The sequence below is a fragment of the Amphiprion ocellaris genome, chromosome 7 (genome assembly GCF_022539595.1).
Source record: "Amphiprion ocellaris isolate individual 3 ecotype Okinawa chromosome 7, ASM2253959v1, whole genome shotgun sequence".
In the NCBI taxonomy this organism is placed as follows: domain Eukaryota; kingdom Metazoa; phylum Chordata; class Actinopteri; family Pomacentridae; genus Amphiprion; species Amphiprion ocellaris.
Genome location: NC_072772.1, coordinates 32,182,576 through 32,287,554, shown reverse-complemented (window position 1 = coordinate 32,287,554; position 104,979 = coordinate 32,182,576). Strand labels below are relative to the sequence as shown.

The window sequence follows — 104,979 nt, the reverse complement described above, 5'->3', positions numbered from 1 at the left end:
TTAAGTTTTATTGCCATTCCACAGAGAACAATAAAAAACCATCTTTTTTACAGGGTCAGCCACAATATAGCACCCTTGGGGCAGATTAAGAGTGCAACCGTGGTAATTTTCTATTGCTAAGGCTTGAACACTCAACCTTCTGACCTTCTTGCACAAACCCTTGACTGCTGAGCAACCACAACAGTAAAATGACAGTCCAATGGAAAACACCACAAGCTGCATCTACCAAAATGACCATACAGTTAAATCAACAAAATCTTAAGATCACAGTGGTGGAATTTATTGAATGGCTGCGTTAGTTTTAGCTAGGAACACCTAATAAACTGGAAACTCTGTATATGTAGCTGATTATTAACAACAGTGCATTCAGAGAGTATTCAGACCCACTTACATGTTGCCTGCTTTGTGCGTTAGATTTTAAATGGATAAAACTACCATTTTTGTGCATCAGTCCACACTTAGTAGCCAATACTTACACAATAAAGAGTGTGGAGTTTGGGTGTTCCTCTCTAGGGCAGGCACTGACTTGAATATATGCTTCAGATCATTATCAAGTTGAAAGGTGAACCATCTGCCTTCCTTCAGGTCAAATGCATGCTGAGGCAGGTCTTTAACGACCTCTCAGTATTTGGCTGCATTCATCTTTCCCTCAGTTCTGACCTGTCTCCTCATTCCTGCTGTTAAAAAGGGCCTCCATAGCATGATGCTGCCACCACCATGCTTAACCACTGGGTTGTATTAGACAGTTCTTGCATGGACATGTTTTGTCTCATCAGTTTAGAGAATCTTTTCCTACTCATGCTATTACTCCTTTAAATGCTTTTTGGCAAACTCCAAGTGGACTGTCATGCTGTTTACTCAAGATTAGCCAAACCAGCATAACTCTCAGCAACTCTCTCTTTGTGTGTGGTTGTGTGTTAATTCCTCTGATTTTAGCAGCTAAGATCCATCAGTTTGTACTGTGATGGTGTTTAAGCAGAATTTGTACATGTGTGTTCATTCATGCTTGTGTTTGGGTGTAATCATTTGTCTTTTTTGTGGTAGTTTTGCATCTTCTTATGGTAATTTTGCATCTTTTTGTGGTCAGTTTGCCTCTTTTTGTTGGGATTTTACATCTTTTTGTGGTGATTTTATATCTTTTATAGTAATTTGGTATGTATTTTTGATCATTTTTCCAGATATTTTTGTGCTCATTTGACCTCTTTGTTGTGATTTTACGTCTTTTTGTGGTGATTTTGCATGTTTTTGGTGTAATTTTGCATCTTTTTGCATGAAGTGGACTGTCATGCTATTTACTCAAGGCTAGCCAAACTAGCATGAAGGATGAAGTGCTGCGGCGACTCTCGCTTTGTGTGTGGATATGTGTCTTTTTGTAGCAAATTCAGATTTTTTGATGATCTTTTTGTTGGGATTTTACATCTTTTTGTGGTAATTTTATGTCTTTTTGTGGTGATTTAGCCTGTTTTGTTGAGATGTTACATCTTTTTGTGGTAATTTCCCCTCTATTTGTTGTCATTTTGCATCTTTTTGTGGTGATTTTGTGTCTCTTTGTGGCAATTTTCTCTCTTTTTGTTTTCATTTTGCAGCTTTTTGTGGTAATTTTATGTCTTTTTGTGGTGATTTAGCCTGCACCTGCGACAGTTCTCCCATCTGTGCCGAGTTGCCCTGAACTGCACTGAAGCTTTGTTAGAGTGACAGCTAAGCTCTTGGTCACCTCCCTGACCAAACTCCTTTTTGCTTAGTTTTACAGTTTAACCAGTCGGTCAACTTTATGAAGAATCCTGCTGAGCCAGAATCCTCTCATGTCACAATTACAAAGGCCACCGTGGTCTTGAACACTCAATGCTTTAACACAAATGTATTGTGGAGGTCTGTGGAGGTCTTATGTTTTTCTAATAGGCTCCTTCCCTCTGTATAGGATAAGACATCTCGTCGTCTTATAGAATATAGTTAAATATTCTAACTATCTGATCCAAGAAAGCGTTATCTGGAGAGGAGATGGAGCTTCCTTTCTCATCCAGACTCTGGAGGTGGGAGACGATGGTGTTTTTTCTGTGGAAAATCTGAAACTGATGTCTGTCTGCATGTCTGTGAATGGCCTCCATGTGTTTGGTGTTTGATGGTGGCCTGTGTGAAAGCTGGAGGAGGATGACTGTGGGCACCTTTTCCCTTTCTGCTTGGTTGTCTGTCAAATGCAAGAATACTAAGTTTACCATTATGGTTTGGTTTAATTTGTAAATGAGTGTGCTGGAGCCTCAGTGCAAAATGTTTTCCTCTCAAGATCTGTTTTGTTTATTATGTATGTTTATGAGCAGCACAATGTAATAAGTACGTGGGAAAAAATTACGACACTTAATTGTTGATGTTTTCCAATCATTGTTCACTGACTGAGCCACTCATTTTCTTGAAGTTCGACCAGTTGTCTTTGTAAAAATCTGAATTTATGTTGACGTGTGTGTGTTTAAACAGCAGTTAAGTAAAAGCCAAACTTGCTGGTGTAAAGCGTTTCCCCAGTAGTCAGCTCATTATATCTCATTAAAACACCATGCAGCTCATTGACTCTGTGTTTTTATGGAAACTGAGCAGCAGAGCACCGAGTGATTCAGAATCTGACTCCTTTATTTTACTTTTGTTTGTTTATGTGACCGAGCCTACTGCTTTTCCTGCACTTTGTCTGGTCCCAACAATGTTCTAAAATGCTTTTTAGAATCTTGTCATATAAACAACTGAGTGGGAATTTGTTAATTTGCCTAGGTATAATGACACACTAAACATGCTCACTATAAAGCCACAAAGCATGGGAAACAAAGTATGCCTTATGTTGAGCAAAAGAGTATGTTTGAAAACCTCAGATGAAGTTGGAGCACAAAAAGAAAGCTTCAGTCTAAATAATTAAATAGAAAGCTATGACTTGAATTGTAGATGTGGCTGTGTATGTGCTTTTTGGTTAAGTTTAGGTGAAATTGTGTTCATTAGGAAAAATAATTGTTGTTTTTTTAATGATAAAATGAACGTTATTGAGAAGCAGACATTTGCTGTGTAATCAGGCAGGAATAAACATATCGGATTTATTGATTTACAGGAAAAATTATCCCTGTCTTTGTTTATTACTCTGCCAAGGAGGCGGAGCCTTGGTAGAGTTGTGTGATGATGGGCGTTGGTCTGTCTGTCTGTCTGTCTGTCTGCCTGTCTGTCTGCCTGTCTGTCTGCCTGTCTGTTAGCAACATTCCTCAAAAACGGACTAATGGATTTGGATGAAATTTTCAGGGAAGGTCAGAAATGACACAAAGGTCAATTGATTAGATTTTGGCAGTGATGTGGCTTATAGTCTGGATCCACGGATTTGTTAAAGATTTCTGTATCATTGCGAGATAGTGGCATGGCATCACTGTAACCATGACAACAAGTGAACACTACATCAGCTGCCTGCTGACGATCACATGATTGCGATCCTACTACAAATCCACCGCTGCAGACTTATCAGGACTTATTCGTCCGAAATGATACAAGTAACAACTGATTAAATAGTGTGGATGTTTCCAAGTTCCATCAATTCCTGCCACCCGCTACATATTTAAGTCACGCGATTCGGTATCCATACATAATGTACACGTGTATAACACATGCCTGTGATCAGCACAAGGTCATTTTGCTTCTCAGTGCATCTAGATTAAATGGACACACTCTACAGTGCCGTGATTTCTGGCACAAATTATTTCAAGATTTCAGCCGTCGGATATGATACAATGACTGAACAGCCTTGGCAGAGTACTGCACTCTCTGAGTGCTTTTCTTATTATATAATATCCAAGATTAAGTTTCATGAGCACTACTGAGCTACACACATGTATGGTGAGTATTTATGATGAAGAACACAGATAAACACAGCTTAAGACTGCTTAAGAAACTATCCTGATGTTCTAGTGGTTCAGTATACATATTTAACACACAGCAACAGCCACAAATTCCCTCGCTAAAGCTTGTTGAGCATAGATTTTCCAGTTTATCTAATGTGTTCCTTTGTTGTCTAAGTGGTACTGTGTTATCTAACGTGCTCTCTTCGGCCTGCAGCTTCTCCACATGCATCACACCCATCACCCTGTAGCAGCTCTGTTGAGACAGGTGAGTCTCCCAAACACTGGAGTGGATCCAGGCCAGTGTGAAGCGCAGACAAAACCAACACCATGCAGAGATGAAAGACTGAGTCACGTCTTTGTCGCTGGACTGCATATTTTTGAATTTTCAGGGCAACCTGGTGGACGCTATGGGAGGTGGGCGAGCCTGGAACAATATCCTACCGTAAAGCAGCATAGACATCTGCAGCATCGGGCCAGTCAGGTGTTTGGGGATTTAAGCCGTCCAGTTTCAACCTATATTAAGTGCAAAAACTACAGGCAGTCAGCTGATCACTGAGCTGATCACAACTTTAATGTCCATAGAATTTGGCACAGACAGCTACGCTCTCTAGAAGATGAATTCTACTAAATTTGACAATCCTCCGAATCAGTTTAAGCTCATGTTAGCATGCCGACATTAGTGTTGCACCATTTATTTGAATAAGTAGCACAACCGCAACCATCAAAGTGTGTGCAGTTTACTACAAAAGTTACAATGTCGTATTTCTGTATTTTGTTTGATTAGGTTTATTTATTTATTTTTTTTCATTAGGTTTATAAAGATTTGCACAGACATCCATAACCCCCAGAAGACAAATCCTACTGAATGTGACGACCCTCTGACTTTGTATCTTGTACAAGCAGTAGGTCAGCCATAGGATAGGTTAAGATTAGCATCTTAGCAGGTCAGAACTCTAGTTCATCCAATTATGTAAGTTTATAAGCAGAAACATGCAAAATGAATTCCCTTGCATTCAGTCTGAGCTGTATTTCCAGTTTAGGTGTTTATCAGAGAACAGGATTAGTTTGAGCTCATGTTAGCATGCAGACATTAGTGTTAAACACTTAATTTAAATAAGTAGCCCAGCCGTAATTGCCAGAGTGTGTGCAGTTTACTGGAAAACTTTACGATGTTGTATTTCTGTGTTTTGTTTGATAAGTTTAATCAAATTTTGCACAGACATCCATGACCCCCAAATATCCTCTGACTTTATGTCAGCCACAGGATAGGTTAAGATTAGCGTCATTATCAGACCAAAACTTCAGCTCATGCAATTATTTAAGTTTATAACCTGAAACATGTAAAACTAATTCCACAGCATTCAGTCTGAGCTATGTCTTCAGTTCAGGTGGTTATCAAAGAACATGTTAGCGTCAGTTTTAGCTTGTATAAGTCAGTCGACATTAGTGTTGAATCATTTATTTAAATAAGTAACTTAACCCTAACAGTTTACTGGAAGAGTTTACAATGTTGTATCTCTGTGTTTAGTTTGTTTACGTTCACACAGCTCAAGTTCAAGGAGGTCTGACCTCCGGGAAGACATTAGAGACGAACCACTGCCTTCATATTGCATCATGTTGAACTACATGTGTGCTGCAGCAGATTTTAGTTCAATTCAATTCAATTTTATTTATATAGCGCCAATGACAGTCAAATTGTCTCGAGACGCTTTACAGAACCCATATGCCTGAACCCCAGAGCAAGCCAAAAGGCGACAGTGGCAAGGAAAACACCCTTTTAACAGGGAAAAAAAACCTCGAGCAGAACCCAGCTCTAATGTGGGGGGACCCATCTGCCTGCTGGCCGGGCGGGTTGAGAGGGACAGAAGAGGTAGAAAGGTAGAGATAGAGGGATGGAGGTAGAGGGATAGAGGTAGAGGGATAGAGATGGAAGGGTAGAGGTAGAGGGATAGAGGTAGAGGGGTAGAGGTAAAGGGGGAGGGATGGGAGAAGAGTGGGGTGGGGAACAAGAAACATATAACATACAGTTGGATACATGTATGATAAGCTAGATGATACATACAAAGTATATATCAAAGTATGAATAGTGAAATGCTCATGTGCTTTTGCACCTTTTACATGCAAAACTGGAAAATTCATATTTTTTGAAGGTTTGTGAGTGATTTCTGTCAGCAACCAAAATCTCATAATACAGGTTCAGTATCAGAAATGTGATCAGCACCTGCAGTCATGTAGCTGTACAGATGCTTACATAGCAGGTACAATGGAAGACAAGTGCGCTGTTACCACTGTAACAGCAGTCAGTGGATTTCTGCTGCACACAGAAAGACTCTCATGCAGGGTTTTTTTCCGCTCTGCAGGATGACCACCAGACAAACTGCTGTTATTCAGCAACGCCCCATACATCAACACGTGGCTCAATGGGCCGTCGGCAGCAGCTCGGACACCCTGGTGCTATAGAGAATAGACTCTTAAACACAATCTGCATTCCTGACCTTCTCCCTGAGCTCTTCCTCTCCAGCACTCCCTCTTTCCTACATTTATGCCTGTGCTCTCTCCTCGCCTTTCTAGATCCTTCTCTTTGTGTTTTCGTTCTCAGAATCCTTTGAACAGATAATGCTACTTCAAGCAATACAGTAACACAGAAGATGAAGATCTGGTTCATGAGCTGTAGACGAATGTTGCTTAATGCTCCGAAAAAGTCTTTTTCTGACTTGTTTACTGAAACTACAGCTTCCGCACTACAACAGTAAAACTTCATCCTCCAAAATCTTCAAATCCCCACAGAAAATTCTTAAATTTAGAGTAAAATTAAGAGTGGTTCAGTACCCTCTTGGTATTATCCAGTTGATTTTATGTTTTCCGGTCAAATTAGATTTATAAAAACTAAATATTTTACCATAATTATGCAAATAGCAAAGAATTATATAAGACTATCTCTGGGTTGTTATGGTATCATACAAGTACTGAGAAATCAATACTGTGACAAAATTTCTCTCAGTTAAGCAAAAATAAAATAGAAAGAATCAATTTTAGAACCAAAGAAGAATGATAAAACTCACTCAGTCAGTCATCTTGATGTAATCATGGAGTCACGGCCGCTGCAGGTGACCGGCATGAACTAGATGAGCTGCAGCAGCACACCTGCAGCTGCAGCTGCACACCTGCAGCTCATCCCATTCTGACGCTCTATAAAGACCGACGCTGCATGGAAAACGGCGTCGGATCATTTCAGTCTCTGTCGCCGAGGAGTAGGGAGCAGCCTGTTTACCCTGTAGCCGTCCTCAGGACCGAGGACGTGGACTTTTTGTGGGTTGTGAGTTTCTGGCCAGTGTTGGCATTATAGCTTTGTATTTTGTATTTGTGAATAAATCCTGGTTAAGTTCAACCTGCCTTCAGCTTGCTCTGTGTTGCTTCTCACTTTGGGTTCCGAATTTCCCCTGTTCCGTGACAAAACCACAAATATAAAATCAAGCAACAATTCACAGTAAGAATAAAACATGCACGTCTTTATTTATTATTAATTATTCTCAGCTACTGTAATGCAGTCGATCACATCGTCCCAGTTATGAGACCTTTGCACTGGCTTCCTGTTGGTCAGAGGACTAATTTTAAAATTGTATTGTTGGTTTATAAAGTATTAAACGCTCCAGGGCCAAAATACATTTCAGGCTTTTTTATTCCAAACCAGTCAGACTTCTCAGATTGTCTGGGTTAAGTGTACTTACTGTCCCCAGAGTGGAAACTAAACCTGGAGAAGCAGCATTTATATCTGGAACAAACTTCCAGAAAGCCTAAAGTCTGCCAAAAACTCTTTTAAATCATGATTAAGACTTCCCCGGTTGCCACTGCATTAATTAAATTAAATATGAGACATTTTTTTCATGCCTCAAAATACACTGCACCCACACTGTAATCTGTTTTAGGTATTATTTTATTGCAGCCTGTTTTAATCTTTTAAATACTGTTTTGGTCTTGTATTACCATTTTGTATTGGCTTGTGATTTTTTTTATTTTATTTCAGCCTTACAGTACTGTTGGAAATTAATCTTGCAAAGGCAGGTTTATGGCATTAGTTAAGGTTCGGTTTGGTTATTTTAGAAGTTACTACCCCAATAAAGTTGCAATAATAGACACTTTCTAAGTTCAAAATTGAAAGAAACCAGCATTTATATTATGAAAGCAGCAATACAACAAACAGCAGTCTTCGATTTTCAGGTTTGGTGTTTTGTTGGCCTGTCCATCCACCCTGACCTCCTCCATCTGTGGACAAAATCATCTGACATCCTACTAGACGGGTTTGTCTCTTGAACATAAATTAAGTTTTGAGGTATTTTCTTAAACAACTGAAAATTCACAAGGGCTGTTATATGTTTTTAAGACTAAAATGAATGAAATGTAACTGAAAAGTAAATTTCCAGTATGTTAAAACACATACACAATGTGAGTATTTTCTATTTCACAGACCGGCATCATGCTAATTTCCCTTGAAGTAAACAATGAATGTATTACAGAATGCTCTTTGTTATTTTTATTTCCATTATTTATTCTCTGTATCCCTCTCAGTCTGTGTCTGATATTGTTATGAAACTGTGTCTGGAATATAAATGGATGTTTTCATTTTTCCAAACACAACATCTTGGCAGACATTGTAGTGTATTAACTAAACTGCGACACATGTACAGATGACAAATGGTTGTGTTCTGCAGAAGTTCAGTGTATGAGCTGCTAATAAACCTCCCACTGAGCAGGATGAGCAACTCGACTTCACTCCATTACATAAATTATCATTGATTATCTGTTTTGCTGGCTGTATTAAACATGAAGGTTGGTTCCTTAATCAAGTTAATTGAACTCTTTAAATCATTTATCACAAATCAGTCTGTAGAAAATCTTGAAATCTCAGACTTTAACATGCAGTCACATGACTTAGTTGCAAAAGATTCTAATAAAATCCCTCACATAACAACAAATCTTCCAATTATTATGTTTATCACTTCTCTTGTAACTGTTGCTTGTGTCTGTGGTGTCAACAAACTCCAACATTTGTCATATCCAGTACTCTTCACCAAACATAGCTGACACTGTCCAAAGCGTAAAAGGCATTTTTTAACCTCTTGAAACAACAAAACCAGACATTTTGTCTTACAAAAGGAAACTGTATATCAAAAGCATTAAATGGCATTACGCTTGTTGATGCAAAAGCCGCCTTGTCCTTATGACCTTTAAAGGAAAATACGTAGCTTTGCAAAGATTGGATTTTTGGTAATTCAACACTAGTCAGGCAGCTTGTGTTATAGAAAAATGGATAAAATAAGAACATGTTTAAGTTTTGTATAGAAGGCTATAAAATTTTCACTGTGAACTGTTGATCCTCGAGGCGAACATGATGGGCAGTGGAAGACTACATGCTGGAAATGATGCAAACACAACAGCTAACGTGGAAACATATATTAATCTCACACAGTAATATCAGATACCATTAAAACAGCAGCAGTAGTGATTAAAAACTCCACCTTTGGTGATGCTATTCAGGCTCAAGCTAACAGGATATTTGCACAACAATCAGGCCAGTGCTGATATCACAGGTGTTGCATCACCTAAATGCACAAAACATATTCATATATGAGTTATGTGTGAGTGTGTTTGTAGTAGAAAAACGAGTCATATGGTGCAGAAACGTCACAGTCATCAATGTTTATGCCCTTTCATTTTTTAATTACCACAACAAAAAAGTGTATTTATGAACATTTACACTGCCGTTCAAAAGTTTGGGGTCACTTAGAAATGTCCTTATATTTTAAAGAAAAACTTTTTTTCACTGGAAATAACATTAAATGAATCAGAAATGCAGTGTAGACATTGTTAATGTGGTAAATGACTATTCTAGCTGGAAACAGCTGATTTTTAATGGAATATCTCCATAGAGGTACAGAGGAACATTTCCAGCAACCATCACTCCTGTGTTCTAATGCTACATTGTGTTAGCTAATGGTGTTGAAAGGCTCATTGATGATTAGAAAACCCTTGTGCAGTTATGTTAGCACATGAATAAAAGTGTGAGTTTTCATGGAAAACAGGAAATTGTCTGGCTGACTCCAAACTTTTGAACAATGGTGTACATATGTATGTATACTCGTGTTTTTGGTGACTAATCTGTTTACATGGTCACACTGTGGAAACCAGCCACCCTTTGGTGACACAAAAACAGGTTCCCATCACCCAATCATTACATGCTGTTAAAGGCTAAGAATATAAGCCAATGTAAAATCCAATGTGTGTGTGTGAGTTAATGTTTGTCAGCCTCAGGGTTGTACATTTTGCGGATGAGACCCCAGACTGTCAGAATCTTCCATCCTGTATTTTATTAAGTGTCTCTGAGAACAACTCGGTCCTTTTTCTGTTCTCACGACTTGCCTCCCATCAGAAAAAAACACAAACTTTCAGTACTTTTCTTCCATCTGCAAGTTGTATGTGACTCCTACATGTCTGGCCATCCAGACCGAACATGGCTGGTAAGAGCATCACAAGTGTTAAAGGAGCGAGACGTTTTCTAATCTTACATTTGTTTCAATCAATACTTTGAAATGATTAAGTGTCGGGTCTCTGCAGCTTTGTCGCCCCGTCAGTCTGTTCCCTTCCACTGAGCTGATTTATGACTAATATATCGTTCAATATGTAACCTTTCCATTATTCTGCAGTGAAGAAAACGCCAACCACACCAATCCCACTCTTTCACTGGCAATCAATAAATAACAGCTCATGCAGTGACTGATTTGCATTAAATCCTCTCTACACTTTTGCAAAGTTCACATCACTCTCTTCAGTGTTTGGCACAACAGTCAGATTGTTCTTTCCGCTAATGGTAAACTGCAGGAACACTATAGCATTATCCCAATCAACAGAATGGTATTGTCAAAAGAGAAAGTGAGGTGTCACCCAGCTTCAGCCCTTAAAGACTGGAGAAAAAAATAGTAAAAAATAGTAAAAGACTCATTGGGACGCAAACCAAACCAGTCCAACCTTAAGCTAGACATTGAGGATCAACCTACTTCAAGGAACGAAAGGACCTTGAGTTAGTTTGTAGGTTTGGCCGTTTCAGTTCCAACTGATTAGAGAGTTTACACTGTGCTGCTGTTCGATGTTAGTTGTTTACCTTTGTGCTGCATGTTTTCCACTGTAGGGGCCTGTACACCATCAAATAACCTTATTCCATACTGTTTTGCAAACTGGAATTTGAACTGTTGTGCATGTTTCCAACAAAAAGAGGAGTTGGGACCTGAAGGATGAGCTGTAAAATTATGGGTGTGTCTTATTTAATAGGGAATAACACTAGAAAATGTCTGTACATACAAACATTTTAGAAACCATTCGCTCATTTTGCTCATGTAACTGTCTCGGACGGAAGTAAAGAATTTACAATGAGATGCTAAAGCTGTAAATGCAATGGTTTTACTACAACTTGGTGGAAAGTTTGTTCCGTTCAGCACTCCGGTTCCATGTTTGCAGAAGGTAACCCTTTCTATAACCACACATTTCTCTTGGAAAAGCAGCATCTGTTAGCTTTGGACTTAGTACTTAAAGACATTTTTGCAAAGACCAACAAGCCTACTTCTGAGAGTCCACCAAACAAGGAACTGACAGGACGACATATTAGACTTTTAATGGGAATTTAAGCATTGAAGAAATGAATCAACCTGAATAATCTCCTGATTTGACAGCAATCATGATCAGTCAGTTCATTACTAGCAACTTCTCTGGTTTGCCAGCCATTTGCATGTTGACAGATGAACCTTCACTGAAACCTACACATCCAGAAACCATTTCTTCTGTTGCTGAACTTTCTGCTAATGTTTGACTCAAATGTGGAGTGAAGTTGATTTATATGCTCAGTCTTCAGTTCTAATCATTGTTGGACCTGATGGCTATGATTGCCTGCAGATACTGATGATGTCATGATGAAGCCACAGGTTTGATTCATTAGCTGGGTGTTGCGTGAACAAAGGTCGGCTTATTTGCAGGTATAAATGTATGTCAAAGTGCCCTGAAATATAACACTAAATTAACTTTTTGGAGTTAGTAAACTATGTAGACATTTCTCTCTTTGACAGACAGATTTTGAAGATGTGAGGCAGCATATTGGCCTGACTACTCAACACAGAACAGGGATAATTGCAGTGTGGAGGAGAGTTTAAAGTGGAGGAGTATCCAGAGTCAGCTCCTGGCCCCATAATTTAAAGTTCCTGCCTGCATTGTGCCTGACCGTGCACTTCAGGGGAGCTTCAAGACAAACTACAATTACCTTCTAAATGCCAAAACACCAGCAGCATGGTTATTTTCTGTTTCAGAAGCGTCCTTCTGGGAAGCCCGAGCGCTGCTTCCTCCACCGTGTCCTCTGTGTCACCTTCGTCCTAAAGGTCGATGTTTATTATGGTAAATTTTGGGGTATTGCATGTCTCTTCCTTTCACTGTATGGGAAGTCCTTTGTCCCTGTGTTGTTCATACTGTCAGAACATCCTGTAGAGCTCATAAGAGCCACCGAAACTAATCATTATTTAGATTTTACCATATAGAGAGTTATATAGAGAGTTATTGTTTACTCAGTTTATGGAAGGAAGTGGGAAAGCTCTCTCTACACAAGTCTATCATGGAGATTATTAACTAAGACAATAAATGATGAGAAATAAATATATTTCAAGGACAAGTATAGCGAATGTACAGCTCAACACAATCATTTGTCAGTACCCAGTGCTTTAAGATATATTAAAGTTAATTTTATTCCAAAATGCCCATTATCTTAGTTATCTTTTATGTCCAGTGGCACATTTATTTTACTATCAGACTTAATTAGCAACATTTACGCACTTTTTTCCAGATATTTTCGACAAATTTCTGCTCACTCTAGCTGCTAAGAACAAATCCATTCATCTGCTTGTGTCTTTCCATTTACTTTGCGTGTAGCTGCTATAATTTACTGTAAACACTGTAAAGTTAGGATGTGATTTTTTCCACTAGAACAGTTTATACAGCAATTTAACTCATAAAACTTCCTCAACATCAATGATGTGTCAGAACTGAGCATTTAAGGCCAAAATTTTAGTTGCTGTAAGAGCCAAATGTTATTAAAATAGAGTGTGTATCGACTATAAATTAATTCTGAGTGAAGAATTGCTGATTAATACTGATAAATGATTGCTTTCTACATGATAAATGATAAATCAGCTGTGTTTATTCTGCTGCTGCTACAGTCCACTGCTGTTTCAGTACATGGGCATTATTGGTGAAGTGCGCCCACATGTGTTGTAATCTGGAAGTCAGATGTAAAAACTCAGTGGTCAGCAGTTATTGAAGGCAGCCTTTTTGATCATTATATATGCACTGTAAATTCTAAACTTTTGCACGTCATCCTTTCATTACAAATGCTGCTCTGGCTTTAGGAAGTTTTGCTGCCTCCTCCTCCTCCTGCTCCTCATCCTAAGAAGTGTTTACAGACAACAAAATGTATGCAGACCAAATAATTGGACTATATGAGCTTGATGAGTAGTTTCTGTTTAGTGTTCTGTCATTGACTGTTCATATGCAAGTTCTGCACTGAGGCACATATATGCACAAAAGGTTCTCAAAAGTATGTGTAAGAGACTTTTTCTATTATTATTATTATTATTATTATTATTATTATTATTATTATTATTATTATTATTATTATTATTATTATTATTATTATTATTATTATTATTATTATTATTATTATTATTATTATTATTATATCAGTTTAGACTGTAGCTTTTATTTTCTGTAAACGTTTGTGTCAAAGTCAGATACTAAAGAGAGTTAAAAAAATAATGACTTCAGTCACTTTTGCCAGCTTTGTTAAACTCAAAGCAAATGTCTTGATCCTGATCGGTTCACACATCCTACTTAAAATATCTCTTTGCAGGAAGCACATGTATACATCAACCAGAAAGTCATATGGTTTGACAATTAACAGATTAAAATACACAATCTTTGTTGCTGTTTTCTATGTCGGTGCAATATTAACCAACTGCTGTGCCTCTCTGGCTCACAATTTGAAACCTGAGCAGCTACATGCGGTTATGTGCAGAAGATCTAATCTAATCTAATTAATTAATTAGCCAACCTCTCTTTAAACTCAGAGCTCCATTAAGGTAGAGGCCTCATATCCAATAACTGAACAAAGAAGAAGAACAGAAGACATATATGCACACAATTTTTAAAAAAAAAAAAATTAAGCTAGAATTAGCGATAAAATCATTTAAAAAGCAAATCTGCTGAATATTTGACTTGCTTTTATGCAATTTTGTCTATTATATTTGTTCATTTTATTGTCTTTTATGCTTTATTTATTTATTCATTTTATTTACTATAACCATATACACTTGTATATATTTGTATCCTTGTTTTCACGGTTTTACCCCTAATTTTCTTTTATTCTATTTTTTCTTTTTCCTTAATTTGATATGCCATTTTTGGTGCTTTTATTTATTTATTTAGTGTTGTTCTATTGATTTATGTTATACATTTTCTACCTTGTTTAACTCTATTTCTTAACTTTTGCTTCTCTGGTCTTTCGTTTTTCAGTTTGGACTGATCAGACTCAAGTTGCCTTAAAACATGTGAGTTGATTTCTTTAGTTTATAGTTCATTTTACAACTGTTTAGTCCTGTTGCTGTAATATAAACCTTTCATTTATGTTTTCTCAGTTCCACTGGACAGTTAAGCACTCCATGATTAAGACAAAAGCTGCTCCCACTATTCCTACTGACCCTTATCATGGTTAGTGTTCCTTTTCTTATCATGAGAAGAATCAAGTATAGCTTAATTTAATATATATCAAAAACAAACAGTGTATTTTCTTCATGCATGTTCGCTTCAAACAACAAAACCTAGCTGTCTGGAGAGTTCACCCTTTGACGAGAACTCTCAGGCAGTGCATGCTGGGAAGTCTCCTAATATGCCAGCTATGTTTCTTTGCACACTTACTTTCAAGAGTTGCATGGACTTTTAAAAGACACCAAAAGTTCACTAAAGGTCACCAAAGTTACTTCACCCTCTGGGAAACATAAATGTAAAAAGTTTGTGATGACACCTTGAACAAGTTTTTAAAGGATAAACAAAAATCTTGACTTGTTTGTTACCAAAGTCACTTCAATCCAGCCTTTAAGAACTGTATATATACTATATAGCTTTCATATTTCATGAGGAAAAATCATGAGATCACCAAAATGAATGTTTTTTTTTTGCAAAATTTTACGAGATTTCATAAGATTATCATTTAATTATGTGATGAAAATGTATATTCACTGCAATATATCAGTGTGTATTATTTTATTATTGTCCAAGCCTTGATATCTTCAAGTGATTTTAGAGATTCCAATGCTGTTTAACCTGAAGTTAGGTGTCTCAACAAGCTCAGCACACACATTATACCCTTTCTGCTTTCTTTAGAGTTTTATGTAAACACACTTTTGGCCAAATATATAAAGATTCCTCCCTGTTAGGATTTAAATGTGTAGATGAAACTATTTTTTACGATCACACGTCATCAATAGGAAATAAGATGCGGGAAATATCAGTGTAATGCCATTTTTTTTTCACTTTAACTCCTATATAAGTAATGATATTGACCTTGTGAGCTGCTTTTTCAAGGAACAAGAGAGGAAGTTCTTCAAAGAACACCAGCCTTGAACCAGCAACTCACCTCTAACCATCAAACACATGTTGACTGTCACTACAACATCTGTATCATGAGCTGCCTGTCACAATAACTCACTTTAAAACTGTTTTAATAACTGAGCACAGTAAGATAGAAGAGAAGATCTAAAAACAAATCTGCATTACAGTTCTGATTGAACTCATCTATTGGTTCATTTGATTAAGATTTGAGTATCTTTTTCACTTTTCCGGCCAATATAGAGAGAAAAGGAGCTTCAATAGTATTTGGGTAAAAACTTTATTAACAAAACAGAAAAAGGCAAAGCACAGCATCAAGCTCACTTCCAAAACACAGCAGCCTACATTACCCCTCTGTCAATCGCTAAAAGTGCCACAAGAATAATAACATCCATCGTTGTTACAGTTAAATATTAAAATAACACAGCCGCCCGGATATACTGCATAATATATATATTTACTCTAGAGACCTTTGCGACATTAACAGCATCTACAGAAGGGCAGCTTCAGTCATGCTCATTCTCTTGCACTGTAGCGCCACCTAGTGCCTTCTCAGCACAGTTACAGTAGTAGTAGTAATACAATCAGTAACACAGCAGTCTGGGGTAGGGAAGGGGAGAAGGTGAAATAAAGGCCCGGGACAAAACAGCCACTTTGTACCGTTCACAATCTCCTACAGCAATCTGCAATACTAACAAATGTGCACCTTAAGCGTTCGGAAGTCAGGCTTAGGGGTGGAAATGTGGAATAAAACAAGGCAATGGGGTTATAGTAAGTATTTTATGAGGGGAATACCACCTATTTTAGGGATTCCTACCCAACCCTCAAAGACAAATATCCCTCCAAACATGCATCACGCTTTCTGACTTTAGAATATCACATCTCAACAAAAGTAGTCTGCTTTATTCTCATATCTCTGCACAAGTTTGTCACAAGTTTGAAGGCTTGTTTCTGTGACACCTGGCTTTAGGAAAGTGTACGTTCACAAGAATTTAATACACTCAACTGAGGTGAAAATATCTTGAATTCCATTTTTTAACCCTGTTTTTCCAAATCATAGTTCTTATTTTGAAAACCAATTCAGAATTCCTTGGTTTGAATGCATGTAGTTTGCATCTATCTCAAGAGTCTGCACACTATTTTTTCACACTTTTAGGAAATTAAAGGAAACCAATACATGAACAATACCATATCAACCCTTTAAATGTGAATATAACTATAACATTAACCATGTTGCATGCATTAAAAATAACAAAAATTTAGCGCGCATGCTTTGTGATTAGGGGGCTAAAACTTGTAACAAACTTGTCTCTTCAAATAGATGGAATTCCCTTTAAAGGAGGTTAAAATAAATAGAGTTTAGGCACAGTGAGTACTAACGCTAAAACCACAGGTTTATTGTGTGGTCACCACCTGCAGCATCAGGCTGGGACTGTAGCTACAGAAATTGATTTTGCAACTAAGTCATTTTCTCAACACTCTATTATTACACACAGCGGTACATTTCCATTTATTACAGTGAGACTCATCATCTCATCCGGTGTGACATCTGTGGGTTGGTCAAGTTATGCTGTTGTTTTGTTTTTGTTTCCAGTAGGCACAGAGGAGGTGATGCCCCCTGGTGGCAGGAGGATAAAACAGTGAGGACGAGGAGACGGGGGTCAGAGAAGATGCTGGTCCCTGTTTATGGGGATCAGAGGTGGGGATGAATGGATGGCGTTGTCTAGGCAACCACCCACTGCAGGATGCTGGTGTCTTTCCCGCCGGTAGAGATCAGGTGACTGTTGTCGTGCAGGAAGGCAACGTTGGTCACGTGACTGCTGTGGCCACCGTACTCGAGACTCGGAGCCTGTAAGTTTGAAACAGGAAGTGACTTCATGAAATCGATCATTTTACTATTTCAAGATAAGACAAAACTTTGTTAATCTCAATGTGGGGAAATTTGCAGTATTACAGCAGCAAAGACAGCGGAAACATTTAAGCAATGTAGTCCAAAAATATACATAAATATATATAAATATGCATAAGTACTAGTTAAAAAAATAACAGTACTGAGAGAAGTATAATCTTACATAGATTATTATCTATTGCACTGATTGCACACAAGTAGAGAAACACCAATATAGCTTACATTATAGTATGTGTAGAAAAATAGATATTGCACAGGGTTTGTAAAATTAATTCACAGAATATATTGATATTGTACTACTGGGAGTAGTGCTGGTTATAAAGTACTATTAGTATCTATTAATTAATTCAAGAATACAAATTATGCAATTATGTTTTACATCAGCTTGTGTCCTCTTAAAACCTAACTTTATCTGCATGCTTCTTACATCAGATTGTTTCTGAATTTGTGTAATTAATCTCAAATTTGAGTTTGAGTATTTTTTTATGGAAAAAAAGTACAATGAATGTTTCCCTTCGCATTAATATCATCACAAATCTTCAGATTTTTCTCAAGAGAAACTTGTGCTGTATGTGCAAATATTTCATTGTCATTTAATGTTTCAGGTGCAATATTATATTTTATTTCCTTTTTTCATTACTATGTGTAAAATTACTTATTAGTCCTATATAATTAATAGCATTACTTTTTTACTGTTCTATTCCAGATTTATTTTAGCTCATTTATTATTATTTCAGTATATTTTATTGCTTTTTACCTTTATGCACTGCACTTCTTATGTCATGCCATTTCTTTCGGTATTAATAAAGTCAGATCTTATCTTATCTTTACTAGCAGTGATTATAAAGACTTGACAGTGACACAATTTTGAGAAAAATCAAAGCTTAATGCAAATTGTAGGTCTGATTTTTCCATTAAGTGCAACTGCTGCAGTTTGTGCAGCCAAATATATGTACAACTATAACTCAGTTTCACTCCAAGACTGTTTAAAACATGTAACGATTTGCAGTTTCTGTGCGAATGGAAGGCAGTTTGTCTGAATGGACAATTACGTTTAAATGGCTTTGGCTTGAAAACTTGTAAAACAACAAAGACGCGAAAACAGCCCAAACTAGTTTGTGAGCACGAAATAAACACCTGGCAGAAATTGAATACGTTACAGGTCTGGTGATGATCAGCACTGAAGGCTGTGTGGCCGAGTATTTAGACGTTTCTGCTGAGCTTTCATTGGGTTTCACAGTGTTCATTAACACTTAATCACAGCGTTGGCAAGAGAAACAGTGCGGTTGTTTGGCTCTGGAGGTGGTAAAGGGACGCGGCTGTGGCTCAGGTGGTAAAGTGGGTTGTCCACTAATTGTAGGGTTGATAGTTTGATCTTCGACGCCACTATGTGCCAAAGCTGGGCAAGAAGCTGAACCCCAAGCTGCTCCACCATCATACAGCCTTTTGTAGAGCTGCTAGGTTTGAAGGCACCATATGAATGCAAATCAAAGTCTGCATGAAGCAGAACAAATTTCAAAATTTCAAGTCATAAATACGTTGCTAAAAAAGCGACGTGTGCATACGGGGATGCAGACACGGACCCTGATGTGCTGGTTGTGTGGAACTGTGCATGAACACGACTGACCCTTGGTTGAGAGCAGGGGAAGGAGAACAAGTGCACTTTGCCAAAGTCATCAGCGGAGGCCAGCAGGGATCCATCATGTGACCTGCACACAGCGTTGATGTCTGTGCCGTCTGCTCCGTCTGGCCAAATTCCTGAGCAACAAAAAGCGAGAGAGAGAGAGACAGAGAGAGAGCAAGAGACAGTCAGATATTGATATTCACTTCATGTTCTGTTCCAGGCTGCAGAGAAATACAGAATACTGTGCAGTGGCTTGAACACAGGTCAGTCTTCTCCACCAGAACTGACAAGAAAAGACAAAACTGTCTGCTGGAACAGTTCTGGGTGGATGATCCACACAGAGAAAGCTGGACTTGTTTCAGGCTGGTAAATATCACATATTAGCAGGGAGTTAAAAGTCTAAAGGTTCTAAACGCCTCTTGTTGCTATTTAGGGCTGCCAGAATGTATATTATGGTTTCTGCACTCGCTTGCCAACTGTGCTGAACATCAGCCAACTAACCTGCAAATGCACAGTCTATAAATCTGTAGGAATTCACCTGCTGACACTATGAGTCAGACTGTTGGTCTCCGGGGGCTCACTGTTTTCAGATGAATAGATTAAATATCTAGTAGTCTGACCCACTGGATGTAGGATGCGAGTATAAGTCACCGCTCATTTCTGTCCGCTCTGTGCTAGAATTGTGTTACCGTTCTCTTCATGATGGGAAACAACAACAACAACCTCTAAGGAGCAACCCACCATACTGAAAATCTCAAGTTATACATATTTACATCATGAAGTGAGGCAGTCAGGCTATTCCAGTGTTCCACCATGACATTTCCAGCCTTTTTAAAGGAACACTGCAGCCACAACTTTTACTTTGTCCTGCCTACGACACCCGGATTGGTTTAAAGAAATCCAAACAAGCCAAAGCGTTTCTTCCCCTACAGCAGAAAGACAGTCTGGTCCAGCCACACCATTATGCATTACAAAATGGGCTGGAAAAGCAGTAAACTCAACATGGGTTAGTAGGTTTTATGGACCTACCGAAGGTGTTGAAGGCCAGAGTGCAGGTGGAAGTGCTCCACTCCAGGTTGCGCACCGTGTCCATGTTGGTCACGTGTTTACCGTTGGATGCCTCCCCTGAAAAACCAAACCGAAAAGCTTTAGTCCTGCAACAAGTCAAGATGTCGCATGAGAAAGTACATGAACAAACAGGAGGGACGACTTACAGAAGAGGATCTCATAGTCTCCTGAGTTGGTAACAAGGTATTTGCTGTCTTTCGACCAGTCCAGATGAGTGACGAAGCTGGAGTGGCCCTGGAGAAAAGAGAGAGACCATATGCTGCATGAGGAGCTGAGTCTGAAGACTGAATTTTGAAGAAAATGTGACTGAAATCTCTCCTTTGTTTTTGTCAAAACTCTTGAATTTCTGATTTGACGTGCAAAGGCAAATACTGCTCCTTTAAAGCTATTATTATTTTTAATGCTCCAACGCCACTGAGATAAGACTTGTGAAAAGGAGACATTATTTTAGGAATGAGTTCCTACAGCACGTTTTATACTTACAGTGCATTTCCCCACACGGCTGTACTTTCGGCCGTTCTCCGTCACAGCATAGATGTAAACAAAGTTGTCATGGGAGGCGACAGCCAGGAAGTTACCGTCTACAAGCACAAACGAGCTCAGATTAGTTAATACGGAACTCAAACATGATTCTATGTTGGGGGTTTTGTGTTTCATGGATCTGGGTTGGTAAATAAACAGGTGATGTTTTACCTGGAGAATACTTGACGTTGGAGATGATCTCATTGCCATCTGTGTGCATAGAAACAAGATCTCGAGTGTCAGTGTCCAGCACCAACCACCTGCAACACACGGGCCGGAAATTTGGGAAAATGCACATCACAGAAGTTCAAAAACCCAAGATAATGACTTTAAGCAGCTTGTTTTGTTTAACCAACAGTTTAAACAACAACGATATCGCTATCTTCAAGATTTCTTTAATGTCATTTGTCTAAGTATCTCAACTAAGATGATGTAATGGATGTCTAAAAATAGCAGCAGGTTAAAATTTAACAGCTGAGAAGGATAAAGAAAGTGCATGTAGTGTACATGATGGAGATCCTTTTGGATAGCAGCAGGTTATTGTGGTCATTGTAAAAATTGCAGCAGCTTAAAATTAACAAGTAAGAAGAATAAAAATTATCCGATATAAAGAAAACACCAAGTAAAATGCTGTAAAGGTGTTTAAAGGCTTCACATTGTTAGCTGTGATTTTGTAAACAGTTTTTCCTTGCTGGAAGTGTTTTAGTGTTCAGTTTCTGATTTTTAACTGTGGGGACAAAATGTGGGACGTAACAGTGGAGAGGCCAACCTTCCAGTCATGGTCCCCACAGCCAGAACAGCCCCACTGGGATGGAAACCAGCAGACCTCCCTGGATCCTGGAGCACAGCGGAGAAGAGAACACATTTATCACTCATTTAGTAGAGCTTTATATTAATTCCCTATCATTTAATTATCAATTTGTGTTCTCTAATTAAATATTTTGTGACATTCTCTTGCCGTCAGGTCTGCTTTAATATTTTCCTGCTCCTTCTCACCTCGATGGTCTTGCTCCAGAGGGGCTGATGGGAGTTGGTGTCCCAGAGGTGAACCTGTTTGTCCTGTGAGCAGGTGACAAACTGCTCCATGGAGGGATGAATGTCCAAACCCCACAGTTCATCTGTGTGACCCTGGAACACAGTACATGTCTTATTTAGATCCCTATATCATATATTCAGATATTATAGGAGAGTTTCCTTCGTAGGAAAGAGAATTCTGTATGTGTTTACCTGTACAATAGGAGTTAACGTATCGGGGAAGGCGGCTCTGATGATGGCGTTCTTGGTGGTTCCGATGAAGAGTTCTCCTGGTTTACCTTCAGCCAGAGCCCGAACAGGGCCGAACGAGTCGCCCACCTGGACACACAAACGCAACACACACCCTAAGGCTTTAACACACTTTATAAAAACAATATAGAGTCAAAAGCTAACAGAACAGGACCCACAAACCTAAACAAAAATTAAACATCGCCAATGAAATGATTTGATGCATTTCTTTAATATTGTGTTTTTTAGCCATATTAGCATCCTGTTTACAGGTTAACATTTCATAGTTCAAATGGTAAATCTGTAGGCATTAATGTATTTTAAAGCAGCTTCAAATGATGACTGCTATGTAATAATTCTGTCTAAAAAAAAAGGCATACAGCATTCTTTGTTTTTTCTTCTGCAGCTGTCAGATGTAGCTGACAGTGGTCTTTTATCCCTCAGTTCAAGCATACACTTAATGCAGCAGTAAATTTGTTACTAACAATCTTTTTTCTAAGGGACTACTCCCAAAAAAAACAAAACATTAAACCAATGGTGACAGATTCTTTCAGTAAATCTCCCGATCCTTCACTGATTTTCTTCTCAGGCTGATTCTGTCTTTTACATACACAGGACTGTTAATTCAGCCCTCTTACCTCCATCTCCGACTGTTTCCTGTAGTCGTGGTCCCACAGCACCACCTTGCGGTCTTTGCCTCCTCCAGACACCATGGTGCCGTCCTTCAGGACACAAACAGAGAAAATACCGCCTTCGTGGGCTCCCGACACCACCTGGCTGATGCGGTTACCACCTGTCAGAGCAGACGACAGACACATAGCTTCTGATGGATCCTTTTTGGAGGATTAACTCTGTAAATCTACAGGAATTTAATGAGGAGAACATTTTTCTACCGACGCATCAACATTATGATGGAACTCCTTTAAAAATGAAACTGCTTGTGGTCTTGTTTAGCTGTGAAAGACAACATCTTTAATGGAAATGTAGTTTTATTTTCTCATATTTATAGGCTTTTCTTTAATAGAAAAGGAGAATAGAATTCCCTTGTTGCTATTGCACAGTGTACAATGAAATTAAGTAGCAATCTTGTCAGTGCATTTACACAAACAGATAACATCTTAAAAGTACAATAAGAAAGCACAATAAGAAAATAAAATCTAAACATCTAGTAGGAAAAAATAGCATGTGTTTCTATGAAAACAGTGGGGTAGCTTTATGCTTTTAAAGATAGCTTATTTGGTGTATTAAGAATGATAAAAACAGTAGTCTAACTTATGTCCCACTTCTGGATCTTGCAGTCTGCAGAACATTTATGAAAAAATAATGGCATAAAGTAGCGCAAAAATTACATAGAAGGTGCAGCTGTATGTAAACATGTATGGTCTCAGTAAATAATACAGGGTCTATAAGGTAGCAGGTGCAAAGGTGTAGATATTTCTAGATTTTGTAAATTTAACATTGAGTAAATTAACTAAAATTCAGTTAAGCTGCCAGTAGACACTCAGGTAAAGACAGTTTTCATGCACTAAACAGCCAGTCTGTCAGTGTTTTAATCTTTAAATTTCTTGTGCAAAAAAGTTGTGATCAGAATGCTTCATTTAGATTCTACCTTTGGCCCAGATGTAGATGTTCCCACTGGAGTCTCCGGTGATGGCATCCCCATTCTCAGCGAACGCCACACACAACACATACTTGGGTTTCTCATGTTTCTACACAGAAAAAGACAAAGAACGTAAGATTTATTCCAAGGTTTCGGCATTACACTGCATTCCCTTTAGCCACGTGCACTTCGATCGGAAGGTAATGCATCTGTTAGGTCTATGTTTGTACCTCAAACAGGCCCTGTCTCTTGGTCAGAGTGTTGCCCTCCATGGTCCAGAAGTTGATGTGGGATTTTCCACAGGTGACAATGAGGTTGGTGTCCATGGGATGGAACACAGCAGCCAGTACAGAGTCATTGGAGCACTGCAGAGAGAGGAGGCAGGAAGTTTGTTTCTCCAACAGTTTGTCCATTAAAGTTGAGAAACATTTATATCCGCTACAAATGTAGGAAATAGATCAGTTACCTTGACATCAGCCAGTTGCTTCTCCTTCTGCCAGTTCCAGACTGACAAGATGTGATCGTTGGCATCGTCCACAGCGCAGAGGAAGGTGCCACCGTTCTGCAAAAAATAAAACAAAACAAACCGTTAACATTGTATGCATTTACTTCAATTTTATAAATCACACAATATTACCATTTTCTCCCAATAACGTTTTGACTGCAGTAACAAAAATGTTTCTATTCTATGTAAAAGTATAGTTCTAAAGAACACGTGTGTCCTTTAATTGAGTATATTATCCATTGTGCCATTGCTGTGTACATTGTCTTTATTATATCTCTATTCTTAGCCTTATTGTACTTTTGTAGTACTTGTCCTGCTATTTTCATATCTCATCTGTATCCAGCTGCTGTAATGTGTTCATTTTTCTACTGAGGTATCAGTGATGGGTAGTAGGCTCCAACTACAGGTTGAAACGCTGCTTACCGACTTGGAGAAAGCCACACAGGTGACCGCTCTGTCAAACACTCCCATCCCGAGGACATGAAGCGTGTTGAGGCTCACGGAGTCCCAGACACGAACATGAGGAGCCAGCAGCTGAACAGATATGAAACCATAAATCGTGTTAGACAAACTAATCCAACACGTAGAAACAAAAAAATATGGGACTACAATTAAACATGTTACTTTTCAATTTCTGTTATAATTTCTGTTCCATTCATGAATATTAAACTCAACATTTTACAGTGAATAAAACATTGCAAGAAAAAAAAGAAGTGCTATTAAATTAAAATGCCCTCTGAGACACGCTTTTAATTATGTCAATATTTAACAGTGTGGCGAACACACTGTGGGAGGATGCAAGTGTGATTTTCACAGTACCTTTCCATCTTTAGAGTTTCCAGCCACTTGCCCAGTTGCTATGGTAACCATATCGGGATGCACGCTCAGGCTAAGAAGATAAAATGTACAGTCGAGTTATTGTGTCATTTTAAATCATGTTCCATTGCTTTCTGGCTCAAAATCACAGAGGACTGTTTCACGGTGGATTAAAACAGCTGATTCAGATTCATGTGCAATAAAAGAATATGTTAAATACAGAAAATGTAAACGCATGAATGTCAATTGGAGAAATCATCTGCTGCTGTTCCAATGAGAGACATTCTTTTTTTTGTTTGGTCTGTGGCTTTCAAAAGCTTGGAAATTTGAGGTATTTCTATTTAGAAAACATATTACTGACATCATATCATGTACAACATCAGTTACACTACTGTATTTATAGTTCTTAATACACCAAAAAAAAAAGGATATTAGCTGGTACATCACCATTTTTGTCATAGATTAACCTTGTAAATATTATCTTTATTTTTTTTTATGTTTTATATCTCCACGTTTCTTCTGTGTGAATGCACTGACAGGGTTGCTGCTTAATTTCATTGTACACTGTGAAATGACAATAAAGGACTTCTATTTAAGTTTATACTATTCTATGAGAGCCCTCACATTAACTGATGTATTTTGCCATTATTTACTAGGAAAACCGAATAAATATAATATGTATTTAAACAAAACTTTGCGTTTCTGAAGTTAAAATGACAACAACTACAGTAGAGACCTTTCATATAAAGAAGAGGAGGACTCAGTGTGACGGCGTGGGAGAGCAGAGCAGGACTGTTTCCCTGCAGAGATGAGCAGCTTTCCCAGCATGCCCCTGGGGGGTTTAGTGTTTACATCCCAGAGGCTCCAGGCACAGAGCTCATTCAGGATATTAACTGGTGCTCATTAAAAAAAGCCACAAATTTCACTGACCATAAACACAGAAGCTGTCGATGACGCAAAAACAAAAATAATGAAACAGAATGTGAGCAGTTTGAATTTTTTAGTTTTTGTCTGAAAATAATTTCCACAGTAGACAGTGTCTGAGAAGCCGTATCACAAGAGATCAGGAGTCAGTTCTCAGCTTAAACTGATCTCTTTATACCCCTATATATGTACTACACATACAGTATGTTAGTCTTTCAGCACACCCTCATATCAGAGGGGGCAAGTTTACAAGAGTTTATACAGAGTATATAGAAAAAGCCAGTCCTCTGTGATCAGTCTGCTGTTTTCTCACCATTTGACATCGTCGTTGTGGCCCAGATAGTGTCTCTGCTGCTGCTCCTCCGTGTTGTACAGAACCACCACCGAGGCATTGAAGTACACAATCTCACCTGTGGGCAGCAGGTAAAGGTTGGAGCGGCAGTCACGACCACGGTAGCCGTATCTGGGTCACGGTTCAGTTAGGGAAGATGAACGAAGCTGGGCAGGACCAGGAAGTAGGAGTGCAAGTTTAACAATTTATACTAAGACTTTTAGTCCACTCAGAAGTGCTGAAGCTTCAAGAATATCAATCAGCTCAGCACTTCCCAAAAATATGAAACACCACACTTCAGATCATTGTTTTTGCTAAAACTACACACATTTACATGCAACCATACCTTTTATGTAGTTTTTGCATCTGAATGAAGCATTTTGATCTCAACTTCTTCCGCAAGAAATTTAGAAAATGAAATCTCCCAACACTAAGAGAATGACTGTTCAGTGCGGGATGAAAATGTTAAACTGTCTGGACCTACTAGCAACTTAACTCAATTTACTTTAAGCTTCTCACTGTTAATTTATTCACTGTTTGCAAAATCTGGAAATATCTACACCTTTGTCTCTTACCATATGCACTTTCTATTTACGTATTTATTGAAACTACACCTGTTTATATATGTTTACATACAACTGTGCTGCTGAATTTCATTGTGCTGTGCAATGACAATAAAAGAATTCTAATCTATTTTATTGGATTCTGTTGTATTGCATTGCATTGTATTGTATTGTATTGTATTGTATCTATTATTGGAGAAAGTAAAGCTTAAAGTTGAAGTTTGTATCGTCACATGGGTTAGATGTATCCTTCTGTCCATCTGGTAATCAATTAGTTGGATTTTCTAAACCAACACCCATTATAATTCATTCATTTACTAGTGTTTATCAAAGAATCCATCAGCTCTCGGTTGGAAGGATACACCCACTGCAGCTTGAGCTTGTGGTCCGGCAGAGCCACCTTCTGGTCGATACTGTAGCTCTCCCTCTGCTGGTCGGGGATGTGCATGGTGACAGGACGACCTCGGAGGAACATCCTCACGTAGCCGTCCTCTGGAGGAACAAGGACAGAGAAAAGCAACAGTCAGATCGATGGTTAAATGACGAGAAAGGAACAGAGAAGCACAAGTCATGCTTCAGAGATGAGTAGAAGAGGCAGAAAGAGGAGGTCACAGTTTCTTATTAGAAAATAGCAGCACTGCATTGACTAAAGATAATGAGTATTCATTAGTCTGCATACAAACATGCAGATGTTTAATCTAATCCTGCAGCTTTGGGTTAAGTTCTGAGACAAAAACTGCATTTTTCTGATCAAACAACAAAGAAATCTATGTTTCTTTGAAAAAAATCCTGCCAGTTGTCCAAACTGGCTTTACTGGCCACAGTCAAAGGGCTGCTGTGCCACAGTGAGCTTCATTAGTTCAAATATTTCCCAAAACCAAGCAGAGGAAAGAGTGATTTCTTTGGTCTTTGTTGGATATAATGATAAGAATTTCCACCACCTATCCAAGAAAGCCTCATTTTTTTCCCCAATTTCTAGTTCTGAATATTTTCCAGCAACAACAGATTCCATCTCCATCATGTTTATAGCTAATCTGTAATCCTCTGAAGTTATTGTCTGCTTTAATGAGAGACCTTCAGCATTTCTAACAGGTTCTTCAGTCGTTCAAATGGACGTTTGGCATTTTTAACGAGAAATAATATTGGTACAAAATGAGCAACAAAATCCCAGAAGAGGACTTCAAGGCCTCTGGAAGGCTAATTGAGTTTCACACATCAGAGGCTGCTCATCCTCTTTACAACAAATTAAAGTGTGACAGTAACTGGAGGGTGAGGCGTCAGCAGTCTATGCAGCCATTAGACACAGTGTTCCAGACAAATACAAAGAAATGGTGAAGTAAAGACTGTTCTTACCTGCATTGAGAGTGCATTCTTTGGATTTGCTGAAAAAGAGAAAAGAAATGTGATTAAACACCTTCTGTGATGTTTATTCTTCAACAGCAGGTGACTCGGGGTGTAATTTTCATCCATAATGGAAAAAGTACATCAAACAATATACACAGTATCCATATATGAGTATTTTTCAAAGCTCCTGAGATGTTCTTCCACTACATTGTTCCAGGGTAAATTATTTATTCTTTGCTCGACAGTCTGAAACCTTCACCACGCAGTTTAACTGGACATTAGGGAAGAGCTGCAGAGCTCATACTCAGCAGAAACACATCCTCTGCATCATATAATCACAGACTGGAAGACAGCTTTTATCCTCCTGATGGTGAGATGATGCACTCTGGAGGAGGGATCCCTGGTGCTCGGAAACACTGCTGGCATTCTGTGTTCATGCTACGTATTAGCTGCACCAAACCTGTGAAATGTGAGACGATGTTTCCAATCATCTGATTTCTATGATGGCAACAAGAAGTCTTAGAGGTTGACTGAAAGAGTTTCTGGGTATCAGCCAACTACAGCTCAAACCCACATCTCAACAGACAGAACAACACACTGTAATATTAGGAGATTTGAATGAGGTGCAACACCTGACATTTGGACACAAAGCATGTTTTATCAGAGTAAGAAAGAGCTGCAGTGCTGTAGTCATTTAAAACGCCTGCACCCTGCTAGTAGCTGTCTAACAGGATGGACAGATTCTTGGCTCTGCTTTCCTTACATAAATTCATTTCCTAATTTGATCCATGTGTGTTTGCTGCACAACTCCAGCAGCTTCTCTGGGTAATGGGTTGTATTTACTGTACATAATATAATTACTAGAGTTCATTCGCTTGGGCTGCACTACAAAATTTAGAACATAATTTAGTTTACATTTTCCTAAAGGTCTGTGTGGTCTTATTTTGGTATACTGTACGTATCTGAAAGTCTGGATAACAACTGGGCAAAGAGGTGAGTACACAAGACCAGAGCAGGACCAGAACGGCCAAGATTGACAACCTGGTTTATTATCATTTGAATGATCTCAAATAAGTTGTATTACTTGACTTGAGTCATCCATAGTAGAACGAAAAATTACAAATGTTCCAGAATTTTAGCCCATTTTGAGGCCCTTTCTTGTGTACAGTTTGAAGGCATTTGTTATTTCTGTTGAAAGCATGCTTATATAGTGCATAAATATATTCCCCATAAGTGTTTTGTACCATTTTGTACTTTTCTAATACCCTCTTTTATTGTAAATACCAGCAATTTTGCACCTTGTTATAAATACCAATAATTTTTGCAACTTTTTGCAAATACCAGCATATTCGGCATCTTACTGCTAACTCGATTTGCATGGTAATTGTATGTTCTTTAGTGCATTGTTTCCTTATCTATCTTGAGTGCAACATGTGTGAGCTACTGAATACCTTCAATTTCCTGAAGGTGATGAATAAAGTATCTATCTATCTATCTATGCAAGTTAATGCAGCCCTGTGCAACACTCTTTGTTATTGTACAATATGCACAACTGAACATAATGTTCAGTTTTCCTTTAATGAATGGGCAAAATGAATGAGTTCCAGCTGTTTAATGTGGCTCTGTGCATGGATGTTTAAAAAGAACAAGCGCCTTTGATCAAGCCAGCAGACGAAAAGTCAACAGGGATGTCCTTTTGTATCCACACAGAAGTGGTGACACTAACGACTAAACACACAGTGAATGTGGTTTCAGCAAAACAGTGAAACAGTAGAGCATCATGGTGATCAAACATGTTGCAGAATCACACAGAAAAGCATAAAAACAACACTGGATGTCCAAGACTAAAATGACAACTGGTGAGTCAGCCACTGTGCCAAAATCCATAATTAGACCCGTCAATCTGGACCTGTGGATGCCTCATCATTTTGCTGAGTTAAAGTCGCTGCTCATCCAGAATCAGAACTGCACGCTGAGCGTTTCACTTCCTGCTGACCACTAAACCTTAACCTGTCAGGCTGCTGTCAACCAATCAGATCGGCAGGATGCTGAACCGCTGCCTCGGCTGACAGGTGGATGTCACCGTGGCAACAGCATTTAAAAGTAAGCCTTGATAAGATAAAGGGAAATTGAAGGTTGGGCTTCTCTTTGCTCAGCAACGGGAGAACAATGTGTCTGAGTGTTTCTGTGGAGAAAACAACACAACAGTAGCAACAGCAGCAACAGCAGAGGACACATTTCTCCTCGGCATGCTGGTTTATACTAAAAACACAAAGTCAGAGCAAGACACAGATGTTTACTGGGAGGAAAACTGCAGCGACTGAGGAGATCTGAAACAAATGGAACAAACAATAGAAAAAATGAAGAATTCTGCAACCAAACAAATAAATCACAAATGTTTTATGCAGAAAAGAAATGAGCTCGATGGTTAAACCTCAAATTACAGACTTTGATGTGAAACACCGGATGTAAACATAACTTTTGTTTGAGAACAGCAGGATAGACGATGTGTATCTACTTGTCCTGACATTTGTTCAACGGGGAGTTTACTGAAAAAAAAGCTCCACAGCGCCGAGCCATCTAAGTGTCTCTATGAAGGAGTGAAGTCACGTTGAGTGAAGTGTAAGTTTGCCACAAACAGGTTTGTCACAGTGTGTTTTAAAGCTCAACCAGGGACACGAGGAAAGAGAACAATCGCAAAAATGTGATGAGAGCTTTGCATGTGTGCGTTTGAAGCATCTGAAGAAGACTAAAAGCTTAAAGAGACGACTGATCCGAGGACCTGGCTGCTGTCTGTTGTGTCCCCGGGCAGCTGGAGGCCACCAGGCAGGGTGTCGGCGCTCAAATAACCACATAAAGGCCCACTTGTTTCTTGGACTGTGTGAGTTTGTGTATGTGTAGCCTGCCAGGAAGATGAGGCGTGGTCCGGTTCTAGCCAATGGCAGAACAAGATTGATCCAGACCCAGTAATTAGAGCGGAGCATGCTGGGTAGCTGGCAGCCGGACAGGCCGAATAACTGCATCTAAAGCTCGTGTGGCGGCTGTCCGAGTCACCGGGTTTCCAGGGAGAGGGAACGCACAAACAGAGCACTCATTAGCATGCAGCACTGACTGTTTTGTTGGCATTTTCTGCCTGCCTGAACACAATTCAACACAATGGGCTGTTGTAACAATCACAGGGAACTAATGAGCATCAATGTTCCTCTGAGAAATCCATCATCATGTCAGAATTCTGCAGGAAAACCATCAGGATCCTGCAACTCTTTGTAGAGAGCTTGATGAAAAAGTCCTTGGATTTCAAGCTTCTCCAGAAGTTTCTGAGCTCTTGCAGGCTCAATAGACATTTGCTTTGACATCTGCAAAGAGTTACAATAACTGATGTGTTCCATTTCTCCAAAGATTTCAACATAAACCCTTCCTGCACCTGAGATTCATGTTTCATTTAGGGTGAAAAATCATAACTGCTGTTTTGCAGTGGCATTATTATGCTCCCAGTGTTCAGAGTTGAAGCATCAGGGTTCAAATTAAACTCAAAATCTGCAACTTCTCACTGTCCTCCTCCTCTTAACCACTCACTGGGCAACTCATTTTCATTGCAGCTGATACTGCAAGGTTTAAGATGACCAATCCAAAGCTGACTTTTTAAACTTTTTAACAGTCCATGTGGCTGCAAAAAGACTTCAATTCTTGTTTTTGCATGTAACAAATCAAAGTATAGTTTTATACAAATACTACTTGGTAATATTGCAATCTTAAACTTGACTTTTCACAATTTTGTCCAAATTTCTACAAACTATTTGATTACAAGATAACAGTGACTGCAACAGATTTCCTGTCAAATTCAAGAGGGGAGAGACTACAGTGTTACAGCCGCAGAGCAAATGGATGTTGAGGTCTGACTAATGGGTTGAACCCCTAAACTGTGGGCGCGGTCGAGTGTGCATCCATTTCCAGATCCATTACGACGGAAGCAGTGCATTAGCGAAGTTGACGGACACCAACACATCTGATTGTCTTCACACGTTCCCCCAGTTCATGCTAAAAGACTGAACCGCTACACTGGACTAATTTACTGTGGAAATTCAGTGGCAGGCACTCAAACAGAGGAAAGAGTTGATCGATTAAAGGAAATTGCAGTGTTTTCAAGATGATGTAGAATTTTTTTATCATTTCCTTGATCTGGATTTGCATCATTTCACTTTGGTGGAGAGAAAGTCAGTTATTCTTTTTGTTAAAGCCTGTATTTCTTATGAGTGTAATGTCAGGTCCACAATTTTAGGCGTACATATGATTTTGTTGCAAGTTTTCAGTTTAAAACCCCCCACCACATTTCATAAATACGAAAGGAAAATGACAAATATAATTTAAGCAATACTCTTAGATTACCCAAACTAAATGTGAAATTTAATTCATATTAAATGAAAGGAAAAGCTGTTACAGTGATGTTAAACTGTTTAATGGTGGTGCAAAATGCTTGTCTGCAGCCAGAGATGTGGTCGATACATCTGTTGCATGTTAAGTAGGAGATCCAATCAATGCTATCGGTGTTTTTGCAAGCTGAGCAAGTTCAAACAGCGTATGTCCCACAGCTCCTGTAGCCTCCTTGTCTTTACAGCATTTTGCATGTACTCTTAAGCTGCTTAAGAAGCAAATTAATTAATCAGAAGTCCTTTAAAAGACCTTAAAATGAATGTCAGTTGAGTCACAAAAGTGCACCAGGCCAGGCAGCTCATGTGAATAAAACTTTAGCAGTTTAAAAAGCTGGATGTGTGTAATATTCTCATCATGTGTGTGTCCAGTAAAGCAGCAGCTCTGCCCTGTCAGCATCAGTGTGCTTTAACAGAATTTAAGTGACACATCTGCTGAGCTCAGTGTGACTGCTCGTCTGTCTCCTAACATTAACTCATCCTGTCTGTGTGCTTTCATGTTTCAGAACAGGACAGAAATGTGACGTGTCTGTTTGTTTTCTCCGTCACCAGAAGCCTGATGACTAAAGAAACACTGGCAATACTTAAAAAGGTGCAAAAATTGAGTCTACAAGCGCACACAGAAACACACTTTCAGACAAAAAGGTGCCACATTTAGAAAAACTCTTTCCAAAAAAGTTCCAGATGCACAATGTGATCCAATTGAACGTAACTAAACCCATGTGTGTTGAATTAAAAACTGGTTTTACATAACAAAGTTCAACCCACTACTTTTCCTTCCGCGATCGAACTCCACAGTAAAAACAATGGAGCTATTAAACCGTCTTCTCAGAATTACATAATTTAGTATTTTTCTGCTTTGTCCTGGGACCCTGCCATTGGATCCACTGACACAGCTGGCTCTTGTTTCTGTTTTATTCATGTTACTGCTCCTCCCCACAGCCCTGCAGGAACCCACTGCATCAAACGGGTTTGCGTGACAACAGTTTCAGAAGACAAATACCCAACTTCCTCAGGCTGTCGAGAATCTAGACCCAAACAACTGGAGACTGTGGAAGCCAGATAAACCAATAATCTATTCAAATACTAATCAAACAGTAACTGAGGGACTAACTGGGTGTGACGCTGAAAGCACTAAAATTAATCTAATTGACTTTAAGAGCTAAATATGCATTTTGTGAGTTGCACTTTCCATCTGGTCATTCATAGACTAAAGCTACACACTTTCCTTCACAGATAGACATTGCATTTTGTCCTATGAATCATTAAGACTTCTAACAGCCCCAGTAATAAATCCCCTCTGATTACAGTCTGCTGCTTCTCTGTGGATCATTAACTATGTATTGTAAAACAGCCATTTACCTGGAAGATCTCTTCATGTCTGCAAGGTTTCCGTTAGAATGAGAGTCAACAGAGAGAGCAGTCAGTCCTGTCCAACAACCACAGCAACACACCGACTTCCTCCTTCCCTCAGCAAACTTTTAGCTCAGCCTGAAAGCTTCGTTCGTCCAACCAGAACACACTTCCTAACCGTGCAGACACGCCCCCTCTGCACCGTGGCCACACCTCCATTATAAAAACAAAGTGGTGGAAATTTGACCCATCAGCAGAAAAGATAAGAGAGAGGGAGAGAGGAGAGGAAATGAAGGAAGAAGTTTAAAAAGTCAAAGTTTGGATGAGAAAAGTAGCAAAAACTAATTTTAAAAAAAGAAAGAAAAAGGGGTGCAACTGTACAGATTATAGTGACTGAAAGAAGAGAACTGGATGAAAAATTAGGAAAGGAAAAGATGGATTTGGAGGAGAGATAACATGCAGCAAAAACACAGATTGAAAATAAGAAAAACTGTAGAATTTATGTGCTATAACTAATAATAAACTTCCTCTGTTTGTTTATAGATGACAAAGGATCCACATGTTACATTGACTTGACTGACAAATACAAACTTCAGTGTTTAAAGCTCTAATGCTGCAATAAATGGCTCAGTAAGTGTGAAACATAAATCATGGTGATATCTGGAAATTAAAGGACTGTGGAGGTCTTATTAGGTTTCACTTTTATTCATTTTGTTTGTTTAATTCTCTTTTACATTTTATTCATTTACATAATTACATGGTAATTTAATTTGCTATTTATGTTTTTATTTATTTGCTATTGTTATTACTATTATTAGCCTTGTCTTTATAGTTTTACCCTCTTTTGTTTTTATTCCACTTGCTTTTTCCTTAATCGGATATGGCATTTTTGCTTTTATTATTATATCTGGTGTTGCTGTAGTGTTTTATATTGTACTTTTTCTTTTTTTTTTTCCATATTTAACTCCATTTCTCCACTTTTGCTTCTCTGTTTTTTCCTCTGTTTGGACTGATGAGCCTTCTGTTGTTCAATCATCTTCCTAAGTATCCTTCTTTTCTTTGCCCTGTCTGGAAAGCACTTGGTACTCCTTGTCTTTAAAACGTGCTATATAAATAAAGTTATTATTATATCACCTTCACACGATGAGACACAGGAGACAACAGCTACTGTGGATGAAGGTGTAACACAGAATCTCTCTCTGCTCATAAACACAATCTGAATAACTGAAGCAACACACTTACACACACCTTAGTATGACTGTAGATGTACTGTATATGTACTTAATTCATCTATGAAAGGTGTAAGATACTGAACCCACTGCAGCAACTAAAAATAGCTTGTCTAAATACTATCCATTTATAGAATAAATATAGAATAGAATAGAAATACTTTATTGATGCCCAAGTGGAAATTCTGTTGTTGTAATACAAATATAAGAAATAAGAAAAATATACTAAAGTACAAAATGCACAATAAAGTGTCAAATGCTGAATATAAAACATAAAGTCAATGAAGAAATTAAAGCCCTGTAAAGTTATTTAATTAAAATTAATTAACTAATTTACGTTAAAGTATTCCAAACACATTTGATGGTATTTGACAGTCTAAAGATGCTGTTGCAGTTCATTTAGGTTAGCATCTGAACTTTACTGACTGGTTCCATGTCAAAAAATATGCCTATTTTCCACTGTATATAGTTTTTGTTAATGCCAATATATTTAAGACCATTTTAATACGATTTATGAGGGATGGATCTCTTCCCAACGTGCACTGCAAGAGAAGCAGGCAACACTCTGGACAGGTTGCCAGTGTGTTAAATATCCAAACTATTTATTCATTTTTCTGACTTCTGGCTGGTACAGCATGGCTTCCTACTGACTGACTATGGTTGGTCATGTCCATTTACAGTCAAACAGACAGACAGACAGATACATCAGATGGATATGACAGCTCATTACAGCAGTCTGAGTGACCCACTGACAACCCTGCTGACCTACAAATGCAGGCTTGGAGCTTGTTAAGCGAAATGAGGACTTTTCTCTTTCTTTTCGTGGCATTGAATACTATATGAATAGTATAACGCTTTTTGTCTCATTTTCCTTCCATCTTTTTTGCTTAAAATGACTGGCAATTGTTTTATTTTAGTATCAGAGTAGTAAGGATCATTCCATAGATATATAAATATGACGCCATCCACCTTTTGCCGCCAGAGGAGCTGCTGGAGGAGGTGGTTCGACTCCGACTCTCCGCTGCCATCTCTCTCCTCACCAGGGTGAGCTGCTCTGTGGACATACTCTTTCTGAAGTGGGGGAAAGGAGAGAGTTCGTGTTTAAAATGACCCCTTTTTCACCCGTAGACACCAAGAATTATAAGTAAGGTAACGTCCCTAGATTCTAATCCCAAGATTACATATCTGCTGCCAGTCACTTAAATCATCCATCATCTTTTCAGTTCTGTGTTCAGAGAAATATGAAGAAGATGCAATAAACAGGCAACAAAAAGACACATTATTGCAAAAATGATTGAATAAATATCTTGTTTTCTTTTGTTGCTGTCTGGAAATTGATATTCTTTTTTTTGATTTCTTCACTGTGTCACTTTGTCTCCAAAGAGGCTGTTTTTTGTTTCCACCTTTACTAAAATGTCCGTTTTACCTTTGCATCTTTCCGCTGAGATTAAATACAAAAACAAGAGTATCAACATACACCAATCCTGTTTTCCTTTTCTAATCATACCTCTTAATGGACTGCAGCACCTCTTTCTTTGGAGATGAAGGGGAGGAAAGGAGGCGTTTCTGTTGGACGTAACCGTTGCTCAGAGGTCTGGAGGGAAGAGCCTGCAGCAGCTGACGCACTGAAACATGACAAACTATCATCAGCTTCATCCAAGGAAGAATTAACAGATGATGTTGACAGCAACATGTGGATAGCGTAGTGCCAGTAATGAGCCCACAGACTGCAGGGAAACTTTAATATGTTGCTTCTGGATATTTGCCAAAATCGGACATTTCGATATTTAGAATTAGAGGACTATGTGATTTTGACATTCATATCTGTTTTACTTTCAACTTCAAGGCCTTTCAACAAGTTTTACTCTTTTCATTCAGTTATTTTTTATATTTTTGACAAGTGGTGGGCCATTTTGACTGTTGTAATTTTGTGTAAGACTTTTTATATTCAAATGAGGTGTTGTGTGGACTGTTTAGCACCATTAGTATGAAAGCCATTCATTTGGGAAAAGATAATATCAAATCAAATCAAACTTCTTCGTACAGCACGTTTAAAAACAACCTGAGCTGAATAAATTGCTGCACATGTTATCGGACAGGCACCAAAAAAATATGTGCAAACCTTAAGACAACATAAACCTGTAAAATGAATTAGTAAAATTAAGTTAAAAAAAATATGAAATCCTAAAGCAGGCAAAAGGAAACTAGAACTTGAAAGATTCATTTTTAACATAATTGCTTTGTTAGCATTCAGGAACTACAGCACAGATGATGTTTTCACTGAGATTGATGGAACATGTTAAAGAATCGTTGCTAAAATGTTGGTGGACGTGGTTATCTTTGGAATATGAACACAGAAACAGCAGCAACATGTTTCAGCTTTACAGAAATACAATAATATGTGATGATATGCATTGATGACTGATTAGGAAATAAATGAGCTGGAGATAAATGTCCAAAATGATTTTAAAAAATGTCTCTTGCCCACTCTTTCCCTGAAAGAAAGAATGTTTTTGCTCAATTTCAAATGAGAAGAAAAGAAAACACAAACTTGACGAGTGACATTATACAGTGTAAATATCTTTTTTTTGTTATATACAGAATAATATAAGCAGGAAAAGTACTGATTGCAATGTGCCATTTTTATCTATGCATTCATTTCAGCCTGAGAATGCTTTTTGACAGTGTAGGAACAGGCTGAGGTGTTTGTTGTGAGTTTACCAGCCAGCTTTACAGACCTTTGGTTGGTGCTGCTGAACCTGTAGTGGCCAGAGGTCTCCTCCCTGCATGGGAACCTCCCGGTTGCATCCCCTGGTTGTGCTCCTCGCAGTAACCCAGCCGGCGTAGAGCGTCGGCCAGAGCCGCCTTCAGCAGCTGGATCTCATCCTCCTGCAGCTGCAGCCGCTGCTCCAGGTGGGAAACCCGGTCCTCCATGTCCATGTTACTGCTGGCCGACACCGTGTCATCTGGACGGGAGGAGGAAGGGTTTTACTTTAGTTTAACTGAGTCTTAAAGCTCATATTACAGATCTTAAGGGTCACAGTGGGAAATTAAAGTGTCTACTAGCACAGCAATGAGATCAGTAAGTTAAAACTTAACACAAAAACATGTCACATAGAGTGTTAAACATTATCACAGAAAAAACACCCATCAAAATGTTTGATTGAAGGCTGGTGTTATGAGTATTTAGCAACACTGATGGCTACAAAATGTAGATTAACAAGTTGACTTTACATATTAGAGAACGGAGATCAGACATAGTGTGAGAAAGTGAGAAAAAAGTGCAAAAAATGCAGTCATTAAAGCCCAACAACCACCAGATAACTGCTGCCTGGATGTCTGAACATCATGGGTGTCACAAACAGCAGGTATAGGTGAGTGTTATGGATATCTGCTGCTGCTGCTTTGTGAATCAGTGGTTTTGAGTTTCCTGGAGGGGACAAAGCTCCTAGTCTTGACTGGTTTTAATAATTCAGAAACAGTGTATGAGTGTGAGTCAGAGAGAAAGATGGAAAGAAGAAGGAAGGAAACAGACGAACCACATAAGCCCAAGCAGACTGACTGGTAGAGAAGAAAAAAAGGAAGAAGGATCGAGGTTCAGATAGAGAAACAAAGCTTTGTTTTATTCATTACAGCTTTGAACATTAAGATTTAAAGGCGACTCGAGGAGGTTTCAAACATCAGATGCACTTAAAACTAAATACTTTCACTAACAGTTCGGTTCCACATGTTGCTAGTACCATTTGTAACTTCTTGTTTGTGTCACCATCACTGACAACTGTAGAGGGCAGTAATGCAAATGAAAGAAAAAGACTGAGTAAGCATTTGAAGATATTTAATAAAAGTTACAGCAAATGTTTCAGGAAGAATAAATTAAACATTAAATTACCACCTTTCTGGGCTACTTTCAAAGTTTTACCGTTTAATTATCAACACACACAGCTTTGTTTAAATAGTGCAGCTCCATAAGCAGATTGACTTACTGGTTAAAACTCAAAGTAAAACATATTCCTTTAAAATTCTGATTTGCTGCACATTTATTTGATACTGGCTGCATGCTTTTTCCACTGACTTGTGATGCTGCAGATGAGCTGCAGCCTCCTCACATCCACTCAGCCTTCCCTCCTCTCATCTTGAACTCTTTCCAGCCTAATCGTCCACCATCCTCCCACCCAACCACCATTACATCACCAGATTATCAAAAGGCAAACTGCCCAGTGCAGATTATTTATCTGAGCCACACATTAACGGATTACAACCCGATAAAGTGGAAAACAAGTTTCTGGTTTAACAGAACATCTCAACTCTTGACGCACTGTCCATTCTGTCATGACACCTACTGCAATCACACCCCCATGATCATAAATATAGATTTTCCATTCAGACGTGAGTTAGAGCTTTCAAACTCTTACAGCCACAGAGACAGAGGAGGATGATGATTATGTCTCATTTAAAATATATATATATATATATAATTCCTCTACATTTCCTGATATCTATAGGTCTTCTGTTGTGTTCCTCATAAAGCTACAGCAGATATCAGGTAAATATCAACAATCAAAGCCATGTGTTGAGATGGAGGTTCCTCAGTCAAAGCTACATATATAGCAGTTAAATATTATTTTCTGTATATTTTTTCAACCTTTATTTTGTCAGTTTAATTGTCCAAAAGCAGGGTGTCATCCCAAAAGTATCCATTGCAAATTTGAGGTGAGAATCCTGCTGTTCAAAGATTGTGTTATCCAGAAAGACGAAAGAAAACTAATTTTAAACTGCATTTAAAACTTCGGCATCAGCAAGTACGTCTTTATCAGTAGACCCCTGGTCTGAAATGGAAATATTTGCTGTATTCTCTCTTATATCAAATGATACAGAAACCACTCTGAGACTGAATAAAAGTACTGTATATGTAAGTTCTAACACTGAAAGAGACACTGACTTAAAAAAAAAAGCTGAAAAAACACTGAAAAAGACAATTGTTGATAACATGCAATTAAATTTTGTTTATCCGCGTTAACAAGTCACATTAATGCCACTGGTTTAGGTCAGATCGACTTAAATCATTTGACTTCTCTGTAATTTGCTGCTGTAATTTAACTTCAAGAAAAGTTCACTTGGATATTCAAATTGTTGCAACTTAAGCATTTGCTTCATCTAAAAGTAAAATTTAAAGCACAATTTCATCACTACACTTGCCATTCTTTCTTTTTCTTTTTTTTTTAGGCAGTAATCTTCCTGAAACAAACTGGCACATTTAAAGAAGCAGTAAACTGGTTTTCCACACTTTTGCTAAAATTGGATCACAGGTTTAAAGGAACAATGTTCAAGTTAATAGAATCCACAAAGTAAACTGCCATCACAGCTGCATCTCCAGCTTAAATACGATTTTTACACTGTAATGCAATAAATAGAACAAACCAGAATAGAATCATAATGAATGGCAACAACTCTGCAGACTATTTAAGATCCACCATGAGTTTCCATCATTGTTCCTGTTATTTAATCAACCATTACACTCATCATGTGGATGCCATTTCTTATTATCAAGTATTACTTAATTGCGGTTACAAAAAGACAACAAACAGCATGCAAAAGTGAGGTTTTAAGGGTCAAACTGCTGCGACACAAAGCTCCCAGCATGTATTAGATCAGCAGTGTAAGCTGATCCGAGGGACACAGGCTGGACTGTTACTGTTACTGTATCACATCTCACAGTCAAATGAGACAGGAAGCGACCAGAAGGAAATCAAGCTGCAGATTTACATACAAATATCAAACTCATGGGAGATTTGCATGAAAGAACTGATCTGTGAACCGGCAGCATAAAGTCAGACCAGCTCAGGCCTTTCTCCATTTTAATAAAAAGATGGGTTGCTTCTCCCCTTTTTCATTCAATATGGCCTAAATGCTGATTCAGAGTCAGTGTAACATTTGAAAATTAAATCTAAAACACCATCTAATAACAGACAATGGACAGAAACCATAGCACTTCATAAGTAACCAGGGAGGAAATCAAGTCCTCGTTTTTACTTTACTCCTTGTGGACAAAATGCCTCTTTTTTAAAAACAGAAAACAGGTGAGATGGTTAAAGCACAAACTGAATAAATGAGCAAGAGAGAAACAAATACAAGAAACAGAAGTGAAATAGGAGAGGACAGAATGTAGGTGGGAGGAGATCCCGGGTGAAAGGATGATGAGGTGGGAGTAGACAGAGAAGGTTGATTAATTTTTAACTTATCATGTTTATCTAAACCGCTGTGACTATTAAATACACACAACTGAGCGGGCAAACAGAGAAAAAATGAGGAAACAAAAGGACGATAACAGTTGGATAATCATAAAGCTGTCATTTGATTGTAAAATACTTTTAGCTTCATTGCTGGGTCATTTGGGTGCATGTAAATAAATTCCCACCAGATATTCAGAGGGTGCTCAAATAAAGTTATCAGAAAGACAACAAACAAAGAATATCTTTATCGTTTGACGTGCACAATGTAGTCAAATCTGTTCGGCGTGCAGCACCAGAAAAAGGTCATGTTGCTTGCCTAAATCTGTGGGTTTTATCTACAGTCCAGAGGCTCTATCTCAGACCTGGCTGGACTTGTCAGAGTCGGATCAGCTGGCATCAATCTGAGCTGAGCTTCAGCTGTACTTAAAGCTCCAATCTTCTGCCAATGTGATGATGTTATGATGTTAACATGCCACATTCAGCAGCTTACCATACATGATGACAAGTCTAGGAAGTAGGTTTGAGCAAATAATCAAAATATTATTGAAACATTGCATCATGGACAACATCTAACAATAAAATATGTCATAACATGCCAGTAAAAATGAAGCATTGTGGTACTACAAAGGTGCTCGTCACACGCAGCAGCAAAGATTCCACCATCATTTTTATATTTGCATAGTGGAAAAAAGTACAAAAAAAATTCCCGTTAAAAGTGAGACTCGTTTTCCAATAATAGTCAAAATAATTGCAATTACTTTTTTCTTCCTGTATATCGTTCAGCCCACTGTGGAAGCTTAGCTTGAATACTGAATTGTAGCATGTTAGCATGAAAATGCATCTAGCATAAAATGTTTACATTTACACAGTTGCATCCTTGACATATTTCTGAATTATCCAATAAACTCTACCACTGTTGTAGTTTATTATAGTGTCAACACTGAACTGAGACAAGCTAACGCAAATAGAATCTACTAATTGTGATCATGTGGTCTTTAAAATGATACCAAATTACATTAAGGTCCTGAATTTTGCATGTAATGTTCGCAGCTTCACTTTTATTGTCACTATGAGAAATTTTGTCCCACTGCCTTCACTGAAATTTGTGAAACATACACATTCAGAAGTTTGAGGTCACTTAGAAATGTCCTTATTTTTGAAAGAAAAGCAGTTTCTTTCAATGAGGATAACATTAAATGAATGATAAATCCAGTGTAGACACTGTTAATGTGGTAAATGACTATTGTAGCTGGAAACAGCTGGTTTTTAATGGAATATCTCCATAGAGGTACAGAGGAACATTTCCAGCAACCATCACTCCTGTGTTCTAATGCTACATTGTGTTAGCTAATGGTGTTGAAAGGCTCATTGATGATTAGAAAACTCTTGTGCAGTTATGTTAGCACATGAATAAAAGTGTGGGTTTTCATGGAAAACATGAAATTGTCTGGCAGACCCCAATTTTTTGAGTATACAGTGTATATTTTAACATTCATTATGTTTCATTTTTCATTTTAACATGCAAACACCAACTATTATAGGTTGTAACATTAAGCTAAGCATGTTAAATGTTACATATCGTGGAAAGAATCTGCACATATGGTGAGAGGAGAGAGAAAGAGCATGGAGAGATCAGCAGGGTTCACCTTCATCTCCTCTGCTGTCAGGACACCTGTTTAAAGTCCTGCAGCGGCGGCTACTTTTCAATTTGCCCTTGAATTATCTCACACACTCACACACACACACACACACACACACACACACACACACACACACACACACACACACACACAATAACAGTGGTTACACCTCAGTGGTGTTTCATTACTCTCCTTATAAACCTGAGGCCACATCTATTTGATATTCAGCAGGCGACACACTCTCAGTCACACACACACTTTGTCTTCCAGGCTAACTTCCATTCTCCATCCCAGCACAGACAGACATTACAGTATCGCTGTTACTTAAAACCAGCTGATGTGAGGCTCAGACAGACATCAGGGAGCAGAATAATAACCAGGAAGGAGGGATGGATGGAACAAAAGAGGGAGGAGAGATGGAGGGATGATGGACGGACAGATATGGATGATGAAATGCATGAAATGGGTCGCGTGTTGCTGCCAGAGGTGGAGTGAAATGGACAATGTGAGGTCGCCGTGGGGCAAGGAGAAAACTGAAGGCTGCTGAAATATTCATGCTGCAGGGAAGTGATGGTGAAGGTGGAGCTGCTCTCGCCTACCTGCCATCGTGCCACGCTGAGAGCCTGGTCACTCCTCCTGTCAGTCAGACACTCCTCAGAGAAACACCCAGCCAGTCCGTCAGTCAGTCAGTCAATCGGTCAGTCAGTCAGTCAGTCGCTTGCTCCACTTGCTTACACTATTTCCTCCCCCACAGGCTTCCTGGACTCTCCCCTCCCCATCTGAGATCACTCTCTCCCTCACAAATCATCTCCCATCCTCTCCCATTGAACCACTCCCTCCTCCTCCTCCTCCTCCTCCTCCTCCTCCTCCTCTCTCTCCCTCTATCCCCTCCCCCTTTATCCCTCCTTCGCCTTCCACTTTTTCCTTCACTGGCATCCCTCCTCCTTCCATCTCATTAGCTATAAAGCAGAGGGAGCTGAGGCAGAAGGGGGCGGAGCTTGGCTTAGGGCCCCACACACACACACACCCACAATAACACACACTAACACAAACACACACTGCACCAGCATCAGCATCTGTACAGCCAGGCACCACCAGGAAGAGATGCTGCAGAGTCAGACTCTGGGATCAATGACACTCACACAAATAAAAGGTTACACACCAACATACCATTCCAGTAAACTGAATATACAAATAAAATGAAAAGAAATGCAGAAAATGACCAAATATAATGAGACATTATATGATCATATGAACTCTACACCAGTCAGGCTGATTCTGGATAAGTGTGGGGATTTTTTGGTCAACAAATCCGATAATAAATGGATCTTCTAGTTAAGCTGAGCTCTCACAGCAAGAGTTTTTACAGATTTTGAAGTCACATTGCATCACACCCACAAGGAGAAACTTCATGTCTGATACAACTAAATGGCGGTTTAGTAAATCTACTACAAGATTTAAAAATAATGTTGCCTCACTAACTCCAGGATATTATTATTGTGCCAGAGGGAGCAAACATGGGAAAGCAGATGTAAACACAATGGAGACATTGGTGGTGCAACAATTTGCAGTAATGCTAATACTAAGTGGAAAAAAACAAAAGCAGCAATTAGTCTGGATGAGAAAACATTTGGGGAAATACAGTCAACACAGTTTTTAATTTGTAAATATCAAACATGTTCGATGTTATAAAGGCGGCCCCAATGCAGTTTTTCAAAGCAGCTTTTGAGGTTTAAGACTGGATCTGTAAAGCTCTAACATTACCAAACAAGAAAAGCACTCAAAGAGCACAGTACTCCGCCAAGGCTGCTCAGTCGTCATATCATTTCCAACGGCTGAAATCTTGAAAAAAAATCATGGCAGAAATTAAGGCACCGTAGAATGTGGCCATTTAATAAAGCTTTAGCCACAAACAAAATGACCTTGTGCCGAGCACAAGCGTGTGTTTTGTCTGTTTATGTTATGTACAGATACCGAATTGCTTGACCTAAATATGTAGCGGGCGGCAGGAATTGATGGGACTCTGAAACACCCCCACAATTTAATCAATTGTTCCTTGTATCATTTCCGACGGATACGTCCCAGTAAGTCTGCAATGGTCGTTTTGTAATAGGATCCCAATCATGTGATCATCAGCAGGCAGCTGTCGTAGCGTTCCCTTGTTGTCATAGTTACAGTGCCGCTATCTCGCAATGATACAGAAATCTTTAACAAATCCATGGATCCAGACTACAAGTTGCATCACTGTCAAAATCTAATCACTTGGTCCTTGTGTCATTTCTGAGCTCCCCTGAAAATTTCATCCAAATCTGTTAGTCTGTTTTTGAGTAATGTTGTGAACAAACAGACAGACAGACAGACAGACAGACAGACAGACAGACAGACAGACAGACAGCGATTATCACATAACTTCGCTGAGGCTCCGCCTCCTTGGTGGAGTAATAAATTGGGCCAAACTTTGGATCACACTAAAAACTAAACACTAAACGGGGGTAAATATTCCTAAAACTCCAGTAGTGTGAGCCCAACTTTAGTCCGAACAGCCAAAGCTCAACTGTTCTACATGGTTCACTGTCAAAAACACAATAATGAGCCACATTGTTGTGTTTGGTGACATGTTCCTTCTTTCAAACCACTAAATACAATGCAAGAGCACAGATTGTGTATTAATCCTCAGCTGAAAATAATTCGCAACAAATGCCATATTTACTCAGACTTATGGAACATTTGCCAAACTAGTAAAAAAAATCCAGCTATTTAGGGAAATTATTGAATGTTTTTTAGGAAAATGACCCATTTTTTTTTTAGACCCGTGTGTCCACTAGTAATCATTATTGTGCTGCTGAAAGCCAGAAACACTATAAGGAAGCAAACTGTTGGTCTGTTTATGGAGTTTCCTGACAATAACAGTGATACAGAAAATCAGAGGTCACTGCAGCAGCACTACATTCCATTTTAATTCTTAAATACACCACTCTTACCAAATATAATTGTTAAATCGGCTTAAACAAAGAGTGGCCGACCTTATTGTTCTCTCAGCTTAACTTTCCACTAATACAGTCAGATAAATCTCACTGGTAATTTCTGACGGATTATTATAAAATCCCACAATCCCTCATCTTACAAAATCCTCTTTCAACATTTTACTTATGAGCTGAAAACAGGCTCTTCATCCCTTGGAGACGCTAAGTTTTCACCAGGCCGCTAAGTAACGCTTTTTTTCATTTCATCAACACTACATTAGTGGATCGCAGCTGTGCAGCGGCACAATGCTGCCGTGATTGACGGATGTCGTTGCTGCAACACTCCCCAGACTGCCTCAGACGTCATTCATTTCAGGCGTGAGCTGAAGGAACAGACTGTACTCTGCAGTTTGCTCACCGTCTCGTTACACTGTAAATGTGGGCCAGATGTCATTACTGTGCTAATGTGTGTATTTTCACGGAGATTACAGCTGCACAATCCAAGATTTTGTGACTGAAATAAACCACTCCTTCAAATAAGAATGGTAGAAATGGATTTGCAAAGGGAAAGCTTCAATAAGTCCACTCTTTTTTCTGGCATTACTAGGAGATATTGTCCACACCCAGCTGGTGAGTAAATTAAATTAGCCCATGAAATAGAAACTGAACATAAAAAGCTGGACGCAGCAGCAATAACTGTACCTCTGAAACCTCCTGCAAACAAGAAAGCAGAGCACTGAGGTTTATTATGAGGCTGCTAATTAATTAAATCTGTGTGCAGATTGAAAAGAAATAAGCAATTGTGAATTTATTGCTTGGTTTCATGCCACAGAGTCCAATTTTTTACATATTTCTCATATGTTTTTGGACAAAAAAGTATATATGATCCAAAAGATGCTGATACAGTTTTCATTTAGGCTATTTATTGAGCTCTAAAGTGTATTAAAGAAAGCAGCCTCTTCCAAGTGGGTGGAATTTCCATCCACAGGATCATTTAGATAATAAACAACCAGGCGGCACTGGAAAAGATAAACTGAGTCCTTTTATTGCCCTGCATGACCCGAACATCTGGCTGCACCGTCGTACAATAAAACTGTAAATAAATAAAGAATGCAGACTGTATTTGGTTGAAGATGTGAGCAGGTGTGAGAGGATTGGCATCTCTGGTTACAGCGAGAGGACAGGTGGCAGATGAAGACAGACGGACAGAGTTAAAGAAAAGGAAAGACAGGAGGCGGCCGGGCTCACGCAACAAAGAAGTAAACAAAGAAGATGATTGATTGAAGCCCAGTCGATCGTCTGAATGCAAACATGGTTTACTCTGTTGCTACTCTGCAGTCTTGTTAGCTTCCCTTTACCTGCATCTCACGAATGGGATTCTCAGGTCTGATTCACACTTTACACGGCCCCATTTTCAATTTTCTGATCACTATCAGCACAGTTTCCAATGTTTTTTTTAAAATTCTAGTATCACAATCCAAGAGTAAATCCTGTGCTTTATCCTGCAGATCAGCCTCCTCCTGCTTTTAGGAGTCTGCCAGTGATTTATGTCGTCTCTCAGCACTAGGAGCACCTTTTCAATTACATCCCCTGAAAATCACAACCCCAAAATGGCTTAAATCACCTTCATTTCTGTGTCCCTGCATGAGCACGGCTGTTCTAAAGCAGTGCTTCATTACAGCTTCAACCCAGGCTCAGAATAGCACCTGTGAAGTAATAGATTTCACAGGTTTGCACCCTGTTGTGTGGCTGTGAGTGTGTTTAAATCAGCTCTATCTGGTTGGATGGAAACTCTGCAGCTTCTAACAGCCTCAATGGTAAAGTGACAGAACAGGAAGAGGTCAGACATAGAACAGAGATTGAGTTCAGCCTAATAAGAAGCTGAATCCCTCCCAGCTGCAGGCACTGTGACCTCTGACCTCTGAGAAGGCCAAGGCAAGCAAAAGGAACAAATTTGTCCTTTAGAGAATCAATGCAAAGTCTGTCAATGTCAATGCACAGGCTTGTTTTCTTACTGACCACTTATCTTAACCTCATATAATTCTAAATTAAACCTTTGCCTAAATAATCACAATTTCCTGCTGATTGTTACACCAAAACACGCCTCATTTATGTACCTGTTTAAACAAAGGATTGAAGTTACTGAATAGACTAAACAATTAATCGATTTAAAATTCAAATTCACAATTTGGATCAATGCAAATAACAAATTAAAAAGGTTGTAATTTAGGAAATATGCTATGCAGGAGAGTTGAAACTGTTCTGTTGATGGTTTTACAAATTTTTGCAGACTTTCTGGTGTGAAAGTCACACTTTTGATTGCACTTCAGAGTGAATGTTGAACTGAAGCTTGACTTCAAATTGCAATATGTGTCAGAAAAAAATGGATATATTTTCCCTGATATCTTTATTTTCAAGCATAATTCAAGCCTAATTCAAAGCTTTTAATGTCCTAAAAAGAAATAATAACCATGTCATTTTCACCAGGAGCTAAATCTAATTTTAAAAAATCTCTAATTTTGCAGACCGCTGACAGTAGAACTGATTGAAATGCTCTTAATTTGAAAAAACAAAAAGGCACATATTGACATATTTTTCAAAGCGAAGGCCAGATAGGAAGCTTCAGGCATTATGCACTTGACAAAACACAAAAAACCTCCCAAGTTAAGCAGCTGCCCTCCCTGCAGGACCAGCTGTCGCTCAACAAGCTGCTCCTCTGACACTCATATGACACTTTTTACTTTATTTTTTTTAATGCAGCTCATTAAATCACCTGACTTTAACTCCTGTGAGCCTCACTGAATAGATCCTGTGCATTTGTCCTGCAGTTTAAATCATTACGGGCTGCAGGAGGCTTTTGGACCAGAACGTTCACCCAACAGTTAGATCGTGGAAACATTCCAGCTCTGATCCTACGACCCCTCGCTGTCTCTCCACCTGCTGCTCAATATGGCGTCTGAAGTTTAACAGACTGCAGAGACGCTGTGTCAGTCACTTCCCTCACACAGCATCAGTGCACCTGTGTTAGAATGATCATATTTACATCTCAAATGGCTTCTACAGTCGCAGAAACTCATCATATACAATCCTCTACTGTCACCGGGGATCATCTGGTCTGGCAGCAGCAGCAGAAGGATATTTGCATTATATTTGTAAAGATACAGACACACAAAGCTGCAGAAATCATCATTCAAATATGGAAAATGGATCATATTCGAAAGCTAAACCTGCAAATATTGCAGATTTTATGATGGCACCCATCATCCTTATGTGTTCTTAGTGCGACAGGAAGTGCAAAAATGTTTTGTAGCTGTTGATTGGAATGAATTCAGTCACTAAAAAGACTAAAAAAGGTTAGAAAAAGACATGACCTTGACATGTTCCCCTGTCTAAATTTAAATTATAACAACAAAAAAGCATCAACATCAGAAAATAGTGCTGAAAAATGTTAAACCAGACTGGATAAAAACTAATTCCTTCACAATATACTGTCAAACCAATGGTGGGAAAATAATTATTTGAAATATTACCAAATACTGAGAATTGTTTTTTTTTTTCATATACTGCTGAAAATGTATATCTAGATTTAAATAAATTCACCAGATTATGTGATGTCACTTACACTTGTTTAACAGAAATATTTTCATCTATTCTGCTAATAAACAGCTAAAAAAAGGAAAAAAATGCTGCAGTTTGTGAATCTTTTAGCTATTTTTCAATTGAAATGCAAAAAAAAAAAGTGTTAAAACAAACCAAAAAGTACCCATTAAATGAATAAATCTAATGGGATAGTGATGCATGCATTTATAATATGATGAATTTAATGACATCCACATCTAATGCATTCAATCAGGCTAATTTGCACCATATTTACATTTTTTTTTCTCTCTCTCTGTGTTTTTCTTATTTGGGTGATATTTAGTGAGACAGCTCCTGCACGTAATCCTTCACAATAAATGCAGCAGCTCTGTGTTTTGTGGCTGATTGAGCAGCTGTGTGCAGCTGTGTGGAGACTCGTGTTGCTCACCGTTGTTGCAGTACTGTAGCAGCAGGTTGCTGCTGTCACACAGGCTGCCACACGAAGCGATCCTCTCGGACATCCTTCCCTCCTCCCTCGGTCCTCCTCCTCTCCGTCCGACTCTCGCTGCTCTCTGCCGGCTCCTTTGTCCTCCTCTCTCCCCCCCTCCGTCTCTTCTTCACGCCGTCGCCCCGTCCAGTCTCCCCCACATTCAGAAACATGCAAACACACACACACTCACACACACCTTTACCTGCCTCAATCCTCCGCTGCTGCTTCACTACGTCAAGCGAACAACATGCAATAGGGAGCACTTCCTGTTCTGGATTTCACAGTAAAATTCACACAGTCGCTGAACGTTTACTTCACAGATAGATAGATAGATAGATAGACAGATAGATAAATAGACAGATAGATAGATAGATAGATAGATAGATAGATAGATAGATAGATAGATAGATAGATAGATAGATAGATAGATAGATAGATAGATAGATAGATAGATAGATAGATAGATAGATAGATAGATAGATAGATAGATACTTTATTAATCCCTGGGGAAAGTCAAGATTTAGAGATCTTATGGTAATTTAAGGCCTAAAATGATAATATAAATAATCATGACGTTTTAATTTTCATAATCGTTCTCACTCTTCTTTCCTCTTAAATTAACATTTAGCTGTACAATTTAAAAAAAATACCACTGAGGCTTTTCCTCCTGTTGAGCCGTTGCCTACAGATGCCTTATTATATCAATAAAATATTCAGACATATTTGCATTTCTGGCCCACATTTACAACCAGCACTGCTCCCAGTGGACTCCACATATAAAAACTGTTATATTTCTCTTAAGTGCAACCTCAACACACTCAAACTTGTGCATTATGAGTATTTTTTGTGTATTTAGAACACTTTATATATTATCTTTTTCTACATATAGAATAATATCTTTTTTTTACTCAGAAGAGATTGTGTAATATCAATAGAATCTCTGCAATATCAGTCTTTTATTTTTATAGATTTCTGCAATATCAATGTTCTGAATAAGTCTGTTTAATATTATTATTTTGCACATTCAGAGGAATCTGAGAAATACTGCGATAGAAAATGTCATCTGCATGTGTGTGTTCCTAGATATGTCAGTGTTCATTTATGCATATCCATCCATATCCCAGGCACATATATGTGAGATGTAGTTCAGAAGTTATTTATAGTGTAGTTATTCATTTAACAATTCACAGCTGTCCCTACGCCCATGTGCATTAATATATACGGGTGTGTGTGTTCCGTGAATCATTTATGTATATGAAGGGTTTGGAAGCAGACTACTTTGTGTAGTTTTTGAGAAAAAACGGGTTTAAAATTTTGTGTTTTTAAGAATGGCCTAACATTCCAGTGTAACACTGTATTTGGGTTGTGGGTGTGATCACTTTGCCACTAAAATCAAGACCATAACATATGACAGAAACTATATAAAACTCAGTTTGGATTTTTTATGGGTTAGACCACTCTGCTTCTAACCCCCTCATCTATCTATATATTTTTATATATCTATTCCTATGAGAGCAAAATAGCAGTGTATCGTCAGATTGAAGGGTGAGTAAGAACAGTATAGGTCTGTGTGTACATATAGATTTTATGTTTTATTTTTGTTATCAATTTTTTTATTTTTTGCAATATCCCTTTTGGTACTGTGATGCTGTATTTTTTTTCCACTGTGGAATCAATCATATCCTTATTTATCTCTTAATATCTCCTAAAAACATAAAATTTTTATGCAATTGCATCCGTCTTCTCTTGTATTCTAAATCAAGTTATTTACTTCCAAGTTGCAGCCTTTTGCAGATGGAGTATTTCCCAACAACCGTGTTTATTATTTTTAGCAGCATTTTGCAGCGGATGTAACCAGTAGGGCTTTTATTTTGAAGAGAGCATCATGTGCTTTACGGTAATAATCTAATTGTCTGTAACTTGATCCGCTTCAATCTGCCTGCGTGCCGCTGTTACTATAGCAACAGCCTCTCCAGCAGCAGCAGTAGCTCGTGATCATTGGAGGCAGCAAAGATTCCGAGAAACAAACTGAAGCTTCATGTGATTAAAACTGGACCGATGGAGGTTTCAGGTTCTCACCGGAGAAACGTGACGCCGGAGTCCGAGCAGAGCTGCTGAATTATTCACCGACGAACTGTTTTCTGGCTCCACCCGCCACACGTGTTGGCAATTCATGCCAAAGACTGTTTAGGAAAAGCGGCAGGTTTAACCTTTGGCTTTTTAATCATTAATGAAGGACACTGACAACAATGAAATCACCTATTTTATACACAAAATGCTGCATTGCTTATAATGACAATGAAGATCGATGGATTTAAAATGCTTATACATATATATATTATACACAGATATGCATTATTTTTGTTGTGAAAACAAACTCTTATACAAGATATCCTCCCTCATTTAAGAAATGAATCTATGCAAAATTACAGAGAATAAGGGTATGTAATTTTACAAACATAAATACTGTAAAACTAACAAACAAATAAATAACAATAACAAATAAAATAATAACAAATGATGAAAATAATAAATAAAAGAAGCTAGAAATAAATAATAAATAAAAACAATAAATAAATAAATATCTGAATTGAAAAGTTTTATCTATTAAGTAAAAATGATTTTTGTCAAATTGGGTTATACTTTGCAAATTTTCTTGTTTTAAACTTCAAATAATTTAATTTTATTTTCGGTTACATTACACATTTAAAATCACAGTTTGTATTTCTAGTCTTTTTAATATTTTTGTGTATTTCAAAAATATTGGGGAAAAAAATTTTACTAAAAAGGACAGTTCCATAAAATTTGATTGATTAGAAAATATTAGTCGGAAATACAACTCTTCTCTTATCATGTGCAATTTAACATATTTTAATTTTACGTAGTTCCTCACTGTGACCACCAGAGCAGTAAATATTTATACTTCCACCTGGACTCTTCAAGACGTCAGGTGAATATGCTTTCCTGACAATAATAAACAATTGCCGATGCCAAAGCAAAACTATCAACAACAACGTGTAAAATAATATAGAAATGTGATTATTACTTCACATCCTAATAAATCTAATGCATTATACGGTTCAAATAAAATAATAAATATAATGAAGTGCGTCAGTTGCCAAATTTAAAGTTTGCTGACAATAAAATACAACTTGAACAGATTTAATTAACTTTGTTCTCTAATATAGTGGCAACTCAAAGGTGTAATTAAAGAAATTAAATTAGAAAATAAAATTCCAGATAGTATGAAACCATATTTACTCTGCAATTCAGTCAAATCTTTAATAACAAGAACAAGAACAAAAAAAAATAAATAAATAATGTCTCTCTATTGGGTGGTAACTTTCTACTGCTTTAAACTATCTAATAACTATAAATTTGTTACTTTATGTGTGTTTAATCTTTTGCATTTTTGCATCTGCTCTGTTATTGTTTTACCTTAGTTGTTGCTGTGTTGCCTTCTGGGTATTATATAATATATTATTTTCACTAGCAGTAGTAATAGTAGTAGTAGTAGTAGTACTAGTTTTGGATCAGTGTCTTTAAAGCCAACATAAATACATAAATACAGAAATGCATGAAATTTAAGGCTCATTCATTTTTATTGTCACTGTTGTCCAAGTTTCTTATCTGTGCACCTACATATTTTGTTTTCTTTTTTGGCTACATTCTAATTATTGCCTCCACACCTCAATGCAGTTTAAAAAAAAGCTGAATGAATTAAAGTGTTAATGGTGTGTGAAAGCTAAATGGTACAATGCTATTGTTTCTTTCATAAAACTTAACTTGTGTCACAGAAAATCAGAAGACATGATGGAAAACTAGTGATGGTCCTCTGATACCCGAGGCTTCGACACATGCGCTGTAGCTCATGAAGCAAACGTATCGAGCCACTGTGCCGAGGCGTGGTTTGGTCACGTGACTCGTGACGTTTGAATCACTTCAGTGACGTTTGAAGCACTCAACTGCTTCGAATCACCTGATTGGTTCGGTTTGTTATGTGAATCACTCAGCGGGATCGAGTGTTCCGGGATAGGAGATCCCTATTTAGTGTTGTTCATTTGAATTGTTTTTCGCACATTAGATTGTTTTTTTTGCTGTTGTTTTTGCTTTGAGAGTTAGTAGTATGTCAGATTTCGTATTTCGTAGAGAATAGATAGATAGATAGATAGATAGATAGATAGATTATATATATATATATATATATAAAAATATATATATATATATATATATGTATATATATATATATATACCCCCACCCCCATGCCACAACACCTGGCACAGAACCTTGTCAGGTGCTTAGCTGACAGACTACAAACCAAAGAAAAGAACAGTTCACTGACTGTTGCTACACTTGTGGCTATGCAGTTCAAAACTTTTGGATTCACCAATCAGAGTGGCAGCCAGTGTGAAAGAACCTTTAATAACAGAATGCACAACAATTAACATAAAGAATACCAAGCAGCAGTCATCTACGTCACAAGCACCACCACAGCCTCGTCCTCCACCACCAGCAGCACCTTCCACAGGTATTCTTTTTCTCTTCTGAATAGGGAATGACTGACATTTCTGGTGATGATGATGATGATCTTCAATATTTTTCAGTTCAACTGTGGAGCCTATTAGACGAAGACGCAAGTAGAGCCTGGCAAATGCAAAGCGCCACAGCGAATGCAATTGTAGAAAGAACGGCAGACCCACTGGCTTACTGGACAACCCACAAAACCATTTACCCAAACTTGTACAATGGAGCCAAACATTTCCTGTGTACCTCAGCCTCATCTGTGCCGTGTGAACAGGTTTTTTTTTTTCTAAGGCTGGGGAGATAGTGAGTAAAAGAAGGAACTGCTTGAGTCCCAAACAATGTTCCCTGTAATGTTTCATGAGTCTGAGCAAACACACAAACTCCCTGAGCGTTCCTTGGACCACTGTGAGCAACATCAGACTTGTGCACTGTGGTCACACCAGCATCACATCCATTCAAGTTACATGGTTCATTAAAAGAATCAAATTACAGCATTTACATTTCTGTTAAAACACTTTGACAACAGGAGCCAGTTGAAGGCTGCAGTGATTTTAGTGACACTACAATGTATAAGAGTGAAGTTATTGAATATTTGTCTCTCTTTACTGTTGCAGCGGTTTTGCAAATTGCAGACAGACCCTGTTCACTCCATAGACACCAATGTTATTCCTGTAGCTTGAAAGACAGCTACTTTTGATAAAACTGGGCTTGTAGCACATTGTCTGCCTTGCAACAATGGGAAAGAGGCACCGTTTATGTTTTGACAACCTATATCTAATGAGTTATTGATGCTGGAAGTCCCAATCTGTGAATATCTTTCCAACTTTACTGAACTTGGGGCCACTACCACCTAAGGAGTGATATATTTAATTTTGAAAAAAGCATTTAGCCATACTTAAAGCTTTAAGTGCTTTATTAACACGGAACTAAAAATTTTGTATTGTTTTATTATCACAGGTTCTATCTGAAAAGAGGTGGCATCATTTTAAACAGTGAAATCAAACTAATAAAATGTAATGACCAACCAGTGAGTAATACTGGATTCTGCAAAAACATGAACAACTTTTAAAAAAAAAAAAATCTAAATCTTATCTTAACACAGTTAATGTATTAACTTATTTATGTGTGTATGCATGTATTTATTGATTTATTTAATACTGTTAACATATCAGAGTTCTGAGTGAGTTTTTCGTAAGATAGACAAAGACCATTTATTGATTACATATAGGCTGTTAAATGTTTATTAAAAACTAAAAAGCATTAAAAAAAAAAACAACTTAGGCATTTATTGAGTCACTAAAATACTGTAGAGTACAGACCACATCAGCATGATTATAAGCATCCTCTGGTAAATGAACAACCAGATACTGATGTCTCTCACCATATGGACTTCAGGAGATGATTAGATGATGATAAACTGTGACCTACTGGTTGGGTTCTCTCTGTTCTCATGTTTCTTACATGTTTGTCCCCTGACAGCCGGGTCCTAATGTTTTTTGAGCAACACACCATACTATGACGTTTTTACAATGATGGTTCTACTATGGAACCAGTTTGACATGTTCAGGTGTTCTTTGTGTGAAAACTCAGAGATTTCAGGGATCAGAAGGTGGTTTTCAACTTTCTTTGTTAACTTTCTGCTTCAACTTTAAACTAAATTTCCTTGACTAAGCCAGCCCTCTGGACTTCCAGTAAGCTGTGTTCCTATTGGCTGTCCAGGTGGCTGCTTGGTGTTATCAGGAACACCTGAGCAGCTTGGTGTTATTAGGAACACCTGAGCAGCTCAGTGTCTTCCTGCTTTATTTAGCTGCAGACAAACATTTCCTCTGCTTCTCTTCACCAGTGAACTGGGTTTGGCTCCGTTTCTTTAGTTTGTTATTTAGGCGTTGGCTTGCAGCTTCCAGCAGTAAAATCATCTTTAATGTGTTTCTTGGTGTGTTTTAGGGCTTTGTACTGGATAGTTGTCTTGGTAAATGTGGTTCTTTAGCCACAGTTACCACATGGTGCTAATGTCTACAGTGATTAGTAGATTTGGTGCAGTTGTGTCTTTATCTTGGCTGTAGTGAGTCTTTAGAGGTTTTTGGTCAGACACATTCTGTGTTCTTGTTTGAGAACCGATGTTGGTTGTTCAGAAGGTAAGAGTTCCTGTCCTGATTCTCTGTTCTCAGAGGTTCTCTGGTAGGCTACAGGAGACTTTAGTGTTTGGGTTGTGCTAGTTTGGTTTTTGTTTGGTTTCATTTGGATGACTATCTTGAGGCCCCTCCATGTGGTTTAGTGAGGTTTTCTGGAACAGTTCTCCAAAGCAACCTGCAACAGAAGAGACTTTGAGAGTTTTTAGGAAGTTCTGGAGACCAGACTTTAGAGCAGCAGAAACATTTATCAGCAGTTTGAGCTGGAGAAGGTGAGCTTCAGAGTAGAAATGAGAAGGAAACCTTCTTGACCCGTGTGGTGAGGTCCTGTACCAAGAGTTTGAGCAGGTTGTGAAGAGTCTGTAGTTCTTTGGTCTGAAAGCACAAGAAGAGTCGACTCATTAAAGGAGAAAACAGGAGATATTGTTGGTTCTTCTGTCGCTCTGCAGTTTCCTTAGACTGAATATCAAGTTTATATTTTAAATGATTTCCCATGTGAGCCCAAGAAGACTTCAATAAACTCCCTCCATCCCCTGGACACAACACATTTTATTACCATGTTAAATGTTTTTTTTTTTTAATTTATTTTTTTTTATGTTTTTGAGTTTTAATCATAGTTTTTTCTATTTCCTTGTTTAGTTTTGTCATCTGTGTAAAAGGTGCTAAACAAATAAAGTTGATAAACTGAATAATTGACTAACTCATGATTGTGACAACAGAAGTATTTTCATTGTGATTTAAGGGTTTATTTCATTTTTAAGGTTGGGGTTAAAATCTTGACAGAAAAAGAAGATTAAAGAAATAAACTACATAACAAAAAGCAATTAAATCAAACAAAAAAAAAATACAATAAAACTTTAAAAAATTTTTATTGTTAAAAAGATTTAAGAAATTTAAGATGTAATTTTCTAATTAAACATTTAATTTTTTAATTAAATGTTTTGTCTTTTTAAAGGTTTAATAATCTAATTAAATGTTTTGCATTTTTTTAAATGTTTAATATTCTTGTTTAATTGTATTTTTTAAATGTTTAATTATGGAAAATATTTTATCTGTAATTTTTAATATTTGTATTTTAAAAATTTTGTTTAATTTCATAATGACATGTATTGTATGTTGTTGAATTATCTAATTCAATATTTTGTCTGTTTAATAGAGTTAAAAATTAAATACAATTAAATTATATGTACATATACCACCTTTTAATGTTTAGTTTTCTTTTTAAATGCTTCATTGTATTTTCTGTTTAATTCCTATTTGAAGTTTTATTGTCTTTATGATGTAATTTTCTAATTAAACATTTAATTTTTAAATTAAATGTTTTGTCTTTTTAAGGGTTTAATAATCTGATTAAATGTTTTGCATTTTTGAAAATGTTTAACATTCTTCTTGTTTAATTGTATTTTTTAAATGTTTAATGATGGATAATACTTTATCTGTAATTTGTAATATTTGTATTTTAAAAATTTTGTATAATTTCATACTGACATGTATTGTATCGTGTTGAATGATCTCATTCCATATTTTGTCTGTTTAATAGAGTTAAACATTAAATTACATTAAATTATATTAAACAGACAAAATATGGAATGAGATCATTCAACACGATACAATACATGTCAGTATGAAATTATACAAAATTTTTAAAATACAAATATTACAAATTACAGATAAAGTATTATCCATCATTAAACATTTAAAAAATACAATTAAACAAGAAGAATGTTAAACATTTTCAAAAATGCAAAACATTTAATCAGATTATTAAACCCTTAAAAAGACAAAACACAGGTACCCATATAGCTCAACAGGTTAAGCGGGTGATCCATGTACAGGGGCTGGTCCCTGACGCAGCGTCCCGGGTTCGAGTCCCGCTAGTGGCCCTTTGCTGAAAGTCTTTTCCCGACTCTTCTCCCCCGTTTCCTGTCTGTCTCTCACTACACCTATCCAATAAAAGGCCAAAAAAGACAAAACATTTAATTAAAAAATTAAATGTTTAATTAGAAAATTATATCTTAAAGACAATAAAAGTTCAAATAGGAATTACACTGAAAATACAATGAAGGATTTAAAAAGAAAATTAAACATTAAAAGGTGGTAAAACATTTAAAAAGAAAAACCTTAAAGATTTAATCGAAACATTAACAGACTGTCTGAAGGTTCAAACTAACAGAGAACTACTCAAGAACTTTTAAGATTTCAGTCCTCAGACTGTGTGAAGGTTCAAACTAACAGAGAAGTACTCAGGAACTTAGAAGATATCAGTCCTTGGACTGTCTGGAAGTTCAATCTAACAGAGAACTACTGTGGGACTTAGAAAATTTCAGCCCTCAGACTGTGTGAAAGCTCAGGTCCTGAGGACTCGGGAGGTCTGGAGGCTTTGAAAGTCTTGGAACTGAGGGTTCAACCCTCCAGCACAAAGGCTAAAGTCCAACCTCCTGAGAAAAACGATCGAGTCGAGACTCAAAAAAAACTCGAAAATGGCAAAAAAATAGATGATAAATGCGCAAAAAAAAAAAAAAAGTATCGCACGCAGCTTAGAGGGAACAGTGGTCCCAAAACTGTTGATAAATTATTTCTCAATAAAACCTCATAACCAGTTACATAAGCACACCCTCTTTACTGACCTCTTTACCAATAAACCCCAAGACATACTTTGCCAAAATCCATAATAATCCATAAAATCTTTATTTGCACCAGCCCCATGTGAAAATGACATCAGTCTGTATTTGTAGAGCATCTCATGAATGTAGCAGCACCGTTTAAATGTTTCATAACACAGAATATAAGCAAAGAGTATATAGGGATGCAGACAAACATGGGAAATAAGAAACGTGCTCTTCAATAGTTATTGTCATTATTATTACTAGTAATATTATTTCTGTGTCCACTACAACCCATACAATCATCTAGTGTAGTCAAACAGGAATGTGTGCATGGCGAATCAAATCCAAAACAATCCATGAACCAACGACCACGTCTTGATTGCACTTCATATTATTGACCACTAGATGTCCTACTCGAGCACTGTGTGTCATTGAGGCCTCGAGTAATGAACCATGTTTTGAATGAAGTGTCGAAGCTTCAACAAAGCCTCGATCAGCCATCACTGTGGAAAACTGCAGAGAAAAGCAAGACAGCGAGGAGAAACTCAGAGACAAACCGGAAACTGCAGGTGAGCGCCAACACCAAGCTCCTTACTGCGCCTGCGCTAGTACACGTCGGTTTGTTATTATCACGTGACACAAGACACTTCCGGGATGCCAGCTTTTTCAGAGACGTTACTGGAAGCTACTAGAAATGATGAAACACCAAGTAATACACACTACTGACGTCTCACTAAGAGGAGTATAAGTACAACTTGAATTTGTCCGTGAACCTTAAACTCTTCTGAAGCTTCTTTACCTGGTTAGACACTCAAATTAACTTTGAGGTTAGCATTAGCATTAGCCGGAACCAGGAAGAGCTTCCCAGCAACCGACTGGACTCACAGTAAGTTAAGTCATGCGGATATGTTTGTACTTCTGAGGATTTTATTGGCTAAATGTAACATTTTATGTTTTACAAAGAAAATAGGCTTTGTTGTCTTAGTATCGCGATGATGTTAAATCTACTTGCAGCCTTTTATTGAGTTGCTAATTTACAGAAACTAACTGCTCGTCTGGAATAACATTTAGTAAAGACACCTCTCTGATAGTAATGAGTATTTCTTCTTTTCTGGTCACTTTAGGATGCCTAAATGACTTTAGGTTTGGGTTATATCTGATTTTAAACTTAGTAAAGCCTGTGTGTAAACTGTAGTGTCTGTGTTTATTGGCTGTGATTATACACCTTAATGGAAAACTGCCACATTACCTGAACAGCAGACAGATTAATCAGTGTATTCCTGAAGCTGCTGCAACATTCAGGACACCATAACAGCAGCTGTGGTGATTTTTACTAGCATTTGCTGGCACATGTGGTTGTAATGTTACTACTAAGTATGGACAAACCAGGACAAGCACTCTCTTGTTTCGTCAGTCTCTTCTTGTATTATTTTTTCTTACTTAAATTGTAAGCAGAGTCTGAAAAATCTTTTTGAAGTTGTAGAATTTGTGTGTGCGCAATAGACTTTTCAGATAAGTCAGATTTGTTTATATAGCATGTCGAAAACATTCTGAGTTGACCAAAAAGCTGCACATTTTATGAGTCAAGCAGCAACAAAATAATGTGCAAAAGTAAGAAAGGACTTAAAAATTATTTTGTAATGTGGAATATACTACTTCGCCCGAGTCAGCTGGGATAGGCTCCAGCCCCCCCCGCGACCCTAATGAGGATTAAGCGGTGTATAGATAATGGATGGATGGATGGAATATACTAGAACAAAATGCTAAAATAAAGTAAAGCAAAAATGGCAACTTGTAAGATCAATTTGTAAGCTAAAATAAATATTATTTAAAAAACTGAAATGTTAAAATGATTAAGAGCAATCAAAAGTGATGAAAACATTAATTAAAAATGCAAACAGAGGAGGAATATTTGATTTGAGCTGCTACTGTAAAGGCTTGATCTCCTAAATTAAAAATAATTTAGAAATACTGTCTCAGACATAACATCTGTGATTCCAGAGAGTCGGTTAGTAATTCATTTTAAACAAGCCGTCACATCTGACAGAAGCTCATATACTGAAGTTTGGACACTCTGATTTTGGATGTCAATTTTAACGCATTTTTTATGCATATAGCTTTTTCAAAGGTTATATATCTAGCAATGCTATATTTTTAATTTGAAATGGGGCTCTTACCGATTGAAGTGATCTCTGTTCACTGCAGCAAAGGAAACACAAGAGACCAAAATTTATAAGGAAATGTATTTACACTGTATACAGCTACTAAAAAAATTCACAAAGAAATTACTCAGGGTCAGAAACAGATAGAATTAATCAAAAATAAAATTAAACAAAAAAAAACAACATGAACTTTTGAATGGTAAACAGTTTAAATTCAGTAATGGTGAGAAGGAAGCTGTGGTTTATCTGTCAGGGTAAAGGTGGATAATGAACAAATAGAAAGCTAATACAAATTCTCTAAGATGAAATGCATGAGGAAGTTAATGACAGTGCTGTAAAGTGAGAGTGTCTTTGTCTTTGTTTTCTTTTTTTCTTTTTGTGATGGTCATAGAAATGCTTGGTTTATTTCAAAGCAAAGTGAAAGTTGATTTAATGTTCATGCTTAGCGATGGAAAAATGGGTCTGATTCTTCTGAGAAAACTCTCTGCTGCTCTGTAAAATTGCTGAGTCACAGTTCTAAGTTCCCTCTGCAAGCTGTGCCATTCATGCTCTCTGTATCCTCATCATATACATTCCTTACTGAAGGCCAGACGCAGTCATGGGGAATAGAGGAGTCAAGGTATGCAGAGTGTAAAACAATGAGAGTAAACCACTAAATACATTATTATGTCAAAACAACAAATGGACATCAAGAAGATTTATAAATTAGAAGACTCAGATTCAAAACTACAACCATGAAATCTCTGTTCTAATAAAAAAGTGGGGCTCCTCCAGTGATCAGAATATTGTGGTAAAACAGAAATGGTTGAAAATTAATCTCATTGCAGGCCATTCATTCCATCTGTTGTAAGACTGTACAACATCAGCATCACTGGCTGATGTTAACATAAACTGGACTATATCATATCGTCTTAAACCATGGTAAAATCTGCACAGCAATTCCTTGCACTGCTGGCATTTTCTGCACTTTTACAGTTATTCCACAAGCCACTTTTTGCTGATGTAATTTGTTTATAGTGTAGTGATACTCTATTTATTCATTTTTCGTCCTTCATTCTTGTATATATTGTATATATTATTGTTATTACAATTATTATCTTATTGTACATATGAAAGATTTTTGCTGCTGTAACACGGGAAATTTCCCGTGAAGTGGGGAATAATAAAGGATTATCTTATCATGGTTGTTTCTGTGTAGGATTTTGTCATTATGAGAAACCGACAGAGGGGATCCCACCTGGGCCTGATGCTCCTGGCCTCTCAGGTGTTTCAGGTGGGACTGAACAACATCCCTCCGGTCACTCTGGCTGTTCTGGGGCTCAATGTTTACCTTTTCCTGTTCCCCGCTGCTCCATTGATGAGGGTAATTCTCTAATACAGCATTAATATCACACACAGTTTTGACAGTTTCAAAAATGTATACAAACAAAGTGACATTTAAAATAGTGCTGCAGGTTTGAAATAATTTTTGACAAATATTTGCAGCTCCCAATTTATCAAATGTGAAAAAGTTTGGCTCTTTTTTTAATTGTAGTAAATGTTGATGATAAAACCTGAAAACTGCTACCTATCCAATCCCCAGGCTTGTGTGAGTGTCCAGCAGGCGTACTGGTTTAAAGACTGGCGTCGACTTCTTCTTTCTCCACTCCATCATGCGGACGACTGGCATCTGTACTTCAACATGGTGTCCTTCCTCTGGAAAGGAACCAAGCTGGAGCGCCGGCTGGGAGGAGCCTGGTTCATCTACCTGCTGTCAGTCTTCTCTCTGCTCACCGGATTGGTCTATCTGGTGCTGGAGGCGGTACTTACAGAGCTGACCCAGGACCAGTCCTACAGCATGGCCTGTGCTGTTGGCTTCTCAGGTATAAACTATACTTCAAATTACTAATAGAACGTGTAGTATAATTGGTCCTGAAGGCTGGACTACTGAAATTCTCCTGATGCAATGTGGAATAAAAATTTTAAAAAATGGTAGTATCTCCTCACACCACATGCCCAACCAATCTTTCTTTGACTCTTTTTCCAAAAGTGCTGATGTTTCTTCATCGATCTTTGTATTATGGCTGTTTCTAGGTGTTCTATTTGCTTTGAAGGTGCTCAATAACCATTATCATCCTGGAGGTGTGACCTATGTGTATGGTTTCCCCGTACCTAATCACTATGCTAGCTGGGTGGAGCTAATCCTAATCCACATAACAGCACCTGGGTGAGTTACTAATCAAAGATCCATGTTAGAAATTCACCAGGATTCTGGATTAAATACTCACTTATACCGTAGAGGGTATCTTCTTCGCCATGGGTGTTGCTTGAGTTTTTGAGTGGGATAACTCATATTTAAAGGACCAGTTCCTTCATTTTGTTGTACACTACACTAGAAAGAATATTGTAGAAAAACAAATCACCTCTCGACACACAGCTACAGAGAATGCAGGTGAGGGCAAAGGAAGCTAATTTCAACAGTTGAAGAAAGAGAAATTACAATTAGTCATTAAAGGAGTTTTGTTTTGTAGACAGCCCCTCCAGCATTAGTGGATTTATAGACCAGAAAGTCAGGTCAAATTTGAAAGGTAATGTGAAAAAAACTAAGAAAAATTCCTTCATTTTCTTTAGGAAACAGCTCATGATAGGGACTACAGTAATTCATCAGCATAAAAAAGAAGCATTGACATACCTCTGGAGCAAACTGATCTCATTTGGAGTTTGCTAGAACATCAGGTTACAGAAATACTGCTTTTTCAAGGATATATTGATACCTGATACTGCTGTAGGTGCAGAACCAACACTGGAAATGCAACTTTCCCACCAGTGACCATCCTTTTATTTAGTTCTGACACATCCTTAAACTTCAGTAAACTTTTCACCCCTACTTTCCCCCACGGATTTGCACTCGGTACAGTTAGACATGATATGTGGTTTGATGCTATGAGTGAAAGTGTCCACCAGATGGCAGTGTTTCATTGAGTTAATCTGTGGCTCTTCCTCTTCAGGACATCTTTCGTTGGTCACCTGGCAGGTATCCTGGTCGGTCTGCTCTACACCACTGGACCACTGAAGCCCATCATGAAGAAATGTGCAGGTCTGGGTTCATGTGTGTTGCCTTATTGACTGCATGTCCTTGTAATCCAGTAAAAGCACCCTGTCTGTTTTAAGAGCTCTAAAGATTCAAGTTTTACTTAAAGAAATAGTGTTTTCCTGAAGCTATAAAAAGTGACAAATGCAATGTTTTGGGAATTAGATGTGACTTAGGTCATTTACTGGCTTCACAGCATCTCTCAGTCTCAGTAACTATTAATTCATGTTGGTTAAGTGGTAATTTGTGCATATGTTTATATGTTGACAGCATGAGGCAGGTTTGTGTACCATAGTATTAATCCATGTACAACTTAAAAGAAACAACTTAAGCACTGTTTGTACTGACAGTGCCTGTTTGTATATATTTTCACCAGAGTTTGTGACATCGAATGGCTCTTACTCACGGCCCGCTTCATACTACAACTCCTCAGGATCTTCAGGTATCAACCTTTCAATGAAAGTTACTTTATATAAAAGCTTTTCCTGACTCTAATTAATTGTTTAACTGCAGTACAGGACTTTGTGCAGCACCTGAGTTCTGTCTCTCAGTTAATGAAATGATGATGAATCTATTGTCTGTGGCCTGAAGCGAGCACACAACACATCAGTGAGCCGCTCTGTAGTGCTGAGTGAAATGTTCTTTCATTATCATGAACACAAACACAGTGCTGCAGCTGTAAACACTCACTGGGGCACTAAATTTGTAATAATTCATAGCTGAAAATAGTCAACAACAAATGCACTATTTCTGATTGTGTGCCACAGATGGGAAATCAGAACAGAAAAATGTTTTTAGAGAAGATATTGTTGTTTTTGGTATTTTCTTGGCTTTAGTAGACAATAAGAAGAATATAGAGTATCCCAGCCTTAATGTTGTGTGTGTTTGTGTGTGTTTGTGTGTGTGTGTGTGTGTGTGTGTGTGTGTGTGTGCAGGCTACCGTGGTACTGGTGGAGGATATGCAGGAAACCATCAGTATGCACCACATTACACAACAGATCATACAGCACCATATACAGGTGGACTGACAGAAGAAGAGCAGTTAGAAGCAGCCATCAGAAACAGTCTGAATGACAGAGGTAAGACCGCAAACAGAGCGTTTTGATAAATGGAAGCTGACTGGGGTCACTCTGAGTTTAAGAAACCTTTCCAATTTAAAGACCCTAGATAAAACTCAAACAAAAGGACCATGCAGCTAATAATATTTTGTTTTGCAGGACAAACCAACCAGAGAGGAGCTCCTCCTCCGTATGGTTTCAACCTCTCTGATGAGGACACAGCAGAGGAAATCAGATGGAGAAGACTGAGGAGGTTCGACAGCTGAGCTGCCAGACAGCAGCAGCAGAAGAGAAGACAAATGCTTTGTTGACAAGACGCAGAAAGTCTGGTCCAAACTCTGCTTCCACAGACTGATGAGGAGCGTTCTAAATGACAAGGTTTAACCACAGCCTCACACATTTTAGAGCTCTTTCACTGTGTGGTTCTCTTTGTTAACGTGCCCCTGAGCTTTAGCTGGTATGCTGTGAAAAGTCTAATGTGAAGGGTACAATGTATGTATCGATGCTGAAGTTGTCTTTGCAATTGCTCATATGGGATTTATGGGCAAAGTTCCAACGGAATATAAATTGTGAAGTAGTTAGTAGCCATCATAGTACTTTAAATGCTGTTTAATGTTTAAAATCTATACATGAATCTGAGAAATACCAAATATTGGTCGAACACTGCTATATTTAGACCTGTCAAACCTGGTGGATTGATGGAGATTTCAAAAGTTTTGTTTAAACAGCACTGAACACTTAATACGAAATGTAGTAAAAGAGATGTTACATTGAAGAGTCATTTGAGAATCATTATCCCTTAAATTTACCCTTAAATTCAAAAAGCTATGAAGGGATGTGATTGGAAAATACTCTATTTGAAACAGCTTGATACTGAAGCTAACATGGAAGCAAGGAGGGCTTCTAATCTCAACAGGCCTGTACTTCATTTACTCAACTTCAAAATTCAATATTGAGAGAAAAACTGGGGAAATAAAGCTGGAATTAAAATTTTAAAGGATGAAAATTAAATTCCTCACCACCCCCCCACCCTCCGAGATGTTAAATCTGAACCGGCCGGTATTTTCAAAGCAGGTTCAGCAAAAATACACCAGCAACACCCACATGACATCCTGACTCATTCTTTTTTTTTTGTTTTTTTTTTTTGTAAGATTAGCCTTTTTAGATTACCAAAACATGACTATATTTTTATACTCTCCTGTTACTATGGGTGATGAATGCGCTACATCAAAAGGTAAACATCTGTTTTCATATAGCCCCAATATGCCTGGTAATCTGTAATAAATGTTCTTTTTAAGCACATGAGTATTGCTCACGTTCCTGTTTTCGAATTGCAATAATCCCTGCAGACCAGTGATCCATTGTGTGTTCCATATTATGTATTTTTTTTTTGAAAACCATTAAAAAATATTTTTAAACAAATGTAATTCCATAATATAACCTCATAGAAGGTCACCAAACTAGAGTGTCGCTGGATTTAAGCAAAGTTGCATGTCGCAGAGGTCCATTGCTGCCTCTGATTCCCCTAAAGCCCCGAGGCCTGATGGGAAGTGGGACAGCTTAAATTAGAGCCGAGAAACCCGACGAGCCTCACATCACCCCACATGGGTCTAAAACCATGTCGCTTTAGATGTGTTCTGTATCCAAGTCCTGTTCTCTGGCGTGTCATCTCGGGTAAAAGACGGGGTGAAAAGGTCGGGTGTTAAATATCCAGACTCACAGTCACAGTAGGTGGATGTGTAGCTATTTTGAAATCAGACGTGTTTGCATAGTTTGATTTTTGCGTACTGCTGAGGGGAGCGTGGGAGCTGAGTGGAGCACTGGGGCCTGGCAGAACATGAATGAGGGAGGCTGCAGAGTGACGGAGGGCCTGACAGCATGAAGACAAGGATGACACATGCACAGCGCTAGCAGATGCTGCCATCACAGTCTCGCCTGTCTGTAGCACGAGTTCACATTAAAGGCAGTTGGTGGCATGTTGGCGGTTTCTACGTCTTTTTCCGTGTCTGCGTGTCGGAAAGTTCTGCGTCAGTTCATCATCTCACATCACACTTTGTCCGTGAACAGATTCAGCTGATTGGTTCTGTGAAGAGCTCCACCACCATTGCATTGGCGATATCTGAGAAAGGCTTCTATTCTGGTTTACACATGGAGGCCGAGCTCAGTTGACTATTTAGATTGGTAAGGAAGTTAGGGTTAGACTAATTATCGGCTTGCCGATAATTGTCGCCAATATTTGGCATTTTTCTACCGATTATCTGTATTTTTATTGACAAATTATTGATAAATGCCCTACTCCAAGTCTGATGCAACCTCCTCACTCCATCCTCAAACCAGGAAATTATCTTCTCTCACAGTGGCTAATGCTATGCTAACGGCTAGCAGCTAAGTTAGAATGCAGCCACAGATTAGCCTGAAGCAAAGTCTGGAAAACAATAATTAATAATGCTTTAAGATCTGGACCTTAGCGGGAAGTAAAAGTGATAGAACAGTGAAAGATTTGGAAAATAGAGAAGAACAACAAACTGATCAATCCCAGTCAATCCCATATAGACAGAGGAGAACGTCCTAATTTAATCACTCATATTTCTATTTTACACATTCAGTTATAGTCACCCTTATATATCACATGCTGTTTAAACATTACGAGTAATGTATAGCAGTTCCAAATATCGGTTATCGGGCTTTCTTGATTACCAATATTCAGGATCGACAGTCATTAAAACCCAATATTGATCAATTCCTAATGCACATACCAACAGATGGCTGGAGATGGAACACAATTCATCCAAAAGTAATTCCCGCATTTGGTGTTGTGATGATGGTTTTGGAAAATGCTGTCTGACATGTCGAGTTTAATTAATCTCAGTCGATCCCAAATAAACAGAGAAGAACATCCTAATTTAATCACTTCTGTTTCTATTTTACATATTTAGTTATAGTCAACCTTATTAATGAAGAAGCCTAGTTATGAATGACAGGTTCTCTGCTGTAACATGCTGTTAAAACATCACAGTTAATGTGTATCGGTTCCAAATATCGGTCTTTCTTCAGCACCAATAATCGGCATCAACCCTAAAAACCCCATATCGGTCAGCCCCTAAATAGAGTTACTGATGAACCAAAGGATTCACATTCGAGCTCTTTTGATAGGAGCTAGATCTAGTAATTGATTCTTTTTGATGAAGAAAATACAAAGTGATCCACTGTTAAGGAGAATAAAATATAATTTTGTGAAGAATTGTACAGCAAGAAGAGTCCACGAAATATTAAGATGTTTGACTGGAACGTCTTCCTTTAGCACAGTGACACTATTACAGACAGACATGTAGGTGGTCTAAACACTAGGCAGTGACTGAGCTAAAATACCCTTCAGCTCTCTGGCTGAGCTTAGCTGAGAAGTGCCATCCTACTACCACATGCTGCATACACACTCTGATCCCATAGAAAGAAAAAAACACTCCAGTCAATCCAACGTGAAGGTCAGTTTGTCTTTGCGTTCGCCGAAGCCAGCAGAGATCACAATAGACTCCCACAGGACCAGCAAATGTGCCGTTGCATAAATGAAACAAGCTTATTGAAAAAGACACAGGCTGACTTTGGGATCACTCCCCCCTCCTCCCCCAGTGCAGTGATTAACTTCATCATGCTCAAATCCTGCTCAGCAACTCATAAAGTCTCGTGGAGAATGGTATTAACTTGTGCAGAGGTATAAGCCCAGGGCTAATTTTTAGAACAGTTATATCACTCATGTGCCAGAGTTCCATACTGGGGCTGATGACTAAAGAAACTCGCCACACTATTTATAGGATAATCTTGTGAAATCCCCCCCCTTCACCACCACCTCTCCCAGCCCACCATCACCCTCCCACTATTATTGCACTGACTTTGTTCTCTGACTCTCCCACGTCTTTCCTGCCCCACAGTGGAGGAGAGTAATGGACCTTCCTTTTTTACAATCAGAGAACCTGCTGCACATCCAGGCAGCCATTTGTAGTCATTAATCTGCTCTAATCAGCCAGAATGACCAAACAAACCTTATCAAACACGCACAGTTGTGAGAGGGGGGTCAAATCAAGCAAAATAAGAGTAAAGTCAAAGAATCATGAATGGGTTTTCTCTCCTAAATCGTTTTTTTTTTTTTAAAAATGTAGCCAAAATTAACAGTCTCTTTACTGAAGCCTTTTTTAGACAGAGTATATGCAAAATTGCTGGATTCATCAGTCTATTGAAGTGACACCATTCACACACAGGCCACTTCATGTTTATATTCTTGTAATTTGGACTTGTGTCGTAAATTATCAGTTAACGTTGCTAGGTCTAACCTAGTATGATTGCCGTCACAACTTTTACGTAACAGTGAACAAGGTGCTCATTCAGACACAAAGCCAACATATTGAAATGCTGTTGAAATATAACCTTCACCTTGTTTTGATCAATGGTTTCCAAGGAAGACGGTGCACAATAATCTACAATATTCAGACCTGATGGGTTCTAAAAACTGCATTCCAACCATTAAGACACAACTATTCATTCAGGGTTCATACTGTATATTATTTTCTACATTGCAGATTAATGGAAAGAAGTGCATGACTGAAAGAGCCCACAGTAAATAGTTGACACATTGACAAAGAAAGTAAAAAAAAAACTTCTAAGATGGAAAAATGATCAATATATTTTGTTTCAAAAGGTAACACACCGTGAAAAAATGTGACAAAAAGGCAGTGATATAGTTGAAGGATGATTGTCAGCACCATTTAGCAAACGATATGAAATCCTCATGAGGATGTATCATAATTATGTACACTGTTGTTTTTATTTTTGGGGTGTCTTTGAGAATAAAACGCTCCACATAGAGTTAACTATTCTTCTACTGTGTTCACTGTGATCCTATGTTTGCATTTTGTGTCCTCCACAAAGATCCAGATCTGAAATGCTAATCAAATAAAATGTTAATTTTATCTATCACAAGTCGACCTAAATATCTAGTTGGCTCAAGGTTGTAAATACTGTATGTATCTTATTTTGTGCTATAAACCAAAGGCAAAAACAACAAATAATCCATCTTGTTGTTTTAGATAATGATGCAATATTATTTACAGCTATTTATAAAATGTATTTATGTACTGTTTTATTTAGAAACAACATGCTTTTCTTTCAGCAGTCACTCAGACAATCTTATCCACCCCATTCAAGGATTTGTAGACAACTTGACTGCTCAAGAATGTCAACTAGAAAATATCTAGTCATAACCAAGTCATGTTTTTAGTACAGCATGTGTATTCACAGCATCTGCCTTTCTCAGGGCCATATCAAGTACAGAGAGAACCTAACATGCTTACAGCCTCAGTTTGGGATGAGCAGAATAGGAACAAGGGTCAACCTACAGTATAGCATGATATGAGGTGACTCATAGGATCTGCAACTAACAACTACCATACAAGGAAGTGCCTCAATGAGGGGAAAGAGAGTAATTTTTCCTTCATAATACTTAAAAAGACCAATTTAAATCATAATTCAATTCAAATTTTTGATATAGCACAGATTGTCTCAAGATACTTTACAGAACCCATATGCCTGAACCCCCAGAGCAAGCCCCAGGGCAACAGTGGCAAGAATAACCTCCCTTTTAACGGGAAGAAACCTTGACTAGAACAAGGCTCATTGTTTTAATTCAGGAGCTGTTCAGATTAGCAAGTAGAAATGCTACCAGTCTTATTTCAGTTTAAATGGTTACACAGTAGGAGAATCTATACTGCCTTATGAAGACTCACATTTGTGTTTAGACCCTTAATTCAATATGAAAAAAAAATCAGTAAATGATAATAAAAAGACCAGATGCATATATTTACTGCATGTCCTGATGTAATATTTAAGTGCTGTTTATGTAATTATTGCCTAAGAATCAAATAATGACATACTTCTTCCTCAATAAGATCCATTTAAACATTAACACATAAAACCTTTATTATTGTAATGTATCCATTGATACCAATATACTGCGAACGGCTAAACATAGCTCTAATAAGTGCATACATGTTAGGAATTTTAAGTGTTGAAGTGTTTTTGCAACCTCTCCAAATATAAAACTGAACCTTGCAGATTCCATGTTTTTGTTAAAACCAGCACCTGTTCAGTGTTAGATTTCTCTTTCAGCCCGTCTGTGTTATATAACCTCAGTTAAACTGCGCTGTAGGAGCAGCTATGTACATGAAGATAGTTAAAGCAAGCACAAAGACTGACAGACACACAGAAACATTGAACTGATTCCATCCCCAGAGCACAGCCAGCCTTGGAGTTTTTCCCTTGTTTTCCAGAGGTGGTTTTTAGTTCAACTCGCCTACTTTGGGCTCGAATTGTCCACCACTTGACTAGCTTCTCTTCAACAACTTCAGGGGTTGACAAGAACACTTGAGTTGAGACTATCACGTTCACCCCTTCAACAAATATCAAGTCAAATCTACTCTTACACTTGGTTTTCACCCAGTTGTCTTCTGTGCTGCTGTCACACAATCTCTCCCTCTTACATTTCTCTCTTTTGTTCTCTCCTGCATCTCAGCGTGTCTCTCTCTACTGCTTTAGGAATTTTCCTCCCTTTGAATTTTGATTCCTCCCCAGTGTCTGCGCTCTCCTCCCACCTCCTCTAAAACTCTTTTCCCTTTTTCCCCTCGTATCTCTGCCTCCTTGTGTGCGTCTCACTGATGCTCTCTGTCTTCTCCCTCCCTTGATGTTTCTTTCTGTTTGTCTCTTGATTCGTCTCACACAATCTAGCGCCGGTTTTGATCTCACTATACCTCTTTTCCCCTCCGTCTTCCTCTCTTTCGAGCGCATACACTCCGACTGTCTCTTTCCTCGTGGGTTGCCTGCAGATCAGAGTTGGCATGTCTCTCAGTAAGCTGCAAAGTTACCGAGCTCCTTGATTCATACCAGCTATCTGGGTGACCCATTTCTGCACAAACTCACACATTTTAATGCTGTGAAATGAAGTACTATAAAGTGTTTCACCGCATTAGTTCCACAGTATACCCATACTACCACAATGTGCCTCTCTCTCCGCTGTACATGTAAAAGTCAGGCATCTGCAACTAAAAGTGGTGCAGCGTGAGGTGTAGTTAAATGAAGATGTTAAACTATCTAAAATTCAGGTGGATAAACACATTTTCCATTAACTGACACTTGGGAATAAAACTCTATTTGCCTATTTAAGACTGAAACTTTTTGCAAAAACACATTTATCAGTTTACCAGCTATAAAACTGAGCTAAAGCTACATTAAATATGCACCCTCATATTACCGAGGAGACCAGGATGGCTCTTAAAATATACTGTAAAAACTAAAATACAACTGCGTCCTATAGAACTCACTATAAAACAAAAACATTGCTTTATTATGCATGTAAGAGCTTTACTGATAAACCAATCCTGTGACTGTTTTTGCTTTATTTATAGGGACGGCATGCTGTGAATTGCTGATTAACGGAGAGATTCCAACTTTTTTATGGCACAAAAGTATAATATTGAGTTATATTGACCATTTCTTGCAACTTTAGGCAGCCATTATAGATTTTTTTTTGTCAAATAACATGCTAGTTGCTTTGCAGAGGAGCATATTATTAATGAATAAAGAACATATAATTTAACATTTTGCATTGCTAAAGCTGAAATTAAACAGCATGACATTGTATTTGAGTTGCACCTTAATGCATCAACACTTAAACACGAATTCTTTTGCAAAAAATATGCAAAATCAATGCATATTGTGCGATTTTGCATGCTTAAATGTTGTTTTTATGTAAAATCAGTAATCAGCTACTCGGATTTTGTTGCTTCTTTTGAACAAGTAAGATTCTCCCCTAAGGAAAAAAAAGAGAAAACACTGGTCAGGTGTTCTCAAACTTTCCCCCTGTGAGGAGGAACACCGCCTGAGAGAATTTAATATTATTCAGTGCAGAAATGGGACACTAGTTCTGATTTATGAGATTTCTGTGTAGAAATGTAGACTTATGGTGAAATTATCTTTTTAAAAAATAGTTGTCACCCCTGCTGGTACCAAGAAACACGCCTCTGTAATCCATTAAATGTTGTGTAATTGTGGATAATTGGGTGGCAGTGAGCAGACACCCCACCCACCTTCCATCCACATCTACTGGCCCTGACCTGCTGCTGCTGCTGCTGCTGCTGCTGCTGCTGCGAAGTGAAACGTCGCCGGATCGACTCCCTGTAAGGGACTGAGCGCGTATATAGGCAGAATCAGAGGAAATAACGCGGCGCAACAAACAAGAAGGGCGTAGAGAATAACAGGAAAACGCTGGTATGCAGCTAACTGAATGGAGGAACACGTGAAGACAAGCGGGGAATAAGGACGCGGTTCTTCTGCTGATTCTGCCGCTGCGTTTCCGGAGCCTCGGTACCTTCAGAGGATGCTGCAGCTCTCATCATCAGCTCATCATCCGAGCCTCCTCAGCTGCATCTCACTCTGATTACCGCTGGAAGACGATGTGCGAGCAGACAAGAAGCTGGGAGGCTTGACCAGGTTTTCCCTGAGCATCTGCGAGGATTTCTCTCTCTCTCTCTCTCTTTTTATTTTTATTTTTTGTATTTTACGCGCAGCAGCTCCCTTCAGTCGCATCACTGCCGACTTGTGTTAAGGCGCAAAGGAGGGAAAAAAGACACACTTGATATTCTCCTCGCTGTTAAATTATTTATCTGTTCCTCAAGCTCAACATATGCTGGAGTCTTTGTCTTACATCTCCCGTGCATGATTCTTAAAGGCAGCCGAGGAGAAGCGGAGGGGACGCGGATGAAAGCCGATGGCCAGGCGCCCCAAATTTGCTCAGAACGGGGATGCAACCTAAAGTAACCCCTGTGTCAAATGGTAAGAGGGCAGATTCGGGGGCAGAAATCAGTGCACTGCCTCGGGATTGCAGGAATATGTCTGTGGGTTTCACTGCTTCTGTGTAAAGGTCTGCCCATGTTGTGAATTATCCTCCGCAGCTTTCCGCGCATCGCCAGCCGAGGCAGCCCTGAATCTGCGACACGTCCCCGGCTTCTCCTGTGCCGCCCCCCGCCGCCCCCCTCAGCGCCCGGAGCCCGGACACCGGCGACTTTTTAATGGCTTTTGTGTTCCGGAGATGGAGGGTCCTCCTGGTGCTCAACGTGCTCGCCGTGGCCGGCTTCATGACTTTCTGGGCCAAGTGCAACACGCGCAGCGTCCAAGCCGTCGGTCCGGAGGCTCCGGCTGACGGGAAGAGGCCCCGGGGCAACGGGACGGCGCAGGGGCCCAGCATCAGCCACGAGGTGCTGCTCAAGAGGCTCAGCTCGCTGGAGGACGTGGTGTACCGGCAGTTAAACGGTAAAGAGACGGGTGTCATCCAAACCGGAGTGGCATGTCAATCTGATTTACATTTAGCCTGCAGAACACTGGATTTACATCGACTTACCCAGACATAGAAATGTTACAGTAAGAATAAAAGGCTTGACAGTGAGATTAAAGCACGTGAGTGGTTCAAAAGTACAATTTTAAGGCATATTGAACATTTCTTGCAACTTCAAGTAGCAATTAAGGATTGTTGTAGTCATTCAGTCTGACTTTTCATTGATTTTCCCTGATATAGAAATGTTAGAGTAAATAAAACGGCTTAACAGTGAAATTAAAGCTCTAGCATGGTTCAAAAGAACCATTTTAAAGCAGCAATTATAACTTTTTTTTTGTGCAATCCTGCCTAATTTTTCATTGACTTCCCCTGATATAGACATTTTAAAGAATAATGAGTTTCTAAAAAGGACTTAACAGTTAGATTAAAACTTGTGTCCTATTCAAAAGTACAATTTTAAGTCATATTGAGGCAATAATTAAAGATTTTTTTGATCTAGTCTGATTTTTCATTGACTGTTCCTGATATAGAAATATTAGAGAGTAATGAGGAAATAAAGGACTTAACCGTGAGATTACAGTTTGTCTGTTCAAAAGTACAATTTTAAGGCACATTGAGGCAGCAATTATAGATTTTTAATGATCGAGTTTGGCTTTTCATTGACTTCCCCTGATATAGAAATGTTGAAGAATAATGAGTGAAAAAAACAACATAAAAACTATCAGAGATGAATCTCCATTAAATATGCCCCTTCACATCTGTTAAAATGTACTGTACAACTTAAACACAACTGTTTTTATAGAACAGACTATAAATCAGAAACATTATGCAGCTTTAATGATAATCCCATCCTATAGGTGTTTTGCTTTATTTATAGTGATTTCATGCTGATTTGTTCTTTTATAGGTTCAACAGTGCATGCTAAAGCTTGTGTACAGTTCAGAAGTACAATTTTAAGCCATATTGACCATTTCTTGCAACTCCAGGCAACAAATATTGATTTTTAGTGAACTTCTCTGACTTTTCATTGACTTTCCCTGATATAGAAATGTTAAAGTCATGAGTCCAAAAAGAAGCAACCTAATAAACATCAGAGGTAAAACTACATCAAAAATACCCCTTTACATCACCAGGATGGCCATTAAAATATAACGTACAACTGTTTCTTGTAGAGCTGACTATAAACCAAAAACATTGCTCTATTATGCATACAGGAGCTTTAATGATAAGTCCATCCTGTGGGTGTTTTTGCTTTATTTATGGAGATAGCATGCTGTGAGTATTCTAATTTGTTCTTGTGTACAAGAACAAGTACAATTTTAAGCCATATTTACCATTTTTTTGCAACTTCAGGCAGGAAAAATAGATTTTTCAGTGATCCTGTGTAATTTTTCATTGACTTTCCCTGGTATAGAAATGTTAAAGAGTGATGAGTAAATGCTCTTAACATTGCCCTTGATATTGTCTGTTGTATTAAGGAGCCAATTCCTGCATGCTAGATGAGATTGTGCACTCTGCTAGAAAATCTAAATCTACTTAACTGACCTTAACGTCTCAAACTACTAACAATATTTAAGGAAGGTCGCAGAGCTCAACAGTTAATTCTTAATTATTTTCCAGTGATACATTTCATTATAAATGCCAACCTAAGTGTCAAATTTGGGTTTAAATGGATGATGTGGTGGTTTCCCAGTGCAGCAGTGCAAAGAAATCCTAAAATTGTACTTCCTTAATCCCTGGAGGGACGATGTCTTTCTTCCACTGCTGAGGTTAGAGGTCAGGGTTGACTACAGAGAAGGAGCTTTCAGGGATTCGGTGCCTTCAGGACGCAGGATGTTTGCCAACGCAGCTCATCACTTTGAAGGACAGCCGATTTAATCACTGTGGCACCCACAAACACAGCCGGTCACACTGACAACAGTCTTATTTTATCCCTAATTTGCAACAGTGGAAACCTTGAATGTTCACTGGCATCTTGCAGCTGAATACACCCTCACTCCAGTAACCCTGGCTTCACCATATTTTCCACATCCCCGCGTTGAGGCTATTCTGTTTGAATCTGTGCCACCACTTACGTCACTTGTTATAATCTGAATCCGGCTGAGAGCTTCACCTGCTCTGACAGCCACTGTCTACATATTCCTGCGAGTTTGTGACGGCGAAGCAAACTATCAGCTGCTGGCCTCAGAGCACATTAACCGAGAGGAGGGTGACTCAGCTCAGACTAAAGGATCCTGACGTGTAATCTTCTCCTGTTTGCTTTGCCCAGGTCTGTCCAAATCTCTGGGCCTGATCGAGGGCTTCGGGGGTCGCGGTAAAGGCGGCCTCCCTGCCACGCTGTCGCCGGCCGAGGAGAGCGATGCTAAATACCTGAGGGAGAAGTACGGCTACAATGCCTACCTCAGCGACAGGATCTCTCTGGATCGGATTATACCGGACCACCGGCCCAGCAAGTGAGTGCACGTCAAATGGAGAAACTTCACTTGAATTACATGAACACATTTCCTATTGCTTGTGGTTTGGGGAAATCCATTGCTTAGATTTCTGCTTCCAGCCCAGTAAAATGGCAATGGATGAACTTTTCTAACAGCATTAAAAATACTACATGTAAATAATTCAGCAGCAGCTTCTTTTTTCATAAACAGTGCCCCTGTTTTTGTGGATAATGTAGACCTCACTGTGGACAGTTTTAATTGGAGCACTTTCTACTGAAAAATATCACAACCAAAACTGTATTTTTTAAACAAAGCATTGAGTTGAATATAAAAGTCTGGGCAAACTATGCATTTTGTTGACTTTTTTAAGCGGAAATATGTACACTACCGGTCAAAAGTTTGGGGTCACTTAGGAATGTCCTCATTTTTGAAAGAAAAGCATTTTTTTCCCGATGAAGATAACGTTAGATGAATCAGAAATGCAGTCTAGACATTGTTAATGTGGTAAATGACTATTGTAGCTGGAAACAGCTGATTTTTAATGGAATATCTCCATAGAGGTACAGAGGAACATTTCCAGCAACCATCACTCCTGTGTTCTAATGCTACATTGTGTTAGCTAATGGTGTTGAAAGGCTCATTGATGATTAGAAAACCTTTGTGCAGTTATGTTAACACATGAATGAAAGTGTGAGTTTTATAGAAAACATGAAATTGTCTGGGTGACCCCAAACTTTTGAACGGTAGTGTAAATGCCACCCCAAAAATGAACCATTGTGCACATGCTAGTGCTCTGGCATGTTCAAAAGTCGGTGAAAGTCAAGTTCTTGGGCAGATATCACAGCTAGCAAGTGTTTTTTGTGTTTTTTTGCAGATTTTAGCAGATTTTCATCCATTCTCACTTTAAATCCTATAGGTTGTCTTTTTCTCGGTATGTTTAAAATCTCTTTCAGCTCTTCTGTGACATTTATAACCAGGACACAGTGAGAGTCGCTTTAACTTGTGTTTCTTTTCTTAAATAGTGTATTTTGAAGTTTGGATTGTGACTTGTAGAAAGCATCTTTTCAGTGTCACTCAATTGACATATGGATCTAAATCTGCTTTTGCCTAACTTTAGGATATAGCAAATAAATCAGCTGACAACAATTTACTGCAGTTGACGGGACAGTTGGTTTTTAGGGGGCATTTTCAGCATTTTATTTTGAAAATTAAGCTTGTTTTAAGAAGTTTAAAAGGGAACAGGCAATTGAAGTTGGGCCATATCATGCATTCATGTTGCCCTTATTTTCATCTTTCACAAAATAAGGCAGTGACTAAATGATAGCTTAGCTATCTTTGGTGATTTGCTGCCCGATCAATAGGTGCTGAAGAGCGACATCAAGTCATAAATCATTTCTGAGAAGTAGGCCAGACCAGAAACTGTATGTGCAGCTGTGCATCCTCATCATTTAACAGCTTTTATTATCTCCACCTGTTTGTTCATTTAGAGCAGTGTTTTTCATGGCGCTAGTTGCCAAATTCTAATCGATGGCTCACATGGCAGCTCATAATTAAATAATAATGCAGCTAATATACATACAATGCATTAAAACAGTAATATTCAGACAACAGGATGCCAAAAAACATTCTGTAAAATAATGGAAAATAGGAGAGTGCTTTAATTTCAGATGAGATCGTGGGTATAACTTTGGCTTTTTGGCATTTAATGAAGAATAATGAAGAATACAAATAAAGAACAATATATAGTATTATTTTGTGTATCAGTGTCTATAAATTATACAGATGAAAGCACATTCAATATTTTTGTTGTGAAAACATGCAGTTAATTATAAGATGTCCCTCATTTAACAAACAAATCTCTGTAAAATCACAGAACTCTTACTTCTTTTTCTGTTAATTGTTGTTAGTTGTGCCTAATTTTAGAAAAAAGACTGTGTTAAACTTGAATTTTAAATGAAATTTTTAATGAATTTAAATGAAAAAAGTAAAATTACAATAGATTTGTGACTGCATTTGAAAAAATGGGTGTTAACTTATTAACTATATTACATGTGTAAATTCACAATCTATTTACATGGTTTATTCATATTTTGGTGTATTTAAAAAATATGGACATAAAATCAGTAAAATGTCTAAGTTAAAATGACATAAAACTACAGTTTTTTTTTCATGATGTAGCTCTATTGCTATAACACTCAAACGAGTTTCTGTACAGTTACAGATTTTTAATGGTATTTTACATTAGACATACAAATTCAGTGTATTTTTGCAATTTCATTGCTACTTTTGTGTATTTCCAAAAATAGGAACAGAAAATCTGACTTAAAAAGCAAAAACAATCAATAAAGAAAGAAAAAATCCATAAAATTACAAATTTTTGAAAATGTATTTCTTTCTTTCTTTCTTTATTTTACAGTCTAGGCTACCGGGCTAAAATGATCAAAATATGCTTGCTGTTCATACACAAGGTGGCAGTGTGGAGGGCAAATATGAAACTGTTAGAACCTGTTCAAAACGTCAGTACCTTCCTGGTTGCCAGTTCTGGCGTCTTTCTGCAGCGCCACAGTGTTGATGGTGCTGTTGGACTGGTAAATAAATGTATAATGTGCTCGATAATTTGGGGTGATTAAAAATTATATGCTATGTATATGCAATGTTCTACAATGTAAACATGTAGCCTTTTCACGTAAAACTTGGGCTTTAACTGAAATTAACTAACTTTGGTAAAGAGGCTTAACTGTTGCCAATCTGGCAACCCTGCACACCTGCGTGCCGCTGCAAAAGTTTGACTAATGCTGCAGCTCAAACTAGTTAGCGTGATGTGAACTGATCATAAAAATAGATCGATCTCTATCGAACCAAAGATAAAAACCAGATGGATTAAAACAAAGAAACAGATGAAGAAAATTGACTCGAAGCTGCAGAAACCGAAAATCAACCTGAAGACGCTGCAGAGGAGCTCAGCGGCAGAAAGCACATGTTCCGAGCAAAAAACGAAAGCTAGGACAATGAACTAAACAAGAAAAAATAAGAAAAACCCTCCACTGATCCAGATATTAATGCAAATGAATCCGCTCCTGTGGCGTAAATTCTAAATCTCAGCATAAAATTCAACCAGTGAATGAATCAATAATATATAACATGAGGAAACTCGTGCCAAAAAGTGATTATAAGTGTTTCTAAACGTCTTGAGCTGCTTTTATCTGGATCAAATAGTTAAAATGTACAAATATAAATGACTTAAGGTCTCTGGTATCAACAAAAATGTGTCTGTGAAGTTTAAATTATTTTTATAACACAATAATGGGACCAAACAAGATCAGGACTGACAGTTATAATGTTTATAGGCAACACTGCAGCATTGTTTCCTATATTTAGGCTATTAATAACATTTAAGTCACAATGTAGAAGCTTGCAGTCACTTTTTGACGAGTAGAAAACTGCATTATGAGTAAAACAGATCCTTTTTAAGATGATTTGAACCTGAAAAAGAAGCTGGACTGGTTAGAATTTAGAGCACAGAGCAGGTAAAGATAATTTGCTCCTACAGATGGTGAGCAGTGTTTTGCAGATGATCACTTTTTGGCACAACACCGCCTCCCAGTCAGTCCATTATTAAGGTAAACCTGTTTTCAATTAGGACTGTATTTGTGGCATAAAGGTGAATGTTGCTGGATAAGAAACAAGTAGGCAGATAAGCTGAATGGTGGCTTTTGTTTTTGTGTGGTTAAAAGTGGTTTCAATTTTGGCTTTGTCCTCCCAGTGCGGCTTTTATTAAAAAATATAGTGAAGATGACTGATCTAGAGACTGCAAGTGGAGAGAGACTGTTGATGGATTTTCATTCTTTATTCCATCTGCACCAAACCACCATAAAGCAGAATATTTTCACCCTCATTCTTAAGGGTAGGCAAGGTTTTCTTTTCATCAAATGCTGCCCCTTTTTTCTCAAAAAATACAGTTTGGAGAGAGCAATTTGAGCATCATCTGCTTGCTGCAATATCCAAATGTTGCCTTGTGCACTTCAAAAGCTGATTGTAGTGATGAGATGGGTATTTCTATCTGAGGAACACCATCATTCCTGTAAATCTTCCTGCAGCTCCTTTGCAGTCACATGGAAGTTTTGCATTTCCTTTGACTTTTTACTGAGGTTTCTTCCAGATCTCGTTGTGACTTCCACAGTTCTGCTGAACTCCCATTTCATTATGACATTTGAACAGTGCAAATTGTGAGCCGGGAAGCTCTTTGATATCTTTTTATAGCCTCCCCCTGCTTTGTAGTCATTAATTAGCTTCGTTTGAGATCCTCAGTCCGTTTGTTTAGGTAAGCCCGTGTTGGTTGAGTGTTACAAGGTTTAAAAAGTCAGAGAATTAATCAGCTTTGGAAATGTCATAAGTTTGAAATTCATAATTTATGAAATGCCAAGCAATCCTAAACTATTAAGGCCCAATGAGTTCTCATTTGTTTACAAGTTTAAGTGCACTACCTTTCAAAACTTTGAGGTCACTTAGAAATGTCCTTATTTTTGAAAGAAAAGCAGTTTTTTTCAATAAAGATAACATGAAATGAATGATAAATCCAGTCTAGACATTGTTAATGTGGTAAATGACTATTGTAGCTGGAAACAGCTGATTTTTAATGGAATATCTCCATAGGGGTACAGAGGAACATTTCCATCAACCATCACTCCTGTGTTCTAATGCTACATTGTGTTAGCTAATGGTGTTGAAAGGCTCATTGATGATTAGAAAACCCTTGTGCAGTTATGTTAGCACATGGATAAAAGTGTGAGTTTTCATGGAACACATGGAATTATCTGGGTGACCCCAAACTTTTGAACGGTAGTGTAATTTTATTGATATTTTCATGCATTTGAGTAAAAAAAAAAAAAAATCAGAAATTACGAATGTTTTTACAGTGTAGGCTAATTGATAAAATACTACAAACGGGTTTGGTATTCACAGTTATAGGTTTTTAATGTTATTTTAGATTAGACATTAGTGTATTTTTTGTAATTTCATTGATATTTGTATGTACTTCAAAAAACATGGACAAGAAGTCTCTCAAATAAGGAGTAAAAAATCCCCCAAATTACTGATTTTAATTAGTTTTAACAGTGTAGGCTAATTGCAATAGCACTCAAAACAGGTTTGTTAGTCACAGTTACATGTTTTTTGTGTTGTTTAGATTGAACAGCCGTAACCTTCATATATGTCTCAGTGTTTTTAAATTTATCTCAGATATTCACGTCTTTTTATGTGAAAATTAACCAAAATGAGCGATTTTTTTTTTCCCCACATATTTTGCCAGGGCTTTTGCATTTTGCATACACTTGGAGCAATCGTCTCAGGCAGAGCGCTGAAGTAGCACTTGCATTATCTGATTGGCATCAGCTGTTTCGTTCATGCTTCACAGTAACTGGATAATTCGCAGCTGTGTGCCAATCAGAGCACTAGTCGTGTCTAATCAGATTCATGCAGGTGTACAGCGCCGACATTATAACCCGACACTTTGCAGTATTCCGTTCCAGAGAAGCAGCTCATCTCTCCGCCGGGCTGGTCTTCTCTTTATCTGCCATATTCATGCTGTTGTAGATTTACCTGAGATTTATTGTAACATGTTTGTGTTGTTACTGAGAGATTTGTTCTCTCAGCAGAATCCTTTATGCAGTTTTGATTATTTGAGATCATCCTCAAACAGCAGAGGCTTTCCCACCAAACCTTACCGTGAAACTATTTGCTGTAATTCAATCACCAGTTCCTTGACATGAGTGAAAAGCAATTTTTCTAGTTTCAAGGCACCACTCACCTCCAATGACGTGGTAGAAACAGAGATGGATATTTTAAGGCTTGTATATGTAAAACCAAAAAAACTGAGTACAAGTACACATTTGCACAGTGAGAAGCTTGAATCAAGTATTTGGTTCACCTACTCTCTTCTCTTACTCTCATGTTTGATGAAGTTGCTCTGACAGGCTGCTATCGATCTACAGATGCTCATTCATAGGCACACGGCTCCAACAAAGTGTCCTGTACTGTATATACAGCAGTGTTTGGTGAGCAGGTACAACATGTTCTCACTGATAAATGTGCACAACCATGAACTTCAGCTCGTGCACATACGACTAGCTTTCTGCAGTTTGTTGCATCTGACCCCACCTTGCAGATTTTCTCCATCATATTCCTGTTTAAGTCCGTCGCTGACCTTCACTGCTGGTGTACGAGTTGCAGACCCTGCATTTGAAAGTCACTGATGATGACAAAGCCCTCGGCCCGTCCCCGCCACCAGCTGCATGAGTGTGTATTTTGGGGTGGCGGGATCAGAATCCAGCGCTCTCATTTGTCACTCGGAGGAGGGTGGGAGGGGGCGGGGGGGGTCTTTTTATGTTGCTGGGATCAAAGTGGCATGTGAGGCGTGTTGGGGTGTGATATCTTCAGGCTCAGCAGCAGCATGTGAGCCGGAGTCTGAGGAGTTTGACTGAAGGTCCCTTCGCACTGCAGGTGGTGGTGAAACATGAGCGAGGAGGAGCGAAGAAAATCAAATAGTACAAAGAAGAAGTGGTGGGGAAGTTCGAAAGGTCTCTCAGTTGTGTTACATTAATGTGCTCAAGCCAGTTTTTCCTGATTTATTACTTATGTGGTGCTTTTGCTTATAATGTGTCAGTTTTAGTGTGTGCGGCATAGCATGTGATAAGTAATAACAAACGACAGTACTGACAGTCACATTTAGATCAAGCAGTGAAGCTCTAACTGTAAAATGACGTTTAGACCCACACATTTGTAATCATTCTTGCTGCTATCTTCTATTTTTGTATTTGCTACACACTGTTGTTAGTAGTTATGCTGATGCAAAAGCCCCTACTTGTCCTGTTTTTAACTCTTATTGCCATAATCGCTGTAGTATCTCTTAAATACTACATTATGTACATTTGGGATATACCAATTATTAGCCTGTCAAATGATTGTTGACAATTTAATGCATTTTTCTGATTTGTGGCATTTTCATCGACTGATTATTGATAAATTAAATGCACTAATTCAGGTCTAATCAGCCTCCTGTTTCTGTCTGTCGTCACTCTGTGGTCTCAGAAATGTCTCTCAAGCAGCAAAAAGTGAACAAGAAACACAAACCAGGAAGTTAGCTTCTCTCGCAGTGGCTATTACTAGGCTAACGGCTAGCAGCTAAGGTAGAAGGAAGCCACAGATTAACGTAAAACAGAGTCTGGGAAAAAAAAATGTTTAAAGTTATGGACCTTGGTGGCCGACAAAAGTGATAGAACAGTGAACGATTAAGAAAATGTAACAGCAGACATAACTGCAGGAGATGAACTGATCAATCTCATTTGATCCCACATAAACAGAGGAGATAATTTAATCACTCCTGTTTAAAATTTATATTTTCAGGTAGAGTCAACCTTATACATGAAAAAGCAAAGTTATAAATGACAGATTCCTGCTATCACATGCTGTTCAATCATTACATTTTGGTTCCAAATATCAGTTAGGCACCTTTGTTGATTACCAATATTCAACATCAACAGTACTGAAAAACCAATACCAGTCAATTCCTAATGTACATACAGACAGATGACTGTAGAGATGGAATTCGTCCAAAAGCAATTCTTGCATTTGGTGTTTTGATGATGGTTTGAATGGCGCTGTTGACACATCGGTCCAAACGTCCCATTTGGTGTTCAGCTGGGTTGAGATCTGGTGATTTGGGATGATACAGCACATGATTTACATCATTCTCACACTCATGAAACTACTCAGTGACTCCTCATGCTCTCTGGATGTTTGAATTGTCGTCCTGGAAGAGACCTCACCAATCAGGACAGAACTGTTTAATCATAGGTTCCCTCTAGGCGGTGAAGTGGATCTGAAGCATGCCAGCTAAATGAACCCAATAACATAACGGAACCGCTGGATCCCCTTGTGTTTTTCATTTAATTTGTCGCCTAGCTGAAATTTCCTTACATGCATATAATATTAGGTTATTAATACGCTTCCTCCCTGCAGACTGCAGACTTTTCTTCAAACCCAGGGTCTTTTCTTCAGATTAATGTCCTCTTGTTGCAAAAATAGTCCCAAATTCTTTCAATCTAATGTCTACGTATGATAGATATTTCTAAAATTGGTGTATTCCATGATAATGTTTGCAATATTTGTAATTATAGCCTTGTTCTTGTCAACCTATAACCTTGTTGATTACATAAGAAAGGGGAAAATAAAAAACTTCTGGTGGCAAACATCACTGTTCTTCAACAACTAATAACCATGTTGGCTGTTTTGAGGGGTTTTCTATCAAATATCCTTAAAAAAAGAGGGTAAAAGTGTCACAGGAGCTCATGAATTTTATTGAAAACACTGGATTAATTATAGAATTACCATTTCATTTCACATGGGAAATAGGATTATCGAGAAAAGAAAGTAAGATAAGAAAAGTAGACCAGTGTACGAAGGCATTTCCTTTCTCCCATGCACTAAAGTTGGAGCCAGAACCTCACCCTGCTGCTTTCCTCTTCATTAGAGCTGTTTAAACAAAACAGCAGTAAAAATAGACCTTCTATCTGCAGCAGACACACAGTGAAAAGGCCAATTTGAAAAAGAAAAAAAGAGAAAAAAAAAACATCCATGTGATTATAGTCGAACAGGAAGCGGCACGTGCTTTGCTTTTCAGCCCCATTGGACAAGATGTCAGCAGCTCCATGGAGGCAGTTTGGTCTTTCACGGCAGTAAAGGCGAATGAGTGGAGCGTGCAGGAGACCAGAATGCATAAATTCACAAGCAGGCATGGAAAGATTTAATTTTTCACACGGTTGTGGTGTGTTTGCTTGTCTCTCTGCAGATGTAGAAAGGTCAGCTACCCCAGAGACCTCCCCCAGATCTCCCTCATCTTTATCTTCGTCAATGAGGCTCTGTCAGTGATCCTACGCTCCGTCCACTCGGCTGTCAATCACACGCCGGCTCATCTGCTCAAAGAGATCATCCTGGTGGACGACAACAGCGATGACGGTCAGTGGAGACAAAGGATTTCCGCTTATACGCTAATTGGAATCTGTGGTATATAAAGTGAAATACAGTATCTTACATGTAGAGGTTGGTTAAACATCTGAACTCCAGTTTCTGGACGTGTTTTTTGCTCCTGTTAGATTTGTAGTTGCTGTGGGCTCATTTTTCACTTTAATATAAAATCATGCACCTCTATGGAAACAGAACAGTCTTGGCTGGAAGCAGAGAGAACTAAAAAAATGTCTTTGTACAAATATGGCACAGATAGATAGATAGATAGATAGATAGATAGATAGATAGATAGATAGATAGATAGATAGATAGATAGATAGATAGATAGATAGATAGATAGATAGATAGATAGATAGATAGATAGATAGATAGATACTTTATTAATCCCGCGGGAAATTCAAGTATTTAGCAGTACAGCAATCAAAACAAAAAGGCAGGTTAGTAACCAGATTAACATTAACATTAGAGGTTAGTATATACTCTTAAAAGCTTGATCTATAATACTAAAAACAAAAAACTTCAAATTTTAAAATCTATATAACTATTAAATGTATTAAAAGTCAGCATACAGTATTTACACATTTCAAAGCACAGTGATTTGAAGTGATTAAATAATAATTAAATAATGGCATAAATCTAAAAAAGAAGAAAATGAAGGTTGAATTTCACCTCAAAAAAATTGGGAATCAACGTTACAACATTTTTCCAGGTGTTACTAATAGTGGAAAAACATGTTGACACTACGTACTATAGATAATTTACTGTTTCCATGTTTAATTTATTTCCACACTTGTCATCTGTCTGTTCTGTGTGAACACAGCCTGCAGTTCAGCCCAGTTCAGCTGAAAAGTCCCCAACTTTTTGGTCATTTTTTTGCTCCTGTTAGATTTGCTGAGCCGCTAATGGTTTCTCCAAAAAAATGCTGAATTGCAGGTTTTTTAGAGAATATAGATAATGCAAATGGTTTATTTTTGACATTCTTTAAAATGAGACATGTAGAATAAAGTGATTTTGATGGAATGTCATGATTTTAAACTTAGATTTTACAGCAAATTTTGCAGATTCTGTCTCTGATAAATGGTGTCATTTTGTCATTTTTAAAATATAACTTGCTTTTCAAACCCATCAGTGGGGCTTAGGGTTCACATACAACAAGATGGTGTAAGCAGGCCTTTTGGTTCAACACCTAATCCGTCCTGACAATAATGGGGGACACAAGAAACTACTTGTGAAGTAATCATTCAATATCTCAGTAGTAATTTGCTTTAATTGTTGTCCATCTAATATTCTAAGAGTGACCTTACTATTCCAGAAATAAAGTGTATTTATTAGCTAATGTATCATGCAGGTATTGGATTATCAAAGTAAATTTTATTCTAAGTGTTACCAAATGCCCAATTATGAAAAGGCCAGCATCAAAGGTTACAGTTTTCAGTTATTTGCACAAGATTTTCACAACATCTGATCCCTGTATCCCACATCTCACTGTAATGAATGATTTCATTTTGGTAGTTTTGAAAGGAGATATGTAGACAGACAGACAGACAGGTTGGTTTTCCACGCTCAGTAGAAATTTATATTTTGTAATAATAGCCTGAAACAAATGGTTTAATCACAGCGTTATCGTGTTGTTCGTAACAACAAGAGTTATGTTATGGTTTCAGAACTGCATTGCAGTGTACATTATTAAGCTTCACACAAACTCCCTATGCATACTATCTTTGATTGATTATTAGACATTTAATCTGCCTGATCTCAGCTTTTGCATACAGAGAGTAGACATAAAACATAACACAAAGCCAGACTTCATACATTTTGCATCCATTTTAAACATGAACATGCTAATAAGTCGGTCTACGTTGTGTTGCTAACGGGACAAAGGTGTTTAACTTATGATGGAGCTTTGCTGGCACGGCAGAGGGATGAGTGTCTCCTCCACAAAAGCTTTAGTCATTGGTTCTGAGGAGTAGTATTTGCTGAGGTGACTGATGGTGTCAAATTTTTGCAGGGCAGACAGGCAGATAGAGGCAGAGCACACAATTGGATGTCACAGGAGTGATGTCTCTGTCTTATTTATTGGGCCGGCCTGCCAAGCCGGGCTTTGTGAAACGAGGGGAGGGGAAGGAGATTAAACCAGGCAAAGTGAAAAGGAGAGAGGAGGCACGAGAAAGATAAAGAGGTGTTGGTGTGAGAGAGAGAGAGAGAAGTTGGGGAAGAAGGGATGAAACAAAGAAAAGGAGAAGGCTGAAGGGCTTGGAAATAGCTAAAATGAAAGGAAGGGAGGAGGAACAAAGACGTGGAAGCATCAGAGAATGAAAGGAGAGGCGGACAGAGCAAACCAGGCTATTAGAGAAAGTGGCAGCGAGAGAGAGGAAAGGATGAGAGACAGAAAGGCACTAAGATAAATGAGGTCGGACAGAGAGGAGGAGAGAGAGTTCAGGCAATGAATATCCGGCAGAGAGAGAGGAGGAGCGATCGAACAGAGCTGAGAGCAAAGACGAATAACGAGGAAACGGGAAGAAAGAGATGAGATAGTCGAGGCTTTGAAGGATCAGGCTGGTATTATCTAATTCAAGCATTGTCATCTAATCCCATGAAGAGATCAAAACCAACAATGTGTTATTCTGTCACGCAACACTCTCTGACATCCCTCTTCCGCCTGTTTCACTCCCAGAGCTCCACGCCAGTTGGTTTTTTACTCAAGTGTCACAAATGCACAGTTTCGTTTCCAGAAATATGTAGCAAATATTTCTTGAGCAGGATGTAAAGAATAGGAATCTACAGGCCAGTTTCAGCTTGAGCTGCAATGATTAAGCACTGAATCGATCAGTTGTCAACTATTATTTTGGCTGTTTTTGAAGAAGATCTGTCAAAATTCTCTGATTTTAGCTTCTTACATTTGGATATTTTCTGGTTTCTTTTATCCTCTATGACATGTTTTAATATCTTTGGATTTGGGACAAAACAAGACGTTTTGGACGTTTGGAAATGCTGATTGACATTTTTCAACATTTTCCAATTTTCTTCACCATCTACAAACCCACTGTTGGCCTGCATCATTTTGTATTTTTCTTGCAAACGAGAATTACTGTCACTTTTGATTTAGTCTGCAAATAGGATGGTTTGCTCGTATTTGGTGCTTTAGTTTGGATTTCCAGCAGCATGACGATGTGTGTGTGGTTGGTTTTACATACTGCTTATATAGAAATATATCTCTATCTCTCTATCTGTCTCTTTATCTATCTCTCTATCACTCTGTCCATCCATCCATCCATCCTACTGATATAGTTTAAAGACTATATAATGTGTCTTTAAAGTTTTAGGACAAAGTTAGTTATCTGTCTATCACATATATTACATATATCTCATCTTACGGTATGCACTTTAATATAAATGTCACTGCTTGTTTTTCAACCTACATTGCTTACTTGCATTTTTGTAGTTATTTACTTATATTTATTATCATTTTTCTTTGCACTCTACTGGGAGAATAGCATGCCATTTTTTAATGTATGCAAATGCACAAGAAATGACAGCAAAACAAATCTTGAATCTTAATTGGCCATTACTACGACTGAGAGACGTGTTAGAGCGTCTTTAAGACAACAGTGAGGGTCAGTACAAGAAACTAGAGCGGGAGCGTGAACAGATTAAGACAGCTGAAGCCCACCTCCACCTCCACCTCCACCTCCAGCTCCACCTCCACCTCCACCTCCACCTCCACCTCCACCTCCACCCTTCTTTCTCACTTGACACCACCAGTTGGCCGACAGCCAGCTGTCCATCACTGAGGAGAAGACATTGCAGCAGCCCGGAGGGCGAGGCATGCAAACAAATACCACTCACCACTTTCACTGCCGGCACGAGTCACCAGCTCCGTGGCCTCGCCTCGTGCAGACTTCTATTCCAGATGATGTTTGAGAAAACACAGCATGAGAAATGAGTTTGTGATCAAGAGAGTGCGCGAGTAAGAAAGAAATAAAAAGCAGCAAAGACAAAGAAAGCACAGAGAGCATGAGAAATGTGGGGGTTTTTTGTCTGAGGGAATGTGTGTGTGTGTGTGTGTGTGTGTGTGTGTGTGTGTGTGTGTGTGTGTGTGTGTGTGTGTGTGTGCGATGCAGAGGAAGAGGCGCTGTGAGTGTTTGGGTCCGGAGGGAAAAGGCTGATGAGTTGATTGAGAGATCAAAGGTGGAGCAGTCGGCGACGCTCAGGAAGCCTCACTCTTCCCTTTGGTGTTGTTTGGAGTCTGTTGAGCTCAAAACAGCACCGCAGGGAACCGAGCAAGTACATTTTTTTCTGTCATATTTCTGTTTCTGTCATTTGTGTGTCTGTCTTTTTTGTAAAAATTGGATCATTGTGTACTTGTGGTGAGGCTTTTTCATGTCTGTGTCAGTCCCGGAAAATGTAACAGTGAGTTGATGTGAGCTTGGACAGGAGCTAATGTAATATTAGGCTCTTAGCTGATGCAATTGTCTTCTCTTCAGCAGTGGTTCAACACTGTGTGCAAGTGTTTTCCAAATGAGAGCTTCAGGATCATCTTGTCTGGATTTACTGGTTTCAGCTTTTATTTCACACCATTTATATGCAAATAGCACATATCCAGGTTAGTGCGAAGATTTGCATAGATGTAAATGCCATTTATGAAATTTTAATACAGCAACGTTCTCATAGGTTTTATTGGCTATTTCTGGTTCCTGGTCTCCAGCAGGGCCGAGCGATGTGGGGAAAATATCTAATTGGGATCTAACTGTGATTTTATTTGCCATATGATCGTTTAAAATCAAGCTTCACTGCAGTATTTGCTGTGAATGTAACGTGAATGAGCATGAATTTGTAAAACTAATGATACAACAGTTTAAACTGCTGCTGAATGTACACATTATGGCTGTTAAGTCAGTCGAAACACATCATGCATGCCTGAACCACATTGTAAACACTGATCAGTATGCAGCCACAAACAACTCTTGAATTTTTTAATCTTCTCTAATGGATTAAAAGTGAATTACAGCATTAGTCTCATTATTTAATAGCCACACCCCGTTGCAGGCTTTGCGATGTGCTAATTGCATTGTTTCAAATTGCAATATCGACTTGAAATCAAGTAGTTGTTCAGCCCTTGTCTGTAGCATGTGGACTGGCTAGAACATAAAATGTGATACTTTACTGAGTGCTTTAGAGAAAGAGTCTATTCTTTTACCCTCTAGCTTCAGCAGGTCAGCGGTGAGGATCATGTTCGCTGCTGCAAACCTAGAATTGGCAGGCTGTGATATTTTGTTCAAGGACTCATCTGCAGGAAGGAGGATGCTGAGCTGCAGACAGTACACTACAGTCTGTCTAACCTGCTGTTTTTCTTTGCTGTGTGATCTTCGTTTTGTGGACTGCAGAGCAGCTGAAGGGACCGCTGGAAGAGTATGTGAACAAGCGCTACCCGGGTTTGGTGAAGATCGTAAGAAACCAGAAGAGAGAAGGGCTGATCCGGGCCAGAATCGAGGGCTGGAAGGTGGCCACCGCTGAGGTGACAGGATTTTTTGACGCCCACGTGGAGTTTACGCCATCATGGTGAGTGAGTCTGAATACAATAACAGTGCAGGACAGAAATGTCAACATCTGGATAAGGTTTGTTTCAGTTGTGAAATAAAACATTTTATTTTGAAAGCATCTGCATTTTCAGCATTTTTTTTGGACTTTTTTCACCATCTCCATCTCCGTTTGCCTTCTACAGTTTTACTTTGTAAAGGAGAAATATTGTCACTTTTGGTTTTGCCTCCAAATAAGATGCTTTACTTAGATTTTATGCTTTATTTTGTTTCTTCTTCTTCTTCTCTGTTTAGACTTTTTTAAATACTCATTTTGAAAACATCCGCTCTTACACAATTGAAATGAAAGAACTTCTGGAAACATCTCAGAATCCATTTTTCTATTTTCAAGGCAAGTTAACTTCACTTTTATGACTATTTGAACTAAATTATTCTAATCTAGTAGCGTAAGAGATTTCTAAATCATAATAACAGAAATTACAATAATAGACTTTGTGCATAGATTTTCAAAATAAAGCTATAAAGTGCTTTACAGAATAATAAAATGAGAGGACAGAGAGTAGCTGCAGCAGTAGGAAAAACATACATTTAGCCTATTTCACACCTGAGGAGTTCTAAAGTTGTGAAGAATTCGGATTAAAGGACACTATAGAACAAATAAGCAATTAAATAGAACATTTTTGGGAGGCCTGCTTGCAGAAGTCCATTTTAAAGAACCATTTAGAAAGTGAAAATGATTTGACAGATCTGAACACTTGGCCGCTCACAACATTGTGGTCATGTCCTGCTGACACCTTTTTGTGGTCATTTTCCAGCTCGGTGCATACTTTAGAGTATGTACACAACACGGTTTTCTCAGAGTAAGTAGACAGATGCCCTCCAGAGCTGCACTGAGCTGAATCAAATAGAATTAGTAATAAAGTTGGTGCAACTTGAGGGACTTTGTATCTGACTGAAGTGGGTGAAAAGAGCAGTGAGCTCAAGAGAAGCTCTGTGCTGTCGGCCTTTTAGTTTGCCTCTGTTAAAGTGTGTGTGTTTTTTTCTTTTCTACCCGTCAGGGCCGAGCCGGTTCTAGCCAGGATAAAAGAGGACCACAAGAGGATCATCTTGCCCTCGATCGACAACATCAAGCACGACACTTTCGAGGTGGAGCGCTACGAGAACTCGGGACACGGCTACAACTGGGAGCTGTGGTGTATGTACATCAATCCGCCTAAACAGTGGTGGGACGAGGGAGACATGTCTGCTCCCATCAGGCAAGAGAACTTCACTGACATGAACACACTTTTAAAAAGTCATTCGCACGTCACAGAAAATTCACACCGATCAGCCACAACTTTAAGACCGCTTCATGTGTTTGTCCCCTTTATGCTGCGAAAACATCTCAGACCAGTCGGGGTATGGGCATGGGACCTCTGAGGGTCTCCTTTGGTTTCTGGTATAAGGATGTCTGCAGCAATTTCTAAGGTCCTGTAGGTTGCAGGGTGGGGCATCTGTAGATCAGGTTTTTCCAGGTCTTTTGGCTCTACACTCCCTCCCGCTCGCTGTGCTCTGCTAACAAAAGATGCCTGATAGAACCACCACAACAGGGACGGTTGATAGCTAGAGCTTTCGCCTCTGTAGTTCCACGGTGGTGGAACGAGTTTCCAAACTTAGTCCCTCTCAGTCTTTAAGAAAAGACTAAATATGTTTAAAGAGCTCTTCACCGAACACCTTTGCACTTGACAGACTACAAAAAGCAAAAAAAAGAAGAGATTCCTTTTACCTCCCGCACTTCCTGTAGGCACCAAGGTGCTATTATCACACTTGAACTTGTTTGACGGCGCTTATCCAAGTTGTTTTCTCCTGACTAGATCCTTGTTTGTGTTGTGTCTACTCTCAGACGTACGTCGCTTTGTAGTTGTAGAAATTTTCCAGGACATCTCACAGATGCCTAATTGGATTGGGATCTGCACTTTGGGCTCTTTGTCGTGTTCTTCCAGCTGTTTCTGCATAAACTAAAAGTACACTTTAAGCTTATCTGCCTTCATCTTAGATGTCTATTGTAGAAAAAAATCGACTAAGCTGCAGTAATATTTGAATTTACACTGTTTTTCTGCTTTATGTATGCACAAATCTTCCCATGTGTCTAACTTTTTTTTAACACAATCTTGAAAAAAGATCAGGCTGCACAGGTGCGCTTTGTTTGCAGCAGTGTTCAGATGGTTGTTACATGTTAATGTCCACAGGAGTGCCAGCTTTCAAGGTTTCCCCGCAGAATATTGCATCGTAATGAGATGATCCACAAAGCTAACTGCTTCGACCGTCATTAGTTTTAATGTTGTGGCTGATCGGTGTACACAGACACGCATCTCACACTTCAAGAAAACAGATGCATATCTCAGAAAGATTATTTTACTCATTTTTTAATCACCTAGATTTCAGGAAGATGAGAGGAAAATGAGAAATAAGCTTCTGCTTGAGTACCAGACTGCCTCAAAGCAATTTCAAAAATGACAGCCTAAAGTAAAGAGTGGTTGTGCTCCAAATGGGATTTTAATTATCTCATTTCCACCCATGCGCTTGTTTTGAATCTGATTTTAGATCTTTTAAAAATAAACAGAAAATGGAAACATCTTATAAATATGCATAAAATCACGAACGCTCACATTCTGAACATCTGCATAAATACATCAGACAATCCCGTCCACAATAACACAGACAAATCCAACTGACAGAATGCTCAGTGCAACTTGTTTTCATGCTGTGGTTTCTTCATCTCAGGACTCCTGCCATGATCGGCTGCTCCTTCGTGGCCAACCGTGACTACTTCGGAGAGCTCGGCCTGCTGGACTCGGGGATGGATGTCTACGGAGGGGAGAACATCGAACTGGGCATCAGGGTTTGTGTGTCACCCAGTTTCCTCCTGTTCCTGCTCCCTCTTTACCCCTGTAGGTTTAAGTGGAGCAGTGGCCACCGTTGCGTGGCACCGCTGATAAATGAGGCCCCATTAAGAGTCCTGGAGGACCAGGCCTGTGTGTGCAGCTCACAGCAGGGCAATGGAGATAAATAGGTCACACAGAGCAGCAAGGTTGGCAAGTTCTTCTGTGCATTTTGAGAGATTGGAGCATCTGTTGTTGGTCTGCAGCATTAGTTTATTTTTTCCCCAATCTGGCTATAAATAACAGATTTTCTAACTTTGAATTAGTGGAGACTTTAAACCTGATTTGATCAGATGGTGCTGTAATGTCAGTGGGTTGCTTGTAGTACTCAGCAATCCAAATTTACATCTTTCAGTTTCTCTTAGCTCTTTGTTTTGGTTTTAATTGACATTACTGAATGATTTGGTCTCATTACTCATCAGCTACAGACACAAATTAGGAACTAGCTGGCTAAAAAGTGGAACATCTTGATTGATAACTTCCTCAGTTGTTGGTGCTGACAAAACCAGAGCTAAAAAGAGAGGAAAATACTGGACCACAAACACGTGTCCATCTGCTTTTTCCCTGTGCTCCTGCTTTTATTAACCCAGGGGACATCATCGTTGTTATATTTTCTGCCATCTAGTGGCCAAAAATTGTGCATTTTAACTTAATTTCCCCCAGTAACACCTTCTTTCTGCAGGTGTGGTTGTGTGGAGGTAGCATGGAGGTGCTGCCCTGCTCCAGAGTGGCTCACATCGCAAGAATGAAGAAGCCCTACCACAGTAATATCGCTTTCCACACTCGGCGTAACGCTCTACGTGTGGCTGAGGTTTGGATGGATGAATACAAGTCCAACGTCTACCTGGCCTGGAACATCCCCATGGAGGTGAGAGCGACGTACTGCTGTGGCAACAACTCCTGCAGAGAGGCTGTTGTTAATTGTGTCTTATAGAGCAAAGTTTACTGCAGTGGCTGTGCAGTTTGTTGGTTTATTGGGCATGAACCATTAGTGCTGTTGATGGAAATCTAAATAGCAGCTGATCCTGTTTGTCAAATATTTCTCTAAACAGTAAATTTATTAGTAGTGTGTTTTATCAGTAATCCATAAGCACTAGCAAAATGGGCGTTGGGTTTAAATGTTGTTAATGATCATTTTAATTCCACGTCATGTGGAAATGGTGCCTCTGTAAAGCAGATACTTCCCATTAAGACTCATTGCTCTCTTGCAGAACCACGGTATTGATTACGGAGATGTATCTCAGAGGGTTTCGCTGAGGAAGAGTCTGCAGTGTAAGAGCTTTCAGTGGTACCTCGACAACGTTTACCCCGAGATGAGGAGGTACAACAACACGCTGTTCTACGGTGAGGTGAGTCATCGGTCCGACCGTGAAGGAGACGGAGACTGACAAGCTTGTACACCTAAAGTCTGGCGCATTTGCACGAAACTGACGAAAGCGCTGAAAACAGATGAGAGAAACTGGTGAGACAAATCCTAAGAGGTTTATGAGGAAAAATTGCACCGACAAAAGCGAGAAAGCACACAGAGAGTATATCTGTACAGGCTTTATCTGCATTCGCTTCCAAGTGTTTATCTCACTCTCTGTAATGCATATAATCATGCTGATTGCATAAAAATCTGGTCTAAATTTTGATTTGCTGACATTTGGTGCTTTAGTGTGTATTTCAGTTAGCAGGATACTGTGGATGTATAGGTGACTGAGAATGAACTACACTGTAGACCTTCTATATGCTTCTTCTTCTTATATTTATATTTGTTACAACCCCGGCTCGGGGGGGAAGGGAAGCAACATAAACAGTTGTAGTTGGTAAAAATCAAATTATTTATTCTAGAAAAGTTTGAACAAAAATGTGCAAGATATTATACAAATGAGGCAAAACTAAGGAAGAGGGCTGGTGGGTGCTGCTCAAATTAAAGAAAACAGCAAAACACAAGAGGAGTTCTCATAAGGAGAACTTAACACTACACTACAATACAATCACTGTGGACAAAAGAAAAAAGTAAACAAAAAGGCTCACTACCTGGGAACTGGCACAAAACAAAACTACATGGCAGTCAGCACCCCTAACCCTGGTGAAAACTAGACAAAAGAAAACTACCTGTAGTGAAATGAAACGTTGCTGTATCAGTTTTTAATACTAATCCTGGTCCACTTCCTACCACACAGTGTAGCTAGCCTCAACCACACAGATCACACAGAATGACACGCTAGAAGTCAGCTGCCTCGTTCAGTTGAACTGCCAACGCTTTTAAAAGAGTTGCCAGTTTTCGGTTGGTCAGCCTGGTGAGCGCCGCACCAATCGCAGGACTCCTGGTTGCAGTCACGCCTCTGCCGTCGTGGTCCAACCAGGGAGTGGGGATCACACAGCCCTATTTGCATAACCACAATATATAGTTAAAACACACACACAGGGTAGGAGGCGCTGGCCGTAACAATATTGTTATACTGTATTTAGAAAGGGCTGCACGGTGGCTCAGTGGTTAACACTAGAAGATCCCAGGTTCGTGTCCCAGCCTGGACCTGGGATCTTTCTGCATGGAGTTTGCATGTTCTCCCTGTGCATGCGTGGGTTTGCTCTGGGTTCTCCGGCTTCCTCCCACAGTCCAAAAACATGCTGAGGTTAATCGGTGATTCTAAATTGTCCATAGGTGTGAATGTGCTGGTTTTTCTCTCTGTGTAGCCCTGTAAGTTGTATTTTTATAGCTATTTATTTATATTTATTGTTATCAGAGAGCATATCCATACAGAGTTTCACAGTTTTAAGCCTAAATAATATAAATTGTTCAATTCTATCTATCTATCTATCTATCTATCTATCTATCTATCTATCTATCCATCCATCCATCCATCCATCCATCCATCCATCCATCCATCCATCCATCCATCCATCCATCCATCCATCCATCCATCCATCCATCTATCCATCTATCTATCTATCCATCTATCCATCCATCCATCCATCCCTTAATATGCTCTGGTTGACACTATGCACTCTAATAACAGTGACACTGTGCTGCTTTTTTAACCTACTTTTCTTAGTTGTATTTTTGTAGCTATTTATTGTTATCAGAGGGCATATCCATACACACAGTTTCAGCTGAAATAGTAGAAATTGTTAATCTGCATTTACGTCCAAGTCTTTATCTCCCTCTGTCTGCTGCTGTGGTGCTTTAGTGTGTATTTCCAGTAGCAGGACATTGTGGCTATGTGGACGCTATTTACACTCTGATTGACAGTGTGCACTTTAATACCAATGACACTGTGCATCTGAGTCTTTAGCTCACTCTGTCTGACACATACCCTAATGCCGATAGTAACCATGTTTTTTTTTTTAAATACCTGAGTACAGTTTGGGAATATTTAGCGTTTGAGTCAATTTTTTAAATTTTTTTAAAATTTCAGATCCGCAACTCTAAAGTGAGCCACCTGTGTATGGATCAGGGTATGAAGGAGAACCACACGGCCACCCTGCACCCCTGCCACGGATGGGGTCCTCAGGTACCACACGGACACTCCACGCTCAGCAAAACGGCCACAGAGAGCCACTTTTTCCACTTTCTGAGCGCTCTCTTGAAAACACACACAACTCATTAGTGTGTTTCTCACACAGGCTCAGCTGAAATCCTCTTAGGAGAGACTTCTGTCAGAATAAAAATGTTTCTGTGTTGCACTTTTGGTGCCGAAGCCCTGAGTCAGCCGGTGTCGGCTCCTCGGCCCATCGGCCCACGGGGCATCTCTTTTTAGCTCACTGTGGTAAACAGGTGCTTCAGGGGGCAAGCCTTGGCTCCAGGAGTGAAAGACTAAAAAAAAACTGACAGAGATAAAATTATTTTCAATTCTCACTCTTCAGTGGCATTTTTTTAAATTATCCATTTCACAAAATATACATGCTTCAGCAGCAGTTTCTCACACTTTAATGTATATTCCACAGTGTGTTAAGAAACAGTAGTGACCTCTAGGGACCATAAGTAGGATCTTAAGTGCAAAATATCCCTACAAAACCTGTCTTATATACTGCAAACACATGACACAGTTTCTCTGCGTGTGTTTTAACTTTTCTAAAGAGAATAACAGACTCACTGCATAATATTAAGAATGTCTAGACACTTGACTGAATTGGAGCACAACTTAAGTCTTTCATCTTGTTGTCGCTAACTTTTTACTGTGAATCTCTGCACTGCAATGTGAGCAACTCATTCTTTTAGTTCAGAATTTCAGATGCTGCACTTATGAGTACATTTGCAGTTAGTCTTTACTTTTAGCACAGAGCTGTAGCAAGGATCCATAAACCAGTTGATTGAAAAATCGTTCAACTGAATGCATAGTTTTATTTGTGTTTAAAATATTTAGTGTTACTGCTCCTCAATTGGCTATGCCATTACTCCTTTATGTTTAAAGGAGTAATGGGCATGTTTAGGGTTTCAGAAACTGACCAAAAACAAAAAGCAGCCAGAGCAGAATCTGAGCTTTTATTAGCTTTAATATTTGCAGGCAAAACTGTTTTATCATGTTTCTCTTGAGTTCTACTCTGTCACATCATGTGCAAGGAGATTTCTTTTCATTTCCACACCAGACGACACTGAATTTGATTCATGCAGCCTAATCTTGGGCTCTCAGTGGGTGGGAATGTTGCAAAAGCGACGCTGTGTTTACAGTGATAACACTGATTTACAGGAAAATCTTTTGAGGCTACAGTATAAGACTCGATAGAGAACAAAGACATGTTTTGGAACAACACCATCTTTTGTTCAGATGGAGCCAGAAAGCAGCTTCCATGATGAAGGGAAAATTCCTGCCAGAATTGCAATCGTCGCCTACAGCTTGCACATCTTCGCATCATAATTGGCATTGCAAGGACTGAACTAGTGCAGCGTGTGATTTTACATGTACAGTATTCACCCAGGCAGTTTGCAAAAAAAACACAGCATGTCTGAAATCCACTTCAGACAGCTCAACGTGCGTTTTCTCTGTTTTCCTTCAGTTAGGACGTTTCACCAAAGAGGGTCAGCTGTTCCTGGGTCCGCTGGGCAGCACTGGTGAGGACACTCGCTGTGTGGTGGACGACCAGATCAGCAGCTTTCCTCAGCTCCTCAACTGTGACAAGGTGGCCAACGTGAAGCAGAAGACATGGCATTTCACTCAGGTGAGAAGCAGAAAGAAATATGTTTCAATAATGAAATAACATTATCTATTTACGAGAAAAACTGACTTTGAACGTGTTGTGAGTTGAATCATGTAAAATTACAATTAACAAACAGTGTAGAGGTAAAAATGTACAGAAGAGGATCACTGCTGCTAAACTGCCGTTTTGAATTCTCACTTCTTTTGTAACCAAAGAGAAAAATTTAAAAAAGTTCTCACCAAGGAATTCTGACTGTAAACTAAGAAATAATCAGAATTATGATTTAGTCTCAGAAATATTAAAATGTGCAAAGTAAGCCAAAATTCTAAGAAAAATAGTGAAAACTAATCCTCTTCTGTAAGAATGGGGCAGCTGAAATAAGACTTTTGACATTTTTCCCCTCAGAATTCTGATTTAATCTCAGAAGTATATGAACAAAGTCAAAATTGTAATATAAATCTTTATTTAAAAAAAAAAAAAACAATGGAGATAATCCTCTTCTGTAAGAATCGGAGGCCTGAAATATGATTAAAATCTTAAGCTTAAAATCAAAATTCTATGGAGCCTGTTCACATTCCTTAGAAATAAACTTAACAGTTCTTCTGATCCATGAGAATAGTTGGTGTGTTGGTCCATTCTACCTAAAACTCAATGCTACTTTAGGGAAACACTCTGCAGATACTACAGAAAAGAAAGATGATGTACTTGTCGCTCATTATTCATTTAGAAAGGTCAGCGTCCAGCAGAATCCAGCTGTGGTTTGTGATGCTGTAGCTGGATGTTTGGTTATTGTGTGGACTTCAGCCACAGTGACAGTCCTGTCATCCAGAAGCTGCAGTCATACAGCAGTCAGTGAGAGCTGCTGAACCAGCCACTCTACTTTCCTTTCCTAAGGCAATGGTGCAGACTGTTGCCTGAGCAGCCACAGCTGAATGTGCACCGACTCTGTAGTTACATCCAGTTATAGTCTATAGGCTGCATGACACAGCTCATACAGTTATGACGACAACATGCAGCGTTAGTATGTGTACAGTCCTAATTTTCATATTAAAGCTGATGAATTCTTGAACATCTAAATAAACACATTTTTCATAGACGCACTGGGGGTTTAGATATAAGCAGCTGGACTTTTCCATAGCAGTAACCATCTATCCAGCCACGGCTTCACCAGCACAGCACGCTGAGCTGCAGCTGTGCCCACAACCAGCAGCTGGATACTGTCAGAGATGGGCCAGTAAAAAAGAATAATGAGCAATAAATGCTTCACATAAAGTGTCACATTATTCCTCCTTCATCTCCCCAGTCTGCAGAGTGTTTCTATACTGGCAGCGTGTTATAACTGGAGTGGACAATATACTACCTGTCCACATGGAGAAGAGGAATTACAAAGCATGTTGCAAGAAAATGCAAAAGTAGTCCTCAAAAATGTCTCACTTTCCTCAGAATTCTGACTTTAAACTAAGATTTTTGGCCTTTTTTTTGCATATTGCTGAGGTTAAAGTCAGAACACAATTTTGACTCTAATCCTCTTCTGTAAGAATGGGGCTGGAATAAGATTAAACCTTTAGCTTGTCAGGAGACTTGAAGTAAACCTGAAAAATATTTGTGTTGATGTGGCACCTTTAAATGACAATTCTCAAAATCTTTATAGTGCAATTGCAAACTAATGAGGTAATTTTTGAGGTGACAGATTTTCTCTTTTTCTTGACTAAAAACAAAAACCTGTTGTGAGTCTTTTCATTTCAGCCTTTTAGTTCCATGTGACAGCCTTTCAAAACTAAAGAGTCTCAGCTTTTTCTTGTGTTTGCTCTGGAAGAAGAGAGCTGACGCAGAACACGATGGACCTTTTGCTTTATCGATCCTGTCACACAGCTTGAAAATGGGCGAAGAGTCCAGCAGAAGCAGGTTGTTGTTTTCTGCAGTGGACATTTTGTGGTGAGGTCTTAAAATTAATGTGGCAGTTATTTGATTCTGCTGTTGAGGCCAAAACTGTTCATGCCCGTATTGAATTTTTATTTGATCGGTAGGTTTCTTCTGGCCGGAAATGACATAAACAAGTGACGTTAATGATAGGTAATTCATTTCCTGTAAGTGCTACGTCCACGATCGTTCAAAACTCATGAAATTGTCAGAAATTCTTGAGAAAATGCAGCTTCTATACAGTTTCAAATGGAGTCTTGGTCATTTCTACCATGTACTAGAGCATCCTTACACACTATAAATACGGAATAATCGATGTTGGTGTTTTCTAGTCAATTGCAAGTCATGGTTAATACATAGTCCAATAGTCTTGCTGTCATTTTATGTTCTGTCCAGCCAAAAGAAACCTCTTGGTCACATAAAAAGTCACTATAAATCAACATTTGGTACTAGTATAAGTATTAGGTCAAAAATTACTTGATGCCACTTCATATTTAAGGATTAGAACACTGTATGAATAAATGACCTGCACCATTAAGAGAGAAGTCCTGCTCAGGTCTGGTTCCTGCTCCATGCTGTCGCGGTCACATGTGCTGCATCTGTAAAACCAGTTCAAACCAGAATGCTGTCACTCCTCCTGCCTTGCAGAACGAATCGATCATAAACCGAGCTACAGGACGCTGTCTGGAGGTGGTGCCGGCTAATGTTTACTTCGGCCACCTGCTGGTCCTGCAGCCGTGTTCGGGCCAGAGGTGGACCATCAAGAACACCATGAAGCAATAGTCGACTGGCCACTTTCACTGGGACCAATTACACCAGAGGCCATTCCTGAGAACCGTCAGCTGACCTCAGCGAGGTCGATGGACAAACGATGAGAAGATCCTCATCTTCCCGAGAAAGGACTTGAGAATGGATGGTTTTAAAGACACAGGTGCTGTTAAGATTTCACCAAGAAGAGGTTCGGGAACATTTTTTACAATGTGGACGTTCAAAATGATGCAAGTTTAGCATGAGGACTGTTTCTCTCTATGTGAATTTTACAAACTTTCGATGTGATGTTGCCATAATTCCTGTACGTGCCACTTCTCTACGATGTTTTTAGGTTTAAGGATAGAAGTTTAATTAACCAAAACTGTCTTCTGTCTTATGTGGGAATAAAATGTTTCTCTCTTGATCCTCCAAAATCTTTCTGCAATATTTCCTCCTGTATCATGTTATGTCTTTTAAGATGTGAACAAGAATAAAATGTCTGAAATTAAATTATCAGAAATATGCACTGATGAGAAAACATCAGTAGTTTTCAGATGCTATGGGTTGTTTTAAAATTTTTAAAGACACCTTAAAATGAAAGACTACCTACTTACGATAGGCCTAATTTAAGAGAATTAATTGGCCAAATAGTGATTTTTATGTTCTTTTAAAATGCTAGACCCTGTAAATATTTATAATTTGAAGAAAAAGGCACTAACAATAAATATTACTTGGTGTATTAGAGCCTATTTTTTGCAGTTGTTGTAAGTCATTTCAAAACACCTCAAAAACCATATTGTCAAGAGGGCTACTGGGCTATATTGCCATTTTTACTCAAAGCATTCTGTAGCATCAGATGCACCACATCTTGTAGCATGATTGTAAGTACTGTATGCACATGGGAACAAAGTGAAGCTGTGCTGAGTGGATTTGTTCTGTTACCTGCCGAGTGCCATAACTACTGCAGAAGGCCAAAACTAATGAAGCACTTTTTTTGGACACGAGAGATAGAAGTGCAGAGTACAAGACAAAGATTGAACCAGAAATGGAAAAGTGCACAAGTGACTCGAATGTGGAAATGCTGGCGGCTGGAATTGTTAATGTACTGAGATGTGTATGATGTCATCTATTCAATTAATTCAGTGTTATCAGTTGGATTTTTGCTCCCAAGATTGTCTTCCAATAAACAACTGGTTTCCTGCTTTGTGCATGGTTACTGTTTCTGAGGATAGATTTGCATTTTTAAAAAATCTTGATGAATTTTGCACAGTGTCAATTGTAATTTAGGATCTTTTTTTAGTAATATTTTGTGTTTTATTCGCTTTAATTTGTAGTCGCGCTCAGACACTAACAGTTATTGACTCTCCAGGAAGTACTGCATTTCTGTTTTCCTGGAATTTAAATAAGCTTGAGACTCTACAAAGTGAGAACCACCCATGCTGGGCTGCTCTCTTTTTAACTGCTCCATCCATTTGCATGGTTTTGGTCAAAAGATTTTCCTCATACTGTGAGATTAGTCCAAGAAATTATCTCCAAAAATAGACCACTTCAAAAGGGATTTCACCCTCAGTTCCCAGCTGCATGGCATCTGGTGCGACTTGTACCGACTTGGCTTATGAAAACTTTAATCACACATCCTTTATTAAAAAAAAAAAAATGGTAGACCAAAATATTAGACAGCAACATCTGAGGCAGCCAGGTGGCCCGACATTAAAGAGACTATCCTATAAACGGGAAGTTATGGGTCCAATCCTGTTGCAGCCGCGTGTCCTGTGAAAAGTGTCCTTGAGTCAGACGCTTGACGCCGACTCTCTCTGAGGCTGGAGCATCAGTTAAATGCTTAAGATGTAAATGAAACAGGAGGAGCCTGCTGGGAGCACAAGGGCCTGTTTCTAGCGGAGTGGTGTGGCTCTGAAGGACAGAGTCTGCATGCTAACACCACACTGAATGCTGATCAGACTCCTAATGACGGGCCTGCTCATCGCCCTCCAGCATGAAACAGGATTAATGTATGTTGGTTAAAATCCTGCTAAATGTCAGCCAACAAGTGCTGTAAAGAACATCAAGGACAGTCTAGGGATTCTTATGTCACTCGGGCATACGGATGAATTTGTAGTGACAGAGGAGGTCCTAGTTTGTGGATTTCAACAAGGAAATAATTGAAGATAGTGACAAAATTCTAAATTCTGTATCTTATTTTAGGGGTGAAATCTGTTACTGTGACATCATTGGTCTCTAAAATTACTTTTTAAAATCGCCAATCAGTTATAGTTTCCATATTGGCAGTATTGCTCTAAGCAGCAGTGTCCTGTATCTCTGTGTCAGCACATAATGAAAGCTCTTACAGTTTAATCACAGGTCAGTGAAGTCACTGTCATCCATTTTGATCATGTCATCATTTGCACCATATGGTTGTGTGT

The 104,979-nt window shown here is 38.6% G+C and overlaps 3 protein-coding genes across 5 annotated transcripts; 2 read left to right on the top strand and 1 right to left on the bottom strand.

The window, feature by feature from the left end:
- Nucleotides 1-15,809: 15,809 nt before the first annotated feature.
- On the bottom strand, nucleotides 15,810-50,121 carry eml2 (EMAP like 2). 3 transcript variants are annotated; one of them, XM_023292208.3, is made up of 22 exons: nucleotides 49,887-50,121; nucleotides 37,765-37,992; nucleotides 36,534-36,651; nucleotides 35,996-36,097; nucleotides 28,027-28,055; nucleotides 27,036-27,165; nucleotides 26,093-26,242; nucleotides 24,859-24,928; nucleotides 24,463-24,573; nucleotides 24,001-24,096; nucleotides 23,765-23,899; nucleotides 23,544-23,643; nucleotides 22,573-22,727; nucleotides 21,899-22,024; nucleotides 21,668-21,799; nucleotides 21,441-21,508; nucleotides 20,843-20,931; nucleotides 20,633-20,730; nucleotides 20,296-20,383; nucleotides 20,111-20,206; nucleotides 19,085-19,215; nucleotides 15,810-17,397 (listed from the first exon to the last, which is right to left on the bottom strand). In XM_023292208.3, exons 1-22 carry the CDS (start codon nucleotides 49,957-49,959, stop codon nucleotides 17,272-17,274), a joined length of 2,451 nt encoding a protein of 816 aa, XP_023147976.2. In that variant the 5' UTR covers nucleotides 49,960-50,121; the 3' UTR covers nucleotides 15,810-17,271. The 3 variants fall into 3 exon arrangements, with proteins under 3 accessions (XP_023147976.2, XP_023147977.2, XP_023147978.2); XM_023292209.3 differs by lacking the exon at nucleotides 49,887-50,121 and adding an exon at nucleotides 43,496-43,652; XM_023292210.3 differs by lacking the exons at nucleotides 35,996-36,097; nucleotides 36,534-36,651; nucleotides 37,765-37,992; nucleotides 49,887-50,121 and adding an exon at nucleotides 33,807-33,937.
- Nucleotides 50,122-59,839: 9,718 nt separating this feature from the next.
- Nucleotides 59,840-66,780, top strand: rhbdd1 (rhomboid domain containing 1). Its single transcript, XM_023297917.3, has 8 exons — nucleotides 59,840-60,074; nucleotides 62,549-62,713; nucleotides 62,933-63,212; nucleotides 63,424-63,556; nucleotides 64,338-64,426; nucleotides 64,797-64,862; nucleotides 65,356-65,499; nucleotides 65,638-66,780. Exons 2-8 carry the CDS (start codon nucleotides 62,561-62,563, stop codon nucleotides 65,742-65,744), a joined length of 972 nt encoding a protein of 323 aa, XP_023153685.1. The 5' UTR covers nucleotides 59,840-60,074; nucleotides 62,549-62,560; the 3' UTR covers nucleotides 65,745-66,780.
- Nucleotides 66,781-73,625: 6,845 nt separating this feature from the next.
- Nucleotides 73,626-103,760, top strand: galnt17 (polypeptide N-acetylgalactosaminyltransferase 17). The gene is made up of 12 exons (XM_023297915.3): nucleotides 73,626-74,352; nucleotides 74,472-74,829; nucleotides 77,121-77,304; nucleotides 86,132-86,298; nucleotides 91,692-91,866; nucleotides 92,903-93,100; nucleotides 94,608-94,725; nucleotides 95,448-95,633; nucleotides 95,977-96,114; nucleotides 98,170-98,265; nucleotides 99,749-99,910; nucleotides 102,458-103,760. Exons 2-12 carry the CDS (start codon nucleotides 74,589-74,591, stop codon nucleotides 102,590-102,592), a joined length of 1,800 nt encoding a protein of 599 aa, XP_023153683.1. The 5' UTR covers nucleotides 73,626-74,352; nucleotides 74,472-74,588; the 3' UTR covers nucleotides 102,593-103,760.
- The last annotated feature ends 1,219 nt before the right edge of the window (nucleotides 103,761-104,979 follow it).

Bases quoted from the DNA above. Each gene is read 5' to 3' on its own strand.
- galnt17 (XM_023297915.3), top strand. From the start codon at position 74,589: ATGGCTTTTGTGTTCCGGAGATGGAGGGTCCTCCTGGTGCTCAACGTG. The intron at 91,867-92,902 runs GTGAGTGAGTCT...TCTACCCGTCAG, and splicing joins GTGGAGTTTACGCCATCATG to GGCCGAGCCGGTTCTAGCCA. The intron at 96,115-98,169 runs GTGAGTCATCGG...TTAAAATTTCAG, and splicing joins ACACGCTGTTCTACGGTGAG to ATCCGCAACTCTAAAGTGAG.
- rhbdd1 (XM_023297917.3), top strand. From the start codon at position 62,561: ATGAGAAACCGACAGAGGGGATCCCACCTGGGCCTGATGCTCCTGGCC. The intron at 62,714-62,932 runs GTAATTCTCTAA...TCCAATCCCCAG, and splicing joins CCGCTGCTCCATTGATGAGG to GCTTGTGTGAGTGTCCAGCA. The intron at 64,863-65,355 runs GTATCAACCTTT...GTGTGTGTGCAG, and splicing joins CAACTCCTCAGGATCTTCAG to GCTACCGTGGTACTGGTGGA.
- eml2 (XM_023292208.3), bottom strand. From the start codon at position 49,959: ATGTCCGAGAGGATCGCTTCGTGTGGCAGCCTGTGTGACAGCAGCAAC. The intron at 36,652-37,764 runs GTCTGTAAAGCT...GTCATGTTTCAG, and splicing joins TTCAGCAGCACCAACCAAAG to TGCGTCAGCTGCTGCAGGCT. The intron at 22,025-22,572 runs GTAAGAGGGCTG...TTGTGTGTCCAG, and splicing joins GGAAACAGTCGGAGATGGAG to GTGGGCGACTCGTTCGGCCC.